The sequence below is a fragment of the Oncorhynchus keta genome, chromosome 18, assembly GCF_023373465.1.
Source record: "Oncorhynchus keta strain PuntledgeMale-10-30-2019 chromosome 18, Oket_V2, whole genome shotgun sequence".
In the NCBI taxonomy this organism is placed as follows: domain Eukaryota; kingdom Metazoa; phylum Chordata; class Actinopteri; order Salmoniformes; family Salmonidae; genus Oncorhynchus; species Oncorhynchus keta.
Genome location: NC_068438.1, coordinates 5,216,427 through 5,349,736, shown reverse-complemented (window position 1 = coordinate 5,349,736; position 133,310 = coordinate 5,216,427). Strand labels below are relative to the sequence as shown.

The 133,310-nt window shown below is 44.7% G+C and overlaps 4 protein-coding genes across 9 annotated transcripts; all 4 read left to right on the top strand.

Moving 5' to 3' along the window:
* Positions 1-29,343: 29,343 nt before the first annotated feature.
* On the top strand, positions 29,344-33,538 carry LOC118396924 (NLR family member X1-like). Of its 3 annotated transcripts, none has more exons than XM_035791317.2 (4): positions 29,344-30,368; positions 30,757-30,800; positions 32,145-32,372; positions 32,832-33,538. In XM_035791317.2, the coding sequence occupies exons 3-4, from the start codon at positions 32,209-32,211 to the stop codon at positions 33,175-33,177; spliced, it is 510 nt and encodes a 169-aa protein (XP_035647210.1). In that variant the 5' UTR covers positions 29,344-30,368; positions 30,757-30,800; positions 32,145-32,208; the 3' UTR covers positions 33,178-33,538. The 3 variants fall into 3 exon arrangements, with proteins under 3 accessions (XP_035647210.1, XP_035647209.1, XP_035647208.1); XM_035791316.2 differs by having other exon boundaries at positions 32,120-32,372; positions 32,832-33,537; XM_035791315.2 differs by having other exon boundaries at positions 30,757-32,372; positions 32,832-33,537.
* Positions 33,539-34,836: 1,298 nt separating this feature from the next.
* Positions 34,837-43,864, top strand: nherf4a (NHERF family PDZ scaffold protein 4a). Of its 2 annotated transcripts, none has more exons than XM_035791565.2 (11): positions 34,837-35,066; positions 36,224-36,406; positions 36,557-36,618; positions 36,793-37,004; positions 37,842-38,046; positions 41,430-41,566; positions 41,722-41,929; positions 42,259-42,455; positions 42,727-42,945; positions 43,216-43,440; positions 43,556-43,864. In XM_035791565.2, exons 2-11 carry the CDS (start codon positions 36,393-36,395, stop codon positions 43,586-43,588), a joined length of 1,512 nt encoding a protein of 503 aa, XP_035647458.1. In that variant the 5' UTR covers positions 34,837-35,066; positions 36,224-36,392; the 3' UTR covers positions 43,589-43,864. The 2 variants fall into 2 exon arrangements, with proteins under 2 accessions (XP_035647458.1, XP_035647459.1); XM_035791566.2 differs by lacking the exon at positions 34,837-35,066 and adding an exon at positions 35,728-35,859.
* Positions 43,865-49,617: 5,753 nt separating this feature from the next.
* LOC118397095 (ubiquitin conjugation factor E4 A-like) lies at positions 49,618-71,349 on the top strand. Of its 3 annotated transcripts, XM_035791564.2 has the most exons (21): positions 49,618-49,752; positions 50,424-50,536; positions 51,475-51,646; positions 51,968-52,138; positions 52,992-53,104; positions 53,419-53,571; positions 54,349-54,508; positions 55,063-55,265; positions 55,472-55,663; positions 61,284-61,617; positions 61,762-61,888; positions 62,412-62,719; positions 64,005-64,137; positions 66,111-66,301; positions 66,406-66,506; positions 66,659-66,772; positions 67,386-67,560; positions 69,015-69,195; positions 69,493-69,640; positions 69,735-69,892; positions 70,147-71,349. In XM_035791564.2, the coding sequence occupies exons 3-21, from the start codon at positions 51,517-51,519 to the stop codon at positions 70,280-70,282; spliced, it is 3,228 nt and encodes a 1,075-aa protein (XP_035647457.1). In that variant the 5' UTR covers positions 49,618-49,752; positions 50,424-50,536; positions 51,475-51,516; the 3' UTR covers positions 70,283-71,349. The 3 variants fall into 3 exon arrangements, 2 of the variants coding, with proteins under 2 accessions (XP_035647457.1, XP_035647456.1); XM_035791563.2 differs by lacking the exon at positions 50,424-50,536 and having other exon boundaries at positions 49,628-49,752; XR_004828341.2 differs by lacking the exons at positions 50,424-50,536; positions 69,015-69,195; positions 70,147-71,349 and having other exon boundaries at positions 49,628-49,752; positions 69,735-69,883.
* Positions 71,350-76,489: 5,140 nt separating this feature from the next.
* On the top strand, positions 76,490-126,247 carry kmt2a (lysine (K)-specific methyltransferase 2A). Its single transcript, XM_052468747.1, is given in 35 exon segments — positions 76,490-77,362; positions 86,610-86,682; positions 88,524-91,906; positions 92,738-92,906; positions 93,154-93,388; positions 93,537-93,601; positions 93,686-94,041; positions 94,043-94,244; positions 94,468-94,547; positions 96,388-96,627; positions 97,046-97,192; positions 97,895-97,990; positions 98,224-98,344; positions 99,496-99,609; positions 99,962-100,146; positions 102,016-102,189; positions 102,537-102,647; positions 104,268-104,341; positions 109,832-110,034; positions 110,229-110,329; positions 110,424-110,561; positions 112,051-112,209; positions 112,522-112,639; positions 113,122-113,200; positions 113,291-113,451; positions 113,679-113,846; positions 113,958-118,560; positions 118,691-118,750; positions 118,888-119,066; positions 119,268-119,342; positions 119,503-119,677; positions 120,387-120,491; positions 120,704-120,787; positions 120,983-121,112; positions 121,432-126,247. Coding segments are annotated over 35 exon segments (12,885 nt in total). The 5' UTR covers positions 76,490-77,116; the 3' UTR covers positions 121,708-126,247.
* The last annotated feature ends 7,063 nt before the right edge of the window (positions 126,248-133,310 follow it).

Sequence of the window (133,310 nt, the reverse complement as noted above, 5' to 3'; positions counted from 1 at the left end):
AGATGCAATCAATGTGATGTGGGGGGAGATTCTCCATATAATTAATAAAAGGTTGCCAAATTCTGTAAAATGTCTTAAACTTATTCCTCAAGCAGTAAGTGATTTTCTCCAGTGGGATACAACTATTAACTTCCGACAGCCACACTGCAACTGGCAGGGGGAATCCGATTTCCATTTCAAGGCAATACATTTCTTAGCAATCGCTTGCAATATTTCTGTTAGCTTTATAGTATGGCTTTGCCTAAGATTGGAATTAGTAAAGTTACCCAGTAGACAGACCTACGGGTTTAAAGGGAATGCAGCCCCATGAACTGAGCATATGGTATCGCTTACCCCCTGCCAGAAACTTTGTTGTTTTGAACACTGCCAAGTGGAATGTTCCTTCATCTGAGCCACATCTAAAACATAGGGAGGAGATATCAGGGTTGAACTTGTGCAATCTAGATGGGGTGATATAATGCTGATGGAAGAAATTAAACTGGATCATAGTCCCTCATCAAGATTAATACCCAGGTCTTTTCCCCATCTAAGTCAGGGTTTATCGAGCTCAGGCAGTGGTAGTCCTGCCATAAGAGCATCGTAAACACAGGAAATGGTCTTGAACAGTGGTTGGTCTGCATGGAGTTGTTCAATAGGTGGCATCTTTAGGTAGGTTCTATTGTCCCTTGAGATTCATTCTAATAAAACTTTGTAGTTGTTCGACAAATGGTACTTCTGTTTCAGCTGTTGAAGGACATGAGAATCCCTTCCTCATAACAATGTTCCAGAAGAGTGATACACTTATCAAACCATGCTCTAAAGTGACTATTTTGGAAAAACATAGGAATCAATCTATTGTTCCATAGAGGGGTTTTAGAAATCCCTCTTGTCTGAACAGCTCGTGCAGTCTGCACCATGCCAGGTCAGAATGTATAATTAAAGGGCTGTCTGTAGTAGTTTTATAAAGATTTCAGGTCCCATTTGTAAAACAATTCTACCCCAACCATGTTCAACCATAAGGGAGAAGGACCATTATCAAACCTCTGAGCCAGAAATCTAGACTGTGCAGCCCAGTAATACATTCTGAAATTGGGGAGGTTTAAGCCCCCTTTATTTTTTAAATTTTATTTCACCTTTATTTAACCAGGTATTCTAGCTGAGAACAAGTTCTCATTTACAACTGCGACCTGGCCAAGATAAGGCAAAGCAGTTCGACACATACAACAACACAGAGTTACACATGGAATAAACAAACATACAGTCAATAATACAGTAGAAAAAGTCAATAAATAGGCCATGGTGGTGAAGTAATTACAATATAGCAATTAAACACTGGAATGGTAGATGTGCAGAAGATGAACATGCAAGTAGAGATACTGGGATGCAAAGGAGCAAGATAAATAAATAAATACAGTATGGGGATGAGGTAGTTTGATGGGCTATTTACAGAGGGGCTATGTACAGGTGCAGTGATCTGTGAGCTGCTCTGACAGCTTGTGCTTAAAGCTAGTGAGGGAGATATGAGTCTCCAGCTTCAGTGATTTTTACAGTTTGTTCCAGTCATTGGCAGCAAAGAACTGGAAGGAAAGGCAGTCAAAGGAAGAATTGGCTTTGGGGGTGACCAGTGAGATATACCTGCTGGAGAGCGTGCTATGGGTGGATGCTGCTATGGTGACCAGTGAGCTGAGATAAGGCGGGGCTTTTCCTAGCAAAGACTTGTAGATGACCTGGAGCCAGTGGGTTTGGTGGCGAGTATGAAGCGAGGGCCAGCCAATGAGAGCGTACAGGTCGCAGTGGTGGGTAGTATATGGGGTTTTGGTGACAAAACGGATGACACTGTGTTAGACTGCATCCAATTTCTTGAGTAGAGTGTTGGAGGCTATTTTGTAAATTACATCGCCGAAGTCGAGGATCGGTAGGATGGTCAGTTTTACGAGGGTATGTTTGGCAGCATGAGTGAAGGATGCTTTGTTGCGAAATAGGAAGCCGATTTTATATCCTTAATGTGAGTCTGGAAGGAGAGTTTACAGTCTAACCAGACACCTAGGTATTTGTAGTTGTCCACATATTCTAAGGCAGTACCGTCCAGAGTAGTGATGCTGGATGGGCGGGCAGGTGCAGGCAGCGATCAGTTGAATAGCATGCTTTTAGTTTTACTTGCATTTAAGAGTAATTGGAGGCCACCGAAGGAGAGTTGTATGGCATTGAAGCTTGCCTGTAGGGTTGTTAACACTCTGCTGACTCAACAGTGGTGATTGACAGAGTCAAAAGCCTTGTCTAGGTCAATGAATACAGCTGAACAGTAATGTCTCTTATCGATGGAGGTTATGGTATCTTTTAGGACCTTGAGCGTGGCTGAGGTGCACCCATGACCAGCTCTGAAACCAGATTGCATAGTGGAGAAGGTACGGTGGGATTCGAAATGGTTTGTAATCTGTTTGTTAACTTGGCTTTCGAAGACCATAGATACAGGTCTATATTAGTTTGGGTCTAGAGTGTCTCCCCCTTTGAAGAGGGGGATGACCGCCGCAGCTTTCCAATCTTTGGGAATCTCAGACGATACAAAAGAGAGGTTGAACAGGCTAGTCATAGGAGTTGCAACAAATTCGGCAGATCATTTTAGAAAGGGTCCAGACTGTCTAGCCCGGCTGATTTATAGCGGTCCAGATTTTGCGGCTCTTTCTGAACATCAGCTATCTGGATTTGGGTGAAGGAGAAATGGGGAGGCTTGGGCGAGTTGCTGTGGGGGGTGCAGGGCTGTTGATCGGGGTAGGGGTAGCCAGGTGGAAATCATGGCCAGCTGTAGAAAAATGCATATTGAAATTCTCAATTATAGTGGATTTATTGGTGGTGACAGTGTTTCCTAGCCTCAGTGCAGTGGGCAGCTGGGAGGAGGTGCTCTTCCTTGGACTATACAGTTTCCCAGAACTTTTTTGAGTTTGTGCTACAGGATGAACATTTCTGCTTGAAAAAGCTAGCCTTTGCTTTCCTAACTGCCTGTGTATATTGGTTCCTAAATTTCCTTAAAAGTTGCATATCACGGGGGCTATTCGATGCTAATGCAGAATGCCACAGGATGTTTTTGTGCTGGTCAAGGTCAGTCAGGTCTGGAGAGAACCAAGGGCTATATCTGTTCCTGGTTCTACATTTTTTGAATGGGGCATGCCTATTTAAGATGGTGAGGAAGGCACTTTTAAAGAATAACCAGGCATCCTCTACTGACGGGATGTGGTCAATATCCTTCCAGGATACCCAGGCCAGGTCGATTAGAAAGGCCTGCTCGCTGAAGTATTTTAGGGAGTGTTTGACAGTGATGAGGGGTGGTCGTTTGACCGCGGACCCAGTACACACACAGGCAATGAGCCAGTGATTGCTGAGATCCTGGTTGAAGACAGCAGAGGTGTATTTAGAGGGCAGGTTGGTCAGGATGATATCTAAGAGGGTGCCCATGGTTACGGATTTAGGGTTGTACCTGGTAGGTTCCTTGATGATTTGTGTGAGATTGAGGGCATCTAGCTTAGATTGTAGGACGGCCGGGGTGTTAAACATGTCCCAGTTTAGTTCACTTAACAGTACGAACTCTGAAGATAGATGGGGGGCGATTAATTCCCATATGGTGTCCAGGGCACAACTGGGGGCTGAGGGGGGTCTATAACAAGCGGCAACGGTGAGAGGCTTGTTTCTGGAAAGGTGTATTTTTAAAAGTAGAACCTCAAATTGTTTGGTTACAGACCTGGATAGTAAGACAGAACTCTGCAGGTTATCTCTGCAGTTGATTGCAACACCGCCCCCTTTGGCAGTTCTATCTTGTCGGAAAATGTTATATTTAGGGACACACATTTCATGGTTTTTGGTTTAGGTCTTCCAAGGCCAGGATTCAGACACAGCTAGGACACCCGGGTTGGCAGAGTGTGCTAAAGCAGTGAATAAAACACACTTAGGGAGGAGGCTTTTAATGTTAACATGCATGAAACCAAGGCATTTACAGTTACAGAAGTCAACAAATGAGAGCACCTGGGGAGTAGGAGTGGATCTAGGCACTGCAGGGCCTGGATTAACCTCTACATCACCATAGGAACAGAGGAAGAGTAGGATAAGGGTAAAAGCTAACAGAACTGGTCGTCTAGTACGTTCAGTAAAAGGAGCAGGTTTCTGGGCGCGATAGAATAGATTCAAGGCATAATGTACAGACAAAGGTATGGTAGGATGTGAGTACATTGGAGGTAAACCTAGGCATTGAGTAATGATGAGAGAGATATTATCTCTAGAGACGTTTAAACCAGGTGATGTCACCGCATATGTGGGTGGAACTAAATGGTTGGTTAAGGCATATTGAGTAGGGCTAGAGGCTCTACAGTGAAATAAGACAATACTCACTAACCAGGACAGTAATGGACAAGGCATATTGATATTAGGGAAAGGCATGCATAGCCGAGTGATCATAGGGGTCCAGTGAGTGGTTGGGCTGGCTGGAGACACGGCGATTCAGACAGCTAGCAGGCCGGTGCTAGCAAGCTAGCAGAAGGGCCTTAGATGGACATCCCGACGGAGGAAAGTTTGTTTTAGTCTCCTCGTGCGGGGATGTTGATAGACCAGTCGTGATGGATTAGCAGGGTTCCGAGTAGCAGAGGGGTCCAAGTCCAATTGGCAAAATAGGTATAGTGGCCCAAGAAATTGGCTGATGGAGCTATTCAGCTAACAGTCCAATATGCTTGACCATAATCAAGGGTCAGTTTGTCCAGGCTAGGGACTTTGCCATGCCAAATAAACCGTCTGGTCAGCTTGTCGAGAGAGGAAAAGAATGCTGTGGGCACGGAAATGGGGAGAGATTAAAACAAACATAGATATCTGGGCAGGACATTCATTTGAATTACATTAATTTGAGAGGCACGTCCATCCATTTACACAGGTTACCCTCCACCTTTTTCAACTAGCTGGCCAGTTTATAGAGGTTGTTCAGGTTATCATCCACCATTATTCTCAAATATGTGAAGCCCATAGGCGACCATCTAAAAGGAAACTTATGCTTGATGGTATGATGGTCAAAGACAGACCGGTAATATTTTGCTTTTATCAAAATTGACCTTACAGTTGAAGTAGGAAGTTTACATACATTTATGTCGGAGTCATTAAAACTTGGTTTTCAACCACTCCACAAATTTCTTGTTAACAAACTAGAGTTTTGGCAAGTCGGTTAGGACATCTACTTTGTTCATGACGCAAGTAATTTTTCCAACAATTGTTTACAGACAGATTATTTCACTTATAATTCACTGTATCACAATTCCAGTGGGACAGAAGTTTACATACACTAAATTGACTGTGCCTTTAAACAGCTCGGAAAATTCCAGAAATGTCAAGGCTTTAGAAGCTTCTGATAGGCTAATTGACATCATTTGAGTCAATTGGAGGTGTACCTGTGAATGTATTTGAATGCCTCTATAATTGACATCATGGGAAAATCAAAAGAAATCAGCAAAGACTTCATAAAAACGATTGTAGACCTCCACAAGCCTGGTTCATCCTTGGGAGCAATTTCCAAACGCCGGATGGTTTGAAAATAAAAGACAGCCGCACACTCTTTCTTGATCTTCTGATCTTGTGTGAAGATAATGTTCTATACACTGACCTTCACAGGAAACCAACTGATTGTAACAGTTTGTTGAGGGCTGATAGTTGTCACCCACTTCCCATTAAAAATAGATCCTACAGCCAATTCTGTCGAGTCAAAAGAATTTGCAAAAAAACAATCAGATTTTGACAGAAATATGGCTGAGACGCAAATAAAGTTCATGGAGAGGGGCTACAAAAATGATATAATTAATATTGCCATTGAGAAAATTCAAAACAAAACGAGACATGACCTTTTTCAAGGTCAGTCTCGCAAAAAGACGCATTCTTGCGTTCTAACTACCCGCTATTCAAAGCGTTCTGAACAAATTAAGGGAATCGTTCACAAACATTGGCACATTATAAAATCCAATGATAGTCTCGGTAATGTGTTTTCAGACCTTCCCTTGGTCATATTCTCGCGGGGCAGAAATCTCAGAGACCAGTTGGTACACTCTGATTTACCACCCCAAGATATTCCTGAACAACGTCTATTTGCGCCCCCACTGGATGGAAATTACAAGTGTAATGGCTGTGCTCAATGCAATGGCACCTATAAATGTAGATCCTTCAAACACCCACAAACAGGGAAATCGATCCATTTACATTTACATTTAAGTCATTTAGCAGACGCTCTTATCCAGAGCGACTTACAAATTGGTGCATTCACCTTATGACATCCAGTGGAACAGCCACTTTACAATAGTGCATCTAAATCTTTTAAGGGGGGGTGAGAAGGATTACTTTATCCTATCCTAGGTATTCCTTAAAGAGGTGGGGTTTCAGGTGTCTCCGGAAGGTGGTGATTGACTCCGCTGTCCTGGCGTCGTGAGGGAGTGTGTTCCACCATTGGGGAGCCAGAGCAGCGAACAGTTTTGACTGGGCTGAGCGGGAACTGTACTTCCTCAGTGGTAGGGAGGCGAGCAGGCCAGAGGTGGATGAACGCAGTGCCCTTGTTTGGGTGTAGGGCCTGATCAGAGCCTGGAGGTACTGAGGTGCGGTTCCTCTCACAGCTCCGTAGGCAAGCACCATGGTCTTGTAGCGGATGCGAGCTTCAACTGGAAGCCAGTGGAGAGAGCGGAGGAGCGGGGTGACGTGAGAGAACTTGGGAAGGTTGAACACCAGACGGGCTGCGGCGTTCTGGATGAGTTGTAGGGGTTTAATGGCACAGGCAGGGAGCCCAGCCAACAGCGAGTTGCAGTAATCCAGACGGGAGATGACAAGTGCCTGGATTAGGACCTGCGCCGCTTCCTGTGTGAGGCAGGGTCGTACTCTGCGGATGTTGTAGAGCATGAACCTACAGGAACGGGCCACCGCCTTGATGTTTGTTGAGAACGACAGGGTGTTGTCCAGGATCACGCCAAGGTTCTTAGCGCTCTGGGAGGAGGACACAATGGAGTTGTCAACCGTGATGGCGAGATCATGAAACGGGCAGTCCTTCCCCGGGAGGAAGAGCAGCTCCGTCTTGCCGAGGTTCAGCTTGAGGTGGTGATCCGTCATCCACACTGATATGTCTGCCAGACATGCAGAGATGCGATTCGCCACCTGGTCATCAGAAGGGGAAAGGAGAAGATTAATTGTGTGTCGTCTGCATAGCAATGATAGGAGAGACCATGTGAGGTTATGACAGAGCCAAGTGACTTGGTGTATAGCGAGAATAGGAGAGGGCCTAGAACAGAGCCCTGGGGGACACCAGTGGTGAGAGCGCGTGGTGAGGAGACAGATTCTCGCCACGCCACCTGGTAGGAGCGACCTGTCAGGTAGGACGCAATCCAAGCGTGGGCCGCGCCGGAGATGCCCAACTCGGAGAGGGTGGAGAGGAGGATCTGATGGTTCACAGTATCGAAGGCAGCCGATAGGTCTAGAAGGATGAGAGCAGAGGAGAGAGAGTTAGCTTTAGCAGTGCGGAGCGCCTCCGTGATACAGAGAAGAGCAGTCTCAGTTGAATGACTAGTCTTGAAACCTGACTGATTTGGATCAAGAAGGTCATTCTGAGAGAGATAGCGGGAGAGCTGGCCAAGGACGGCACGTTCAAGAGTTTTGGAGAGAAAAGAAAGAAGGGATACTGGTCTGTAGTTGTTGACATCAGAGGGATCGAGTGTAGGTTTTTTCAGAAGGGGTGCAACTCTCGCTCTCTTGAAGACGGAAGGGACGTAGCCAGCGGTCAGGGATGAGTTGATGAGCGAGGTGAGGTAAGGGAGAAGGTCTCCGGAAATGGTCTGGAGAAGAGAGGAGGGGATAAGGTCGAGCGGGCAGGTTGTTGGGCGGCCGGCCGTCACAAGACGCGAGATTTCATCTGGAGAGAGAGGGGAGAAAGAGGTCAGAGCACAGGGTAGGGCAGTGTGAGCAGAACCAGCGGTGTCGTTTGACTTAGCAAACGAGGATCGGATGTCGTCGACCTTCTTTTCAAAATGGTTGACGAAGTCATCTGCAGAGAGGGAGGAGGGGGGAGGAGGATTCAGGAGGGAGGAGAAGGTGGCAAAGAGCTTCCTAGGGTTAGAGGCAGATGCTTGGAATTTAGAGTGGTAGAAAGTGGCTTTAGCAGCAGAGACAGAGGAGGAAAATGTAGAGAGGAGGGAGCGAAAGGATGCCAGGTCCGCAGGGAGGCGAGTTTTCCTCCATTTCCGCTCGGCTGCCCGGAGCCCTGTTCTGTGAGCTCGCAATGAGTCATCGAGCCACGGAGCGGGAGGGGAGGACCGAGCCGGCCTGGAAGATAGGGGACATAGAGAGTCAAAGGATGCAGAAAGGGAGGAGAGGAGGGTTGAGGAGGCAGAATCAAGAGATAGGTTGGAGAAGGTTTGAGCAGAGGGAAGAGATGATAGGATGGAAGAGGAGAGAGTAGCGGGGGAGAGATCCCAATCAAAGGTGTTATTATGTGCTCCACTAAGGCAGTTATTTATCTTATAACTTGTCCTTGTGGTAAAAAAATGATGTGGGTAAAACAAAGCGCAAATTAAAAGTACGTATCTTAGAGCATCGTAGCACCATTAGGTGCAAAAACTTGACTTACCCAGTTGCGGCCCACTTTTTGGAGGCAGGCCACTCGATTTGGTCTCTGCGTTATATTGGCATCGAACATGTCATGACCTTGATAATTTATTGTAAAAAAAAAAGAGAGGCTGCCTGGATCTTTAATTTAAAGACCCTTGCTCCCTTCGGTCTCAACGTAGACTTTGATCTGAAGCCATTCTTGTGATTATTGTTACTTTGCCATTGTAATTGTTTGTAAGCTTGTGTAGTCTAAAATGAATTTATGATCATATGCTATCCATTTGTGGTTTGTATGATGTTCTTTGAATGCCATTTTAATATTTGAGAATTAACCAATGATATTAGGCCACTATTGGCCATGATTACAGACACCTGTGTCTTTTGACACTATATAAACAAACTGCTCTCTTTTATTTTCAGGTTTTCTACTCCGCTAGCCAACACCTAAACAGGTTTGTGTTTCTTTTTCTTCCAAACGCCTGAAGGTACCATGTTCATCTGTACAAACAATAGTACGCAAGTATAAACACCATGGGACCACGCAGCCATCATACCGCTCAGGAAGGAGACACGTTCTGTCTCCTAGACATGAACATACTTTGGTGCGAAAAGTGCAAATCAATTCCAGAACAACAGCAAAGGACCTTGTGAAGATGCTGGAGGAAACAGGTACAAAAGTATCTATATCCACAGTAAAATGAGTCCTATATCAACATAACCTGAAAGGCCACTCAGCAAGGAAGAAGTCACTGCTCCATAAATGCCATTAAAAAATCCAGACTACGATTTGCACATGGGGACAAAGATTCTACTTTTCGGAGAAATGTCCTCTGGGCTGATGAAACAAAAATTGAGCTGTTTAACCCTAATGACCATCGTTATGTTTAGAGGAAAAGGGGGAGGCTTGCAAGCCGAAGAACACCATCCCAACCGTGAAGCATGGCAGTGGCAGCATCATGTTGTGGGGGTGCTTTGCTGCAGGAGGGACTGGTGCACTTCACAAAATAGATGGCATCATGAGGAAGGAAAATTATGTGGATATATTGAAGCAACATCTCAAGACATCAGTCAGAAAGTTACAGCTTGGTCACAAATGGGTCTTCCAAATGGACAATGACCCCAAGCATACTTCCAAAGTTGTGGCAAATTGGCTTAAGGACAACAAAGTCAAGGTATTGGAGTGGCCATCACAAAGCTCTGACCTCACTCCTATAAAAAAGGTTTGGGCAGAACTGAAAAAGCATGTGCGAGCAAGGAGGCCTACAAACCTGACTCAGTTACACCAGCTCTGCCAGGAGGACTGGGCCAAAATTCACCCAACCTATTGTGGGAAGCTTGTGGAAGGCTACCCGAAATGTTTGACCCAAGTGAAACAATTTAAAGGCAATGCTGCCAAATACTAATTGAGTGTATGTAAACTTCTGACCCACTGGGAATGTGATGAAAGAAATAGAAGCTGAAATAAATAATTGACTCTACTATTATTCTGACATTTAACACAAAGTGATGATCCTAACTGATTTAAAACAGATTATTTTTACCTGGATTAAATGTCAGGAATTGTGAAAAACTGAGTTTAAAACTGAGCTTAAATGTATTTGGCTAAGGTGTATGTGATCTTCCGACTTCAACAATATATCCAGAGAAATAACTATACTACTCTAATAGGTTCTGTAAGTGAGAGAGGGAATGTTCTGGGTTCATTAGAAATAAAATAAGGTTGACTGTAAAAAGTGATAATTTATGGGTATGGGGGCCCACCTCAAAGCCATGTATGTCAGGGCACGTTCTAATGGCCTCAGCCAGTGGTTCGATGGCGAGGACGAAGAGGTGGAGGCTAATTGGGAAACCTTTTCTGTTCCCCCATAGAGATGGAAAAGAGGAGGAAGTAATCCCATTGGTAGCAATCCTAGCTTTAGGAGATTTGTAGAGTGATTTTTATCAAATGTACAAACACAGTGCCGAAAGCAAACTTTTCCAAGACGCGAAAGAGATATGGCCATTAGACCATATCAAAGGCCTTATTGGTGTCGAGGGAGACTGCGACAATAGGTTTTTTGTTTTTGTTAGCAAGGTGAGATATATCAAATATCCTTCGGAGATTCTTGGAGGACAGTCTATTAATTATGAAGCCAGTCTGATCTGGTTAGACCAACAGGGGGACATGACTCCAGTCTCTTCGATAGCATCTCAGTGATCAGTTTACAATCTGTATTAAGGAGAGAGATTGGTCTATAGGAGGCGCACTTTAACATTTTTCCCTTTCCTGTGAATTACTGTAATCACCGTTTGTGAGAAAGACTCTGGAAAGCAGTTGTCCTCCCAGGGCTTTTTAAAGTACCTCCATAAGGTAGGGGACAAACAGCTCCTGAGATTATTTTCAGAAATCTGGAGGGCAGCCATCCTCCCCGGGAGATTTATTAGATGGTAAGGATTTAATGGACTCCAACAATTCAGAGATTGAGAACTGTTCACTGAGGCGCTCTCTGTCTTCCTCTGAAAGGCATGGGACGTTGAGGGAGGAGATAAAAGAGTCGATCTCTGATAGATCATTGCTTGATTGAGAAGTATAAGGCCTCGTAATATTTCTTAAAAGTATCATTAATTTCAGTGGGGTCAAAAGATTTCGCATTAGTAAGAGTTTCTGTAGCGTTAATTGTCCCTTTACTTTCCTATGCTTTCAGTTGCCATGCCAATATTTTGTGTGCTTTCTCTACAAGCTCGTAGTAACGCTGTTTTGATTTAGTCATGGCCCTCTCAGTTTGGTACGTGTTCAGAGTATTATATTTCCGTTTTTTATTCACCAAAATCCTGTATAGGTCTTTAGTTGGGCCTCTTTGGTAGGTTTTCTCAAGCTCAGAGATTTCAGATTCAAGGACATTCAGTTCGGCACTGTGTATTCTTTTCAACCCTTTAGCATAGCCAATGATCTGCCCCCTCAGATAGGCTTTCAAATCAAATCAAATCAAAGTTAATTTGTCATATACAACAGGTGTAGTAGACCTTACAGTGAAATGCTTACTTACAGGCTCTAACCAATAGTGCGGGGAAAAAAGTATGTGTGGGGGGTGTAAGTTAAGAAATAAAACAACAGTAAAAAGACATTTGAAAATAACAGTAGCAAGGCTATATACAGACACCGGTTAATCAGGCTTATTGAGGTAGTATGTACATGTAGATATGGTTAAAGTGACTATGCATATATGATGAACAGAGAGTAGCAGTAGCGTAAAAAGAGGGGTTGGCGGGACACAGTGCAGATAGCCCGGTTAGCCAAAGTGCGGAATCACTGGTTGGTCGGGCCAATTGATGTAGTATGTACATGAATGTATAGTTAAAGTGACTATGCATATATGATAAACAGAGAGTAGCAGCAGTGTAAAAGAGGGGTTGGGGTGGCACACAATGCAAATAGTCCGGGTAACCATTTGTCTACCTGTTCAGGAATCTTATGGCTTGGGGGTAAAAACTGTTGAGAAGCCTTTTTGTCCTAGATTTGGCACTCCGGTACCGCTTGCCATGCGGTAGTAGAGAGAACAGTCTATGACTAGGGTGGCTGGGGTCATTGACAATTTTTAGGGCCTTCCTCTGACACCGCCTGGTGTAGAGGTCCTGGATGGCAGGCAGCTTTGTCCCAGTGATCTACTGGGCTGTACACACTACCCTCTGAAGTGCCTTGCGGTTGGAGGCCGAGCAATTACCGTGCCAGGCAGGGATGCAACCAGTCAGGATGCTGTCAATGTTGCAGCTGTAGAACCTTTTGAGGATCTCAGGACCCATGCCAAATCTTTTTCGTTTCCAGAGGTGGAATAGGCTTTGTCGTGCCCTCTTCATGACTGTCTTGGTGTGTTTGGATCATTCTAGTTTGTTGTTGATGTGGACACCAAGGAACTTGAAGCTCTCAACCTGCTCCACTACAGCCCTGTCGATGAGAATGGGGGTGTGCTCCTTTTCCTGTAGTCCACAATCATCTCCTTAGTCTTGGCTACGTTGAGGGATAGGTTGTTATTCTGGCACCACCCGGCCAGGTCTCTGACCTCCTCCCTATAGGCTGTCACGTCGTTGTCGGTGATCAGGCCTACCACTGTTGTGTCGTCTGCAAACTTAATGATGGTGTTGGAGTCGTGCCTGGCGATGCAGTCGTGGGTGAACAGAGAGTACAAGAGGGGACTGAGCATGCACCCCTGGGGAGCTCCAGTGTTGAGGATCAGCGTGGCAGATGTGTTGCTTCCTTCCCTCACCACCTGGGGGCGGCCCGTCAGCAAATCCAGGATCCAGTTGCAGGGGGAGGTGTTTAGTCCCAAGTTCCTTAGCTTAGTGATGAGCTTAGAGGGCACTATGGTGTTGAATGCTGAGCTGTAGTCAATGAATAGCATTCTCACATAGGTGTTCCTTTTGTCCAGGTGGGAAAGGGCAGTGTGGAGTGCAATAGAGATTGCATCATCTGTGGATCTGTTTGGGCGGTATGCAAATTGGAGTGGGTCTAGGGTGTCTGGGATAATGCTGTTGATGTGAGCCATGACCAGCCTTTCAAATCACTTCATGGCTACGGACATGAGTGCTAAGGGTCTGTAGTCATTTAGGCAGGTTGCCTTTGTGTTCTTGGGCACAGGGACTATGGTGGTCTGCTTGAAACATGTTGGTATTACAGACTCAATCAGGGACACGTTGGTCAGCACATGCCCGGAGCACACCTGGTAATCCGTCTGGCCCTGCAGCCTTGTGAATGTTGACCTGTTTAAAGGTCTTACGTCGGCCACGGAGAGCGTGATCATACAGTCGTCCGGAACAATGCATTTCTCATGCATTTCTTGTAAGCTTCCGGGTTAGAGTCCCGCACCTTGAAAGCGACAGCTCTACCCTTTAGCTCAGGGCGAATGTTGCCTGTAATCCATGGCTTCTGGTTGGGGTATGTATGTATAGTCACTGTGGGGACGACGTCCTCGATGCACTTATTGATAAAGCCAGTGACTGATGTGGTGTATTCCTCAATGTCATCGGAAGAATCCCGGAACATGTTCTAGTCTGTGATAGCAAAACAGTCCTGTAGTTTAGCATCTGCTTCATCTGACCACTTTGTTATAGACCGAGTCACTGGTGCTTCCTGATTTAATTTGAGCTTTTAAGCAGGAATCAGGAGGATAGAGTTGTGGTCGGATTTACAAAATGGAGGGCGAGGGAGAGCTTTGTACGCGTCTCTGTGTGTGGAGTACAGGTTATCTAGAATTTTTTTCCCTCTGGTTGCACATTTAACATGTTGATAGAGATTTGGTAGAACTGATTTAAGTTTCCCTGCATTAAAGTTTCCGGCCACTAGGAGCGCCACCTCTTGGTGAGTGGTTTCCTATTTGCTTATTTCCTTATACAGCTTACTGAGTGCAGTCTTAGTGCCATAATCTGTTTGTGGTGGTAAATAAACAGCCATGAAAAGTATAGCTGAGAACTCTCTACGCAAGTAGTGTGTCCTGCAATTTATCACAATATACTCTACTTCGGGCGAGCAAAATCTAGAGACTTCCTTAGATTTCATGCACCAGCTGTTGCGCCCCAAAGAATTAAACTGTCACGAGTGGAGGATTTGTTTGTCAAAGTAAAACATATTGATCTGCTCTTTGATGAATGCATAAAAATCAGGTTGCTTCAGAAGTGTAGAATTTAGTCTCAATCTACATGCTCCATTTACCTTGGTAGGAATGAGAATGGTCACTAAAGCAATCTAGGGAGATAATCGGTGTCTAACACTTTGGGTTGATAGCAAAAAGTGATATATGCGTGTGTGTGTTCTGTGGGTGTGAATTGAGATCCTTCATGAATGACATGGTGAGCTTGGCGGCTTTGGTAAGAAGGGAGGGTTTATCAGAGGTTTATCAAGAACTGTATCTAAACAAACATTTAAATCTCCTCCAGCCAGTTAGAGATCCTGGTGGTGCTTGAGCAACCTGAAGGAAGACATTCTGAGTAAACATATGGTCATCAAAGTTAGAAGCATAAATATTCAATATGGTCCAAGACTCTGAAAACATATGCCCCTGCACCAAAACAAACCTGCCCGAGGGATCAGAGATGGTGTTGTTGACTCTGAAAACATATGCCCCTGCACCAAAACAAACCTGCCCGAGGGATCAGAGATGGTGTTGTTGACTCTGAAAACATATGCCCCTGCACCAAAACAAACCTGCCCGAGGGATCAGAGATGGTGTTGTTGACACAGAAAGGGATGTGTCTACTTATCAAAATTGCAGTTCCTCTTGCTTTGGATTTAAAAGAGGATGCAAAAACTTGTCCTACCCATTCCCTCTTTAATTTCTTGTGTTCACTGGCTGTTAGATGTTTCTTGTAAAAACACAATGTCAGCCATTAATTTCTTAAGATATGTGTAGACTATTTTCCTCTTAATCGGGACGTTATTAAGTCCTTTTAGGTTGAATGTGACATATTTTAGTGGATTAAGCATGGGTTGGGTTTCAAATATGTAACCGAATGGTAATCCCTCATATGTAAATAGTCAGGAAATGTTTCAACTTTAGTTTGAACACCGAAGTGACCTATGTGTCTCTTTAGGAAGGAAACAACATTAAACATAGAAAACAAAGAAGAAGAAAAAACCCACCCACCCTGATTGTCGGACTAAAACCACAATCCCAACAATCAAACATGAACACACTTGTAGAGATACATTGTTGCTCGATTTCAATCTTGTTCTTACTAGCTAAACTTTGCGTGAGCTAAAACCTACTTGCTCTCTATGTTGAAAACATTGTGAATAGACATTTATTGCTGAGTAATTACTGGCAACAAGAAGGGCTTTTTATTAAACATGTATTTAACTAGGCAAGTCAGTTAAGAACAAATTATTATTTACAATGACGGCCAAAAAAAAAGGCAAAAGGCCTCCTGCGGGGAAGGAGCCTGGGATAAAAAAATAAATACAATATAAATATAGGACAAAACACACATCATGACAAGAGAGACAATGCAACACTACAACACTAGACACCTAAGACAACAACATAGCAAGGCAGCAACACATGACAACACAGCATGGTAGCAACACTACATAAAAACAACATGGTAGCAACACAACTTGGTAGCAGCACAAAATATGGTACAAACATTATTGGGCACAGACAACAGCACAAAGGGCAAGAAGGTAGAAACAACTACACATCACACAAAGCAGCCACAACTGTCAGTAAGAGTGTCCGTGATTGAGTCTTTGAATGAAGAGATTGAGATAAAACTGTTCAGTTTGAGTGTTTGTTGCAGCTCGTTCCAGTCGCTAGCTGAAAAGAGGAGCGACCCAGGGATGTGGTCTGCTTGAGTCTCTTTTCAGGAGAGGAGAAGAAACATAAATGGGGGAAAAAGCAATGGATGTAAGCCTACTAATTTGCTTCGCCCAGTGGATATTGACCAAACCAAGATATACTCTCCTGTAAATGTAAAAAAAAACTGCTAGCTGAAAATGTCCAAATCAACTGTTGCAACCGAATCGCGGGGTAAACTGATCACTGTATTGTATGCTGCTGCATAAATTATGTAAAATGCCAGGGAGCGATGTATACTGTAGTTAAGAAAGTAATACTAAGTGTATGTTGTGTAGTAAGCTGTTAGCAGCCCATGTGCTTCACCTTAATAATTTGGTCCCTTTCCTCCTCATAATTTAGCCTACTATTCTGACTTGGTGGTGCACATGTGGCCTATGTCCTGCTTTAGAGAAATGTAATCTTTGAATATTGTAAGAGCTTTCATTGTCTGCTCATATGCCCCACTTTATTTATCCTACAGCTCTGACTTGGTGTACAAGGAGAATACTGTAAGAATGGCCCATGTTCTGAATTCTGTTGCTGTGCATTTCAAAAGTGCTGAACAAATAGTTATATTGACTACATCCGTCCTAGCTCGCTCATTAATGTCTCAATCAAAAGTACGGATTGCCTCTTGTCCGCTAGTCCTTCCCTTATGCCATAGCTTGTACATCTCAATTGTCAGTAGAAGTCACATTTGTTTAAGCAAGTCAGCCATATCAGCCATGTTTTTTTAAGGCAATAGATGAGGCTGAATGAACTGTTATCACTGCCAGACAAGGCTCTGCTGATAGCCAGGTTTAGCAGTGGTAAGGATTCCCTCCATGGTGCTGAAGGAAAGCTCTGCTGCTGGGACAGCTGTATGTAGGCATTAACAGTTTGTGGGCACCGTTTGTCACCGTTATAGTGAAATGTATGTATTGTTTAGTGTTGTGTTGTGTACTGGCTTTGCTGGCATCAACAAAAATGTTGGTGGAGTTAGCCCTACCTACCAAGATTTACATGCTAAAATTGCCACTGGTCATTGTTCACTTTTTTTCTGAGTGTTCAGGCTTTGCCATACTGCATATTTCTGGTGGTTTTGTCCCGATTTGTAGATGGCCTGGCAAATCTTTTTGGATTGGTTAGCTATCTGGCAAATTGTTTTTGTTGGAATGATGCGATTGGACACTGTACCAGCTTTTTTGTTTCACCTGGCTGCTGATTCCTGGTCTTTTGAAAACATCAATTGAAGAGTCACCTAAAACTGTGAGAGGCAGTAAAAATGCAAGCCTAGTAGTGAGGACAACTGGCTACTACTCTGAACTGTGTGTGGTGAGTTTTCTGGCACCCAGAGCTTTTGAAGCATCACCAAAGTGGGAATCATACATTGTGAAGGAGGAGAAGTCCAGTAGCTACACGACTCATGCTGGTTACCAGAGTAGCCCTCTACATGATCGTCACCAGACTCTTCATCAACCATCTCCCTGACCACCTTCCTCAGATCAAGCCATGAACCTGTCCCTTTCACCTTTGGAGGATGAATGCACGCAAAGACTTGGCCTCTATTAGTTGAACTAACTATAGTTAGGCTACTCAGGATTATGTATTCCTTGTTTGTTTTTAGACTGAAGCAGTTTGAGATTGCACTCTAGAATTGTAATCCATAATTATTATATTGGACCAATTCATCCACTTACGGAAATGCATCGCTATCGGCAATTAAGATTGGAGATATAGTAAGTTTCACCATCCAATTATTTCAGATCTACAGGAGTGCAAGAACTTCCAGGATTCCAGCCACCCAAAGTAGGCTACGGCATGCTTTCTCGTACAAGGGCAATGGGCATCAGGCATACACTTACTGACAGAACCAGAACCACAGTCAGCTAGGCTGAGGAAGTGGGCTGGCCTACATTGCGCCACATGAAAATAATTGTGGTCATAATTTCTTCTTGCACACAAACGTTTTTGAACGTTCAAATCATTCCGGATACTAGACGAGTCAACAAAGTACCTCAGTCATTTGGCATCTGCAATGTTGGTATGGTGGGTATGTTGTGATGCCTGACTTCTGAAAAGAGAGGGAACATATGCAGAGTTGCTAATGCTATCTAATGGCAACTAAAAAGATTCAACGTTGTCAACTCAGTCATGAATGTTTTGGTAACCGTTTAAAAACTTCTTCAGGATCGGTGTCCCGTCAACGGGACAGTTGTAAAACAACAAAATGTTAGTACATATAAGTGTCATATACCGGCTGAAAGCTTAAATTATTGTTAACCTCTTAAAGTCGACCCGACACACATGCGTCCCATCTAGCCATCTGGAAATGCAAATGCGCTACGCTAAATGCTAATAGCACTCGTTAAAATTCAAACATTCATTTAAACACACATGCAGGGTACTGAATTAAAGCTACACTCGTTGTGAATCCAGCCAACAAGTCAGATTTTTAAAATGCTTTTCGGCGAAAGCATGAGAAGCTATTATCTGATAGCATGCAACACCCCGAAATACCTGAAGGGGACGTAAACAAAATAATTAGCATAGCCGGCGCTACACAAAACGCAGAAATAAAATATAAAACATTCATTACCTTTGACGATCTTCTTTGTTGGCACTCCTAGATGTCCCATAAACATCACTATTGGGTCTTTTTTTCGATTAAATCGGTCCATATATACCCTAAATATCGATCTATGAAGACTGTGTGATCCAGGAAAAAACAGCGTTTTAAAACGGAACGTCATTTTTTTTAATTAAAAAAGTCGACGTTAAACTTTCACAAAACACTTCGAAATACTTTTGTAATCCAACTTTAGGTATTAGTAAACGTTAATAATCTATCAAATTGATCACGGGGCGATGTGTATTCAATAGCTCCATGTCTTGAAATCATGTTCGGAAATTTCTCATCCAAAACATCCTGTCGGAGACCGGAAGGAATGGGCTCTCTCTCACTCGTTTGACCAAGAAACAAAGCCCAGGCAATTGACAAGACTGGCGACACAGTTGTGAGCGAGAACAAGGAAAACGAGCTGAAGAAACTGCAATCCCAAAATAATGAGCTGTTTGAGAATGTAGCTGAACTTCAACGATACTCTCACAGGTGGAATCTGAAAATCCAAGGTGTAAGAGAGGTAGAGGACATTAGGGAAGCAGTCATCAATATCCTGGGAAAGGTGACTCTGTGCATCAAATACAAGCTAAGAGATGTGATTGACATGGTACATCAACTTAGGAAACAAACATATGATGGACCCCCTTGCAATGTCATTCTGCACTTCACTATGCACCACTACAGGGACATCTAGAAAATGGCGAAGGGGAACAAGTTTCTGGATGAGAATTAGCTCCGCATCAAAGAGGCTCTGATACCGCAGGATCAGAATGCCAGGGAGAAACTGTGGCCGCTTATATAGAAGGCTCGACAAGAGGGAAAGAAGGCTAGGTTCAAGGCCCCACATGAGTTCATTGAAGAAAGATTACTGTTAACTCTGATGAGATGAACCACACTTGAACTGTGAGTACAGCCAAGAGTACATTTACTGTACTGCCACGAGTAAATTTACAGTTCAAACTAAACTCAGCAAAAAAAGAAACGACCTTTCACTGTCAACTCCGTTTATTTTTTAGCAAACTCAACATGTGTAAATAGTTGTATGAACATAACAAGATTCAACAACTGAGACATAAACTGAACAAGTTCCACAGATATGTGACTAACAGAAATGGAATAATGTGTTCCTGAACAAAGGGGGGGGGGGAGTCAAAATCAAAAGTAACAGTCAGTATTTGGTGTGGCCACCAGCTGCATTAATTACTGCTGTGCATCTCCTCCTCATGGACTGCGCCAGATTTGCCAGTTCTTGCTGTGAGATGTTACCACACTCTTCCACCAAGGCACCTACAAGTTCCCTGACATTTTGGGGGTGAATGGCCCTAGCCCTCACCCTCCGATCCAACAGGTCCCTGACGGGCTCATTGGGATTGAGATCCGGGCTCTTCGCTGGCCATGGCAGTACACTGACATTCCTGTCTTGCAGGAAATCACGCACAGAACGAGCAGTATGGCTGGTGGCATTGTCATGCTGGAGGGTCATGTCAGCATGAGCCTGCAGAAAGGGTACCATATGAGGGAGGAGGATGTCTTCCCTGTAACGCACAGCGTTGAGATTGCCTGCAATGACAACAAGCTCAGTTCTATGATGCTGTGACACACCACCCCAGACCATGATGGACCCTCCACCTCCAAATCAATCCCGCTCCAGAGTACAGGCCTTGGTGTAACGCTCATTCCTTCGACGATAAATGCGAATAGTCAGTGAAGAGCACTTTTTGCCAGTCCAGTCTGGTCCAGCGACAGTGGGTTTGTGCCCATAGGCAACGTTGTTGCCGGTGATGTCTGGTGAGGACCTGCCTTACAACAGGCCTACAAGCCCTTAGTCCAGCCTCTCTCAGCCTATTGCAGACAGTCTGAGCACTGATGGAGGGATTGTGCGTTCCTGGTGTAACTCTGGGCAGTTGTTGTTGCCATCCTGTACCTGTCCCACAGGTGTGATGTTTGGATGTACCAATCCTGTGCAGGTGTTGTTACACGTGGTCTGCCACTGCGAGGACGATCAGCTGTCCGTCCTGTCTCCCTGTAGCGCTGTCTTATGCGTCTCACAGTATGGACATGGCAATTTATTGCCCTGGTCACATCTGCAGTCCTCATGCCTCCTTGCAGCATGCCTAAGGCACGTTCACACAGATGAGCAGGGACCCTGGTCATCATTCTTTTGGTGTGTATTGTGGCTGTTTCGGCGCCAAGATATTTGTAATGCATGGTTTACACATACAAAGACACACCACCAGTCCAAGTGAAGGGTTCAATTCTATCAGGTTTCGGCAGCATTCCTGTTATACCAAAATCAAAACAAACAAAGTAAACACTTCATCACCAGTGGAAGGTCCTCCAATCTTGGTCTTTGGGTGTCTGTGTTGAAAATTAGAAGTTCCTTTCTTCTCACTCACTCACTCACTCACTCACTCACTCACTCACTCACTCACTCACTCACAGGCCCTGATTGTTTCTGATTGGCTCTGATTACAACTGGAGACAGGTGTGGCTGTTCTGCTGCTGTCTAGAAGGTTCCCTCTGAGCTGTCCATGGTCCTGCCTCTGGGGAATACTTCACATTGCTGTCCGTGGTCCTGGTAGCCAGGAAACAAAGAAACCTCGCAGGCACGTACCCTCCATCCACCACACAACCCCTGAAACCACTACAGTATGCATTGATATGTAGGCTAACTACATTACTACATATGTTGTCAAAGGATGGGAGATGGTTCATAGTAACTGTTAAACTTGACAATGCTATTTTCATCATCTGTAATGTGTATGGACATAACTCACATGCTACAAATAAGACCCATTTTGCCCAATTTACGTAACAAATACTCAGAGGCTTTTCTAATTCTCTCAGACTCCAAGACAATCATTAAGTTTGCTGATGACGGCCTCCCGGGTGGCGCAGTGGTTAAGGGCGCTGTACTGCAGCGCCAGCTGTACCACCAAAGTCCAAGGGTTCGCGCAAAGGCTCTGTCGTAACCGGCCGCGACTGGGAGGTCCGTGGGGCGACGCACAATTGGCCTAGCGTCGTCCAGGTTAGGGAGGGCTTGGCCGGTAGGGATATCCTTGTCTCATCACGCACCAGCGACTCCTGTGGCGGGCCAGGCGCAGTGCGCGCTAACCAAGGTTGCCAGGTGCACTGTGTTTCCTCCGACGCATTGGTGCGGCTGGCTTCCGGGTTGGATGCGCGCTGTGTTAAGAAGCAGTGCGGCTTGGTTGGGTTGTGTATCGGAGGACGCATGACTTTGAACCTTCGTCTCTCCCGAGCCCGTACAGGAGTTGTAGCGATGAGACAAGATAGTAGCTACTAAACCAATTGGATACCACGAAATTGGGGAGAAAAAGGGGTCAAATTCAACAACAACAAAAAAAAGTTTGCTGATGACACAACAGTGGTAGGAAGGATCACCGACAACAATGAGAGGAGGAGGGAGGAGGTCAGAGACAACAACCTCTCTCTCAATGGGAGCAAGACAAAGGAGCTGATCGTGGACAATAGAAAAAGGAGGGCCCCAATTAACATCGACTGGACTGAAGTGATCCTCAGATCCTCAAAAAGTTCTACAGCTGCACCATCGAGAGCATAGTGTGAAAACTGCTCTGCATCTTGTGACGGCCCTGAATTTGTCTGAACCGTCTCTGTGCAGCTCCTTCCAATAGGACGCTTTCCCTTTAATTCCTAATTAAATAGCCAGCATCAGCTGCGCAAAAGTGGGGTTGTGATGGAGACGTGACTGAGGATGTGTTCAACCCTCAGTTCCCGAAGCTTCGCTATTCCGTTTGTTACCCAGGATCGGATCCACTCTTTGCGTCCGTGGACTACACCTCTCCGTGGCCTTTGACTGACCGACTGACTACAACCTTTTTGTATACGGTATTTCATTTGTTTTGATGTGAGGTATACTGTGATGATTTATGTAGTTAGTTGTAGTTGAGGACTTAGTAAGAGTTGATACGCTTTAAAGTTCTGTGGTAAAATTATTGTTATATTGATTGTATGTTTAAATACTGGGTTTACGCTACACTGAATGAACGGACAAACATTGCGTGACAAAAGTCACTTGAGTTCACTGAACTCCTTTACCGGGCTGGACTCTTTTTAGTCCCGAGGTACAGGACATTTCTGGAGGAACCAGAACTCATTGTGTTATATTATTATATATGTGTGTGTAATCATTGATGTTGTTAATACAACCCACGCAAAATAATATAGTTGTTTTTGAAGTTCTTTCCAATGTTTTAAGGGTTTATGAAAAGTTTATTTCCATCCTGACTTTTACATAAGTCCTTTGTATTGGTGTAGACTTGACGGACCAGATGGGACTCATTCCCACCCAAACTAAAAGGAGAAACTAATGTTTTCTCTGGTAGGCACAACCTACCTGGCACCCCTATAAATAATAACCTCAAGTCAAAACCGTTACAATCTGACCGTAAGGCGGTACAGAGGGTAGTGCGTATGGCCCAGTACATCACTGGGGCTAAGATGCCTGCCATCCAGGACCTCTATACCAGGCGGTGTCAGAGGAAGGCCCTAAAAATAGTCAAAGATCCCAGCCACCCCAGTCATAGGTCTAGGACCAAAAGGCTTCTCAACAGTTTTTACCCCCAGGCTATAAGACTCCTGAACAGGTAATCAAATGGCTAACCGGACTATTTGCATTGTGTGCCACCCCAACCCCTCCTTTATGCTGCTGCTACTCTCTGTTTATCATATGCATAGTCACTTTAACCATACCTACATGTACATACTATCTCAATCAGCCCGACTAACTGGTGCCTGTATATAGCCTCTCTACTGTTATAGCCTCTCTACTGTATAGCCTCTCTACTGTATAGCCTCTCTACTGTTATTGCCTCTCTACTCTATAGCCTCTACTGTTATTGCCTCTCTACTGTTATTGCCTCTCTACTGTTATTGCCTCTCTACTGTTATTGCCTCTACTGTATAGCCTCTCTACTGTTATTGCCTCTACTGTATAGCCTCTCTACTGTATAGCCTCTCTACTGTTATTGCCTCTCTACTGTTATTGCCTCTACTGTATAGCCTCTACTGTATAGCCTCTACTGTATAGCCTCTCTACTGTATAGCCTCTCTACTGTATAGCCTCTCTACTGTATAGCCTCTCTACTGTATAGCCTCTCTACTGTTATTGCCTCTCTACTGTTATTGCCTCTCTACTGTTATTGCCTCTACACTGTTATTGCCTCTCTACTGTATAGCCTCTCTACTGTTATTGCCTCTCTACTGTTATTGCCTCTCTACTGTTATTGCCTCTACTGTTATTGCCTCTACTGTTATTGCCTCTCTACTGTTATTGCCTCTCTACTCTATAGCCTCTACTGTTATTGCCTCTCTACTGTTATTGCCTCTACTGTTATTGCCTCTACTGTATAGCCTCTCTACTGTTATTGCCTCTCTACTGTATAGCCTCTCTACTGTTATTGCCTCTCTACTGTTATTGCCTCTACTGTATAGCCTCTCTACTGTATAGCCTCTCTACTGTATAGCCTCTCTACTGTATAGCCTCTCTACTGTATAGCCTCTCTACTGTTATTGCCTCTCTACTGTTATTGCCTCTCTACTGTTATTGCCTCTACACTGTTATTGCCTCTCTACTGTATAGCCTCTCTACTGTTATTGCCTCTCTACTGTTATTGCCTCTCTACTGTTATTGCCTCTACTGTTATTGCCTCTACTGTTATTGCCTCTCTACTGTTATTGCCTCTCTACTCTATAGCCTCTACTGTTATTGCCTCTCTACTGTTATTGCCTCTCTACTGTTATTGCCTCTACTGTTATTGCCTCTACTGTATAGCCTCTCTACTGTTATTGCCTCTCTACTGTATAGCCTCTCTACTGTTATTGCCTCTCTACTGTTATTGCCTCTACTGTATAGCCTCTACTGTATAGCCTCTCTACTGTATAGCCTCTCTACTGTATAGCCTCTCTACTGTTATTGCCTCTCTACTGTTATTGCCTCTACTGTTATTGCCTCTACTGTTATTGCCTCTACACTGTTATTGCCTCTCTACTGTTATTGCCTCTCTACTCTATAGCCTCTACTGTTATTGCCTCTCTACTGTTATTGCCTCTCTACTGTTATTGCCTCTACTGTTATTGCCTCTACTGTATAGCCTCTCTACTGTTATTGCCTCTCTACTGTATAGCCTCTCTACTGTTATTGCCTCTCTACTGTTATTGCCTCTACTGTATAGCCTCTACTGTATAGCCTCTCTACTGTATAGCCTCTCTACTGTTATTGCCTCTCTACTGTTATTGCCTCTCTACTGTTATTGCCTCTACACTGTTATTGCCTCTACACTGTTATTGCCTCTACACTGTTATTGCCTCTCTACTGTATAGCCTCTCTACTGTATAGCCTCTCTACTGTATAGCCTCTCTACTGTTATTGCCTCTCTACTGTTATTGCCTCTCTACTGTTATAGCCTCTACTGTTATTGCCTCTCTACTGTATAGCCTCTCTACTGTTATTTTTCCACTGTCTTTTTTACTGTTGTTTTTTATTTCTTTACTTATCTATTGTTCACCTAATACCTTTTTTTGAACTTATAAATTGCACTGTTGGTTAGAGCCTGTAAGTAAGCATTTCACTGTAAGGTATTTCGGTGCACGTGACAAATAAACATTGATTTGATACACACCTATAGTTTAGGGGTTTCCCACACAGCCATGTGTCCATGTTACAGCGCTTGTTTGTGGAAAAACCCACTGAAGACGGAGGAGACCACCTGTGCAAGAATACAGCTCAGTTGTGAATTACCATGAATTTATAAAAAGTCTCAACATCCAATTATTGCAGGATGTTCCGGTGTTCGGAGCATCTAGCATAACTCGGGAAATGTGGCGAAAGTGCAGTTGAGGCACCCATGTATGGATCTGTGCAAAACTGCTACAGTAAATGTATCTTTTTTTCATTTGAAGGATTCTTTCTCGCTGATGAAAGATAAGGGCCGTATGTTCCCGAAAGCATTATCGTAAGCAATGATTATTGATGTTTTCTAAACTTTAAAACACAGTGTCGGGATTGTAGTTCACATGAGCCAGCCATGGGCGGAGCTAACCGCTGAAAACTATAGGGAGGAGAAAGAATGCTGCCAAGAGTTTAAGAGCTACCAAATACTGTACCCACCTACAACAAAAGGGGGCATTTGGTTTATGCATTGCACTACAGGCCTACCACTGGCCAATCGGATGGCTCAGATGACTGTGTCTGCTGTAATGTTGCAGGCATAAAAGAAAGCTACAGCAAAGTTGATACTGTGATATTTCAAAATGTTCAAAACCATGACTAGAGAGACTGTCAATGAATACAGCAAAGAGATGCTGTTTTTTTTGACTGAGTTCATGTTTAAGTTCTTACTCAGCACTGTCAACACTTTGTATTCAACACTTTTATAAGCCATAAAATGCATGTTTTTCCAATTTCCACTCAGCGCTACAACAAGCACTGCAGAAGTAATGTATCTATAGGCTTGTGTTGTTGTTATTATTAGCGGATTGTGTATTTTTTTAATGTCCATGAATATTTCAATATTTCTGTTCATAGGAGTACCAACATGAATTTGTGCATAATAATGTGGTGCCACTCAAGTTTCAGCTGGAAGACGGTGTCCCTTTTTGGTCAGTGTCACTGGAAGAAAGGGAGAGTAGAGGGATGTTGAGGCAGACCCTCAGACTTGCTTCACAAGCTTCACAAGTAATACAGATCTATTTCCGGTGTGATCATATAACCTACCTCAAATTTTGAAATATAATTTTTGGCCCGAACAACAATGCATTGGTAGGGCAATTCAAGCAAAACCAATATGCAACAATAATGTATTGGGCCTATAGCTTACTGCACAGAACTCATTGCTACAGTACTGTTTTGTATTGGTTACTGTTGCATAAACTTCAGTTTTTTTTAAATCATGTTAAAAAAAATGAGCGGTAGATATCGGCTTGCATTTTGACTCAAAGTGATCTTGACTCAGAAAAGGTTGGTGATCACTGTTCTAGAGCTGTCAACGTTTCCCATTATTGTGGCATTATGATCAAATCAATGCAATATTAGCCACTTTCAATGCATCATACCAAAACCAAACTAATTATGCAATATATTTTTTTGTAGGCAGAACACATCAGAGTAGGATTCTATTGCATTGACATATTACGCATTGACCCGTACTCTGCACAGACCAGTGTGGCATAAACAATCAGAGCTGCAGCAGGGCTATATGCAAATAGACCATTGCCATATATAGATCTATGCCATTTACTTAAACTGAACTGGACTGTGTTTACAGCATGAGCAGATGTGGCTTATTTTGAGATCAAAGTGAGAGCTGCATGTAGCTACGTGTGCACATTTAGTTCATATCCTTTGCTAGTTAGTGAGTTATTAGCCCAGTTCTAGATAATTTGTAGTCAGCAATAGGGGAGTGATTGCTTCCTACAAGAGCTCTTTGAAAAGTGAGTCAGGTAAAGAGCTTTTTTGTCTTAACGTGCAGTGTTGTATTTTGAGACAGGCTTGAATAAGCTAAGTACCCAATATGCAGAGGATACCATAATTTGTTTGATTCTCTGTCAATTTTATAGGAATAATAATGCATTATATTTTGTAAAGTGGTTTCTTGCATCAAACAACACAACAACATTTTCACTCACCTCCTTGTCTGAATGACCACTCCCGAGTGGCGCAGCGGTCTAAGGCACTGCATCTCAGTGCCAAAGGCGTCACTACATGACATTCTGAACCTTGTTTGCAGTCATTAGGTCACATGACCAAGGAGCTATTGAAATTGAACATTTTGAAAAATTCATGTAGAATCTTGTGAGATGAAAATTGACCAACTAAAGGATATGCAATGTGTAGGCCCACTGAGTGGACATTCTGAACCTTGTTTGAAGGTCACATGACCAAGGAGCTATTGAATTGTTTTATTTTGAAGAATTCATGTAAAATCTTGTGAGATGAAAATGGACCAACTAAAGGGTGTGCAATATAGAAGGGTAGTTAGTGGACATTCTGAACCTTGTCTGAGTCAAGTACTGTAGGTCACATGACCAAGGAGCTATTGAAATTCGAATGTAAAAAAAGTTTTTGTTTACACTCCCTAACTAATTCAACTAGGAATACAAAATGCTGCTCACATTTCCACATGTTTATTAACTTTGGAAAGTGAATTCATGTCCAAATCGTGAAAATAAGATCTGTGCAATGTTGTGCACAATTTTTTCCAACATCATGACACTTATTTGGAGTTTGTGGCTCAAGTGGTTTGAAAGTGCGAATATCCGTCGAATATTTATTTATTTATATATTTTATTTCACCTTTATTTAACCAGGTAGGCTAGTTGAGAACAAGTTCTCATTTACAACTGCGACCTGGCCAGGATAAAGCAAAGCAGTTCGACACATACAACAACACAGAGTTACACATGGAATAAACAAACATACAATCAATAATACAGTAGAAAAAGTCTATATACAGCATGTGCAAATGAGGTAGGATAAGAGAGGTAAGGCCATAGTGGGGAAGTAATTACAATATAGCAATTAAACACTGGAATGGTAGAATGTGCAGAAGATGAATGTGCAAGTAGAGATACTGGGGTGCAAAGGAGCAAGATAAATAAATAAATACAGTATGGGTATGAGGTAGTTGGATGGGCTATGTACAGGTGCGGTGATCTGTGAGCTGCTCTGACAGCTGGTGCTTAAAGCTAGTGAGGGAGATAATATCCAACTTGAAACTGTCTTTACCTCAGATAAATATTGAGGGTCTTATTCTGGTGACATGATGATCGAGGATTGACAGCCATTTGACAAATACAAATATTATTGCTATATTATCCATTATAATCTCATATTGTAGACTATATGCTCACAGCCTACCCGCACTGTATCTGCGAGCTTTTGGCTAGAGCGCACGTGCCAGACCAAAGCAGGCACATTTGCTATTTAACGCCACAGTTTTTGTGACAAAACTGTCTGTAGAGTTGAAAATAAATGTTGTGTGCATTATACACTGATTTGTATCTGCAAAAAGTCATTTTGGTGGAAACACACCACTGGTGTGAGAATGCGCATATTTTCTTTAATGCAGATTCTAGAGTATTCGCATATAAATATGTCGCCAATTGGATGGAAACCTAGCTAGTGGCAGAATACATTCAGCCACACATTTTCTTCATCACATAACCTATGAACAACCTCTGTGCGGTCCATAAAGGATGCATATAACAAACAGTTACATGACCTACAGCATGGTCAATCAAGTTAGTGTTTCCAACATTTTCGGACTACTAAACAACTATTGATTTAGAACCACAGAGAGTTACCTCAAGTCGCAAAGAAAGCAGGAGCTGCCTCCAGTAGCTGTGTGTGGGTACCTTGGGATGCCAACCATGATATATAGGCCTAAGGCCAAGACAATGAGAAGACAGTGGCAGAATAAATTCAACCACACCTTTGTTTCATCACAAAACCAGAGAGAAAACTCTGTCCAGTGAAGTCCACAAAGCATATTGAATGTTGCAAACAGGTACATGACCTACATCATGGCAAGTACATTTTTCAAACATTTTGGGACTACCAAACAATTATTGATTTAGAACCTCGGAAAGTTACAGCAAGTCGCAAAGAAAACAGCCTCTGCCTCCACTATTCCAGGACCATTTCAACTTGAACATAATCACCTCTGCTTAGTCTAATACAGTGACAACTAAAAGATACCAAAAAACAATTTAGTCCAAATCAATGTAAATTAAATATGATGGGGGTCTATGACTTTGTCGTACAGTACAAGCTTTTAGTTTTTGTTATCCTAGGATACGTGGCTAAAATACTCGCTCGCTAGACTAACTTCCTTTCATGGGCAACAATGTGTCAAGCCTGCTCAAATCAAGTGAACAGGAGAAATGCTTACTTACGAGCCCCTAACCAACAATGCCGTTTCAAAAAATATACGGATAAGAATAAGAGATAAAAGCAACAAGTAATGAACTACTACATCTAGCTACATGTTGAACTTCCATCATCCCAGGCCAGGGACACAATGTATACATTAATGGTTGGATCAGAATCGCCATTATAATCATTTACTCTACACTGTATGTATTATGTATTCCGTATAACCACTGAGAATGATATGATGTGGTGACTGTGTTTGCCTTTATATGTGAACCTCAGCCTACTGGCAAGCAGAGTTACTCCTAGGAAGATGAGCTCATGTCACAGGTTAGTCAACATTCTCTTCCACAGACGTGCACATTTGACACAAACACCAAACCAACTACTCATCACCCAGACATTTACATTTTACAGTTCCACCCTTTCATACAGTGTAAACAGACAACACATAGGGGCTGTTTCCTGGACACAGATTAAGCATAATACCGGACTAAAAAGCGTCTTTTTTTAAAATGGCGATTCTCCATTTAGCTTGCTTTTTATTCCAGGACTAGGCTTAATCTGTGTCCAGGAAACCACCCCATAATGTACGAGTCTTAGTGCTCGATCCGTATTTTGTGTGACCTGGACACATGCTACCTGTTGTGACATGTAAGTAGAGAAATAATCACTGTTGTTGAGTGAGCCTCAGCATGTTAAGTGGCAGCCCTCTGAGGAGCTCATGGTCCTGCTGGTGCTCCTCTACGAGTACCAGAATCCCAGGCTCACGGCGGAGGTCCTGCTCTCCATCCGCAGCATCAAGCTGCCCCCCTTGTGCATTGACTCCCCTCAAGTGCTTCGTCCTGAGCACTGTGCTGGCCTGTATACTCTTGAGGTACCACCTGGAGGAGCTGGACCTTTCTTCCTGTCATCTGACCAATGACCTGCTGACCATTCTGTGACCCGCCTTCTGCCACACCCTCAACCTCAAGTAAGAGAAGTCTCGATGTGTGGGGCTTTAGTCAATTCAACTTTTTTTTGTTAGGAGCTTGGGAAATAAGATTCTCACAAGATTGACCTCTTGTATCTGTCCATGGTAACAGTCACTACTTACCACAGTAAAAACGTCACATTACTAGTGTATTTCTACCTACTAAGTAACATATACCCACTGTTCACCTCATTGAGTTATGTTATAATTTTCAGAATACAGATGGTAAATCTAAGGTGGCCCAAAGCCTTATCAGTAACACTCCAAATCCTCCATTTACTGAGAGGTGTACAAACATGCAGCAATATTTGCTGCTTTTGGCTTGTATTGCTAATTAATGTTTGCAAAGGAGGCCTTAAAATCATTAACTGCCACTGTGACATTTCAGGTCCTGACTTGATCCATCCAGTATCATTCACGGATTCATTCATGGTAGGTTTGACATTGTAGCCTAAATGTGTTTGACTTGCTGCGTAAAAAGTGTACTCCCTGTGGGCATTGAAAACATGATATTGTGATGCTATTGCTGAGTATCGAAAGGAAGGCGCATTGAGAGTAACGGGAGACTTTGCTAGCCATAATATAACCTTTGATATCTATCAGGTTTCAGGTATGACCCAGATGCAGATGTCGATTTTCTAGTACAGGGGCAGGCAAACGACAGGTCAAAGTCAGGCAGAGGTCAGTAATCCAGACAGGGTGCAAAAGGTCCAGAACAGCAGGCAGTCTCAGGGTCAGGGCAGGCAGGGGTCAATAATCCAGTGAGATGGGGCAAGGTATAGAACTGCAGGCTGGCTCAGGGCAGGCAGAAAGGTCAAAACCAGGAAGGACTAGAAAACAGGCGCAAGAACAGATAGGCGCAGGGGAACAGCTGCTGGTAGGTTTCACGAAACAAAACGAACTGGCAACAGACAAACAGAGAACACAGGTATAAATACACTGGGGATAATGGGGAAGATGGGAAACACCTGGAGGGGGGTGGATACACGCACAAAGACAGGTGAAACAGATCAGGGTATGAGCTTTCTATTTTAGTGTTATCAGGTTATTGAGCCTGGCCTGCTCTTTGGTTGTGGTTGTAAAAAAAAAAAAAGCATGGTGTTACTTCATCAAGACCTGCAACATGGAGTTTAATCTGTGTTCAAGCTTTTAATCTGGAGTTCATAAGTTTAAAAGGAGTGTAATCTGTGTTTTTTATTATATTTTATTGTTCTATTGACAGTACCTGGAGGTTCGTGGTTTGCAGGCTAACACGTGTGTGGGCATGTGTTTGTGATAGCTGTGTATGCTTTTTTTTTCTCTCTGTTGTCTCCAGTTTAATAGCCCGGGTCCTGAGTCCTGCATTCTCCTGAAATATATACTACTTAACCCCAACAGTACTATTAGTTCTCTACAGTAAGACGCTGACTCTTTACCAGGTTTATGGCCTTATTGCCTTTTCTATGGCTCAAAAGGTAGACAATGGTAATAATAATATTGACTCATCAATGGAATTTACAACTTCAGTATAATTAAAGCTTTAAATAAATTTTGCCTTATTTATTCATTTGCTTTGGTCAGAAAGTGGCAATTTCTCTAATGTAAGAACTTGCACGCATTACACTTCAAATAAGATGTTTAATGTATGAAGATAGACAACTTGTCCAAACGAGTGTTGGTCTAATGTCTAACTAACAGATATGCTGTTTCAACCAATCTTCACTTGTCCAGTCTGAATGCTGATACAGTGCCCTGTGACTGTCCCTCTGTAGCCTGTGTTATAACCCCCTGTTGAAGTCCAGGGCTCGCTGTCTTCTGGACACCCTGCCAGGGAACCAGTCTCTCAGGACAGCTGTCCCTGATGCACATGGGCATGGGCGATACAGGGGCCCGCGAGCTTGTCGAGAGGCTCAACAAGCACACTGGCCTGCAGGAGCTCAACGTGGCCTACAACAACATCGGGGACAACGCTGCTCTGACCCTGGTGTACGCCTGCAGTGAGCACCTGAGCATCCACACTGTGCAGTAAGCTAATCATCACCGTATCAACATGTCCTGGAATTACAGTAAATGGGATTAAGTGGGGCATATAATTATTCTGTGGGGACCAGATTTTGCTCGTGGGCCAACAGCTGCAGACCCCTATTTTAAAAAAAATAACTTGCGTGACTCGACCACTATGGTTTCTTTAGTATTTTATTTGGGCTATTTTCTTTTCATCATGCACTTATGTATCGTCTCTGTATGAAGTGGCGTTTGAATCAAATCAAACTTTATTTGCCACATGTGCTGAATACAACAAGTGTAGACTTTACCATTAAATGCTTACTTACAAGACCTTAACCAAACATGCAGTTCAAGAAGAAAATATTTACCAAGTAGGCTAAAATAAAAAGTAATAATCCAAAGTAACACTAAGAATAACCACATGAATGTGACTATATGTAGGTTATGTGTATACATTAATTCCATTGTGTTCCACAGCTTGTACCTGAATCCTCTCAGCAACGTTGGGAAGCAGTCCCTGTACGTGCGAGAAGTCCCACTGGAGCAGGGAGGCACGAGGCGGCACGTGAAGGTGCTGGCCTCGGTCACCGAATGGTCAGACATCTCGGAGGACTGGCACCCCATCCTGAGAGTCATCAGTAAGAACGCCTCGTCCTGGGAGCGGGAACTCGTCTGGGAACAGCTGCAGATCTTCCACCGGGACCTGGAGTGGGGGCAGGCAGCAGGCGCCAAGCTTCTGGGAAACGATGCACTTCCACAGGGTGGAGAACGGCGTCAGGCAGACCCTGCAGATGCTACTGAAGAAGATCCCGACAGGGACTGACGAGAGTGCCAAATAATGGAAAAGCAATGTTTGGGGTTTTTAACATGTGCCATGATCCTTCATTTTGTTTGACTGTATCTGTTGGTGACAATTCTGAGAACCTTTGAGAACGTTGTGTTTGTGAACTATTTTGTATGCACGTTTTGTACGCCTGCCTATAACTTGCAAAAATATAGTGGTGAAATAAGTATTTGGGGATTTAAGTTGTTTTGGGATATTTGTGGGTTGTGTTGATTTAATTACCATGATGGCTGCATTTAATTTTGAAAATAATAAATATTAGTCCAATCAATGAGCTTCTGTCCATCCAAACTATAATTGCTGTTACTTTTTAAAGTTCATATACTTTTTTCTCTTTAAAAATCAACACATTTTGAGTGAGGAAACTAAATAGGGAAGGAGGGAAAATACAGAAGGGAGAAAAAAAAGTAAACCAGAGTAAACCAACCACAAGACATGAGTCCCATGGTCTTTGTAGTCCTCACAAGACTTGGAACCTCCAGGAGGCCTGGTCTTTGTAGTCCAAGCAGTCACTTGCATTAAAGTTGAGTTTCCATGAGTGTCTGCTCTTTATAATCCAAGCAGTCTGAGCCATTCAAGGCCAGGCCGGAGCCTCCGTAAGCCTGGTGATGGTGGTGGTGATGGTGTCCTGAAGACTGACTGATGTGGTGGTGCGGGTGACCCAACATAGAAGAGGCCGTCATGTTCAATGTGCGGTATTCAGTATGTACAAAGTCTTCCACTTTCAACCATAGCATAAGCCCACGTATCCATAGCCTTGAAGAATTTTAGCATGTGAGAAGTGGGACAGCCAAATCTATGCAAAATGTATTGAATAACATATAATGGTGTGAAACTGAAAGAGTCCTTTTCAAGCCTACGTAGGAAGGTGTCACATACCCTATTATGCAAGTAGATATATTTGTTTTGGGCCTCCTTGTGTACTCTGTGTTCCAAATTTGTAGTATTTTGTATTTTCTCCCTGTTTTTTTGCTTGAGTATGTCTGTTGGTGTTTAAGATATATTCAAGTAGGTTACAATGTGTTGAAATGTGTTGTGTTTGTGCTCATTAATGAGTGTTTCGCTGTTTTAATTAGGAACAATCACTTGATAAAATGGAGCAACATGGATTGATACTTGAAAATACATTAAGTGTTGCATGTAATGTATTCAGTGCAGGCTGTGCTGTGCTGCATCATCACACCTCCTTTGCTTACAAACAAATAAATAATCATAGTTTATTGACCAATAGGATTACTTTTTTGCTCTTGCCACAATATAGAGAAGTAATGTGCACTTTGACCCATGAACTTCAAAGTCCAAATCAATGTCATTACAGTATGTCTATTTTGAAATGAATTTACATCAGGTTTAGAATGGACAATGATCTTCTCAAGGTCCCCGCACCAACACATTGAAACCAGAGGGCTAACCTAGATCCTCATAAAATTTCCAGATAGGCTCATTGCTGTTTTCGTCTCATTGTGCCACTAATCAACCACCAACGTTTTGAACCATTCTTTCACCTGCAGTGTAGCACCCATGACCCCCAGTGGCCTTAACAGTGTAGTCAATATTGTCAAATTGTTGGCATCAGCTTAAAGTTGTTTAAGCTCGTAAACCATTTTATGATAGCACTTATCTAAGAAACCTGGGGAGTGTTCAGTGTTGTGATGGGTTACCAGGTCTGGTCACAGGTTAGCTAAACATTAAGCCCTAGGAGGCCTAGTGTTGTGGTGGAGGAAGAAGGAGTTACCGTCTCAAATGCTGACATACAGAGGAATCTTAAAGTCACAATCTGCTGTGTACCTTGCACCTCCACACAACCTCAGACAGCCAGGAGGACGTCCAGACACAAGGACAGATAGCAGCCACGAGGTGCACCGCAGGTAAGAGTCTGTTTTTTTTTACATCTACACACAACAAGGACAAGAGGATATAATGTTCAATGTATACGTTTTGGCGCAAGGCCTTTCCCAAGACCAGTCTCTATTGTTGTCTGTGTCAAGACACAGACATGCTTCTACGTTTCACAAGGCATGGTCTTGCTTCAGAACTAGAAAGAGTGCACAATATGAGATTTGTATATTCAAATAGCATTTTGCATTACAATAGCCTTGTGCGTGTGTTCTAAAGTGTGTTTGATCATTGGTGATTAAAGGTAGCCTTCTGTGTTGTGTGACAGTGCTACGAAGTAACTTGTTTGCTTCTAAAATTAAAATGAAGACTGTACTGTACATTTTTGTGTTTTGTTTTGGGATGAATAATGAATTGTTAACTGCTACCCCCTCAGCATACATGAATATGCTAGCCTACATTGACTGCTGAACCCAAAATAAACATGTTGATAGTCAACATACAACATCGCCAGTCCTTTCTAGGTCAACCTATAACAGAAAAAAAGGCAGCCTTCCTTTAATAAAAGCCCTGTGATAAAAGCTGTCCGGTCCCTCCACAGCTAGAATAATGACAGTCAGCAGATAGCTGGGAACATGACACTGCAGATATCACCACTAACAACCTGACAGCCTGCACAGACCTCTCCTTGCCAAGAGGTTGAATGTGGGTGTGTGTGTGTGTGTGTGTGTGTAACAGTCGAGCAGGAAGGGAAGGGATGACTTCTGTATGCAAATAAGAAATGGAAATGCTTGTATAAGGACTGGCATGCTGGGGCGTGTGAGTGTGAGTATCCTCCTCATCCTAATGTTAGTCATTAGGCCAGGTTAGGATATTCATGAGGAAAGACTAAGCCAAACCTTAGAATGACATTACAGTAATAAGTAATGAATGACTTGACTGTGCCTATCAAATGCTATGCTGTGACACGGGTCACAAGTTTTTTTCTCTCACTACGATTCATTCATCAAAGTAATCCGTAAGGACAGTTACTGTACAGCTCAACATAGACAAATAGAAGGGCTGGATGCTGGAGAGACGTTAAATATTTGAGCTAATGATCACCTTTGATTGTGTCCGGACAGGGCATGGGGAACACACAGAAAGTATTCATACCCCTTGACTTATTCCACATTTTGTTGTGTTACAGCCTAATTACTTTCTGAAGGCACCGGATTTCATTTGGAGATGAGTAACCTGGATGTTTGGACCAAGGACACACAGCCACAGGGAGAAGGTCATTCCTGGAATCATTACTGCAGAGAAAACAAACTTGAGGGATTTTTCTTTTTTCTGTCATTCTAGGTCTTGAGGATGCAATGGCATTTCCAAGGTAAGTTTTTTTTTGTTTTTATGGCTACTAATTGGACTAGAGACAATTGTCATAATACAAAATAGGACATTATCGAATATGTCCTTAACACACATCCTTAAAGCCAATTCATTTTTAAACTTGGACTTTTTTATTTTCCTTACTCAAAAGATTCACCTTCAATCCGAAAGAGGGGATCGACAATCCAGCCTTGATCATCTCAGACGACCCGGGTAAGGTTTGAGAACGAACACATCCAAAATCATCCATCATTTCCCAATGCATGGAAGATGGTCTGACGAACACTAGTTCATCAATCATAGTAATCAAGATAAACCTGACTTCTTTAGGTATCCACACACAATGCCCATGCTATGTCAATGGCAGTGTTTTGTCCTTCCCTCCAGAGCCAGATCCCAGTCCGGTACCCCGCCTGTGCCAGATAAAGTGCAAAGAGGGCCAGAGTTTTGGCTTCCTTCTGCGAATGGAAAGGAGCTGCCGGGGCTATGTTGTCCACCAGGTGGATCCGTGGAGTCCTGCAGCGCTCAGTGGGCTCAGGGACGGGGACCGTGTGCTGGAGGTCAACGAGGAATTTGTCGACAACATGGAGTTCTCGAGGGTGAGAACCAGACGTACCGTTATGTCAGTGGAATCACTGTGCACACGTTTCTTAAAGCTTTGGCACACAGATGTGAGTTCTGTATGTAATGTGCGTCTGCTTCATCACATGTGGGTCAGAACCAGACTTTAAGAGATCTGAGAGAACCTCTTCTCTTACAATGTCTCCGACAGTGTCCTCTGCAAATAAAGCTGCCACACGCTACATAAAGCTGCCACACGCTACATCCAACAGTGTCCTCTGCACATAAAGCTGCCACACGCTACATAAAGCTGCCACACGCTACATCCGACAGTGTCCTCTGCACATAAAGCTGCCACACGCTACATAAAGCTGCCACACGTTACATCCGACAGTGTCCTCTGCACATAAAGCTGCCACACACTACATAAAGCTGCCACACGCTACATAAAGCTGCCACACGTTACATCCGACAGTGTCCTCTGCACATAAAGCTGCCACACACTACATAAAGCTGCCACACGCTACATAAAGCTGCCACACGTTACATCCGACAGTGTCCTCTGCACATAAAGCTGCCACACGATACATCCGACAGTGTCCTCTGCACATAAAGCTGCCACACGTTACATCCGACAGTGTCCTCTGCACATAAAGCTGCCACACGATACATCCGACAGTGTCCTCTGCACATAAAGCTGCCACACGATACATCCGACAGTGTCCTATGCACATAAAGCTGCCACACGCTACATCCGACAGTTTCCTCTGCACATAAAGCTGCCACACACCATTCTGGCTGGGACAAGGCTTACCTACTTGGTCTAAACAGAGTCTTTGTTTCGTAGCTGCAGCATGTTCTGCTCTGATTGACAGGTGGTGCAGAGAATCCAGGCATGTGGGCTGCAGCTGTTCCTGCTGGTTCTGAAGGGGGAGGAGTATAAGGAGGCGCTGGCCCAGGGACTGGACATCCAGGCTCTGACCAGGGCTTACCGAGGGGAGACATGTTCCCGGCCCAGGCTGTGTCACATCACCAGAGACCCTGTCTTAGGTCTGGGAATCAGCATCATCCCCATTGAAGGTAGCTATGAGTTATTCATTCCGTAATATTTTTTTGGCAGATGATTTGCTAAACAGTAGGAAGGAGAGCGGGGGGAGACGGAAAGGCAGATAAGGGTCGAGTTAAATTTGAGAAACGGCGGACTGTGGAATTGAACTCAGGTTATCAACCTCTTCTTTGGCTATTCCCATAGGAGAACCCTCTGTGTAAAGGGTTATACCTGGAACCAAAAGGGTTCTACCTGGAACCAAAAAGTGTTCTCCTATTCTACAACTAGATTGGAGTCCACCTGTGGTAAATTCTATTGATTGGACATCATTTGGAAAGGCACACACCTGTCTATATAAGGTCCCACAGCAAAAACGAAACCATGAGGTCGGAATTGTCCGTAGAGGTATCAGGTACGTGTAGGTATGTACGGCAGAACCAAATCAGAAAGATAGGTAGGAGCAAGCCCATGTAATGCTTTGTAGGTTAGCAGTAAAACCTTGAAATCAGCCCGAGTCTTAACAGGAAGCCAGTGTAGAGAGGCTAGCACTGGAGTAACATGATCATATTTTTTTGTTCTAGTCAAGATTCTAGCAGCTGATTCTAACTGAAGTTTATTTAGTGCTTTATCCGGGTAGCCGGAAAGTAGAGCATTGCAGTAGTCTAATATAGAAGTGACAAAAGCATGGATGAACATTTCTGCATCATTTTTGTACAAAATGTTTCAGATTTTTTGCAATGTTACATAGATGGAAAAAAGCTGTCCTTGAAGTAGTCTTGATATGTTCATCAAAAGAGAGATCAGGGTCCAGAGTAACGCTGAGGTTCTACACAGTTTTATTTGAGAGGACTGTACAACCATCATATTAATTGTCAGATCAAACAAAAGATCTCTTTGCTTCTTGGGACCTAGAACTAGCATCTCTGTTTTGTCAGAGTTTAAAAGGAGAACATTTGCCGCCATCCACTTCCTTATGTCTGAAACACAGGCTTCCAGGGAGGGCCATTTTGGGGCTTCACCATGTTTCATTGAAATATACAGCTGTGTATCATCCGTATAGCAGTGAAAGTTAACACTATGTTTCCGAATGACATCATCAAGAGGTAAAATATATAGTGAAAACAATAGTGGTCCTAAAACGGAACCTTGAGGAACACCGAAACTTACAGTTGATTTGTTAGAGGAAAAACCATCCACAGACACAAACAAATATCTTCCCGACAGATAAGATCTAAACCAGGCCTGAACTTGTCCATGTAGACCAATTTGGGTTTCCAATCTCTCCAAAAGAATGTGATGATCGATGGTGTCAAAAGCAGCACTAAGGTCTAGGAGCACGAGGACAGATGCAGAGCCTTGGTCTGACGCCATTAAAAGGTAATTTACCACCTTCGAGTGCAGTCTCAGTGCTATGATGGGGTCTAAAACCAGACTGAAGTGTTTCGTATACATTGTTTGTATTCAGGAAGGCAGTGAGTTGCTACGCAACAGCTTGAAGGTTTAGAGACCATTACTATTTTCATGAATGTCTCAAGAGATATAGGATTTAAAAAACTTGAGTGCCTCCCTTGATCCTAGGTCTTGGCAGTGTTATGGAGACTCAGGACAACTGAGCTTTGGAGAAATATGCAGATTTAAAGAGGAGTCCGTAATTTGCTTTCTAATGATCATGATCTTTTCATGGAAGAAGTTCATGAATTTATCACTGCTGAGGTGAAAGCCATCCTCTCTTGGGGAATGCTGCTTTTTAGTTCGCTTTGCGACAGTATCAAAAATAAATGTTGGATTGTTCTTATTCTCCTCAATTAAGTTGGAAAAATAGGATGATCGAGCAGCAGTGAGGGCTCTTCGATATCGCACAGCACTGTCTTTCCAAGCTAGTCGGAAGACTTCAGGTTCGGTGGAGCACCATTTCCATTCCAGTTTTCTGGAAGCTTGTTTCAGGGCTCGGGTATTTTCTGTATATCAAGGAGCTAGTTTCTTATGGCAATTTTTTTTAGGGGTGCGACTGTATCTAGGATATTAAGCAAGGTTAAATTGAGTTCCTCAGTTGGGTGGTTAACCAATTTTTGTACTCTGACATCCTTGGGTAGTTGGAGAGATTCTGGAAGGGCTTCTATGAATCTTTGGATTGTCGCACGGCTTTTCCTCTGTGGAGATGGGAGAATCTTCCAGAAGGACAACCATCTCTGCAGCACTCCACCAATCAGGCCTTTATGGTAGAGGGGCCAGACGGAAGCCATTTCTCAGACAGCCCGCGTGGAATTTGCTAAAAGGCACCTAAAGACTCTCAGACCATGAGAAACAAGATTCTCTGGTCTGATGAACCCAGATTAAACTCTTTGGCCTGAATGCCTAGCGTCATGTCTAGAGGAAACCTTGGACCATTCCTACAGTGAAGCATGGTGGTGGCAGAACATCCTGTGGGGATGTTTTTCAGCGGCAGGGACTGAGAAACTAGTCAGGATCGAGGCATAGATGAACGGAGCAAAGTACAGAGAGATCCTTGATGAAAACCTGCTCCAGAGCACTCAGGATCTCAGACTGTGCGAAGGTTCACCTTCCAACAATTCAACGACCCTAAGCACACAGCCAAGACAACGCAGGAGTGGCTTCGGGTCAAGTCTCTGAATGTCCTTGAGTGGCCCAGCAAGAGCCCGGACTTGAACCCTATCGAACATCTCTGGAGAGAACTGAAAATAGCTGTGCAGCAACACTCCCCATCCAACTTGACAGAGTTTGAGATGATCTGCAGAGAAGAATGGGAGAAACTTTCCAAATACAGGTGTGCCAAGCTTGTAGCGTTATACCCAAGAAGACTTGAGGCTGTAATAGCTGCCAAAGGTACTTCAACAAAATACTGAGTAAAGTGTTTTAATACTTATGTAAATGTAATATTTCTGTTTTTTTATTTGTATTTTGTATTAAATTGGCAAAAATGTCTAAACCTGTTTTTGCTCTGTCATTATAGGGTATTGTTTGTAGATTGATGAGGGAAGAAAAAAATATTGAATCCATTTTAGAATAGGGCTGGAACCTAACAAAATGTGGAAAAAGTCAAGGGGCCTGAATACTTTCCGAAGGCACCGTACATACGCTGCTTCTACTTTATTTATTATCTATCCTGATTGCCCAGTCACTTTTACCTCAACCTACACGGACATAATTAACTCAACAACCTCGTACCCCTGCACATTGACTTGGTACCTTGTACATAGCCTCTTTATAATTATTTTACTGTTATTTTACATACTTTTTAACTCTGCTTTGTTGGTAAAGATATCATAAGTAAGCATTTCACGGTTGAGTCTACACCTAATTGTTTTGGGCGTATGTGACAAATAAGATTTGATTACCGAAGAGAGGATCTCTGTGGACATGTTTGTTTGTGTCTGTTTTTTTTTTATCTCTCCAGGTCAGAAGGGTCAATACATGTTGAGCACAGTAAGTGAGGGTCCTGCAAAGAAGGCAGGGGTGCGTAGCGGAGATAGACTGGTGTGGATCAACGGTGCCATGGTATCAACGCTCACCCATTCAGCTATCAGTAAAATGGTAAGCATACAGACCCTCCTTCTCGGAACTGCTCTTGGTAAACAAACCCACATGGCAGATGTGTGTGTGTGTCTTAGTATGTCTGTGAGTGTGTGTGTGCAAGTGCTAGCGTGCTCCTCACTTCTCCCTCAAGTTTATCTCTGTGTACTGCTCAGGTGAAGAAATGTAGCGTCCATGTGACCGTCCTCGTCATCGACAGAGAAAGTGAAGCGAGCTACGTCCGACGGAAACTGCCCATCTTGCCGATCATGGCCGGCTCTCACAACCTGCCACACAGACCCACAACGATGCATCTGGTCCAGGGGTCAGATGGATACGGCTTCTTATTACGACAAGAGAGGTTGACATCAGGGGGGCCTATTGGTGAGAATGATGCACACATACAGCACACACACACACACACATCATCTAACAATACACTTTTTTTTGCTAGAAACTTCCATTTGTTGTAAGTATGCACGACCATGTTACAAGCACCTACTATGACCACCTTATAATATCCTATTGTCATCTCTTAATGATCCTAACTAAATGACAGTCATTTTAAGTCCGTAGAAAACGTGCTGCATAGAATACATACTGTGGACATTACAAACCTTGTAATAGGACATTAGAAAGACTCATACATGCTTATAACAAGTCATGAACATTATACCTGCTGGCTGAGCTGAATTGTTTGTTGTCGATTCCAGCTCACCTACTATGTGAGGTGGATGTGGGGAGTCCGGCAGAAGAGGCTGGCATGCAGGATGGAGACTTGCTGCTGGCGGTCAATGGGCAGCCTTCGGAGTCCATGGAGCATGAGGATATTGTCAGGACAGTGAGGAAGAGTGGCAACCGGGTTAGCCTCACCACCATGCCCATACACGGAAGAGACTTCTACACGCAGGTGTGTAAGTGGACGGAGGTCATGTGCAGTTTGGAAATTAGGAGTCATGCGAGTTCTGGTGTTAAAATATTGAAACTGTAGTCAGTAGGATCCTCTGAGTTTTCCTGACTTGTATTTTTATTGAACCTCATGAGGAAATTCCAGTAAGATGATGACTATGTTAAGATGTTGCTTAGATCAATGCTGACACCAAATACAAGATTGTCTAAGAATTATGTCAACTAAAAATACCGTCCCATTCAAAAACAGTCTATTCTGTTCCCTAACGCAGTTGGGTCTATCTCCCCTGCTATTCCACGAGGACAGTCTGCCAGAAGGGGAGGGGATGAGGAAGACACAGTCCCCTTGCACTGAGATTCAGGATGGGCTGAGTAAAAACGAGCATGGCTCACTTCCTTGTCCAAGACTCTGTGTCCTCGAGAGAGAAGAATCAGGCTTTGGGTTTAATCTGGGCTGTGTTCAACATGAGCCAGGAACTTTCATAGGCCAGGTATTCCTTTGAACATCAACAACATAAAACCCTTATCATCCATCTCTCGCTCATTTATTTGTTGTAATCTCTATTCTTGTTTCCTGACATAAATAGTCAATTTGAAACATCCCCAATCAAAGTTGTGCTAACGAGTAACAGCTATCATCAATCAAAAGTTCCCAATGTTGATCTGCTGTGTTGTTTTCCACATGCATTGCTATAATGAGGAATGGTTTGTATGAGAAATGAGTGGCACGGTTATGGCTACAGTTTTCTTTTGTCCTGCAGGTGGTGGTAAAGGGCTCAGGACATAGGGCTGGGCTGTGGGAAGGGGATGTCGTTGTGGAGGTAAATGGCCAGAATGTAGAGAATGAGTACTTTGAGGACGTCGTGATGCTGATAAAGAAGAGCGAGTCGTCTTTGAAATTACTGGTTGTGGAGAGGTCAGGGTATGAGAGACTCAAACATAATGGGCTTCCAATCACTCCTGGGGTCATACTCCACAGCACTCAGGTGAGGAACACTCACATGCATCCACTCACACACACACACACACACACACACACAGATACAAATATTAATACTACAGATTGAGATAAATAATACTTATTAATCTAATACGTTGCAGGTTTTAGAGAAAACGAATGATGCTTTCTTGTGATGGAATGCTGAGAAGTGACCCAAGTCGTTATGAAGACAACATTAGTCATCTCACCTAACAGAGGATCTGGCACTGGCACAGCATCAACAACAAACAGCTGCAGCCACTCAGTCATGTCCCAATGATAACACAGTGCAGGACGAAATCAGTGAAGCTATTCCCTCTTCTTCTAAATGCAACCTGAAAGAGAAGGACTGAAATAGATGCTTGGCCTGCGCTGTGTCCTAAATGCCATCCTATTCCCTATATAGTGCACTACTTTTGACCAGGGCCCTATGGGGGGGGGTGCCATTGGGGGCACCCTTCGCTCCACATCTCCCAATCTCACATGTCCTCTTTGTCAGGACTAGAGATATGCTATGACCTGCTTCTTGCAATGGAGGATTGGCAGAGTAGATTGCACACTGTTTCAATGATTAATATCTCATGTGTATATGATGGGATAATGAAGTTCAGGTTTATTCTAAGGTGAAATCAGGATAAACAAAATAAAATGGGAAAAACATCAGTCAGGCTCAGTTGAGAATCTATGACCGTTATTGTATGCGATGATTCAAGGAGGTGCACAAAGTTTAAAGATCTATCACTAAGCACACGACGAGCCATACAATTGCACAAAACTAGTTCAATCTGCAGTATATAGCTATGCAAGTATAGACAAAACGATGTCTTGTTGATTTTGATTATTTACATTTTTTTCTGCTTGTACTGTGTTTGATCCTTGTTTGTGTCATCAAACAACACAATATTATAAAACATTCCATTACAAGCTGAATTCTGATAGGTAAAGGTGGAGGGAGATTCAGTGAGTATCTACAGTGCACACACAAGACCTACTTCAGCTTTTGCAGAATTTCATATTAAAGCAAATACTTAACATGGATTCTTTCGACATCTTTACCATTACACCAAGAGAGGTCTTAACCTCTTGACGAGGTCATGCAATCGCTAAGGTCGCACTCATGCATTGAGCGCTATTCAAGCTCACCAGCCTGCCATTTCCTCATCTTCACTATTTCTGCTGCAATGATCTGATGTTTAGTATAGGTTTAGTTCACCCTAGATTTAGTTGAGGCCTACTTTATCAGTCCAGACAAGGATATGCAGAGAGGAAACCTCTTTAGACTGTTGAAATAACCCCCTGGATAGTGCAATAGCTCAGCGTATGCGAACGTGGGCGGGTTTCTTAAGGGAGCATGACAGCAGCAGGAAGCTTGATAGTGAGTTTCCTGAAGTCTCACAAGGAGATGGAAGACATGTCGGAGGACCGGGCGAGGAAGAGGGTGGACGGCGGAGATGAATCGAGACAGAAAGAAGTCCGCAAGGTACAAACCAGAAACCGAAAAATACAGAGTACTCTCTCCTTTGGGTCAAGAACAGGTCATCAGGTGAGGTGAAGGCTTCCGAGAAAATTCCCAAGTTGACTCTAGCACAGGTGGGAGTATGATTAGTGGAGAAAGTGGATCCATGCCTTAAAAAGTAATGAAGAAGGAGTTGGCTTTTGTCAATTAGGTCAAAGTATCCAGAGGTGGACATGTGTTGATTTTTTGTGTGTCTGCTGCTCAGAGGGACAAAAGTGGTGTCCTGCTTTGCTCTCCAGCGCCATCGAAAGGAGTGATGACTGGGGTGGGGCTTGAGTGTTAAGGTGGATCAATTGACGTTGGGGATCCCTGGTGTCTGTGATGCACGTCGTTTGGTGCGACTGAGGAAACCCTGTCAGTCCTGACTTCTGATGCCGAGTGTTTGCCGGATAAAGTCATGCTGCGCTATATAAGTTATCCTGCGAGAGCTTTTGTTCCAAATCCACTATGTTGTTTCAGGTGCCAGGTTTATGGTAATGTTGTAGCAGTATGTAGGAGGGAGATTCCAAGGTGTGAGATATGTGCCGGGGGCCATAGGACAAAAGACTGTGTAGTTTCAGTGTAAAAAGTGGGGTGTTTCAATTGTGGGGATGGCCATGTTGCTAGGGATCAGAAATGCCCTGTGCGAGTGAGACATATTTAATTTTCAAGGGTGAGAGCAGTGCAGAAAGTGTCATATGCTGAGGCAGTGAGGAAAGTAGAGGATGGTGGGCAAAAGGTGAGGGAGCCTGAGAGGATCCCTGTGAGTAGTAGGCCAATACAGAGTGACCCAAACAGTTTGTGCTTTAGTGAGGTTGGCTGCTTGGCATTTATTGCTATGGTCATGAATTGTACTGCACAGATGGAAAGAAGATCCCAGAAGATTGAATTGGTAGTACATTTTGGGAGAAAGTGGATCCTTGCCTTTTGGCAGATTCATTTGTGGTTTTAGGGTGGGGTGGGAAAGGAGTTGGGTGCAGTTGAGTCAGTGAGTTTTGAATTAGAGTCTTTACCCAACAAAGTCATGTTAGGAAATATCAGTTAACCTGTTAGAGCTTTCGTGCCGAACCCACTTTACACCCAGAGAAGTGTTGCTGCTCATTTTGCAGCACTTATAGTGGCCCAACAGCTGTGAGTCTTTGCAGTTAAGTCTCTTAAGAGCTTTCCACACCTTTATTGTGCAACATTTGCCCATTATTCTTTTCAAAATTCTTCACGCTCTGTCAAAGAGGCTTTTTGATCATTCCTAGACAATCATTTTCAGGTCTTGCCATAAGTAGATTTAAGTGAAAATTGTAACTCTGCTACTCAGGATCATTCAATGTCTTCTCGGTAAGCAACTCCCATGTATATTTGGCCTTGTGTTTTAGGTTATTGTCCTGCTGAAGGGTGAATTCATCTCCTGGTGTCTAGTGGAAATGTCACGACTTCCGTCACCAGCGGTCGACGTCACCAGTTTTCTAGCCGCCACCGGTCCACTTTTCATTTCCCATTTGTTTTGTCTTCATTGTACATACCTGGTTTCCATTCCCATAATTATATGTTCCTTATTTAACCCTCTGGTCCCCCCATGGTTTTGTGTGTGTTTGTTCGTTGTAAGTTGGTCTGTATTTGTGAGCTTGATTATTTTCCTTCTTGGAACATTTGTTGTTTTGAGTCAAGTTACGTGAATTACTCATCTCTGTGTCCTGCGCCTGACTCCTCCTTTCCTGATACACCTAGATGCCTTACAGGAAAGTGGATTGAACCAGGTTTTCCTCTAGGTTTATGCCTGTGCTTAGCTCCATTCCGCTTATTTTTTTATCCTGAAAACCTCCCCAGTTCTTAATGATTACAAGGATACCCATAACATGATGCAGCCACCACTATGCTTGAAAATATGGAGACTGGTACTCAGTAATATGTTTAGGGCAAATACAATACAACACATCATATTCAGGACAAGAAGTGAATTGCTTTGCCAATTTTTTTGTCAGTATTAATTTAGTACCTTGTTGCAAACCAGATGCATATTTTGGAATATATCTGTTTTGTATAGGCTTCCTTCTTTTCACTCTGTTGATTAGTTTAGTATTGTGGAGTAACTACAATGTTGTTGATCCATCTTCAGATTTCTCCTATCACAGCCATTCAACTCTGTAACTGTTTTAAAGTCACCATTGGCCTCTTGGTGAAATCCCTGAGTGGTTCCTTTCCTCTCCGGCAACTGTGTTAGGTAGAACGGTATTGGTATTTTATTAGGATCTCCATTAGCTGTTGTGAAAGCAGCAGCTACTCTTCCTGAGATCCGCACAAAACATGAAACATGATATAATCTAGAACATTAATAGACAACAGATCAAGGACAGAACTACATAAATGATCTTTGTAGTGACTTGGTGTATTGAAACACTGTCCAAAGTGTAATTAATAACCTCACCATGCTCAAAGGGATATTCAATGTCTGCTTTATTTTTTACCATTCTACCAATAGGTGCCCTTCTGTTCGAGGCATTGGAAAACCTCCCTTGTTGAATCTGTGTTGGAAATTCACTGCTCGACTGAGGGAACTTACAGAAAATTGTATGTGTGGGGTGGTCATTCAAAAATAATGTTAAACAATATTATTGCACAGAGTGTGCCCCTACAAATTAATATGCGACTTATTAAGCAAACTTTTACTCCTGAACTTATTTAGGCTTGTTATAACAATCGGACTGCATACTTATTGATTCAAGACATTTCAGCTCTTCATTTTTTATTCATTTGTAAAAATCTATAATGATTATAATAATAATAATAATAATTCCACTTTGACATTATGGGGTATTGTGTGTAGGTCATCAGCTGCAGTACCCCTTGAAAATCAGAATAATAAAAAATATTAATAAAACAAATATATATACAAAATTATAATGTTTTCACAAAAGTAGTGCTCTGGGCCATCACTCGTATTAGTTGACCGATATAGATGCCTGTTGCGGGAGCAAAAAAAAAAATTCTCAGCTCTGCCAAAAAAGGTATTAAATTAAGCAATAATGGTGCTCTCTAATCAGATGCACTTTTAGTTTCCAAATCCAGACTTTACACCCCCAGCAGTGATGCTGCTAATTTTGCGGACATATTTCCTATCGAACAATCAGTGCCTTCATAAAGTATTGACACCCTTTGACATTTTGTTGTGTTACAGCCTGAATTTAAAATTGATCACTGTCCAACACACAATACCCCATTATGTAAAAGTGGAATTATGTTTATTTTTTACATATTAATTAAAAATTAAAAGCTGAAATGTCATCAGTCAATAAGTATTCCATCCCTTTGTTATGGCAAGCCGAAATAAGTTCAGGAGTAAAAATGTGCTTAACAAGTCACATATTGCATGGATTCATTCTCTGTGCAATAAAAGTGTTTAACATGATTTTTGAATGACTACCTCATCTCTGTACTCCACACATACAATTATCTGCAAGGTCCCTCAGTCGAGCAGTGAATTGCAAACACAGATTCAACCACAAAGTCCAGGGAGGTTTTTCAATACCTCGCAAAGAAGGGCACCTACTGATGCAGACATTGAATATCCCTTTGAGCATGGTGAAGTTATTAATTACACTTTGGATGGTGTATCAATAAACCCAGTCACTACAAATATAATTGATGTAGTTCTGTCCATGACTTGTTCTTTAACATCTATTAATGTTATATATTATGTCATGTTTCATGTTTTGTGTGGACCCCAGGAAGAGTAGTTGCTGCTTTCACAACAGCTAATGGAGATCCTAATAAAATACCAATACCGTTTTTCCTAACACAGTTGCCGGAGAAGAAGGAAACCGCTCAGAGATTTCACCAAGAGGCCAATGATGACTTTTAAACAGTTACAGAGTCAACAACATTGTAGTTACTCCACAATACTAAACTAATCGACAGAGTAAAAAGAAGGAAGCCTATACAGAATAAATATATTCCAAAACATGCATCCTGTTTGCAACAAGGTCCTAAAGTAATTCTGAAATAAAATGTGTCAAAGCAATTATGTTTGGGGCAAATCCAATACAACACATTACTGAGTACCACTCTTCATATTTTTAAAGCATAGGGGTGGCTGCATGGTCTTATGGGTAGGCTTGTAATCGTTAAGGACTAAGGAGTTTTTCAGGATAAAAAAAAGAAAACTGAATGGAATTAAGCACAGGCAAAAACATAGAGGAAAATCTGGTTCAGTCTGTTTTCCAGCCTTTCCAACCTGCTCTTAAGGAACCACAAAGTGTGCAAGCCTTTGTTTAATCCCAGTTCTACCAAATATGTTTCTACTTATAAACTGATTAGTAGAATCTGATACAAAAGACAAGTACAAAAGCACAAAAAAATGATTGGATTAAAGTTGATGGGCCACTCTATAAGGGCCACCAAATGAGCAGCAACACTCCTCTGGGAGTTAACTCTGGATTTGGAAACTGTAAGTGTTCATGAGTAGATTGTTACTGTGACACAATTTACAGATAAGTTTGTGTGGTGCAATGAATGATAGGAGTACACACACAAAAAACATTGACCATTTAGGCTTGAACAAATAAATGACATATCTTATAGAAATACTTTATATTATTCTTTGTATGATAACTAGTATATAATATATCGATAGTTGTGCACATTTTCCATCATTTGCGTTCTTATCATGAATTGACAAATTATACAGGACGGGACATTTATTGCGAAGAATTAAAGCGATCCGTGACCCGGACGTACTTAGTTATTCTTGCCTGCTTCACAGCGGTGCGAGAACCAAAGCAGAGGAAAGAAAGCTTTTCTAGCTAATTGACACGTTATCTGCTGTTGTTTCAGGTATGACAATATTCCGATATTTGAATATCTGCTTTTTTTTGTTTGACATCTGTCAAAAGAGTCAAGTTTTGCCCCGTAACTGACAAAGTACAGCGGGCTTAACAACTTACCTGGATCATGTGCAGTCCATCTGCTAGCCTAAAGTTAACTAGCTTGCCAGCTAAATACGGCGACTGCTAGCTAGCGAGCTACTTGAGCGGAACCGGTGATTCACTGACGACTAGCGAGCTACATTATCAGCTTGCTTATTGAGTCATTATGCAATTGATTCGAGTTATCGAAAGAAAAGTGGCTAGCTAGCTATGTGCCCTTCCTTCAAATAACACATCACTTTATTCGTTTGTTGTGATATAGTTACATCACTTGACAGCTCGTCAATTAGCTAGCCAGGTACTAGCTAGCTAGTTTGCAATCTAACCAGCTATGTGACTAACTAGCATGTTACAAGTGTCCAGGCTACCACCACTTGACGTTGACAGACCCTTTCCTACGCATCATCATAATGACGATGATGATAATGTACTTACATTATGCAAAATCAAAGTGTAAAGATGGAAGATGTCCATCTGTTGGCAGTCTGTCGACGCTGCCTTATTTCAGTCAAACAGTAAACATCCGCATTGATTCAGGACTCTGTACTGTAACACATGTGCTCTTCTGCCTTATTTCAGTCAAACAGTAAACCTCGGCATTCAATCAGGACTCTACTGTGACACGTGCTCTACATTTTGAAAAATGTAGGAGCACACAACGATATCTAGGAGCAGAATGAAAAATATTTGAGGTATTACACCAGCAATCAGCAGTTGAAACAATAAGAAAGAATGGTCCCCGCCACAGTTTCCATCAAAGGTTGAGGGATGGGCCTGGAGAAATATAACCACACTCAAATGTATAGACAGAGCTATGGCTGCAAGGACAGACTAGATATCAGCCTTGTAGTTTTAACCATGTTTTGAGGCTATACAGAGGTTGTTTACATTTACTCTGTTTACAGACATTGGAAAAACAAGCTATATTTTGGCTTCAGATGGGGTAAGACAGTTGAACTAAGCTCATGGGGCATTATGTTATACTTTTCAAGAATCAATGGGTTTATATAATACATTTTATATGTTAAAATACAGGGTTTAGGAGCACACATTGTTTTTTAAACAAAACATTTTTAAGATTGAGCCTATATGATTCCTAGCTGCTTTTGAAGCTCATCTCCTAAAGAAGTTCTCCCTTTTTCTTTCTTTCCGTGCCACCACGTTTGCATGCTACTGAGGCTGTGGGCAGAGGGACAGCAAAGAATTCAATACAACACTTATTACCTGGGGGATTTTGTATCTTTTTTTTTCTTGGGGCACTGGTGCTACCAAAATTCCAGGTAGCACAGCAAAATATTTGGCATCTTATGCCCCCAAAAATGGTAGCACTGTGGAGCCCTGTCAATAAGCTAACCAGTCAGTCTGTGGTTCACAAATGAACATTGGGTTTCTGTTATTCCTCTGGCCTGAATGAAAATCCATACCGTCTGGGTTTAGCCTCGAGGTACCAGTCTGTTTGAGTTATCATTCCACTCCTTGGCACTACTTGACACAGAGTAGCATATAAGGAGTGGATCGTTAGCAAACAGGTTTGTGATTTCAGAGTCTGACACACTTGAAACAACTTCTATAGATTTGTTTGAACTCACCTAGTCCAGTGTTCCATACCACAGTGTACCTCTCTGTCCAGGCTGGTGCCAGCACCTGTTGATGGAGTCTATGGTCCAGTGAGATGACTGACCAGGGCAACAACAACCAAAACATCTCCCGCAACCCCTTCGCTGCCCTTTTCAGCTCCCTCGCCGACGCCAAGCAGTTTGCATCGGGCCAGAAACCACCTTTTCACCATGGCGAACCAACATGTGAGTTACCCTCCCAAGGAGGAGTTACAGGGCATGCAGGCTTTTGCTCCAGCCCAGCTCTAGCACACATGACCTGACTAATCGGCTGCATGGCAGGACCTTGATTAGCTGAATTGGTGGTGTTTTAGTGCTGGGTTGGAATGAAGGCCTGCAAACCACATGGCCACTCCTGCTCTAATGGTTCACTGTGTTACTTGTATAGGCTATAGCCTGTCTGTATAACTTAAACATCACTGATATGGTGCAGCACGCTCACTGGCTTGACGTTCGACAATGACCTCATACGGTTTCTTATATTTGCTGGCTTATCTTGTATTGCAGCGGAGGACTCGGAGGGAAGTCAGTCCGAGTCGGAGAACTCAGACAGCATCGAGGACAATGACGACTCGGTGGCCGAGATCAGCCGCTCCTTCCTGTCGCGGCAGGAGCTGTGCGAACAGCTCAACATCAACCACATGATCCAGAGGATCTTCCTCATCACCTTGGACAACAGTGAGTGCAGGAAGTTAGATTGGAGCGTATTAGCGCGTTTACACTGCGTTTCTTCATTTAGGACACCTTTTCCATTGGAGTGGCAGCGTGATGCCACTTGTCCCTTCTAGTTCACTGAATCTTGTTGTCATGTAAACAACACTTAATGTTGCCTGGCTGGGTCTATATGATGTACTGTAGTGGTATGAACTAAAGCAAATCAGTCTGTTTCCCAGGCAACCCTTTGTGTGCCCATACACAAGCGATGGCTTGATTAATCACCCATCAACATCCCCTTGTTTTAATAACCAGGCCCCCATTCCGACTGCCTTCTTTATTTCCCTCTGTTTTCTGTTGATTGATCTGAGGTGCTGTATTGGGGGCATGGTCAATGTGTGACTTACATCTGTCTTCAACTCCTTCTTCGACTCATGGGAATTCAGTACAACCATCCTTCCTGGTGGTCTTTTCTTGACGCTGTCACTGTGTGTACTAGATTAGACAGAGAGTGATTGGCTTGGCATCAGCCAACTGGCTGACTCAGAGGCTGTGTCATCAAGGGGGTCTACAGGTCCCAGATTACCGTCCGCCGCCTCCTCTTTCCCGCTCATCATCCCTCACTGACTGGCATGAAAGTGCCATGATGACGGAGCCCCTGTCTGTCCATTTCTAGTCTACATCTAATCTAATCTGTTCGTGCTCTTTGGTGCTGCTGGACCGCTGGCCTCTTTTAGGATTCCATTTCAGGGCCATCCAGTAAACAGTAAATGACTCACCCCAGCTCAATACTCATAAACTAGATGCTGGAATGAGTCATGAATGACCCTGTTTGCTCTAAGTGAAAAGTAAAACATGAACTATTGTTTGACTTCAGGTGACCCCAGTCTGAGAGGAGGCAATGGGATTCCTCCACGCTGTGTGTTCCTGGTGGAAATGGCCGCTGAGATGGACGGTCAAGACTGGCTGGACATGGACAACATCGAGCAGGTACAATAGGACTGGACATTGGTAATGGTGGTGGCGAACTGTTGGTCAGCTCAGTTGACCTCGATGCCATAAGATCCACATGTACAGTACTGTGTCTTCCCATACCGATTTCCTCACTGGCTTGTGTCAGGGGACTAGGCCTATTAAGTGCATTGTCTACTCTAAGAAGATGGAATAGTGAAAAATGCATAGTGAACAAAGTTCATCAAGACCATATGCTCCACAAGGAGCAGCGATCAGTAAGTAAGTACATGAAGTTCATAGTACAGAATGTTGGCTAAGTTTAAAAAAATATTTGTTATTTTTTATATCAGGGACTCTTCAACAGATTATTGATGCTGGAGCCAGGAAACCACCTCATCTACATGACGTCGTGTAATGCTGTGAATCTCTCTGCCGACCGAGACGCTGGGGACAAGTGCGCCATACCGTTCCTCTACGCCTGCTACCAGAGAGCCAAGGAAGAGGTGGGGGTCACATATCACAGCACTCATTCTCATTCCTAATTTCTTTCTCCACGAATTCCCAGCCATAATTCAGTCAGGAGAAGTGTGCTGTGTAGGACAATCTTAAAAGGCAAACACGGACTGTACAAAACATTAGGAACACCTGCTCTTTCTGTGACTTGCCAGGTGAATCCAGGTGAAATCTGTGATCCCTTATTGATGCCACTTGTTAAATCAACTTCAATCAGTGTAGATGAAGGGGAGACAGGTTAAAGAAAGATTTTTAAGCCTTGAGACAATTGATTGTGTATGCGTGTCATTCAGAGGGTGAATGGTAGTGCCAGGCGCACCGGTTGTGTGTCAAGAACTGCAACGCTGCTGGGGTTTCCCATGTATATCAAGAATGCTCTGTCACCCAAAGGACATCAAACTAACTTGACACAACTATGGGACGCATTGGAGTCAACATGGACCAGCATCCCTGTGGAACGCTTTCGACACCTTGTAGAGTCCATGCCCCGTCAAATTAAGGCTGTTCTGAGGGTGTTCCTAATGTTTTGTACACTGTGTTTAAACTGTGCTGCATGGGACAATGTAAAGCGAAATAGTGTGACATGGTAAATAGTCTTACTGAACATAATGAATGACCTGTCTAAAGGTTAAATCTGCTGTTTATTTCTAGATCATTTCGATCTGCATAAAGGCTAAATAAAGCATGTTTAGTTTGTGCTCCATTGCTGACAATGATGTGACAAATTCTTAACCTCCCTGCTCCCTCCTGACATTACACACCCTCAGGTCACCAAGGTACCGGAGAAGCTGCTGTCGTACGCGGTGCGCTGTAAGAACCTGGCGGTGTCCAACACGCGCACGGTCCTGCTCACCCCCGAGATCTACATCAGCCAGAACGTGTACGAGCAGCTACTGGATTTGCTGCTAGAGGGAGTCGGCGGAGCCCGTGAGTCCATTCAATTATTAAAGCCCCACCCCCTGACTGTCTGAGGATTCCGGTTCTGTTCCATCTCAGTAGCCAAAGAAAGTGGTGTTTGCTGCTCAGGTATCAACTGTTGAGGCCTCCCAAGACAGGATGTGCTGTAACTTAGTCTAGTCTGCACCCGCTGATGAAAGAACTGGTTTAGACTGGTTTGAACTTGTCTATCTGTATTTATTAGTGCATAATAGCCTCACTTTGCAGTGTGTTGTCATATAAGGTCCTGATGATATTATGTGTGGTTTGTGTCAGGAAAAGGGTGGGAAAGATGCCTGTACAATACAGAGAATATACTTTACTGAACTGTGTAGGCTATATATACATGTTATTTTTTTCTGCTATATACCTAAGCCCTTTTTTGAGCCAGGAAAAATCCTGTACACGTTTGGTTCTGTAAAGTACAGCATCTTTTCTGCACTATACAGGGCTATGAAACTGTTTTTATTTTTCTCTATACCTAATCCCCTTTTTGAGCCAAGAAAAACCCTGACATTAAGTGTGCTTTCTGTTGTGCGTCGCAGAGCTGGACGAGGTGGTGGAGTTCGTGGAGGAGGTGATCGCTGGCCTGTTGGCTGACCAGGAGGTGCGCACCTTCAGCGAGGTGATCGGGCCCGTGCTCGATATCCTCCAAGGCCGTGTGAAAGACTTGGATCTCTGCCAGCTGCTGCTTTTCTCCTACCTGGATCTGCTCCTCTACTTCAGCCGCCAAAAAGACATCGCTACGGTCAGGGGCCGTAATGCATCGTCATCATTCCTCTGGACTGTTTTCTACAACCATGATTATTACTTGATTATATTCTATACTATTCATAACAAGATTTATTATTATTTGTACAACAACTGCATTCATATGTCTGAGATGGACAACCTTGATCTCAAAAGTAGTTTACTCTTTGCTAATATAATATACTTCAAATTGTCTTCCTCCAGGTATTGGTGGAGCACATCCAACCCAAAGATCCCAACAATGGGCTTCAGTATCAGAAGACCCTCCTTGGCACTGTGTTGAGTATCTCTTGTCTGCTGAAGACCCCGGGGGTGGTGGAGGGTCATAGCTTCTTCCTCAACCCCTCACGCTCCAGTCCACAAGAAATGAAGGTGCAGGAGTCCAACATACACCAGGTAAGGGCACTAGAGTCTTTGGTCAAAAGTAGTGCACTATATATAGGGAATTGAATGTTATTTGGGACGGACCCCTAACCTTATCGTCTTCTTCTGTATCTCCAAAACCCCACTTAGGCCTACATCTAGCTTACTGCCAATGGTCAGAAACTAGCTTAGTCTAAGCTACACAATGTGTAGAATAGCAGGACATTTGCTTTAAAACTGCAAAAACAATTGTTCACCTTATAGCAAAATGTGTAGAATTGCAGGATATTATAAAATTTTCTCTACCCCATGGCAGAATTTCTAGAATTGCATGTAAATTAGTTTTAAAACAGCAACATTTTCTCTACACCGCATGCCAAAATGTAAAGAATTGCTGAAGATTTTACTTTAACAATGCATAATAATTATGCAATTATCCACTGCCAAGAAGGCAGGCACTAAAATGTTTTGTTCCCCCCCAAAAGGCTAGAGGCACTAATGCCTGATGAGTTTCCCTGAGGTTTTCCTGAACTTTCCAATACCGTCACCATATTTAAAGCTGCAATATGTAACTTTTTGGGGTAGCCAACAAAATTCACATAGAATGATATGTCATTCTCGTAGATATGATATGAATAGATATGTCATTCTCGTTGAAAGCGACTCTAAGAAGCAGTAGATTTGTTCTATGGGCTCTATTTCTATGCGTCCAGTCTTAAATTTCATTTTTGTGTCTTTTGGTTTTGTACACCAGCTGAAAATATAGTATTTTTGGTTATGGAAAATATATTCCGCAGCGGTGTAGATGGTACAATGATTCGCTACACTATACTTGCTTGTTTTGTCACATAAACTGAAATTAGGCGAACTGGTGGAGGGATTTCTGCATAGTGCATCTTTAAGTCGTTTGAAACACATTCAAGTTATTAACCTTATGAACATAGCCCACCAAGCCCAAAAGTTTGAGCACCCCTGTTTTAAATATCGCTTCAATAGGTTTCAGACAATAACAGGGTATCATAGCATTCAGGGGTATTTTTTTCAAATCTGAATTAAACAAGAACTGTCGTGCCGAAATGATCCACTGACAACATAACATGGGGCTTTGTCCAGAGAGTTCACCACAAGATCTATATAAACACACCAGTAGAACAACAAGTGTAGGTTACAGTGTTGTTAAGTGATCACCTCCCGTGCCAGAGTATGTGAGTGGAGCGGAGCGAGGAGCGGAGTGTGCCTAATTTCACTGGAGAACGGCGCGAGATTCCCAAAGGCTGGAGCATCGGCCGTCTTACCCACTCCAATTTCGTTCCAGTAGAGAGAGCTTCAGTAGCACTCACTTCACGAGCTCGGGGCATGCCCGACCCAGCATGCATTTGTAGTCTTATTGGGTGCTGCTATAGCCCCTTGCTTAAGCTACTGTCATGGAGTTTGCTAAATATTTTCATAAAGGAACTGATAAAACACACAGGTGCTAAATCAAGGTGACTTACAAAGATGAGGACGAAGAGCAAGAGAGGGAGTGCAGTAATGTAGTGTCCACAACTAAAGAATCATGATGGTGTACTTACTACGTGCACATGCTAAAATAAAGGAACGAGGTGGGTAGGTAACTAAGTGTGTCATTGTAGCGAAGTATTTATAAAGTAAAAATCTGATCTCTGAAATGTTCTTCTTTGTTCTATTATCTATGCAATAGGCCATAATTTATTTTGGTCAAATAGGCCTAACATATTCCTACTTTCAAGGAGCTTTCTGTTTTTATTGGGTTATTTTGCTTAAAAACCTTTAGGCCTACCTTATTAAGGCTGTGCCTGACAGATCTTGATCGACCGAAAGTCGTCTGTTCTTTCGACCAATTAATTGAGCACATCCTATGTGTTTTAACCAAATCAAATATGTGCATTGAGCTTGTCTAATGCTTTAAGCTTACAGTTTGATGCCTCGAGGGCGCCAGAGATAACTTAACCTGACCCAGCTATTCTCCTCCCGCTCCTGCTGGCTTTGCCAGTAATAGGCTACACAAGGAGTCGGCAACCTTTCTCATGTGGAATGCCAATTTATCTTACAATTTCTACCAATCTGCGTGCCAGGTATGGTTTTCATATGCAAATGTTCATGAAACAGTTGAATGTAATTTATAACGTCTTCATATCTCAAATTCATTGTCATGTGGGTAATCAAAATGATCTCAATCTAAATGAAAATGATGCAAACCTAAAAAGTAACTTCTATAGCCATTGCAATCTATGTAAAAAAAATAACCTACATAAATCCAACAGCCTGCAGGTAGAAAATATCCAGATTAAAAATTAAATATCCTATAAATCACATTGGCTACACATGGCCTGTCTGCAAGGAACCTGAACATTAGGTCCGGCTTAGACTGTGCTAGCGAATACACAGCTGTAGGCTATTTTCACAAGGGATAAGAAGCAATGCTTGACTTGGGCAGGAGCTCACTGGAGCTGAGTACCGGCAACTCAAACCCTGTTAGTCTTACAGAATATTAGCTTCAAAGTATTGTGGAGCTCCTGCACCTAAATTTAAACAGTACACGCACCCAAAATGAGTACCGGAACCGATTTCAGTCCAAGTCGAGCACGGATAAGAAGCCTATTGTATGACGGTTCCAATGGATCAGAGCATTCGATTTTCCTTTTCATGCTTAGTGGTCATTGAAAGGGAGAGAGCAGGAAAGATTTTTCAAATACATTGAGGAACTATTAGAACTCTCGAATGTAAAAACAGACTTTGTGGGAACGCCGTTTGAGGTGAAGAAAACATTACTTTGAGAAGCTCCACAGGTCGTTAGTGGTGGTGCGTTAAGCCAATCAGAAATACTATCAGATCCTTAATGTGCACATTTATATGCTTACATTTGCGTGCAGGCCAGGGAGCCTCGTAAATGGAATTAAATAAACCAAAACTTGTTTCTCACAAGCGTAGCATAGGTTGTGCACTCTGCAAACAATGTGTCCACTCTTACAATAAGAACAGGAAGACTAGAATAATATTGAATGCATTAAAATAAATTACTAACCAAAGTAACACATTGTAGATTAGAGATTATAGGAATTAACGGTAAATGTACAACTGGTGATACAGTGGGTAGAACAAGTATTTGATACACTGCCGATTTTGCAGGTTTTCCTACTTACAAAGCATGTAGAGGTCAAATTGTTATCATAGGTACACTTCAACTGTGAGAGACAGAATCTACATACAGACACCGGTTAGTCAGGCTGATTGAAGTAGTAAGTACATTTAGATATTGTTAAAGTGACTATGCATATATGATAAACAGAGAGTAGCAGCAGCGTGAAAGCGGGTTGGGGGAACACACATTGCAAATAGTCCGGGTAGCCATTTGATTACCTGTTCAGGAGTCTTATGGCTTGGGGGTAAAAACTGTTGAGAAGCCTTTTTGTTCTAGACTTGGCACTCCGGTACCGCTTGCCATGCAGTAGTGGAGAGAACAGTCTATGACTGGGGTGGCTGGGGTCTTTGACAATTTTTAGGGCCTTCCTCTGACACCGCCTGGTGTAGAGGTCCTGGATGGCATGCAGCTTAGCCCCAGTGATGTAATGGACCGTACGCACTACCCTCTGTAGTGCCTTGCGATCAGAGGCAGAGCAATTGCCGTACCAGGCAGTGATGCAACCAGTTAGGATGCTCTCGATGTTGCAGCTATAGAAACTTTTGAGGATCTCGGGACCCATGCCAAATCATTTTAGTTTCCTGAGGGGGAATAGGCTTTGTCGTGCACTCTTCACGACTGTCTTGGTGTGCTTAGACCATGTTAGGTTGTTGGTGATGTGGACACCAAGGAACTTGAAGTTCTCAACCTGCTCCACTACAGCCCCTACGATGAGAATGGGGGCATGCTCGGTCCTCCTTTTCCTGTAGTCTACAATCATCTCCTTAGTCTTGGTTACGTTGCGGGATAGGTTGTTGTTCTGGCACCACCCAGCCAGGTCTCTGACCTCCCACCCTATAGGATGTCTCGTCGTTGTCGGTGATCAGGCCTACCACTGTTGTATCGTCTGCAAACTTAATGATGGTGTTAGACTCGTGCCTGGCCATGCAGTCGTGGGTGAACATAGAGTACAAGAGGGGACTGAGCATGCACCCCTGGGGAGCTCCAGTGTTGAGGATCAGCGTGGCATATGTGTTGCTACCTACCCTCAACACCTGGAGGCGGCCCGTCAGGAAGTCCAGGACCCAGTTGCAGAGGGAGGTGTTTAGTCCCAGGATCCTTAGCTTAGTGATGAGCTTTGAGGGTACTATGGTGTTGAACGCTGAGCTGTAGTCAATTAATAGCATTCTCACATAAGTTTTCCTTTTGTCCAGGTGGGAAAGGGCAGTGTGGAGTGCAATAGAGATTGCATCATCTGTGGATCTGTTTGGGTGGTATGCAAAATGTCAGTGAAGACACCTGCCAGTTGGTAACCAAAAAAGTTCTAAAAAGTTCTAAATAAATCAGACAGTGTCACCAGCAATGCACCATCACACCACCACCTCCAAGCTTCACGGGGTGAACCACACATACAGAGATAATCTGTTCACTTACTCTGCGTCTCACAAAGACATGGTTGTTGCAACCAAACATCTCGAATTTGGACTCATCGGACCAAAGCACAGATTTCCAACGGTCTGATGTCCATTGCTCGTGTTTCTTTGCCCAAGCTAGTTTCTTATTATTATTGGTATCCTTTAGTGGTGGTTTCTTTACAGCACCTCGACCATGAAGGCCTGATTCACACAGTCTCCTCTGAACAGTTGATGTTGAGATGTGTCTGTAACTTGAACTCCGTGAAGCATTTATTTGGGCTGCAATTTCTGAGGCTATTAACTCTAATGAAATTTTACTCTGCCACAGAGGTAACTGAGTCTTCCTTTCCTGTGGCGGTCCTCATGAGACAGTTTTATTATAGAGCTTAATGGTTTTTGCGACTGCACAATTTTACAGATTGACTGACCTTCATGTCTTAAAGTAATGATGGACTGTCCTTTCTCTTTGCTTATTTGAGCTGTTCTTGCCATAATATGGACTTGGTCTTTTACCAAATAGGGCCATCTTCTGTATTACCCCCCCCCCTTCCTTGTCACAACACAACTGATTGGCTGAAACGCGTTAAGAAGGAAAGAAATTCCACAAATGAACTTTTTAACAAGGCACACCTAGAAAATAGTCCAAATAAAGAGAAACCCTTGAATGAGTAGGTGTGTACAAACTTTTGACTGGCACTGTGTGTATCGAAGGCATTTTTGTTGTTGTTTAATTTGTATTTAATTATAAGTAAGTCACAGCCTATATATGCAATTTATAGACTTATGGTTTAATACGACAAAATGTTTTTTAACGGCTGAGTGCTTTATGTCCCAATCAGCATTTGTGTCGCACTCGCAAGTGCTTCACAATTTATTTCTTTGTAGGCTGTAGCCTTGAAATAATATAGGGATTTTAATAAATGTAGCGAATCCGGATCAGCAGTTTTCTTTCTGTGAGCTCAGAGACGTTTTTAGCGGAGCGGTTGGAAAAGACTTGGAGTACCGGCGAGTGACGAGCCGGATTTCAGACCGCTCAACTCCGCTCACATACTCTGCTCCCGTCTACTGATTGACATATCCTGTCCTCCTTTCGTCCCAGTTCATGGGCCAGTTCCATGACAAGCTGCACCAGCTCCTGAAGAACCTGCTGCAGCAGTCGGGTGAGACGCGTCACCTGCTGCTCTCCTGGCTGGGCGGCTGCCTGCAGGCCAACGCTGGGCGCACCAAGATCTGGGCCAACCAGATGCCCGACATCTTCTTCCAGATGTATGCCTCAGACGCCTTCTTCCTCAACCTGGGCGCCGCGCTGCTCAAGCTGTGCCAGCCCTTCTGCCGGCCGCGCTCGCCCAAGCTGCTCACCTTCAACCCCACCTACTGCGCCCTCAAGGAGCTCAGCGAGGAGGAGCGGCGCAACCGCAACGTGCATGCCAGAGGTCTGTGTGTGTGCACGTTTGTATGTGCCCTCTTGCATATGCGTGCACGTGGGTATGGATAATTGGATCTCCTTTTTACATAGCTGATTCTCTATTTTATGTTAGTGAATATGAACTTGTCCTCATTTTCTCATTGATCATTAGGTCTGGACAAAGAGACGTGTCTCGTCCCACTTCCCCCCCAGCAGTCGGTGGAGTACGCCCAGTCGTACAGCCTCCTCACTGAGAACCTCATCCTCACCCAGATGACCCTTCACCTGGGCTTCCACAGGTAACTAACTGGCAACGTTACAGAGCATTTAGATATAATTAAAATGATAGGCTCGATATGATTGTAGAATAGGGATTCATGTCCGGTCTATTCGGTACATTTCTATCTGCAAATTTGTGAACATATCGCCTCACTGAATACACCCCAGACCTAGCAATGCTGTATCCATATGATGAACATTAGTATATTACTTGGTTTTGGGTTTGTGCATGAAGACAGTTCTATTTACCATGTTAGTACACAATGCATTTGGTGCTGTTTGTCTGACCTAGATTAAGCCTTGTTCCTTGACACACAAAAAACCTCTCAGTGGTGGTTCTCCATTTAGCATGGGTTTAAGTCCAGGAGAAGGCTCGATCTGGCCCTTGGACTAGACTTGTGATAACATCTCAGTGTTCTCCTTCATAACAGCTGAGCAATATGTACTGTATCTAACGTTGTGAACTGGACCTTGACAAATTTCAATTGTTCCCTGTGACATATGGTTAAGAAAGTTGTATTGTGTCTTCTTGCTTCTCCCTAGACTCCACGAGCAGATGGTGAAGATGAACCAGTCGCTCCACCGGCTGCAGGGTACGTGGCGGGAGGCCCAGCTCACGGGCGGCCCGGCGGCGGAGCAGCTCCGCGAGCAGTTCGAGCGCCTCATGACGGTCTACCTGTCGACCAAGGCAGCAGCCACCCAGCCGGGCATGCTGCAGTGCTGCCTCAACCTGCAGGCGTCCAGCGCCACACTCCTGGTTCAACTGGGCCTCAGCAACCAGGGGCCCGAGCACGCCCAGCTCTCCTTCCCCCTGCCGCCGCTACACAACAGCCTGCTCTGTCACATGCCAGGTAGTTACCCCTCTCTACCGCTTCGTCATTTTGACTTTTTTTTTTTTTTGCGACTTAGTCAGAGTATTTAACTAAGGTAGGAAAGACAACCAAGTATCACAGTCATTGCAGGTGAAGCTTTCCGTCAACCTGGCTTGTTTACTTACTTCCTTAGACCAATCGCCCCATGAGCAGAAAAGGCCATCAACAACTCCAACTTTCCTTTCAGTGTTGCGCCATCAACCTTGACATCACGTTTTCAGTCATTTGACAGATGCTCTTATGCTGACCTGCAGTCAGTGCGTACAATGGAGGTGCTAAATCAGTGGTTTTCAACCAGGTGTGCTGTAAATGGCTTCCTAATCTTGATCATTGTGTTGGAACACTCACTTATAAACATGACCTGTGTGAGTGGGAGCACCAGTGCCGCTCAGATAATACATTGAATGGCACATGGTTTTATCTGTATCCGTTGTTTCAAGTCCAGTTCGCTCAGGCTGTTACATTCGTATCTTTTTTGAGGGTCCGGCATCACCAGCAAAGTCATTTTGTATCATTTAACTTCGCCTGTGAGAACCATTACCACAGGCAAGTCTTAGCTGTACCACAGCCTCTGCCATAGAAACAAACGGAACGTGGCTTTGTGGCTGTGGTTGCACCTTTACAATGCAGAAAACCGCTCGTCTCGAGCTCAAACCTTTCAAAACTTCAAGACCTACAGTATTTTTTTTTTCCCCCCTGTGCAGATTGCGGGACCCTCTTAAAGGGGTACACACAAATGAGTCATCATGAGTAAGGTACTATAAAAAAAAACAGTTCAAATAATCCCCATTTAATCTATAAAAGAATGTTTGTCACGGAAAATAGATGATTAAAGATCAGATAAGATGGGGGTCGTTACCACTAAATTAATTAATAGGGCCATTTTAGGTGTGGCACAAAATTGTTTTATCCCATCAAAATGTGCCACGGTTCATTAAAGGTTGGGAACCACTGTGCTAAATAACAGCAAAAAGAATAATAATTTGCCCAATGACAGGGCTATAGAAGAGTTGTGAGAGAATAACACAAGTAGAGAGCAGAGGAGGCTGGCGGGAGTAACTATAGGAGGACGGGCTCATTGTTATTGCTGGAATGGAATTAATGGAAACACCAAACACACGGAAACAACGTGTTTGACTCCATTCCAGCCATTTTAAAAAGAGCCCGTCCTCATGTAGCCCCTCCCACCAGCCGCCTCTGGGAGAGAGTTTATTACGACTACTAAGAGGGGTTGGTTATCAAAAGGATTCTTGTACGTCTGCAGAGTTCTTTGCGGAGAACTTGGGAGATTTCTTTGTCTTCCTCCGCCGCTTCGCCGACGAGGTCCTGGAGTCTTCTGCCGACAGCTTGGAGCAGGTCCTCAACTTCATCACTGTGTTCATGGGAAACGTGGAGAGGTAGGGGGAAGAGAGGGGGAGGCATTGAGTTCACCCGTGCGCACACACAGTACCAGGCCAAATGTTTGTGCATAATATTCATGTATCCTGGTACATACGCTACTTTTCAAAACTTTGGGGTCATTTATACATTTCCTTGTTTTTTTTTGTTGAAAGTAAAGCTCATTTTTGGTCCGTTTAAAATAACATTAAATTGATCAGAAATATAGTGTAGACATTGTTAATGTTGTAAATGATTATTGTAGATGGAAACGGCAGATTTTTTAATGGAATATCTACATAGGCGTACAGAGGCCCATTATCTGCAACCATCACTCCTGTGTTCCAATGGCACGTTGTGTTAGCTAATCCAAGTTTATAATTTTAAAAGGCTGACTGATCATTAGAAAATCCTTTTGCAATTATGTTAGCACAGCTGAAAACTGTTGTTCTGATTAAAGAAGCAATAAAACTGTCCATCTTTAGACTAGTTGAGTGTCTGGAGCATCAGCATTTGTGGGTTCGATTACAGGTTCAAAATGGCCAGAAACAAAACTTTTTTCTGGAACTCGTCAGTCTGTTCTTGTTCTGAGAAATGAAGGCTATTCCATGCAAGAAATTGCTAAGAAACTGAAGAACTCGTACAACACTGTGTACTACTCCTTTCACAGAACAGCGCAAACTGGCTCTAACCAGAATAGAAAGAGTGGGTGGCCCCGGTGCACAACTGAGCAAGAGGACAAGTACATTAGAGTGTCTAGTTTGAGAAACAGATGCCTCACAAGTCCTCAACTGGCAGCTTCATTAAATAGTACCCGCAAAACACCAGTCTAAATGTCAACAGTGAAGTGGCGACTCCGGGATGCTGGCCTTCTAGGCAGAGTTGCAAAGAAAAAGCCACATAATATATAATATAATAATATATGCCATTTAGCAGACGCTTTTATCCAAAGCGACTTACAGTCATGTGTGCATACATTCTACGTATGGGTGGTCCCGGGAATCGAACCCACTACCCTGGCGTTACAAGCGCCATGCTCTACCAACTGAGCTACAGAAGGACCACATCTCAGACTGGCCAATAAAAATAAAATGTTAAGATGGGCAAAAGAACAGACCCTGGACAGAGGAAGATTGGAAAAAGGGTTATGGACAGACAAATCTAAGTTTGAGGTGTACGAATCACAAAGAAGAACATTTATGAGATGAGATGAAATGAAAAGATGCTAGAGCAGTGCTTGACGCCATCTGTCAAGCATGGTGGAGGCTATTTGATGGTCTGGGCTGCTTTGGTGGTGGTAAAGTGGGAGATTTGTACAGGGTAAAAAGGGATCTTGAAGGAAAGCTATCACTCCATTTTGCAACGCCATGCCATACCCTGTGGACGGCGCTTAATTGGAGCCAATTTCCACATACAACAGGACAATGACCCAAAGCACAGCTCCAAACTATGCATTAATTATTTAGGGAAGACGCAGCTGGTATTCTGTCTATAATGGAGTGGCCAGCACAGTAACATCTCAACCCTATTGAGCTGTTGTGGGAGCAGCTTGACCGTATAGTACGTAAGAAGCCAATCCAACTTGTGGGAGGTGCTTCAGGAAGCATGGGCTGAAACCTCTTCAGATTACCTCAACAAATTGACAACTAGAATGCCAAAGGTCTGCAAGACTGTAATTGCTGCAAATGGAGGATTCTTTGACGAAAGCAATGTTTGAAGGACAATATTATTATTTCAATAAAAAATTATTATTTATAACCTTGTCAACATCTTGACTATATTTCATATTCATTTTGCAAGGACATTTCTAAGTGACCCAAAACATTTGAACGGTAGTAAACAGTCCTCAGGGTATTGTACATCTCAATTGTGGATCGCCATTGGCTGTTATAACAGTCACTCTTCTGGATGTGATATTCCTAAGGGGTAAATGCGTCTACCATTCGGACTCATCGATGTTCCTAATTGTGTTACTCTTTACCCATGTACCCAGGATGAAGAACCCTCATTTGCGGGCGAAGCTGGCAGAGGTGCTGGAGGCGGTGATGCCCCACATGGAACCGGCGACGGCTGGCACAGCCCAGCCAATCATGTTCCAGCGTCAAAGGGTCTTCTGCTCCTACCCCCATGCACCTCACCTGGCTGAGGCACTCATTGCTGTGTTTGTGGACATTGAGTTCACTGGTGGGTTTAGTGTGTGTGTGTCTTGTGTGCGTTAGAATTAAAACCTTTGTAATGAAGCTCAAGTGCATGCATGTGACTTGTATGTTATTGACTTTTCTCCTCAGGTGACCCTCACCAGTTTGAACAGAAGTTCAACTACAGGAGACCTATGTATCCCATCCTCAAGTTCATGTGGGGGAAGGAGAGCTACAGAGAGAGCATTAAGGCAAGCTCGTTTCCCGTTTTTTCACAGTTATTTAGATGGTACCACATTTAGAGTAGTCCTTATTGAAGACCGCAGAAAACACATGGCTATTGCTTTTCAGTTCTGCACCATAAATGCCCCACAATTCTTATGTGGAGTGTTGTTCACTTCAGAGTCTTGCTGTTTATGCATCCGAGAACCTCGAGGCCATGAATCCTCCACTCTTCCTGCGGTATCTGAATCTCCTGATGAACGACGCCATCTTCCTACTCGACGAAGCTATACAGGTGAGAAACTGTCAGCGTTTCTTGCTCGTTTTAGGAAAAGGGCATTCCTAGCGTTGACTTGTGTTGACTTATATCCGTCTCAGTAGTGGCTGATGACACTTTAAATCGGCGGACGGGCTCATTGTAATGCCTGGAATGGAATCAACGAATGGTACTAAGCACACGGTTTCTGTACGTTTTATACCATTCCATTCCGACCATTACTACGAATCGTCCTCACCTCACCAGCCTCTACTGATCTATCTTTTTATTCATTTTTTGGGGGACCTAAAAGACTGTAAAAACATCTGCAAATCAGCTCCAATTGGTTTTCATTTTGGAAATCTGTTCCAAAGTATTCTCACACACAATAGAGAGTTAATGTATATGTGATTGTGTACAAATGTAAGCAAGGTTTGAAATGATTATGTTTAAATAAAATATGTCTGTTTGGGCTTCTTGCAGTCAATTTGCAGTCTACAAATGATTTATTATTATGACCATCCGCTGAAGAAGAAATTGGCCCTCAGCTGAATCTAGTTGTGTATTCCCTGGTTTATCCGAAGATCCTACGTTTTAAACTCGGTCCGATTTTCTCACTACTTCCCTCTGATCTGGTCCTTTTCTGTGGTAGTACCTGAGCAAGATTAAGCTTCTGCAACTGGAGAAGGACCATGGCGAGTGGGAGGGCCTAGCTCCTGATGCCCTCAGGGAGAAGGAGTCCAGTTTGCATATGTTGGGACAGCTGGCACGCTTCCATAACATCATGTCCAACGAGACCATCGGCACACTGGCTTTCCTCACATCGGGTTAGTTGGAGAGGGAGGATGAATGGAAAACAATGAGTGGATAATGTCTTGGACATGCGTCTCGACCTAGAGCTACACAAACTATGGGTGTTTGTGTATTTAAAAAAAACATAATTTTTTAGACATCATTGTCCAATTCATTGAGCAGAATTAAGAGTTTGCCCTGTTTAAGGTAAATGGCAATACTTTATATTTGATGGCACTGTGTTGTACACTGAGGATACAAAACATTAGGAACACCTTTCTCATATTGAGTTACACCCCCTTTTGCCCTCAGAACAGCCTCAATTTGTCAGGGCATGGACTCTACAAGGTGTCTAACGCGTTCCACAGGGATGCTGGCCCATGTTGACTCCAATTCTTCCCACAGTTGTGTCAAGTTGGTTTGATGTCCTTTGGGTGGTGGACCATTGTTGATACACATGGAAAATTGTTGAGCGTGAAAAACCCAGCAGAGTTGCAGTTCTTTTAAATTTATTTATATTTTTTACCCCTTTTTTCTCCCCAATTTCGTGGTTTCCAATTGTCTCATCGCTGCAACTCCCGTACGGACTCGGGAGAGGCGAAGGTCAAGAGCCTTCGTTTTATGAAAAGGACATTACTATCATTGACTTATGTTATATCCATCTCAGCTGATGACACTTTAAACCGGCTCATTGTAATGCCTGGAAGGGAATCAACGAATGGTATTAAGCACATGGTTTCTATACGTTTTATGCCATTCCATTCCGACCATTACGATGAGTCGTCCTCACCTCACCAACCTCTACTACATGTGTCCTCCGAAACACAACCCAACCAAGCTGCACTGCTTCTTGACACAATGTCCATCCAACCCGGAAGCCAGCCGCACCAATGTGTCGGAGGAAACACTGGTCAGCGTGCACTGCGCCCGGCCCGCCACAGGAGTGGCTAGTGCGCGATGAGACAAGGATTTCCCTGCCGGCCAAACCCTCCCTAACCCAGATGATGCTGGGCGAATTGTGCGCCGTCCCATGGGCCTTCCGGTCGCAGCCCGCTGGAACCCAGAATCTCTGGTGGCTCGAACCCAGAATCTCTGGTGGCACAGCTAGCACTGCGATGCAGTGCCTTAGACCACTGCGCCACCTGGGAGGCTCAGCGTTGCAGTTCTTGACACTCAAATTGGTGTGTCTGGCACCTACTACCATACCCCGTTCAAAGGCATTTAAATATTTTGTCTTGCCCATTCACCCTCTGAATGGCACACATTCACAATCCTTGTCTCAAGGGTTAAAAATACTTATTTAACCGATCTCCTCCCCTTCTTCTACACTAATTGAAGTGGATTTAACAAGTGGCATCAATAAGGGATCATAGCTTTCACCTGGATTCACCTGGTCGATCTGTCATGGAAAGAGCAGGTGTTTTGTACACTCTGTTTATATGAATATATTGAAACTCCTACTCGCTTCTCCCTCTCCATGATATCCCAGAGATCAAGTGTATTTTTGTGCACCCTTTCATGGCCGAGAGGATCATCTCCATGCTCAACCACTTCCTGCAGCACCTGGTTGGCCCCAAGATGGGCGCCCTGAAGGTAAAAGACTTCAGCGAGTTTGACTTCAAGCCTCAACAACTGGTCTCCGATATCTGCACCATCTACCTTAACCTGGGGTATGTTTAAAAAAGGCAGTATTTCAAGGCTAATACAAGGCCCAGAAGTTGTTTTGGGTTGAAATTCCCTTGCTTTTTCCATCTGTACTTCTTCAGCCGATCAAATATTTTGAGCGTTTGCCTGGAGTGCCAGGTGGGTGGTGTTTGCATGTTTTGGATGGTTCAATTGTGCCAGGCAAGCATAGCTAAATTAGTTCCACCTTTTTTTTTTAAAGTACAATTTGAATCCATGTGTGGCATATAAGGTGGCTATTTGGTTTCTAGTGACTCTAACAATGTCTGTTTTCTCTTCGGCAGTGATGAAGAGAATTTCTGTGCCACTGTCCCAAAAGACGGGCGCTCCTACTCTCCCACGCTCTTCTCTCAGACTGTCCGAGTCCTGAAGAAGATCAACAAGCCCGGAGAAGTTATTGTTGGTTTCGGTCTCCTTGCTGACAAAATAAAGGTTAGATCTGTATAAAATCACCTTACACTGTACCACTATGCCCTCTCCATACCATAACCCTAAATGAATAACTTCTGCCTGTCTCCTGTCTTAGTCTCATGCAGACCGACAGCTGCAGGATGAGGAAACGTACGCGGACGCCCCAGACGACTTCCTGGACCCCATTATGTCCACACTGATGCTCGACCCTGTACTGCTCCCCTCCTCCAATGTCACGGTTGATCGCTCGACCATAGCACGGCATTTACTCAGGTGAGTGATCCCTTAGGAGTAGCATGTCTACGTGCTGCTGGTTTATTCCAGGGACTGCATGCATCAAGCATCTCAGAATAGGAGTGCTGATTTAGGATCAGGTCCCCCCCCTGTCCGTGTAGTCTTATTCATTGTTATCTAAAAGGCAAAACTGGTCCTAAATCAGCAGTCTTACTTTGAGCGGCTTGAAACATACGGCCCGAGATCACGTTTTTTTTGTACGATATTGAGTATCAATTTTAATTTCCCTACAGTGATCAGACAGACCCGTTCAACCGCAGTCCACTCACAATGGATCAGATCCGGCCCAACGAGGAGCTGAAGCAACAGATCTTACAGTGGCTGGCCCAGCATAAGCAGGAGCGGCTGCAGATGGGCCCTAGTGGCTAGCCCTGGGATCTTCTCAAACAAACTATGATTGTACCATACCTTCCCTCACCTCCTTACCGGCAGTAGTATGCTCCACTATGACTCATCCATGTGTGCTTGCCTTCAAGCTTCGGACTTCAAACCACGTGAGACTTTGGTTTCTCCCTCTCATGCAGCGCACATCACTCAAATACCCTCACTGGTCAATGGAAGAACCCATGTCTCAAAAACTGTCAAGAGAGCAGGTAGTGGTGCAATTGAAAACCGAGTTACACTGCTACATTCATGTGCCCTATGGTGGTTTTAGAATGTTGCCCCCTGCTTCAGAGAATATGCTGTTTACCATTAGTGGTTGCAGTCTGGTCAGAACCACTGGTCTAACTGGACAATAGTCGTTTAGGAATTCCTAAATTAATATCAGCTCTGCCAAATGTTTTTTATATTTTGAAAGTAGGCAAAGTATACTGAACAAGAAAATGTCATGTGTCTTATTAATTGCCCCGTGTCTCTATCGTAACCCTAAGGTCAATATGCACTACGAACCTAAACAACATTATCTAACGTTATTTAGCATTTACAATTGAAATAATGTCTTATGCAAGCATATAATACCCATGTAATAAAATGTGGGCTAACCAATCTTAATTTAAAGAATCGGTGCCTAAAACCACCAGCTTTGCTTTAATTTCATCGACCAGACATTTTTCAAGTTATTATATTGTCTTTGTTGCATTTATGGTATCAAATGCGCTGTCAACGGATATGTCTTAAATCCTACACAAGAGATGGTATAGACAATGTAGGAGTTTGCTATTGTCACTTGCTATTGGTTATTTACAAAGCAGTTTGTAACTTGTGCCAGTTGCTCTTGTTTGGAATTTGAGACTTAATGCAATGTAAAGTGTGATTTGCCGAAGAAATTAGTAGAACACGTGTGAGAGAATGCCCAATTGATAGCATGCATTTGTATGTGGTGTATCTACTAACTTGATGATTACCAGAGTGAAATTATAATGCAATATTTTAACTGTCAATGTATTTTGAATGTACAGTATGACTAATAAATAAAGCTTTGATGTGTTACAGTATCAATCTTTTGCATTACTTCTTCCAGTAGCCTAATAACAGACAATAACTTTATTTCCAATACTCATGCATTAAGTACTAAAGTTAACATAATTAACATAATGCTAATTGTATGGTGTATTAGGAACTGAACAAAGTTTTTACCAACCAACACTATCCAATTACGCTGAACAGAAATATAAACACAACATGCAAAGTGTTCGTCCCATGTTTTAATGAGCACAAATTTGTGTACATCCCTGTTAGTGAGCATTTCTCCTTTTGAATGTTCAATTCTCTGCCTCCAACGTAGTTTTAGAGAATTTGGCAGTATGTCCAACCGGCCTCACAGCCGCAGACCACGAGTAACCGCGCCAGCCCAGGACCTCCACATCCGGCTTCTTCACCTGGGGAATGGTCTGAGACCAGATACCCGGACAGCTGATGAAACTGTGGGTTTGCACAACCGAAGAATTTCTGCACAAACTGTCAGAAACCATCTCAGGGATGCTCATCTGCGTGCTTGTCGTCCTCTCCAGGGTCTTGACCTGACTGCAGTTTGGCATCGTAACTGACTTCAGTAGGCTCACCTTTGATGGCCACTGGCACGCTGGAGAAGCGTGCTCTTCGCGGATTAATCCCAGTTTCAACTGTGCTGAGCATACGAGTGGGTTTGCTGATAACAAACGTTGTGAACAGAGTGCCCCATGGTGGCGGTGAGGTAATGGTATGGAATGGCGTAAACTATGGACGATTAACACAATTGCATTTTATCAATGACAATTTGAATGCACAGAGATACCGTGAGGAGATTCTGAGGCTCACCGGTGTGCCATTAATTCGCCGCCATCACGTTTAGTGCACTGCCCCATTTCACAAGGATCTGTACACAATTCCTGGAAGCTGAAAATGCCCCAGTTCTTCCATGGCCTGCATATACTCACCAGACATGTCACCCATTGAGCATCAAATTTATTTATATAGCCCTTCGTACATCAGCTGATATCTCAAAGTGCTGTACAGAAACCCAGCTTAAAACCCCAAACAGCAAGCAATGCAGGTGTAGAAGCACGGTGGCTAGGAAAAACTCCCTAGAAAGGCCAAAACCTAGGAAGAAACCTAGAGAGGAACCAGGATATGTGGGGTGGCCAGTCCTCTTCTGACTGTGCCGGGTGGAGATTATAACAGAACATGGCCAAAATGTTCAAATGATCATAAATGACCAGCATGGTCGAATAATAATAAGGCAGAACAGTTGAAACTGGAGCAGCAGCACGGTCAGGTGGACTGGGGACAGCAAGGAGTCATCACGTCAGGTAGTCCTGGGGCATGGTTCTAGGGCTCAGGTCCTCCGAGAGAGAGAAAGAAAGAGAGAATTAGAGAGAGCATATGTGGGGTGGCCAGTCCTCTTCTGGCTGTGCCGGGTGGAGATTATAACAGAACATGGCCAAGATGTTCAAATGTTCATAAATGACCAGCATGGTCGAATAATAATAAGGCAGAACAGTTGAAACTGGGGCAGCAGCACGGCCAGGTGGACTGGGGACAGCAAGGAGTCATCATGTCAGGTAGTCCTGGGGCATGGTCCTAGGGCTCAGGTCCTCTGAGAGAGAGAAAGAAAGAGAGAAGGAGAGAATTAGAGAACGCACACTTAGATTCACACAGGACACCGAATAGGACAGGAGAAGTACTCCAGATATAACAAACTGACCCTAGCCCCCCGACACATAAACTACTGCAGCATAAATACTGGAGGCTGAGACAGGAGGGGTCAGGAGACACTGTGGATGTTTGGGATAATCTGAATCGACGTGTACGACAGCGTGTTCCAGTTCCCGTCAATATCCAGCAGCATCGGACAGCCATTGAAGAGGAGTGGGACAACATTAAACAGGCCACAATCAATCAGCTTGATCAATTCTATGCAAATTAGATTTGTCACGCTGCATGAGGCAAATGGTGGTCACACCAGATTGTGACTGGTTTACTGATCCATGCCCCTTCCTTTTATTCAAGTACAGTGCCTTTGGAAAGTATTCAGACCCCTTGCCTTCAGACCCTCGCCTATGAGACTTGAAATTGAGCTCAGGTGCATCCTGTTTCTATTGATGCTCCTTGAGATGTTTCTACAACTTGATTGGAGTCCACCTGCGATAAAGTCAATTGATTAGTCATTATTTGGAAAGGCACATACCTGTCTATACAAGGTCCCACAATTGACAGTGCATGTCAGAGCAAAAACCAAGACATGGTTTCGAAGGAATAGTCCGTAGCGCTCTGAGACAGGATTTTGTCGAGGCACAGATCTGGGGAAGGGTAACAAAATATTTCTGCAGCATTGAAGGTCCCCAAGAACACAGTGGCCTCCATCATTCTTAAAAGAAGTTTGGAATCACCAAGACTCTTCCCAGAGCTGGCCGCCCAGCCAAACTGAGCAATCGGGGAGAAGGGCCTTGGTCAGGGAGGTGACCAAGAACCCTATGGTCACTCTGACAGAGCTCCAGAGTTCCCCTGTGGAGATGGGAGAACCTTCCAGAAGGACAAACATCTCTGCAGCAGGAAGCCATTCCTCAGTAAAAGGCACATGACAGCCCGCTTGGAGTTTTCCAAAAGGCACCTAAAGACTCTCAGACCATGACAAACAAGATTCTCTGGTCTGATGTAACCAAAATGTAACTCTTTGGCCTGAATGCCAAGCGTCACGTCTGGAGGAAACCTGGCATCATCCCTATGGTGAAGCATGGTGGTGGCAGCATCATGCTGTGGGAATGTTTTTCAGGGACTGGGAGACTAGAGAGGATCGAGGCAAAGATGAACGGAGCAAAGTACTGAGAGATCCTTAATGAAAACGTGCTCCAGAGCGCTCAGGACCTCAGACTGGGGCGAAGGTTCACCTTACAACAGGATAATGACCCTAAGCACACAGCAAAGACAATGCAGGAGTGGCTTTGGGACAGGTCTCTGAATGTCCTTGATTTGCCCAGCCAGAGCCCGGACTTGAACCCAATCGAACAGCTCTGGAGAGACCTGAAAATAGATGTGCAGCAACGCTCCCAATCTAAACTGACAGAGCTTCAGAGGATCTGCAGAGAAGAATGGGAGAAACTCCCCAAATACAGGTGTGCCAAGCTTGTAGCGTCATACCGAAGAAGACTCGATGCTGTAATCACTGCCAAAGGTGCTTCAACAAAGTACTGAGTAAAGAGTCTGAATATTTATGTAGATGTGATTATTTTTTATAAATCAGCACACACTGAGGAGACTGAAAAGATTTGGCATGGGTCCTCAGATTCTCAAAATGTTTTACAGCTGCACCATCGAGAGCATGTTGGTTGCATCACTGCCTGGTATGGCAAATGCTCGGCCTCCAGAGGGTAGTGCATACAGCCCAGTACATCACTGGGGCCAAGCTTCCTGCCACCCAGGACCTCTATACCAGGCTGTGTCAGAGGAAGGTCCTAAAGACTCCAGCCACCCTAGTCATAGACTGTCCTCTCTGCTACCGCACGGCAAGCGGTACCAGAGTGCCAAGTCTAGGTCCAAGAGGGTCCTAAATAGCTTCTACCCCCAAGCCATAAGACTCCTGAACAGCTAATCAAATGTCTACCCAGACTATTTGTATTAGCCCCCCCTCCCCTCTGGAACACTGCTGCCACTCTCTGTTATTATCTATGCAGTCACTTTAATATACCAACAATATTACCTCAATTACCAAGACACTGGTGACATTGACTCTGTACCGGTTCCCCCTGTATATAGCCCCGCTATTGTTACATTTTACATTTACATTTAAGTCATTTAGCAGACACTCTTATCCAGAGCGACTTACAAATTGGTGCATTCACCTTATGACATCCAGTGGAACAGCCACTTTACAATAGTGCATCTAAAATCTTTTAAGGCGGGGGGTGAGAAGGATTACTTTATCCTATCCTAGGTATTCCTTAAAGAGGTGGGGTTTCAGGTGTCTCCGGAAGGTGGTGATTGACTCCGCTGTCCTGGCGTCGTGAGGGAGTTTGTTCCACCATTGGGGGGCCAGAGCAGCGAACAGTTTTGACTATTCAGTTTTGTTATTTACTGCTTCACTTTAATCATTTGTTATTCTCATCTCTTAGCTAAAAAAAATATTTTCTTAAAACTGCATTGTTGGTTAAGGGCTTGTAAGTAAGCATTTCACTGTAAGGTCTACACATGTTTTATTCAGCGCATGTGACAAATAAAATTGGATTTGAATTGATTTGACTTCGCTCCGTTCATCTTTCCTTCGATCCTGACTAGTCTCCCAGTGCCTGCCACTGAAAAACATCCACACAGCATGATGTACATTTCTACCTCAATTACTTCATACCCTTGCACATCGACTCGGTTCTGGTACCCTGTGTATATTGCCACGTTATTGTTACTCATTGTGTATTTATTCCTTGTGCTATTATTTGTCTATTATTCTATTATTTCTCTTTTAATTTTTCCCTCTGCATTGTTGGTAAGGGCCCATAGTAAGCATTTCACTGTTAGTGAACTTGTTGTTTTCAAAAAATCTGGAAGGGTATGGCTTCTAATTGATTTAAGTAGCTGAGATGAAAGTGCAATTTGTTTCTGACAAATAGTTAAAATATTTTTAATTAGATTTATTTTCAACTGCAGTGTTTGTGTTTCTGACATCTGAAATAAGAAATCATATATTACATAATATTGTGTTATACAGGTGATCAAGTTAAAGTGTAAATATAGTTGAAGTAACTGTTATACAAATTAATGATAAATTAACTATCATTAAAGACTGTAAATTAGTGTAAATTAAGTATTTCAGAATGTCGTGTGTTTCAGGTACAATTGCAGCAGCATTGCAATTTTAACACTTCCAATTGTAATTAAAAGTTTAATAACAGACCAAAAACAGTGTTAGTGACTGTCTTGTAGGATTTATGAAAGTAAGCAATTTATGCTTTGCGTTTTCATGATTTTGGCACCAATCCCGATCGATGTCTGACCCATATATAACCACGTTCCTTCTGCTCATATCAGGTTGTTTATGGCGCAATTAAATAAATAAAACCTTAAGCCTAGCTACTTCCTGATAGAAATTCAACCACTTGTATGTGTAGTCGCAGTTATATTTTTTATTTGGTCAAATACCTAGCTAGTTGTTTCAATCATTGTTTAATTAAGAAAACGTATCTATTTGTTTTGTTGCCAGTCTACACTTTCGAACTAACGTTAAAATGTGGCTAGCTAGCGAGTTGGTCTACCACGTCATGTTGTAAGACACGGTCTAGCTAGCTAACGTTAGATACTGTAATTTCCAGTCTGCCATTGGGGATTCGTCGACTAAATGTAATATATGTATCTATTGGCATAGTTGTAAAGATCAGCGTTAGCTAGCTATTAGCTGTTCGTTAGCTAGCTACGACTTCTCTGCTCTGTTTGACTGCGAGTTCGTGGCTTTCTAGTTGGCTGGCAGCTCCACATCTTTCGTGTGGGCTAGCGTTGGATGGATCATATAATTAGGAATTTAATCGGTTCTCTGAGATGGATCAAGCATCAGTAGTTAAGGACTGTTAGGTGTTTTTCCGGACACGGCCCTGGAACCTGTTTAGCTATGCTATGGCTATACGCTTTTTGACTAGGAACATTGAATAAATGCATATTCGGGGCCACTTTATCTCCACCCCGCAACATGGATACGGATGTTTTTCACCGTGGTGAAGGGTGCGGGGGTTATGTGAAACGCTGGTTTAGGGCTACGCCCACTGAGCTCTCTGATCTTAGGGCAGACAGGCAGAGTGTAAAATGGCGCACAGCTGTCGGTGGCGGTTCCCCGCTCGGCCCGGAGGGAGCAGCAACTTAGGCACCGGGAGGAGAGCGGGCCGAATCCGGGTCACTGCCTCCCTTCGAAGTAGCACAGGGACCCACCCAAACACGGTTGGGCTCGGACCCGGCTTTGATGCTGCGTTACAGGTCTCTTCTGCTATCGGTTGCAACCTGCAGAAATTTCGGGATGTTTTGGGAGAGTCGAGTGGTTCAAGCAGCGGGGAGGTAAGTGAAAGACCAACTTGATTGTGGTTGGTTGTTAGCTAGCTTGCTATCGTGAAATAGCTGCAATGAGAAGTGTAACATGAAGTGTCGAACACGCGCTAGCAATGGTATAGTACCAAGGACTTATGTTGCTGCCTCCGCATTCGGTGTTCGGAGTGTGACTCAACTTGTCATCGCAGAGTAGTTAACTTTTTGTTTGGCCTTGATCCCCACACTGGGTATCAAGCCCATCAACATGCTTCAATCCATGTGCTGTTACTAACGTTAAGTTATCCCTTTCACAGTGATTCACCACACAAGTCACAACAAGGAAGCCCGTTTAGGATCAGTCGCTATCTGAGTAGCACCAACGGTGCTGATGTTGTGAATAGTTAAAAGTAGCCTGGTGACTTTCTAGACAAAATTTGTCCAAATTGAATTAATTATTGTCTGTCTAGTTATCTAACACTGCCACAGAGGCGAAAATAGAGGGATGTGATAAAAAGCTACAGTATCTGGTTAGCGGCCATTGTTGGCTTAGTTGTGGAGTGGTGACTTGTGGGGATAGAGCCTCATCATATCTCACCATCAACTCCTCTTCAGAGTTCAGGATTAGGTCCTACGAGCCAGTGTGATACAGTAACATGCTAACGTTGGCTCAGTCTTTGGTACATTTCTGTGATGCTAGTGTTACATTGATTAACACTATAGCATGGGACCTCCCGGTTTGCTAGCGAGGTTCCTGTTTGAAAACAAAACATGTCAATTTAGGGAGGACAAGTTAACCTGAACTTCATGTTTTTGATTCTTGTTAATCCATCTAGCTACCGAACGTTAATTATACTAAACTCATTTGAATTGCAATAACCTAGAAACGCTAGACACTTTTATTTTGCAAACATTGACTAGCTTAGCATCAAACACCTACAGTATATCGAAGAGTTCAAGAAGCTGTCGTTATCCATAGCTCGCTGCGAGGTGTCAGTTCAATGCTAACCATCGAACGAGGCTATTTACCTTGTCTAAATGATCAGCTAGCTACTATTCGTCTTTCTGCCTTGATCCACGCTTCTAAAGTTGCTAGGTAGACGCTACAATAGTTAGAAACAACATTGTCGATTTAGATATTTGGGTATGGCTAATGCTCGGGGTAGCTCGCTAAGTGATGGATTTGAGCTTTTGTAGTAAGACTCGCACATTTGGCTAAGTGTTTAGCTCATGAACCTAACGTTACCATGCTACGCACTACGCCACGGTAGCTAGCTATTGCTGATCCATAGGAAAATGGGAGGTGGACATGTTTTTCCCCGTCTTCACACAGTGCGTAGTATCAAAATAATGTCGGCATTGTGGACATCTGATGAAGTGCTAGCGAACAACATTTTTTTGGTGGGCTGAGAATGGTTCGCCAGTGTCATGTGTGTTTGATGTGTGCTCCTCCGAATTCCATCTTTCTAAGTACTGACGGTAGGCTAGCGAGCTACAATAACGAGCCTCTTTTTTTGTCGGACCTTGTGATGTGGGGGTGTGTTCGGGTTTAGCGAACTACCATCTTTATTTTTTTTCATGATGAGCACGCGTTCAATGCAGTGGGAGTAGACCCTAGTGTTGTAGTAGAATCGGACATGGAGGGTAACTCAACACTTTATCAACGTTGTAAGATGTACTGTTATATTAGAGTACTTATTGGGGTAATTCAGGTTTGATGTTAAGAAAATATATTTTGAGGTTTCTCCAGTCCCTCACTCCCTCATGTGTGATTTTTCAATAAGCCCCTTATCATAAGAACTATTGCGGTATCTGGAAACACTGATTCTGTCCTGTGTGTTTACACGTATCCTACCATCACTAGTAGATTACCCAAAAGGTTAATATAATCTACTTTGATGTTGGCCAGTGCTATAGAAATGAGTGCCTCTGTCTGGGCTAACACTTTTTTAAAAATAGGAAGGCAGATCAACATGTCCCCCTCTATCCCAAGACACACAAAGAGCGGGGAAAACACGCTGGGATGCGGTGGGGACATACGGCCAAAATCCCAGTGTAACTTGCCACTCATGGATGTTGCAGACACAGCATTGTGATTTCATTCAGTGGCTGTTGCGCCTGGGCAGGATTGTTCTGGCTCATCGCAGCCTGCTGAGCTCATGGAGCAGCCGGACACTGAGCCCCGCCTTCCAAGCAGACCCAAATCCACTTCAGCCACACAGGGGCCGTCTGAGCTCAACTTTTCTTCTGACAGCTGCCACTTTGGAATAGATTAGCCAAGCCTTTTGGGATCCCTCAAAAGAGGGCTTGTAGACCATTGTTGTTCAAATTGCAGCATTTGTAGGCTATTGAATTGGGTATTTAAATGTTTATTGATCCAGCCAAATGATGGTTGTCTATTTAAGCGCCCATCTGCCAAAGGTGTCTTTTTTGGGGACATTTGTTTGGCCTTTAACAAAAATCAGACTCACTTTTGTTTTGTCTTTAGAATCAAACCCCTCTCGCTTGACTCCGATTTAAGACCGATGTCAATTCCACACACAAGTGCAGCTGAATAGATGTTAGCAAACTGAATGCTTTGCCTCACTGGTTTTTGCTAAATGTTGTTTGGGCGGAAGGGGTCCAGCAGGTGTTTGCCCTATTTATATGGCGGAGCTCCCGTCCCCGAGACAGTTTGTGGATCCAAGCAGGAAGCTTTGTCTGCTTTTATTCCAGCTTTCATGAAGTGCAGACGGCTGAAAGAGCACAGGCACTGATATCAAAGGGTGAAGAGCGAAGCCTCCTCCCCTAGGGACTACGCTGGGAGGAGAATTAGTCACAGACCCTCCCATCCACTGCTTTATTCTGCTCTAGCAGGCGGCCAAAGGGTTTTCACCTCTGCTTTCAGGGCTGTGAGAAAGCCATCAATTGTGTGTGGGGTTGGTCCCCCATACTTTATGCCCCTTATTACACCTCGCAGGAGGCGTCTTCAGCTTTGTTTTGATTAGGGTGCTGGTCGGAGCTGCCTCTCTCTGCCACTGTGGGTGTGAGGTGTTGGGAACATGAGCCATCAATTCTAGCAGTATCTTTTTTTTACCCAGTATTTTGGCACCCGAGAGAGACGAATATCAATCTTTAGTGGGACACTCAGAATTCCCTTTCTTTTTTTCCCCTTGAATTCTTCTGAGACTCCCGATTGGCACAGCGGTCTAAGGCACTGCATCTCGGTGCTAGAGGCATCACTACAGACACCCTGGTTCGAATCCAGGCTGTATCACAACCCGCAAATGGACCAGCATAGTCTGGGTTTGGCTCGTGTAGGAAGTCATTGTAAATAAGAATGTTCTTAACTGACTTGCCTAAATAAAAAAAATCTGACCAGAATTCCCCAGTGGCCTTTTATTAGGAATGTGCCACAGGAAGGGCATATACATACAGTATGTTCTCCTCAATTGAAATTCAAAGGAGGGGAGAAGTATCCATAGTAAATCGGAGTGAAGCCTCTAGCTCTTCATTCGGCTGCTCAGAGGTATCAGTGTGGATTTTGAGGGAAGGCTGCTCCAAATTACTATCATGAGAATATGATCAGGAGGCACATTTGTCTGTACCCAGCTCCAGACCTTTTCTGTTTTTTTTGTTTGGTTTTTATTCTTGTAGCCCACATTTGTATAATACAGTTGCGTAGTACAAAATATCATGCTGTTTTATCCTGCCCTCCATTCATTGCATCAGTCGCAATTGTTAAATAAACACAGATTGAGTTCTCCCTGTGCTCTTAATATTATTCCCTGACCACGTTCAGAATTTTCAAACTGCAAAGCAAGTCTCTTGGCATACTTTTTTCCCCCTGACACCTCTCGATATTCACTCGGGGTTTAGCGCAGTGATGTACAAGGACTCTCTGAAACATCAAAAGGCAGATGTCTCGACAGATAAATTATACAGTATGAAATTATTTAGAATTCTGGGGGAAGCGTCAAAGTTTAAACTTTTAACAATGCTAGTAATTAAAGGGGGACTTAAGGTTCTCTAGGCATTTAGATAGCTCCAAACTTCCAAGTTGAATTCTACCGCTTTCAAATATGCCAGGGCTGAGAGTTAATGATCAGTTGCACTACATGATGTGGATATATGGGGTTACAGGGATGGCAGGCAGCCATGTGTGTGTGTGTGTGGCGCATCAGCAGTCCTGAAGAGCAGAGCGGAGCAGCCCTCAGTGACTCTCATTTACTCTGCGTTTTAAAGGGAGTTACTGCTGGGACTTCTCTGCCTGGTGTTTTAAAATGACAGATGTTGAAAGTAGGTGAATACATTTTATAAAGCGTTAGCTGAATAGAGCTAACTCGTGTTTTCTTCTGATTCAAGAACAGTCACATTGGGCTTCTCACCTCGCCCACATACACCCACTTGCTAGTGATGCAAAACCGAATACCTTAAACCACTTTTACATCCGCTCTGATAGTTATGTGCTTGCAAGGGACAGGCCCAACTAGCAGACCGGAACATGAACATCTCCGCATTGAATTGGACTTGTTGCTCTGTTTTAGCTAATCTATGAGGAAAGACGAGGCAATTCGTGATGTGGAAATGTAGGTTCAAATTAGCATGTTGTGGATGGGGAACAAACACAAGCAGGAGTAAGAAAATGTGGAGTCTGAGTAGACGACAAAAGCTTTTGTCACCCTCTTCTAACAAGAGCCTTCCGACTAGGCATGCTGCCTTTCATCCCCGACTGTACAGTCTACATTTTGTAGACACTCTTATGTGGAGTGTCTACTAAATCAATTATGGCCTTGCTCAAGAGCACACATTTTTTTTTTTTTTTTTTTTTTTCACCTAGTCAGCTCGGGGATTCGAACCAGCGACCTTTCGGTTACTGGCACAATGTTCTTAACCGCAAGGCTACCTTCCCCTGTCCTAGCCGTCCGTAGCAGGTGGCTCCCTGTCCTGCAAGCGAGCCCATAAGCCTTTTTTGTTTCGCAGCATGCTGCTCTCCCCGGGTTGCCTGTGGGCGCGGAGTGAGTGTGTGCCTCTGTAGCGCATGGCTGGCTGCACGGGGAGTGGGAGGATTTTAGTGTGTGGGAGGCTTGTTTAGATTGGGATTTAGCTTGCTTCTGTGTGAGCGTGTTCAACCCCAACCCCTTTTCATCCTCGCAGTCCCCCTGGAGACATGCACAGGCTCAGTTGCTGTACCAGGTGGTCAAGATGCTGCCCCCCACCTCCCCCTTATACACACAAACTTACACACACACATCCTCCTTTTCTGCCCATCCCCCTTTCCTCTTCCTCCCCTTGTGTTTTGGCTCTGTTGTTTACATCTTGCGGTGTGGTTCACGCGAAGGGAGGACGAGTGTTTGTGTGAGAGGCAGAGCTGTGATGTCATCGAGCTACTCGTGTTTGTCACTTTCCGCCCCCTTAGTTCCCTGCGACCAACCAACAGCTTTAGCAGCCTGCCTGAGAAGATGCTGAGAAACACTGCCTGTATGAACTTCAGCACAGAGTCAATCAGTGTCATAGTTGAAGTGAGAGATGGATCGATCTAAAAATGCAGGTATCGGTGGGCAACATGATTTAAAAATGAATGATTTTTAAAAGGCCAAAGCTGGTCATTTGAGGCTGCTATTATATTGGAAATGATCAACACTTGTCGTCACAAACAAAAATCTAGGCTATATGCCAAATTAAATTGCAGTGGACCGAATGTGTCCTAATCACTATATTAATAGTAAATGTGATGCTAACAAGTTGGCTGTGCTATTCAGGTTGGAGTTAAAACTGTAGTGTGGACTCCTAGACAGCAGCTGCTCTACAAACTGGGCCGAAGGGACTTAAAACTGAAGCCCCACATGCTGCTCTAAATAAAGATTATGAAATTACACACCCCCACTCCTCCGACACGGAGTCGCACAAAAGACTTCCACGGGAACTTTGAGATATTAATCTCACCAGCCCTAGGGTTGGGTGGCTGTGGATGATCTGTGGGGGTAAGGCCTAGCAAAGATGGGCATCTAAGGACTTTTGTGTTTTCTGACATGCATATATGAGTTGTCTTTGGCCTCTTAACTTGCCCAGTTGTCCAAGTCTATAATGGTCAGTACTGCTGACTGTCATAAACAACCATACTTGTGATAGTTAAGCTGACAATATAATATATGTTTGCTGTTAAATTTACAGGCATTTTGCAGTTCATGAGCAGAGTCCCACCTTGGTGTTGGAGGACATTGAGTCCGTCTGCCTCCTGTTTTTATCTGCTTTCTCTATAATTACTGTTACACACTCATCCTGTGGCCCAGACATAATTACAAATGGAGGGTCCTGGAGACTGAGTAATATTCCATTTCTGTCCAATTCCAAGTGAGCGGAGCGGATCTTTAATTGAATCAATCCAAGGACACACTCCCTGGTGCTGTGATTGTGACTCGTTTATATCCTGATATAAAGTATCCCACACCCCACCTTTGAGACTGCACTGATTAGGTTCACCATCATCATGTACAGTTGTAGACGAGGGTTGTGTCCCATATGACACCCTATTCCCTGTCTAGTGTGCTACTTTTGACACAAGTAGTGTTTTAAACAGGCATTTGAGACGCAGCCTAGTCAACTGAGAGATCACTATTAGTCATGTGCAACATGCTGTTTGGGTTGCTTTGGAATTTTTGAATTCCGGTAACTCCTACAGATGGCCTCGTTCACTGTGCCTTACCTCAAAATTTAGAAGAGGGAAACATTTAAGAGGAAAGTAAAATAAGTACCCCAATAAGTGAATGTGTGTGTTATGTCAGGAGATGAGTCATCCAATCAGGCCCTCTCAAAGAGGACCTGACTGAGTGGGTGACATCACAGCAGATGTTAGGCAGCCTAGCAACCACTGCTGCTATGGATACCTGTGTGCTTTGATGGTACTTCCTGGAAGTGAAGAGAAACAAATGTAATTCTCAACGGTGCAATAGATATCATTAAATAAATCTGTGTAGCCTTATGACTACCTGTGGCCATCAAATGCTATATGAAATGTTTCCCCAAAGATTTTAGAACTAAACCAAGATAGGCCACAGCTTGTCGTTTCAAATTGGAACAAATGAGCCATAGTGGGCAGAGCCAAGCACGAGCTAGATCTGATGGCGCGTTCTAGCATACATCTGCTCTGAAGTGCGCGTGTGCAATAACTCAATTCGCCTTTGCATTCCTTTTAAACAATGCCATTTTTTGCAACTTTGTCAAAGGCTAATATCTACAGAACCTAGTCCACTCTGTTGGTAACCGATTCTAGTTTTGGGAACAGAACTGTATTGAGATCAAATGTTTCATCGATAAGTACATTTGCAGAATGTCGGCCCAAATCCATCTTCTCCCACTGCCGGCCACTGGGCTTCCTCTCACTACCAAATTTACTACCATACCATAAACGCCATCCGGATGCTTCACATTTTATACATCTGATGAAATATCTATCTGTAGCTTCTCTATCTAGCTATGCTAATAGGCTTATTCAGCAATTTTGTGGTATAGGCTACGAAAAAGCCCTTAGTTCACAGGGGCCCTGTTAACGCAGAATTCTGTGTTTTTCACACAGTAAAAAAAGAATGCCTAAGAAATATCTTGCTGCTTTTGTTAACGCATCTTAAATGCTTCTTATTAGGGATGAAAGATATCGTAATTGGCCGATATTAGCTAAAAATGCGACATCAGTATCGGCCCTATGTCTAGTTTAAACCCTGACGATAACCTCTTGGCGCTTGAACTGCTAGCGGGACACCTACGATAACATCCAGTAAAATTGCAGAACGGGAAATTCAAAATACAAAAATCATAATATTAAACATTCATGAAAATACAAGAGTCATAAGTTTTTAAATTTAACTTCTTGTTAATCCAACTGTTTTGTCAGATTTCAAAAAGGCTTTACAGCTAAAGCATACCATCCAATTATCTGAGGACAGCGCCCCACACATACTTTTTCAACCAGCACAGGCGTCACAAAATCACAAATACCGATTTAAATAACTTACCTTTTTGAAGATCTTCCTCTGTTTGCAATCCCAATGGTCCCAGCTACACAATGAATGGATGTTTTATAGTACGTTTATAGTAGAATAGTATGTTCAACAGGGAAGATAAATAACGAAGAGCGAGCACCTCATTCACGCTACCAACTACTTCTTCCAACTATAGGCTACCACTGAAATGGCCTGTGACTTCAAAAAAAAAAAGAACTGGATGGATTTCTCTGGTTTTCTCTTGCCATATCAGTTCTGTTATACTCACAGACATTATTTTAACAGTTTTAGAAACTTCAAAGTTTTCTATCCAATGCTACCAAGTATATGCATATCCTAGTTCCTGTGCCTGAGTAACGGGTCACATCAGTCATCTGAAATTCCGAACAAAAGCCAGTCTCCAAAACAGGTTTTAAAAACTGACGTGAAAGCTACCGTGCATACCTATATAACGTAATAACTGCACGTGAAATGTTGCGCTACACGTGCAACACAGGACTCCTAACCTAGCCCACAATGTCTGCTGTGTAGATCGAGCAGTCATTTGAAAGAGTAAGACATTTTTCAGCGAGACGACTCAGCCGAAATTCATTAAAGCCAAGATAATGGAATTCATTACCCTTGACAATCAACCGTTCTCTGTCGTGGGTGATGTTGACTTTCACCGACTGGTCGAGCACCCGGTACACACTACCAAGTGAGCTATTTTTTTCAGATGTTGCCTTACCGTAGTTACACAGTAATAGCGTCACTGCTATTTGCTTCACGACATACATACTATGGAACGCCGGAGCACTGTCAAAGCTGTACAAAAATTTTAGACAGACTTTTTTTCCTGAGCTATCTTTACCTAAGACAGGGAAATGCTCGACTGACTTGTGGTTTTGGCTTTACTGTGTTTCGCAGCTCTGAGTTGGACATTTTCAAATTGAGAATGTCTAGCGTTCTGACAACCTTCTCCAGTTTAGGCACCTAATCTGGAAAGCATAGGGAAACGGAATGACTGGAACCTGACTGGAGTGAGCCAGCAGCCTGGTGAAAGTGAGATGGGACTACCGTAATTTTTAAGGGGACTAAACTATCTTCGTTGTGAGTGGTTTCAGTACAGGGATGACTGAAGTGCACAGCTAGGCCTGAATATTGTGTCTTTGGATGCTTTGAATTCTGAATCAGTTTATTCATTCATCACTTTGACCTTAAAAAAACAACACTTTAATCATGCTGTTATTCCATTGAAGTATTTTGGCAAACGTGTTAACGTTTTGGTCAGATTTCATGTTTCTTGTCTTTTCCCGCCATAGGAAGGAGCGTTTGGAGGCTTTGGTACAGTCAGTGAACACCGAAGAATGCAGAGTCAGTCGAGGACGCTGGCAGGTGAGGTGTCTTTATTTATGTACACTACATGACCAAAAGTATGTGGACGCCTGCTCGTCCAACATCTCATTCCAAAATCATGGGCATTAATATGGAGTTGGTGCCCCCTTGCTGCGCCACTCCTCTGGGAAGGCTTTCTGCTAGATGCTGGAACTTTGCTGCAAGGACTTGCTTCCATTCAGTCACAAGAGCATTGGTGAAGTCGGGCACTGATGTTGTGCGATTAGGCCTGGCTCACAGTTGACATTCCAACATTCCAAGTTGACATTCCAATTCACCCCAAAGGTGTTTGATGGAGTTGAGGTCAGGGCTCTGTGCAGGTCAGTCAGGTCAGCTCTGTGCAGGTCAGTCTTCCGCACTGATCTTGACAAACAAATTCTGTATGGACCTCGCTTTGTTCTCGGTGTCGTTGTCATGCTGAATCAGGAATGGGCCTTCCCAAAACTGTTGCCACAAAGTTGGAAGCACAGAATCGTGTAGAATGTCTTTGTATGCTGTACTGTTTGGGGTCCTAGCCCAAACCATGGAAAAACAGCCCCAGGCCAATATTCCTCCTCCTCTAAACTGTAAGTTTGGCACTATTTCTATTTTATTTAACCTTTATTTCAAAGTCCGTTAAGAACAAATTATTATTTACAATGACGACCTACCAAAAAGCTTCCCGGCCTGGACGAGGGCTGGGTTTAGAATAAAAATATAGGACAAAACACGCATCACGACAAGAGACAACACTACATAAAGATACCTAAGATGACAACACAGCATGGCAGCAACACATGTCAGCAGCACATGGTACAAACATTGGGCACGGACAACAGCAAGAAGGTAGAGACAACAATATATCATGCAATGCACCCACAACTGTCAGTGTCTATACATTCGGGCAGGTATCCATCGGACTACCAGATGGTGAAGTGTGACTCATCACTCCAGAGAACGCATTTCCACTGCTTCAGAGTGCAATGGCGGCGATGCTTTACACCACTCCAGCCGGCGCTTTGCATTGCACATGGTGATCTTAGGCTTGTGTGTGGCTGCTCGGCCATGGAAAACCATTTCATGAAGCTTTCGACGAACAGTTCTTGTGCTGATGCTGCTTCCAGAAGCAGTTTGCGACTTGGTAGTGAGTGTTGCAACCGAAGACAGTTGATTTTTGCACTTGGCAGTCCCATTCTGTGAGCTTGTGTGGCCTACCATTTCGTGGCTGAGCCATTGTTGCCGAATCCACTCATTTTAAGCGGTGTCCACATACTTTTGTGTGTGTATATACAGTGCATTCGGAAAGTATAAAGACCCCTTTACTTTTTCAACATTTTCTTACGTTAGTTTTATTCTAAAATGTATATATTTTTTAAATCCTTGGGAATTTACACAATACCCCATAATGATGAAGCGAAACGGGTTTTTAGACATTTTTGCACATTTTATAAAAAATATAAAAAAAACTGATACCACATTTACACATGCATTCAGACCCTTTACTCTGTACTTTGAAGCTCCTTTTGGCAGCGATTACATCCTCGAGTCTTCTTGGGTATGACACTACAAGTTTGGCACACCTGTATTTTGGGAGTTTCTCCCATTCTTCTCTGCAGATCCTCTCAAGCTCTGTCAGGTTGAATAGAGAAAGTCGCTGAGCAGAACCTCCTTTTAATGCCCAAGATATTGGAATGAGATGTTTGACAAGTAGGTGTCCACATACTTTTAGTCGTGTGTGTGTGTGTATATGTGTGTATATATATATATATATATATATATATATATATATACAATCTCTCTAAAAAGTAGTAGAAGTAGCCCCACTTATTTGAAACCCATTATTTTTGTTTGTTTTGTACCAGTTACTCCCACGCAGGAGAAGAAGCCCAGAGGCCGACCCCCGCGGGCCCTGACTGCACAGAAAGGGCCCGCAGGCGCCGGCCCTTCCCCCTCGCCTTCCTCTGGGAAACCCGAGGGCCAGGAGTGGCCTGTGGAGAAGGCCAAGCGGCTGCCCGGGAGGCCGCCTGGCTCTGGAGAGAAGAGGAGAGGCCGTCCTCCGGCCTCTGGCACCCAGAGAAGTTTGCAGGCTGGCAGCCATACAGACAATGACAGCAGGCAGGTGGGGCAGGAGCACAGCTCCACAACTACACACCGCAAGGACCGGGACGAGGAGAGGAAAGCCACAAAGAGAACGCCCCTGGGCTCCGTGCAGCAGCACGACACAGAGGCCAAGCCTCCCAAAGCGAGCCGCGAATCCAAGGTGACCAAACTGAAGCGGCTGCGGGAGGTCAAACTGAGCCCACTCAAGGCCATCGCCAGGAAGTGTGTGCCGGTGCCCGGTGTGCCCCGGCGCAGACGAGGACGGCCTCCATCTGCCGAGCGCCTCAAAGCCGAGGCTGCTGCTGCCCAGGCCTCTTGTTCAGAGGAAACCAAACAAAAGTCCTTCAGCGTCCGCCGGGACAGAGATACGGACCCCCACACTCCTCAACAGCAGTCTAAGCTCAGGGCGTCCCACTTTGCTGAGGAGGACGACAGCCCCGACGTCCACAGATCCTCAAGCCCGCTCCCCTCATCCTCTCCCTCCAAGCTGGGCAGGCCACTGAACCTGAGAACCAGCCCTCGCCACATCAAGCCCGTGCGCATCGTTCCCCCCTCCAAACGCACTGACGCTGCAATCGCCAAGCAGCTGCTGCAGCGCGCCAAGAAAGGTGCGCAGAAAAAAAAACTGTTAGAGAAGGAGGTGGTTGCCATAGGAGGCCAAGGGGCAGCAGCCATGGAGGCAGGCATCCGGAGGAGGAGGAGAACGCAGCTGAAGAACATCAGGCAGTTCATCATGCCCGTGGTGAGCACTGTCTCGCTGCGCATCATTAAAACCCCAAAGCGCTTCATCGAGGACGAAGGCAGCTTCGGCGCATCTCACCCCCACATGAAGATGGCACGGTTAGATGCTGTTCCGCCCCCCGTCGCTGCTCCCCATCCCGCTTCGGCGGCCTCCCCCATGCGGGCGTCTACAGCTGCAGTCACCGCCGCCGCTGCTAAAGCTGTGACCGCAGCTCCGGTCGACACCATCCCTCCCCCGCCTCCCACTGTCACACCCAGCAGGGCCACGGCCGTGGCGGCCAGCCTGCTCAACAACAGCTGCAACAACAGCACCAGCAATGGGCGCTTCAGCAGTAGTGTCGCCTCGTGTGGCTCCAGCGCGGTGTCGCTGCACTCCTCCCAGCTCTCGTCGGGTGAGTCGTCCCGATCCAGCAGCCCCAGTCTGGACGACTCGTCGTGCGACTCCCAGGCTTCGGAGGGCACTCAGGCCCTGTCTGAGCCTGATGATGAGCATGACGACGAGCGAGACCACTCCCCATCCTCCCAGGGAGAGAGGGAGGGGGACATGCTGCACTCCTCCAGGCATCCGTCAGAGCCCGAGCCGGAGCAGCGTGTTCTGATTGAGCGGGGCCGGAGGGGCCGCAGAGGGCAGGGTGTGGGCAGGGGCAGCCTTGGGGCGAGGGGAAGAGGCAGCCTGGTCACCGGAGGGAAGAAGGCTATCATCAGCCCGGCCACGGGAGTTTTGATGTCCAACTCTCAACAAGCCGCCTCCGCCGCCTCCTCGTCTTCGCCCCCCCCGCCCCCCCCTCTCCTTAGCTCCCCGCAGCAGGCCCAGTCAGGCTCCAACACAGCGGAGCATCACTCCCACTCCCCTTGGATCCTGCCCCACCCGTTTCTCCAGGGCCAGTCATTGGTGCTCTCCAGCCTGCAGGACAAGCGCAGGTCCATCCTGAGAGAGCCCACCTTCCGCTGGACATCTCGGTCTCGCACCGATCAGCAGTACTTCTCCTCCGCTAAGTATGCCAAGGAGGGCCTTATCCGCAAGCCTATCTTCGACAACTTCCGCCCTCCACCTCTCACGGCTCAAGACGTGGGTCTAATGCCCCATGGCGCTGGTACCGGGGCGGTTGCTTCAGCGGGTTACCCTGCGCCGGGTGGTGGGACTGGGGCGGGCACCCGTCTGTTCTCTCCACTACATCACCACCACCACCACCAGCAGCAGCAGCACCCCTCGTCCCGCTTCGAGTCGCCACTCCCGAAGCGCAGCCCCCTGCTGCGCGCCCCGCGCTTCACTCCCAGCGAGGCGCACTCGCGAATCTTTGAGTCGGTCACCCTGCAGTCGTCATCAGGGAGCAGCCCGGGATCGCTGTCTCCCCTCCAGTCCTCCCCCAAGTCGGGCCGGTCGGTGAGACGCAAGAAGAGGATGACCCCGGGACCCCTGCGAGGTCAACCCCGGTCCCCCTCACACTCCATGACCACGAGGAGCAGCCAGCCAGGGGCCCCGCCCGGAAAAGGTCCCTCTGAACTGTCTGTGCTGACAGGCTCCATCTCCACTGGTGCCAGCAGCACCAGTAATTCCCTCGGCTCTCTGCCCACTAGTGCCTTAACGCCTGCTGCTTTCAGCACCTTCTCACCAGGCCCCCTGGGCCACTCCACACACGGACCTTCCTCCTCCGAAGGACATAGAGCAGCTGGGAGCCTTGGTGGTGCAGGTGCCAACTCCGCTTCTTGCTCCTCTTCCCAACTCTTCTCTCTCTTCACTTCCAGCCCCCAGGAGACGGGCCGCGGTGCTGGGAAAGGGGGGAGAGAGAGGAGCGCCTCGGCTTCCCGGGACTCTGCTCCTGTCAAGGAGAAGGAAAGGGAGACCGAGAAAAGCAGAGAGCGTGAGAAAGAGAACAAAAGGGAGGGCAGAAAAGATTGGGAGAGGAGAGGAAAGGCGTCCACTCCAGACGCCTCTCCCAATAGGACACCCAGCCTGTTTGCCGGGGAGGGTCGGGAAGGGGAGGAGTCTCTGACGTCCCTCGCTCCTAAAAAGACACCTGGGAGGAAGAAGTCAGTTCCCGTGGACTCTGTTACAGAGGCATCACCTGTAGAAAGGGCTGCAGTCCACTCCTCTATCCCCCTTATCTTGACCAAGGGCCGCGCCTCCAAAAAGACCCGGCCCTCGGAGAGGGGGCCAGAGGCTGAACTTGGGGAGAAGGAGAAAACAACATGTGTCCCTGCCCAGCAGGCAGGCCTTCCCCCGGGGCAGACTGGCAGCAAGAAGCCCCCGGCGGTCCCATCCTTGGGCTCCATGCTGGCGCACGCCGAGAAGCAGCCTGTGGCCGACAAGCGGGTGGCAGGCCTGCTGAAGAAGGCCAAAGCGCAGTTGTTCAAAATCGAGAAGAGCAAGTCGCTGAAATCCCCAGACCATCCTAAAGTTCAGGTTAGTTCCCCTCTTCCTCCCCCGCAGCCTCTTCTCCGCTGACTAGGGCTGTTTCTGTCGGTTTACTTTAACACGGAAAGGGTTTTGATATGTTTCATTGCCATCTCCTCACAACCACAATGAAATCATTTGACATGATTCTGAGTATGTTTGCCTCCATCAATAGCACTGTGAGTGTTTTGAACACAGACTGAAACTTGATAGCAGGAATGTCCCTGAAAGGGGTTTATTCAAGGGGAATTCTGCCAAACCACGTTGTACATTATGCATTATGCAGACAGACGTGCACAAATATATTCTCCTTTAGAAAAAGGAGGTGTATGTATTTAAGAGGACTCGTCAACTGGTAAGAGAGCCTTGAGAATGATGGTTTACAGATTAGGGCTGTCACGATACCAGTATGGTGATACTTGATTTTCCACCAAAACAAAAAGAACTTGAAGCAGACTGAACTCTGCTTCAAGACTTTGCTGTATGTAAATGATTGTATGGTAGTCTATAGCTTGGAAAATAAACAAAATGTGACTGCGATAACAGGCTGTGTGTCTGCAACATAACTATTTTCCTCAAGAAATGTAAGTCTGCTTCATGCTTTGCTTCCTTTCCACGAATCTGCATAGCTTGTCAATACTGGTATTGGGACAGCCCTATTACAGAGTAGCACCTTTCAGAGACTGATTTTAGAGTTAACATAATTTTTTAAAAAATGTTTTTTTTTTAAAGAATCATAATTTAAACACAGACCCAGAATTCGGCCACTTTCTCGAGCCAGTGAAGTGAGTTTTAACTGTGCAGATTTGTTTTGGCTTTACTCCACCAGAGTCATGAGAGCGACTCTTCGGAGAGACGTCGGTGCGAGGTCCGCGCATCAAGCACGTGTGTCGGCGCGCCGCTGTGGCCCTGGGCCGCAACCGGGCCGTGTTCCCCGACGACATGCCCACTCTCAGTGCCTTGCCGTGGGAGGAGAGGGAGAAGATCCTGTCTTCCATGGGGAATGATGGTGAGATCCGTGTTAAACGGGCACGTCCCCCTTTTGAATATTTGTAATGAAGTATGACCCACTCGCATAATCAAATGCTCCTCTGACAAATCAATGAAGTCGTGGCGTTTGACGATAAGGGCCGTATCTCATTCTGTTTCATATGTTCCTGGCCTGGCACCCCATTACAAGAGTGATTACCTGTTTCCACTTGGCACCTTTTTTTGATCCGTCACCATATTATGCTGTGAATGCTCCCTCCCCCCAGACAAATCTTCAGTGGCGGGCTCGGAGGAGGCGGAGCCCCAGTCCCCTCCCATCAAGCCGGTGATGAGGCACGCCAAGATCATCCAGGAGGGAGGGGCGGTGCCGAGGAAAGGGCGGCGGTCGCGACGCTGCAGGCAGTGTCCCGGCTGCCAGGTCCCCGACGACTGCGGGGTCTGCACCAACTGCCTGGACAAGCCTAAGTTCGGGGGCCGCAATATCAAGAAGCAGTGTTGCAAGTGAGCATGAGGAATTGAGAATCCTGTTATGTTGACTTGAGTTGAGCGACTATCCCAGTCTCACTCATTTCACGCCACAATGTTTGACTGATGTGACTGACTGTAATGTGACAATGTGACTGACTGTAATGCTTGTATGTTGTCGCAGGGTCCGAAAATGTCAGAACTTGCAGTGGATGCCTTCCAAGATTTTTCTCAAGAAGCAAGTGAAAGGTCTGTGTCTGCATAAAGCCACATTGTCTTTGTCATTCACAGTTCTCAGTGTAATTGAAGGGATTGTATCATTTTTATTTTTAGGCAAAAAATACAAGAAGAAGAACAAACTGTCTGAAAAAAAGGAGGCTTTACACCCCGTCAAGGGCCCAACAAGCACTGAGCCCAGTCTCAAACAGGTCCTGCTCCCTTTGAAGGAGGAGCCCCCGCGCAAAAAGAGTGTAACTCCTCCCCCTAAGCCAGGTGAGGAGAAGCAAAAACAGTCACCGCCACAGTTGCAGTCCCCCCCAGCCGACAACTCTACCCCCCCAAACGACCAGGCCCCCAGCTGCACCACCGCCCCTGGGCAAGACCAGAAACATCCTGCACCGGCACCCACGGGTGCTGCTAGTAGGAAGGAACGTAAGCCCCAGCAGCCCACCCCTCCCTCCTCCCCTTCCTCCTTCTCTTCCTCATCGTCCTCCTCACTCCAGAGCTCCCCCTCCCCACCAACACCCCAGCCCCAGCAGCCACCACAGCAGCATCAGAGGCCGCAGCCCACCCAGGGGACTGCAAAAGGAGTGCGCAGCTTCCAAGTCTCCGCCCACAGAAACCAAGAGGAAGCCCCAGCAGCAGAGCTTAGCCACGCCCATCACAGACACGGGTAGGAGGAGCCATAGCATGAAATCTCCAATTGTAATGGTTATGATGACCCCTTTCTGAAATGGCTAGAATATAGCTGTTTTCCCTTGCACGTTAGTATATCCAACTGTTAACGCTAATAAATAATATAATTAAGTTTCACTCTTGATGCGGTCTAAAGCACTGATTTGCTCTAAATGGGATAGTAGCTAACGTTGGTACTCTTATAACCTGTGTCCCCTCAGCACCCGAAGGGAAACAAATGAAGAAACAGGCATCTCGCTCTGTCCCACCACCACCTAAACCCACCAAACCAAAAGAGAAGGTATGTTCTGCACTATGGCTGTTGCGGTGACTGTCTTACCGCCACACCGGCAGTCATGAGTCATGACCGCAGTAAAATTCCATGTGACCCCTGAGTCACGGTAATCTCCTCTTATGCACTCAGGACTTGCGTTGGTAGTACCTAACTCGCTAACAACCATCAGGTCGCTAATGGCCTGATACTCAGGGCTCTATTGTCCATCTAACCACTCTGACATAAATGCAATCAAAAATCACAAACACTTATCATCAAAACAGTATCATGCTTTTAAAACTCATCTCACTGGGGATGACTCATTTGAAGGATGAAGTTCAACAGCCGATTGAAACTGAGTGAAAAAACACACACACACACACACACACACACACAGAGTACCGGTCAAAAGTTTGGACACAACTGCTCATTCTTTATTTTTTACTATTTTCTACATTGTAGAAGAATAATATTGAAGATTTCAAAACTATGAAATAGCACATATGGAATCATGTAGTAACCAAAAGTGTTTAAATATATTTTGATTTAACTTTTTTGGGGGGGGGGTTACTAACTGCAGAATGCTGTGGTAGCCATGCTGGTTAAGTGTGCCTTGAACTCTAAATAAATCGCTGACAGTGTCATCAGCAAAGCCCCCCCCGACACCATCATACCACCACCTCAAATCTCAATTTTGGACTCCAGACCAAAGGACATATTCCACCGGTCTAATGTCCGTTGCTCGTGTTTCTTGGCCCAAGCAAGTCTCTTCTTATTGGTGTCCTTTAGTAGTGGTTTCTTTGCAGCAATTCGACCATGAAGGCCTGCTTCACACAGCCTCCTCTGAACCGTTAATGTTGAGACGTGTCTGTTACTTGAACTCTGTGAAGCATTTATTTGGGCCGCAATTTTTGAGTCTGGTAACTTTACTTTTTTGGTTACTACATGATTCCATGTGTGTTATTTCGTCGTTTTTTATGTCGTCACTATTATTCTACAATGTAGAAAATAGTAAAAATAAAGAAACCCTTGAATGAGTAGGTGTTCTAAAACTTTTGACCAGGTAGGTAGGTATGAGAACAGGCAGAAAAGCGGCCTCCATTTGCTATTCGAGTGCATACGAATGACGTGATCACTTGACGAGAGAACAGCGCCTGCGACCTATCCTTCACAACTAAAGGTGCCAGATAACTCTAAATCTAGCATATAGGACCTGGTTTTTAATTAAGTGATCACTTTTACGCTCAACATAGGCACTTCAAATGCACACTTGAATGGGAAAAATGTCTCATTTATTCAGTTATATTCTTCTTACTATGCGATCAAATAATGGCACGGGACTTATAAGCATATCTTGTCTGCTAAATGAACAAGCCTGCATCCTATGGTATGGTGCGTAGCCAGAAAACATACAGTAGGCCAACTCCTCTTCTGAAATGCATTTTCTTCATATCATAATGGTTCTTTAGACCTGCCTAAAAAAATAAATATGGATTTATTGTCATGGTGTACATTTTTAAATGCATTTATTAGAATTTCTTCAATGTTGATGTTCCAAAGATGTGCATCAGCTGCTTGTATGTGGCGTGGAGGCTTGGAAATGTTAGATGTGTTTCTGGTAACGGTCAGTTACCGTGAGACCGGCAGTCTTTTGCATGACAAGAACCGGCTGACCAAATTCCATGACCGCCACAGCCCTATTCTGCAGTTCCCTTTATGACATGACGTTTTTTGTAAGGCGTTGCCAAAGGCAAATAAATGTCCATCTTTGGATGGGCAATTTAAGTGATATACAATTATATTCCATAAGTCCCATGCATGCCACTTGGCCTTCATCCCTGACCCCTCTCCTCTACCTCCCCAGCAGCAGAAGCCGTTGGCCAACAAACCTGAGAGCAGTACTTTAAACTTGCTGAGCACTCCCTCGACTGGGGGCACCGCCAAGCAGAAAGTGCCCTGCGACGGAGTGCACAGAATCAGAGTGGATTTTAAGAAGGACCATGACGTGGAAAACGTGTGGGCCACGGGCGGCCTCGGCCTCCTCACCTCCGTGCCGATCACCCCGCGGGTCGTCTGCTTCCTCTGTGCCAGCAGTGGCAACGTCGAGGTGAGTCACGGGTGCCTCTTGCAAGCTCTCTCTCGCTCTCTCTACCAAGGTGAGGACTGGCTGGCCTCACTCTCAAAATGAGGGAAAAGGAGCACTTCTAACTAACTTATAGTTAGTTATAAGCAGTGGTGTAGAACGCCCCGGTGAGGGTATTGATAATCCTACCGTTGGAATCTAAATACTGTATAGTATATAGCAACAAACACTCAGATGGCACAACAGGCCACATGGTTTAGACCAATAGTGGTGGTCTTCAGGCAGTTCAAAGTGTTTGAAATAATGCCTCTCTCACACACAGCCTTTTTATATCCACACATCCCACTTTAGTACCCATTTTTATTCATTTGGAACCGACTGAAAACTCCCCAATGACTGTGTACTGCACCGACACGCCTCCCTCCCTCTCCTTCTCCTCCAGTTTGTCTTCTGCCAGGTGTGCTGCGAGCCCTTCCATCTCTTCTGCTTGGGGGAGACTGAGCGCCCTCTGGAGGAGCAGTGGGAGAACTGGTGTTGCCGCCGCTGTCGCTTCTGCCACACCTGTGGCCTCCAGCACCAGAAGACTAAAGTAAGGCTCTCCCTTTCGAATGATTTGAGTGAGTAACAAAGGCTATTTAGCGGTTTGAGATTGCGTATTTGTTTGTGGTCATTTTCTAGGAAGTAGATCAGTAGCGTCAGTCGACGTGTCTTCTCCTGCTTGTGGAAAGAAACGCATGAATGTTAATTCACGAAGCTAAAGCGAAACAACAAATTCTTTTGAAATCTCATAATGACACGCCCTCATCTTCCTGAGTTATTAGATTGGGATGGGGATTTTCCAATATCCCACGGGGACTTTTCAGAAAATATTCATTACAGAACCAGTTACTTAATCATGCTGTTTACTCCTCTTTGTCATTCTAATCAGGGTTTTGAGCCAGACAGATAAAGTATGTGTCCCAAATTGTTCCCTTTTTAGTGCACTACTTTTGACCAGACCAGGTCAAAACGGAGTGCTCTAAATGTTGAATAAGATGTCATTTGGGACACGTACCGTAACAATATCATGATGAAGGCCTTTCGGTATGCACTATTGGGAGGAAAACTTCCCACCCCTTGTCTAGCCTTGCTATATCATTATCCCTGTAATGTCTGGCTCTATTCAATGTCTTCCACAAAGAGATAGAGAGATTTACATTTCAAGCTTCAATGTTTGTCTAATTACAAAGTGAGGCAAGATTGGCAGTTAGGTTGCTAACTTGCTTCTCTCCACCTCTTCTTCCCCAAGCAGCAACTTCTGGAGTGTGAGACGTGCCGAAACAGCTATCACCCCGAGTGCCTGGGACCCAACCATCCCACCAGACCCACCAAGAAGAAACGAGTCTGGGTATGCATCACGCCATTCTTCTCCTGCTCCCTCATCCAAGCAGTAAAATTCGGTTTTTGTTAGTGTATATCTGGCCAGCAGACCCAAAGGTTAGGAGGGCTAGGCATATAGATTGAAATTGGTGAAGTTTAGGGTAAGGTTTAGACGGTTTAACTGTCTGCCTTTTTGTTTAACCATTAATTGTCATTGAACAAATTTCTCATGAATTCTCCCTCTGTCCTCGTTGTGTCCAGATCTGCACCAAGTGTGTTCGCTGTAAGAGTTGCGGGGCCACAAAACCCGGGAAGGCCTGGGATGCCCAGTGGTCACATGACTTCTCCCTATGTCATGACTGTGCCAAACTTTTCGCTAAAGGTGAGTCACAAGCAGGACCATAAATAATCATTTTGAATTGTTTACACTGGTGCTCCCAACTTAAAGTTAGGAGCACCACATGGAACCCAGAACCTTATTTTACACAATTGATAGAGCCTGTATTGGGCTCATTTGAGATACCTTTGAAGCACTTTTTTTCTTTTCTTTTTTTCCTCGAAATGAATATGTAACACTAAATACATTTATTTTATTATAAAAGCTTAAACGTTGATACGAATACCTGTCTTTGAAAGTAGTCTTATGTGGAATATTAGGTTTCTACATTGTGTAAAATAACTCTTCCTATTGTGACACATTACGTTGAAAATGGTACACTGTCTCTTTAAAACGTCAGGTTTGTGATGACAACATGCAAGCGATCTGTCAATCGTTGTCGTCCTGAAGAAGCTATCCCTTTTCCTTTCTGTGCCCCCCCCCAACCAGGTTGTTAGCCAGTCAATGAGGTAACATGACTGAGCAAAGTGTAAACAAATGGTTAACCACGTCCACCCGTGACTACTTTTAGAACTGCCCAAGACATAGTTTATGAATGTGTAATGCGGTCTCGGCGAGCTGCGACAGGAACGTCAAAATGTTGCACCATTTAATATGGGTCAGCTCTTGACCTGGTTGGGCTTAGAGGCAAGCCGTTTTCGCTGTAGTAGTGGTGCAACCAGGACGCTAACGAATGTGCACTCGCTAGTTTCTCTAGGGCACTTGGAAACAACGATACATCGAAGCCCTATCATTACAACAACTATTTTTCTGGGAGATAAGTCACGCAGTACTCCCCAAATAAAACTCATTGTCGCACAGCAAAATATTTTGTCACAAATGTGACCAAATTGAGACCTCTGGTCACAAGTAATGTAGAAGGATGTAGCTCTACAGTACTCGGGCTATTGCCTCACTGTCTACATCTGTAATTGACCAAGGAAAATGTCAAAAGCATTCATTAGGAGGCACACCGATATATAAAATGTTTTGCTACAGGAAACAATGTTTCTAGTCGGCAAAGTCCAGGTAGTCCCTTCTGGTTTTGTACCTAAAGAACACGACCCTGGAATCTGTCTCCTCAGTACTATGAGAAGGGTTGAATAGGGTTTGGGGAGAGAATTTTTTTCTATGACCCAACGACTTGTGTTTTCCAGGTAACTTCTGCCCCCTTTGCGATAAGTGCTACGACGATGACGACTACGACAGCAAGATGATGCAGTGTGGGAGGTGCGACCACTGGGTCCACTCCAAGTGTGAGAACCTCACAGGTTAGCGGGCGCTCTTGTTTCACAACTCGACTCACTGGAAACAATGCCATCTTTCAGTCTGTCTGTTTTTCATCACCTCTCCTGTTATGTGATACAGATTTGAACTCTGCACTGTTCTCTCATTTGGCTGCTATATGTTCACTACTTAGGGGTATTATATTTAAATGTGTTTATCAATTTCAACTTCTGTTGATATACCCAAAAACACTTGTAAAATGCCTTTCCGAAGTCATATACTTGGCATGAATCTGTTGTCAACACTTTTTGATACTGAGAATTGACCGATAACCAACCGATTAAATGAGTGTAAAAAGTCAACCTCCCTCTCTGCTACCTTGTCTCCCACGACCAGACGAGATGTACGAGCTGCTGTCCAATCTGCCAGAGAGCGTGGCCTACACCTGCACCAGCTGTACGAAGCGCCAGCCGGCCGAGTGGAGGACGGCCCTGGAGAAGGAGCTGCAGGGCCTGGTGCGCCGGGTCCTCACCGCGCTGCTCAACTCCCGCACCTCCACGCACCTGCTCCGCTACAGACAGGTGAGTAGAGAAGGGGATATCGGGTTGCATGTTTAGGGCCAGGAGTTTTTCCTGACCGTGTAACTTCGCCAGGGAAAGACTTAAAGCTCTGGTTATGGGGAGTAACCTGGCCAAGTTTTTCCTGCTCATGTGACAGGGGTCAGGAAAAACTCTGGGGACTGGAATGTCGGCTATAACTAGGGCCTAGAGTTTGTCCTGGTTTGGTCGCATGACCAGGGAAAAACACCTGGCCCAACAGATTAAACAGTGGCAAAAAGTATGTCAACCCTTTGGAATTACTTGGACTTCTGCATAAATTGGTCATAACATTTCAGTCACCACAATAGACAAATAGTCTGCTTAAACTTTTAACACAAACAATTCTACGTTTTCATGTCTTTATTGAACACACCGTGTAAACATTCACAGTGCAGGTTGGGAAAAGTATGTGAACCCTTGGATTTAATAACTCTCCTTTGGCAGCAATAACCTCAAACAAACGTTTTCTGTAGTTTAAGATCAGACCTGCACAACAGTCAGGAGGTATTTTTGACCATTCCTCTTGACAAAACTGCTTCAATTCAGAAATATTCTTGGGATGTCTGGTGTGAACCTCTCTCTTGAGGTCGTGCCACAGCATCTCAATCGGGTTGAGGTCAGGACTCTGACTGGGCCACTCCAGAAGTCGTATTTTTTTTTTTCTGTTTTTGATTTACTTCTGTGTTTTGGGTCGTTGTCCTGTTGCATCACCCAACTTCTGTTGAACTTCAATTGGAGACGGCCTTACATTCTCCTGCAAAACGTCTTGATAAACTTGGGAATTAATTTTTTGTCGACGATGGCAAGCTGAGGCAGCAAAGCAGTCCTTAAACCATGATGCTCCCTCCACCATAGTTTACAGTTGGGATGAGGTTTTGATGTCGCTGTGCTGTGCCTTTTTCTCCACACATAGTGTGTTTTCCTCCCTTCCAAACAACTCTACTTTAGTTTAGTCTGTCCACAGACTATTTTGCCAGATGCTCTTTTGCGAACTTCAGACGTGCAGTGGCTTCTACCGTGGTGTCCTCCCATGAACACCATTCTTGTATAGTGTTTTACATAACATAGGTTCGTCGACAGAGATGTTAGCATGTTCCACAGATTTCTGTAAATCTTTAGCTGACACTCTAGGATTCTTCTTAACCTCGTTGAGCATTCTGCGCTGTACTCTTGCAGTCATCTTTGCAGGATGGCCACTCCTAGGGAGAGTAGCAACCGTGCTGAACTTTCTCCATTTACAGACAATTTGTTTTACCGTGGACTGATGAACAGCGAGGCTTTTAGAGATTTTGTAACCCTTTCCAGCTTTATGCAAGTAAACCATTCTTAATCTTAGAGGTCTTCTGAGATCTCATTTGTTTGTGGCATGGTTCACATCAAGCAATGCTTCTAATTAATTAGCAAATTCAAATGTTTTTTTTATATTTTTTTATATGGCAGGGCAGCTCTAACCAACATGTCCAATCTCGGCTCATTGATTGGACTCCAGGTTAGCTGACTCCTGACTTAAATTATCTTTTGGAGAAGTCATTAGCCTAGGGGTTCACATACTTATTCCAACCTACACTGAATGTTTCAATGATGTAGAATCAATATGGACCAGAAAAATAAAATAATGTGTTTTTAATTTAAGCCGACTATTGTTGTGACTTACAATTTGATCTGATCATCATCTATGACCCAATTTATGCAGAAATCCAGATCATTCTAAAGGGTTCACATACTTTTTTTTCTTGCCCCTGACCTATTTTCTTTCTATGTCTGACGTGTTAGGTGAGCAAATGGAAAAATAGATCAGATGTATTTTGTCATTTGACTGTCCCCACCCCCCACCCCTCTCGCTCTCTTTAGGCTGTGATGAAGCCGCCTGAGTTGAACCCTGAGACGGAGGAGAGTCTACCCACACGTCGCTCCCCGGAGGGGCCCGACCCCCCGGTCCTGACCGAGGTCAAGCCCCCCAATGACTCCCCCCTCGACCTGGAGTCGGTGGAGAAGAAGTTGGCCACCGGGCGCTACAAGTCTGTGGTGAGTCTAAAATCACACGCCACTCATGTGATCTCACAACCTGGCACTTTGAAAACACAATCAATCAACTGCCCTGCAAAAGTGGTTTTTATATTTGCAGACTGTTGTCCCAGTCCATTTCAATCCTTTCATCCCATCCGCATCCACCCAGCATTGTGTGAGAACAGGAGCTATGTTTGTATGAGTGCAGAGCCACATTATCCACAGACACCTGAGTCGTGGCATGAATGCTCATCCCCCGGGGAGCTCTCTTCGCTCAGTTCAAATGCAGTTCACTGTCAGAGAGAGGGATGAGATGGAGGGCAGTGTGTCACTCACTCAGTGCGGTGTTTTCTCCTTTCTTTCAGCTTGAGTTCAGTGACGACGTAGTGAAGATCATCCAGATGGCCATCAACTCAGACGGCGGGCAGCCAGAGAACAGGAAAGCCAATAGCATGGTCAAGTCCTTCTTTATCCGGGTGAGGAGAGCCAACAGGAATTGGCCTACAGAGAGCTTGCTTAGCCTCCGCTTCAGTAGTATGCTGAGGAAATATATATAAATGCAACATGCAACAAGTTCATTTTTATTTAACTCAAGGAAATAATTAAATTGAAATAAATTAATCAAGCCCTAATCTATACATTTCACATAACTGTGAATACAGATATGCATCTGTTGGTCAGAGATACCTTTTTTATTTTTAAGGTAGGGGCTTGGATCAGAAAACCAGTCAGTATATGGTGTGACCACCATTTGCCTCATGCAGTGCGACACATCTCCTTCACATAGAGTTGATCAGGCTGTTGATTGTGGCACGACAATGGGCCATAGGATATCGCCACGGTATCTCTGTGCATTCAAATTGCCATCGATAAAATGCAATTGTGTTCGTTGTCTGTAGCTTTTGCCTGCCCGTACCATAACCGCATCGCCACCATGGTGCACTCCTGTTCACAACGCTGACATCAGCAAACCGCTCGACCACATGACGCCATACACCTGCTCTGCGGTTGTGAGGCCGGTCGGACGTACTGCCAAATTCTTGAAACGAAGTTTGAGTCAGTAGGGAAACATTCCATTCCATTCTCTGGCATTCTCTGGCAGTCGGCATGCCGATTGCGCACTCCCTCAACTTGAGACATCTGTGGCGTTGTGACACAATTGCACATTTTAGAATGGCCTTTTATTGTCCCCAGCACAAGGTGCACCTGTGTAACGATAATGGCTCTTTAATCAGCTTCTTGATATGCCACACCTGTCAGGTAGATGGATTATCTTCGAAAATGAGATGCTCATTAACAGGGATATAAACAAATTTGTGCACAATTTGAGAGAATGAAGCTTTTTGTGCATATGGAATATTTCTGGGATCTTTTATTTCAGCTCATGAAATATGGGACCAACACGTTACATGTTGCATTTATATTTTTGTTCAGTATACTAGTATTCACCCTGATTTCAAAAGTAGTGCACTATGTAGGGCGTAAGGTGTCATTTGGGATGAAGCTATAGCTGTTTGCTGAGTCATTTGGGGTTAAGACAGTGGTGCTAAGCTCTTGACACAGTTTAAGTTTATATTCTTAAACTATTTAAAAAATGCCCAGGTCTGAGACTACCTTTTTTACATTTTTTTTTATGTATGTATGTTTTTATCTCTATATTAAATCATTTCTGTTTAACAATTTAAGTTCCTTACTGTGTTTTTCAATTAAAATGGTTATTAAAATTTTTAAAAAAAAATAGCCTCTTAGCAAAGGGCAATTTCTCAAGCAAGAATTTGGCTAGGAATGTCAGTGGTCTGAGTGGGGAAGGGAAAACTGAAAATGAGCTGTTATTGGCAGAGTTTTGGAACGCTTATTCGTCTATGAACTAATTTACCGCATGGCGACGTCACCATGGAAGGCCAAAACTCCATCCCACCAAAACAGGCTGACATTTCAGCTGGTCTTTTCAAACTGCTCTTACACTAAAAGGGCATTTTCATAATTTTCACAGTATTACTACAACCTCATAGTGGAGAAATGTATAGAAAACATGCAACTCAGGTTTTTGACTGCAGTGGGACCTTTAACGTCTATTTTCCCCGTCTCTGTTGCAGCAAATGGAGCGCGTATTCCCTTGGTTCAAAGTCAAGGAGTCCAGATTCTGGGAAACGCACAAATTCTCCACCAAGTGAGTGTTTATAACAGCAACATATCAATGAGATTACACAAGAGTCTAATAGATCGGTTCGCATTAATGATTCATATTGAAATGACACACTGAATTATTGTTACAGGAGATTATGACTCAAGATACATCTTATATCCTAAGTGAACTTAACTTTTCAATGTACTGTCTGATACTCCCATGCGTTGTAGGCCCCTATGTGTCAGTGTAAACACTGACTGGCCCACTCGAGGAGCCAAGTCCACCTGAATGTTTAGCTCTCTTCTTGCCATAGATCATGAATTGTGCATGCTCCCACTTCCATTGTGTGAAGGGGGCCAGCCCGTGTCCCCTTTGTCATAATGAGCTTTGAACACTCCTCTGTGGTCGCCTGCGGTTTCAGCAGCACCGATTTTAGTCCCTGCCTTCCAACCCCATTTTTGTTGATTTTAAATATTTAAAGTGCGTGTAGCAGCTATTTCTCAATGCCAGAAACGCATATAGTAACTTGGAACACCCCAAGAAGACATTCCCAAATCAAAAACTCATCTTTATTTTTATTTTTTTAATTAAACTTTTAATATTGTTCTATAAGTTTGGTTTCAGTTTTTTTTTCTCCAAATCGGCTCTAACTACGGAAACAACCCGACCAAAGCCTCGCGGTCAGCATTGTACAGTGAGCAATTAAAAAGCCATGCTCACCCTTCATATACTCAGGGGGTAAAAACAATTTAAGAAGCTAGATGTGGCATAGTAGTATGGAGCTAGCTAGCAATTGCATAGGAAGTGTTGCTGCACCCTACCACACAAAGCTTGGCCAGCTTGAATAAACAAGTGCCAGTGTGCCTCTATAGCAACGCAAATTAAACACTTTGGAAAAAGTGCGATACATTTGTAAGAATGAGGCAGGACAAATTGGGCGTCTACTCGTCAATCTACGGGGCACAACGATGGAAGGGGGGCTTCAGCGAAGCATTGCTTTTCAAAGTGGATGCTGTCCCGACCAACAACGTGGCTTATAAAGTATTAAAAACAGCCAGCAGAGCGTGCTTTATTCAAGGCTTCACCGTGTAAGTGAAAGAGCTAGCTTATTACAACCAATTCCAGCGAGTGGAAGGGGGGAAAAGTAAGGAACTTGTCTGTCAGCCCTGCATTAAAGACCAAAATTGGCTAAAGAAAATGGTGATAAATGAAGTATATACTAGTTTAATTTAAGGACCCAAAAATTGACAGCTGCGCCATACAGGTCGCAAAAGAGTTGAAGAGATGTCCGATGTACCGATTCCATGGCGTATGGTTTAGGAACTGATACACAAAACAATGCTGGATTCCAAACTTCATTTTTCAATTTGAATTATTATACAAAATTCTTGCAGTAATGATATATATGGGGTATAGCCATCCCAGGTCAGAACCATTTAGGTCCTTTGTTTTGGTACTGTCTGTATGCGGCTTCTTTTTGGTCGCAGGTCCAGGAAGAAGAATTGCAATGTTTACCTGGAACTAACTGCAAATAGCCCTGTTGGCTAATTTCTTTAAAGTCATTCAATCGACGGATAACACTCTTATCAAAGATGTTTCTTGAATTAACAAAATGTCAAATCTATAAGAATAGAAAGTTTCAGAACTTTCGAAACAGCACAGTTGAAAAAAGGATGGCACTAAAAAACAAACAAAGCATAACTATTGTAAACTGTACTGAATCTGTGAAATGTATATAATATGTAGAAGCCTTAGTAGTTGTCTATTAGTTTACTCCAATCAGGGATCAAATCTAATCAAATGGTATTTCACATGTGCCGAACAGGTGTATGTATACCTTAGAATGAAATGCTTACGTACAAGCCCTTAACCAACAATGCTGTTTTAAGAAACATTATATTTTTTACTTTAACACTTGAGTAAAATAACAGTAGTGAGGCTATATTACCGGGGGTACCTGTACAGAGTCTATGTGCGGCGGCTCACGTTAGTCGAGGTAATTGAGGTAATATGTAGAGGTCGACCGATTAACCGGAATGGCCCATTTTAATTAGGGCCGATTTCAAGTTTTCATAACAATCAGAAATCTGTGTTTTTGGACACCGATTTGCCCCCAATTTATTTGCACCTTTTATTTCATCTTTATTTAACTCGGCAAGTCAGTTAAGAACACATTTTTATTTTCAATGACGACTTGGAACGGGGGTGTTAACTGCCTCGTTCAGGGGCAGAACGACAGATTTTCACCTTGTCAGCTCTAACTCTGTAAACAAGGGCACCCTCATAGACGTCATCCTGACCAACTGGCCCTCCAAATATACCTCCGCTGTCTTCAACCAGGATCTCAGCGATCACTGCCTCATCGCCTGTATCCGCCTCGGAGCCGCAGTCAAACGACCACCCCTCATCACTGTCAAACGCTCCCTAAAACACTTCTGTGAGCAGGCCTTTCTAATCGACCTGGCCCGTGTATCCTGGAAGGACATTGACCTCATCCCGTCAGTTGAGGATGCCTGGTCATTCTTTAAAAGTAACTTCCTCACCATTTTAGATAAGCATGCTCCGTTCAAAAATGCAGAACCAAGAACAGATACAGCCCTTGGTTCACTCCAGACCTGACTGCCCTCGACCAGCACAAAAACATCCTGTGGCGGACTGCAATAGCATCGAATAGCCCCGTGATATGCAACTGTTCAGGGAAGTCAGGAACCAATACACGCAGTCAGTCAGGAAAGCTAAGGCCAGCTTCTTCAGGCAGAAGTTTGCATCCTGTAGCTCCAACTCCAAAAAGTTCTGGGACACTGTGAAGTCCATGGAGAACAAGAGCACCTCCTCCCAGCTGCCCACTGCACTGAGGCTAGGAAACACGGTCTCCACCGATAAATCCATGATTATCGAAAACTTCAATAAGCACTTCTCAACGGCTGGCCATGCCTTCCGCCTGGCTACTCCAACCTCGGCCAACAGCTCCGCCCCCCGTAGTTCCTCACCCAAGCCTCTCCAGGTTCTCCTTTACCCAAATCCAGATAGCAGATGTTCTGAAAGAGCTGCAAAACCTGGACCCGTACAAATCAGCTGGGCTTGACAATCTGGACCCGCTATTTCTGAAACTATCTGCCGCCATTGTCGCAACCCCTATTACCAGCCTGTTCAACCTCTCTTTCATATCGTCTGAGATCCCCAAGGATTGAAAGCTGCCGCAGTCATCCCCCTCTTCAAAGGGGGAGACACCCTGGACCCAAACTGCTATAGACCTATATCCATCCTGCCCTGCCTATCTAAGGTCTTCGAAAGCCAAGTCAACAAACAGGTCACTGACCATCTCGAATCCCACCGTACCTTCTCCGCTGTGCAATCTGGTTTCCGAGCCGGTCACGGGTGCACCTCAGCCACACAAGGTACTAAATGATATCATAACCGCCATCGATAAAAGACAGTACTGTGCAGCCGTCTTCATCGACCTCGCCAAGGCTTTCGACTCTGTCAATCACCAAATTCTTATCGGCAGACTCAACAGCCTCGGTTTTTCGGATGACTGCCTTGCCTGGTTCACCAATTACTTTGCAGACAGAGTTCAGTGTGTCAAATCAGAGGGCATGCTGTCCGGTCCTCTGGCAGTCTCTATGGGGGTGCCACAGGGTTCAATTCTCGGGCCGACTCTTTTCTCTGTATATATCAATGATGTTGCTCTTGCTGCGGGCGATTCCCTGATCCACCTCTACGCAGACGACACCATTCTATATACTTTCGGCCCGTCATTGGACACTGTGCTATCAAACCTCCAAACGAGCTTCAATGCCATACAGCACTCCTTCCGTGGCCTCCAACTGCTCTTAAACGCGAGTAAAACCAAATGCATGCTTTTCAACCGATCGCTGCCTGCACCCGCATGCCCGACTAGCATCACCACCCTGGATGGTTCCAACCTTGAATATGTGGACATCTATAAGTACCTAGGTGTCTGGCTAGACTGCAAACTCTCCTTCCAGACTCACATCAAACATCTCCAATCAAAAATCAAATCCAGAGTCGGCTTTCTATTCCGCAACAAAGCCTCCTTCACTCACGCTGCCAAGCTTACCCTAGTAAAACTGACTATCCTACCGATCCTCGACTTCGGCGATGTCATCTACAAAATGGCTTCCAACACTCTACTCAGCAAACTGGATGCAGTCTATCACAGTGCCATCCGTTTTGTCACTAAAGCACCTTATACCAACCACCACTGCGACTTGTATGCTCTAGTCGGCTGGCCCTCACTACATATTCGTCGCCAGACCCACTGGCTCCAGGTCATTTACAAGTCCATGCTAGGTAAAGCTCCGCCTTATCTCAGTTCACTGGTCACGATGGCAACACCCATCCGTAGCACGCGCTCCAGCAGGTATATCTCACTGATCATCCCTAAAGCCAACACCTCATTTGGCCGCCTTTCGTTCCAGTACTCTGCTGCCTGTGACTGGAACGAATTGCAAAAATCGCTGAAGTTGGAGACTTTTATCTCCCTCACCAACTTCAAACATCAGCTATCCGAGCAGCTAACCGATCGCTGCAGTTGTACATAGTCTATAGGTAAATAGCTCACCCTTTTTCACCTACCTCATTCCCATACTGTTTTTATACTGTTTTTATTTATTTACTTTTCTGCTCTTTTGCACACCAATATCTCTACCTGTACATGCCCATCTGATCATTTATCACTCCAGTGTTAATCTGCAAAATTGTATTATTCGCCTACCTCCTCATGCCTTTTGCACACATTGTATATAGACTGCCCATTTTTTCTACTGTGTTATTGACTTGCTAATTGTTTACTCCATGTGTAACTCTGTGTTGTCTGTTCACACTGCTATGCTTTATCTTGGCCAGGTCGCAGTTGCAAATGAGAACTTGTTCTCAACTAGCCTACCTGGTTAAATAAAGGTGAAATAAAAAAAATTAAAAAATTCAATCTTGCAACCTTACAGTTAACTAGTCCAACGCTCTAACCATCTGCCTCTCATTGCACTCCACGAGGAGCCTGCCTGTTACGCGAATGCAGTAACCCAAGTTAGGTTGCTAGCTAGCATTAAACTTATCTTGTAAAAAAATCTATCAATCATAATCACTCGTTAACTACACATGGTTGATATTACTAGTTTATCTAGCGTGTCCTGATTTGCATCTAATCGATGCGGTGCGTATCGTTGCTCCAATGTGTACCTAACCATGAACATCAATGTCTTTCTTAAAATCAATACACCGAAGTATACCTGCAAAATTTGCTTCTGGGTTGGATGGCGCTGTGTTAAGAAGCAGTGCGGCTTGGTTGGGTTGTGTATCGGAGGACGAATGACTTTCAACCTTCGTCTCTCCCGAGCCCGTATGGGAGTTGTAGCGAAAAGATAGTAGCTACTAAACAATTGGATACCACGAAATTGGGGAGAAAAAGGGGTAAAAATTAAACAACAACAAAGAGTGGAAGGCCGGAAAGATGCGTTTATATACGATTCAAAGCGGGTCTGAGTCTATACCTGTCTGTTTTTCTTGCAGCAGTGGCCTCCTCCCCAACGCTGTGTTGCCCCCCTCCCTGGACCACAACTATGCCCAGTGGCAGGAGCGCGAGGAGATCGCCCGCGCCGGGCAGCCCCTCAGAAAGAAGATCATCCCGGCCCCTTGCCCCAAGACCCCCGGAGAGCCCTACTCCCCCCCTCCGCCCCGGCCTCTACTTCCTCAAACACCCCCTATGCTCCACGGTGAGTCTGCTCAACACAACTATAGGGCAACACCTGGGGACAAAAGTAGTGCACCCGTTCCCTATATACTATATAGGGAATATGGTGCCATTTGGGTTACACACCTACACTAAGTATTTAATGGATACACTTTTTGATACTGTTTCAGTTGCAGGAAATTATGTGTTTGTGGCTTGCTTTCTTGTCTCTCTCAGACCTGAGCTGTGAAGACAGTCCTGAGCTGCTCCCACCCCCTGGTGTCAGTGACAACCGCCAGTGTGTGCTGTGTCTCAAGTACGGAGATGATAACACCAACGTAAGTCAAAGTTGGGCTAAACACCACCTTAGCAGTCGCGATTAGTCGTGGTACAGCTCTTGATCGTGTTCTTTGTGCTCGTGTCTGGTTTCAGGAGGGCGGTAGGCTGCTGTACATCGGGCAGAACGAGTGGACCCACGTGAACTGTGCCCTGTGGTCAGCCGAGGTGTTCGAGGATGATGATGGCTCTCTGAAAAACGTCCACATGGCCGTGATCCGAGGGAAACAGTTGGTAAGACTAATTAAACCAAAATACCTATTTGTATGAGATGTACAGTGCTTTTGGAAAATATTCAGACCCCTTGGCTTTTTCCACATTATTTTACTTTACAGCCTGAGTATAAAATTTATTAAAACAACAAAGTCCTCTGCAATCTACACACAATACCCCATAATGACAAAGTGAAAATGGGTTATTAGAAACTTTTGCTTTTCTAAAGTATTCAGACCCTTTGCTATGAGGCTCAATTGAGCTCGGGTGCATCCTGTTTGCATTGATCATCCTTGAGATGTTTCTACAACCTGATTGGAGTCCACCTATGGTAAACTCAATTGGTTGGACATGATTTGAAAAGGCACACACCTGTCTATAGAAGGTCCCACAGTTGACAGTGCATGTTAGAGCAAAAACCAAGCCAAGAGGTCGAAGGAATTGTCCGTAGAGCTCCGAGACAGGATTGTGTCGAGGCACAGCTCTGGGGAAGGGTACCAAAAACATTTATTCAGTATTGAAGGTCCCCAAAAAACACAGTGGCCTCATCATTCTTAAATGGAATAAGTTTGGAGCCACCAAGACTCTTCCCAGAGCAGGCCACCTGGCCCCAAAATCGGGGGAGAAAGGATTTGGTCAGGGAGGTGACCAAGAACACTATGGTCACTCTGACAGAGCTCCAGAGTTCCTCTGTGGAGATGGTTGTCCTTCTGGAAGGTTCTCCTATCTCTGTAGCATTCCACCAATCAGGCCTTTATGGTAGAGTGGCCTTAGTAAAAGGCACAGCCCATTTGGAGTTTGCAAAAAAGCACCTAAAGGAATCTCAGACCATGAGAAACAAGATTCTCTGGTCTGATGAAACCAAGATTGAGCTCTTTGGCCTGAATGTCAAGCGTCCCGTCTGGAGGAAACCTGGCACCATCCCAAAGGGTGAAGCATGGTGGTGGCAGTATCATGCTGTGGGGATGTTTTTCAGCAGCAGGGACTGCTAGTCAGGATCACAGCGAAGATGAACGGAGCAATGTCGAGATCCTTGAAGGATTTTGGGCTCCTGAGTAGCGCAGCGGTCTAAAAAAAACTGCAACTCGTTGCAAGAGGCGTCACTATAGTACCTGGTTCGAATCCAGGCTGTGAATGGAAACGAGTCCCCGCAGCAATGTTCCAACATTTAGTGGAAAACCTTCCCAGAAAGAGTGGAGGCTCGTATAGCAGCGACGGGGGGACCAAATCCATATTAATGCCTATGATTTTGGGATGAGAGGTTTGACAAGAAGGTGTCCACATACCTTTGGTCATGTAGTGCATGTTTCACTTAAACGCATGTTGCCATTACTTGGTTCGGTGCATAATTTACATTGTCTTCTATTATGCATGCTCTTGATACTAAATATACAAAAGTGTCTTTAAAAAAAAAATCTGAATTATTATTATTACTCAAATGACCTTGAGTTGTTGTTGATTATCTATGTCTAATGGCAGTGTCCTGTGATGTTTGTTTTCCTCTCGGCAGCGCTGCGAGAACTGCCAACGTCCCGGCGCAACAGTGGGCTGCTGCCTGACCTCCTGCACCAGAAACTACCACTTCATGTGCGCCCGGCAGCGCCAGTGTGTCTTCCTGGAGGACAAGAAGGTCTACTGCCAGCGCCACCGGGACCTCATCAAAGGAGAGGTGAGACGCAAAGCTGAACTCCTTCCTCATCTTCTCCAGCCCACCTCCCTTACCCACCTGCAGTATCACACACAAACAAACATCTAGAAGATACCCAACACTTTACAGATGAAAATGTTGACTCAATGTCAGTGTTTTTTTTGGTGTTATTTTTAAAGCTCTGGCTAACCGGTAAAAGGTAAAAACAACATGCATACAATTAGCCCGTATCTATCGAAATCATACTGCAGCATGGGTCAAACCGTGGTCATGGTGAGGAGAAGGGCGCACTTGTAGGTACTTCGTTTTGAAATGCATGACTTCCTTGCCCAGGTGGTGTCCGAGTCTGGCTTCGAGGTCACGCGGAGGATCCTAGTGGACCTGGAGGGGATCAGCATGCGGAGGAAATTCCTGACCGGCCTTCAGCCGGAGAACATCCACATGATGATAGGTGTGTATGTTTATATTATCCCCCTTCACAGCCATATATAGAGATCTCTATGGACTAGTCCCAAACAGCACCCTATTTCCTATTTATGGCATTACTTTTGACCAGGAATCATAGGGCTCTGGTCAAAAGTAGTGTACTTGTATAGACATTAGGGTGCCGTTTGCAACGCACACTACATATGGCTCTGCTTACTGTCTGTAACCTCTCCCTGGGACCCCCAGCCGTTATCTGGGGTTATCTGATCATATATTTCTGCGCTATGCAGCACACCTGATTTTTCAAATGGTCGACTGATCATCAAGTCCTTGAATTTATTTGAATGAGCAGTGCTAGTTCAGGGCTTTCCCAAAGTAGTGAAACGGCCAGGGGACGTCCGCAGTGTTTTGAGACACTAGCTGGCCCAACAAACATGTTTCTGAATGGCCTCCTTGGATTAGGGGCTCTTAACTTTTTTTCTCTTTTTTTTTTTCCCCCCATCGCAGGCTCCATGACCATCGATTGCCTTGGAATACTGACCGAGCTCTCGGATTGCGAGCGCAAACTCTTCCCCATCGGCTACCAGTAAGTACACACAGTGCTGCGCCTGTCTTTTTATGTGAAGTAGTCAGTGCAACAGAAGACTGATCAATTTGCTGGTTTCTGTCAACACAGGTGTTCCAGGGTGTACTGGAGCACTCTAGACGCCCGGAAGCGTTGCGTCTACACCTGCAGAATCCTGGTGTGTCGTCCCACTGTGGTGGAGCCTGACCTGAAGAGTGCTCTTCCAGAGGAGAACCGCACCATCTCCCACAGCCCTTTTATGCCCATTTTAGGTGTGTGTGTGAGCCAGAATGCTGCATCACTACATTATTAATTATGCAAATGTATGCGGCACTGCATTTGGTCTAGTTTGTTGCCGGCGTGTAAACGCATTCAATATGTTTATTTGACACGTGCACAGGGTACAGCAGGCAAACTACAGTGAAATGCTTACTTGCAAGCTCTTCCTCCAAAATGTAGTAATCTGAAGAATTGATTGCATTAAACTTTTCATTGACAGACAAAGCCCCGTCTCCGGTGCCCGATCCTTTTGACTCTCTGAAGCCCTCCAACCGCCTGTCCCTGCTGCCCTCCAGCCCCAATCCTCCTAAAGTTTACACACGAAACAGGCACCCCAGCTACCCCCCGTGCCAGCGCTCCCCTGGCTCCAGACCACTTCCATCCCCAGGTATCTTTGAACTCTTTACCCCATTTACCTAAAACTGTCATTGTAAACTCCCATTCACGCGTGGAGACATGCAGTATGGTAAAATGTATTTATGTCCATGTTGTTTTGCAGGCGGATCCTCTCAGTCGGCCCATGAGATTGTGACGGTGGGGGACCCCCTTCTGAGTTCCAGCCTAAGGAGCATCGGCTCCCGGCGCCACAGTACCTCTTCCCTCTCTCCCCAGCCCAGACAGAAGGTAGTCTCCCCTCCACAGGCCGGGGTGGCTGCTGCCATGAACCAATTGGCCCTGCTCTCTTCTTCCACCCCACCCCCTGTGCTCTCCTCTTCCTCTGCTTCCAGAGACCTGGGTCTAAGGGATACAGCGAAGCCGCCCGCCGGCGGAGTCCGGACGCAGAGCCGCGAGACTAGCTCACCCAGCCCTGGAGGTCAACACCGACACCACCACAGCATCTCTGAGATGAAGACAGACGGTGGGAAAGAAAGTGCGCCTTGCAAGCAGGCTGTGGGGGAGAACCCCAAACTTTCCCCAATGGCCCCAGGGATGGCAGGAGCGAGCCAGACCTCCCCACCACCAGGTACAGGTGTCCTGACAGGGCACCAAAGGGCCAGCAACAGCAAATCCCAGGCGGAGAAGGGGAAGCAGGGCGGGAAGGTCCCTGACCTGTCGGCTGGCGTCACGCTCCACTCCCGCCACTGTGTCACCACGACCCTGTCGAAGGACAGAGGTGGTGGCGGTAGTAGTAGCAACCCGGCTAAGGAGGGAAGTGTGACCTTGGCGCAAGCCTCTAAAGATTCTGTGAAATTGGGGTCTCCCCAGCCCCTGTTCCACAAAAGCGTTGGGAGGCAGTCCCAGGACTATGTGTCGGGGCCAGTCCCTGCCGCCGCCACAAAGCCCCTGTGGTTTTCGGGGGCCGATGATGACGTCATCAAACGGAGCTCCCAAGCCACCCTGGCTGTTCCCTCCAGCCACTCGGCCGCCACCACCAAAGACAAGCACTCCAAAGTCCGAACAATCGACAGCCGAGAGGCATCTAAAGAGAGGGAGAAGACCCCTCAGAACAGCAACAAGAACCCCACGCTCAACAACAACAATGCTAAAGAGACTGGTGGAACCACTAACGCTCCAACCCCGACCTCGCAGAACTGCAACAGCAAAGCTGCAAACCTCAGTAACAACACCAAAGCCATTGGCATGCAGGAGGTGGAAAAGCTGGAGAATCAGGGAAGAGGACGATCTTCAAAGAGCAGGGAGAGATTCTCCAGTCCTGAGAACAGCTCCAGCCTAGAGGCCATTAAGCAGCCCAGGATAGCCTCGGAGAGAAGCATGAGGGCTTCACAGGTACAAGCAAGAGTAACAGCCAACGAAGTCGCGGCTGCTAGAGACAAAAAGCGGGCTATCGTCAAGGCGTCCCTGACGCCGCTGAAGACCGACCCGAACGGGACCAACACCGTGAGCACTTCCTCTGACTCCTGCACTACCACTTCCATCTGTCCAGTAGGCCTGGAGGGACCCCCCCACCGCAGGTCCTCCTGCTCCATGCTCTTCTCCACGTCGTCCTGCTCAGTGTCGAACAACCCGCCACTGCACCCCGAGGACCGTGAGGAGAAGCGACTCCTGGCTCACTGCACCGAGGACGAGGGTACCAGGGACGACCACGCCTTGCTGGAGGAGGAAGGCGGCGACGGGGACAAACGCCACGAGGACGACAGTGACTGCTCGGGCTCGGCCAAGCGACGTTACCCAAGGCGCAGCGCCAGGGCCCGCTCCAACATGTTCTTCGGCCTGACTCCTTTCTACGGGGTGCGCTCCTATGGAGAGGAGGATATCCCTTTCTACAGCAGCAGCGGGGATGGGCCCGGGAAGAGGAAGGCTGGGGGCGGCAGGCGCTCGGCCGAAGGCCAAGTGGATGGGGCAGACGATAGGAGTAACTCCTCCTCAGGGGACAGCGGAGAAGGAGAGGAAGGGGGATTCAGCCAGTGTTCCAACAAGGATCCATACTATTACAACTTCACCCGCACCATCATCAACCCCGGCCCTGTGATGCCCTCAATCGAGGGGATTGACCAGTGCCTGGGGAGGGGCTCTCAGCTGCAGCGCTTCCTGAAGGATGAGAAGGAGGAGAGGGTTGTTGCTGCTGCGGATGGAGTTCCCACCCGGAGCCTCCTGGGCCACCAGCAGATTGGCCAGCTGGACGGCATTGATGACAGCTCAGAGAGTGACGCCAGCGCGAGCACCACCAACACCACCACCACCACGGCCACCGCAGCGTCCTCTTCCCACAAGAGCACAGGAAAGAGGAAGGGCAGAGAGAGGCACATGGAGAAGCTGGAGCACGACTCTGGGAAGGAGGTGGACAACAGCAGCGGAGGGGGTGGGAGCAGCGGTAGCAGTAGCAACAACAGCCGAGAAGGCAGGAAGAGCCAGAAGGACAGCTCTCTCCCTCTGGGTGGGGTGAAGTCGTCCCAGAGACAGGACCCCCTGGAGGCCCAGCTCTCACTTAGCACTGATCTGCTCAAGTCAGACTCGGACAACAACAACAGTGACGACTGCGGCAACATCCTGCCGTCGGACATCATGGAGTTTGTCCTCAACACGCCCTCCATGCAGGCCCTCGGGCAGCAGCCTGAGGCCTCCTCCTCCGAGCTCCTCTCCCTGGACGAAGGCTATGGGGTGGGTGTCAACCGCCGCAAAGACATCCTCTTCGAGGACTTCCCTCAGCCGCTGGCCAGTGCTGAGCCCGCGGAGAGTGGGGTGAGCACGTCCATCTCGGTCGAAGAGCCATATGGTCTGCCTCTGGAGCTGCCATCTGACCTCTCTGTCCTGACCACTCGCAGCCCCACGGTCAACAACCAGAACCATGGCGGCCTCATCTCAGAGGGCTCAGAACGCACCATACTGTCCCTGGCAGCCTCTGACGAAACCATTGCAGAGAAAGGAGGCGAGGACAAGCAGCAGAGAGGAGGGGCCGGTGTGTCCCCTGAGAGCCAGCAGGAAGGAAGTGGAGGTAGCCGAGAATCTCAGGTAAGAGAAGGCCACATGACCCCGGAGCAGTTTGAGCATATCACTAGCCCCTCCCTGGGCCATGTGGTCGAAGCAGATAACCAGGATCTGACCAGGAGCTCTGGGACCCCCGTCCTACCCAGCTCCCCCACCCCACCTCTCCAGGGACAGAAGTACATCTCTGCTCCATCTTCAGCCAGCCCTGGACCCTCCCATGTGGCCAGCATGGCTGTCCAAACCACCTCTCATTTAAAACAAGGCCCAGAAAAACTCATAGTGGTCAACCAGCATCTGCAGCCCCTCTACGTCCTACAGACGCTCCCCAATGGTGTCACTCAGAAGATCCAGATCACCCCATCGGTCAACGAAACAGGAGTGATGGATACCATGACTCTAACCACAGGGCTCACCACCGGGATAACCACTTCTCAGCCCATCTTTCCTGCTGGGGGTAAAGTGTTGGGCACCATGTCCCATCACCCTCAGATCCATACTTTCACCGGCACCACCCAGACGGGCTTCCAGCCTGGCATTCCCAGCACCACCTCCGGCCTCCTGATCGGGGTGCCCTCCCACGAGCCCCAGATCCTGGTGACCGAGGCCGGACGGAGGCACGACTTGGCCCCCAACGTGACCATCGTGTCCAGCGCCGCCTCCATCTCCACGTCCTCGGCCGTGCTCGTGTCTGGACACGGCAAGAAGCGACCCATTTCCCGTCTCCAGCCGCGGAAGACCAAGAAACTAGCCCGCTCCAGGAGCCAGCCCACCCTGGCCCCGTCTGAGGTGAGACCCAACATGACTCTGATCAACCTGTCTTCGCCACAGATAGCCCAGTCCGGACTGGTCGAACTGGGCACCCTGACCACGGCCGCCACCACTTCTCACCGCAATGTCCCCAACATTATCAAGAGACCCAAATCAGGAGTCATGTACTTTGAGCCCATCCAGCAGAGGAGGCCTCTTCCCAGTGGGCAGCCTGGCATCCTGGGCCACGACTCCTCCACCCACCTGCTGCCCTGCACTGTCTCGGGGCTCAACCCTAACCAGTCAGCAGTGCTGAACATGGTGTCCATGGCTCAGCCCAGCGGGCCCGGAGGCCTCATTGCGCCAGGCTCTGTCTCTCTCAGCACCCCAGTGCTCAGCTCTGCTGAAATCACGGGACCCATCAGCAGCCTCCTCTTCAAAGCCACCCCGCACAACCTGGGCCTTCCGGAGCAACAGATGCTCCTCCAGTCTGGAGCACCTCTGATGTCTCAGCTGTGCAGCCCCGCCCAGACCTCCATCGCCAGCAGCATCTGTGTGATTCCCTCCCATCAGACCATCAGCATGTCCTTAAGCCAGCAGGTGGACCCAGAAAGCAGCGCTTTCCAGCGGCAGCAACACCCGCCAAATGCTAGTGGACAACCTGTGGCTCTGGCCCCCAGCCCGGTCTCACAAGACGCCGGCAAGGGACATCCAGTTGGGGTGTTCTCCCAGAGTTCCCGCTCTCAAAGCTCAAGCGCTATGCCTATATCCAGGTCCTCATCAGAGCAGAAACGAGAGCTGAGGTGTAGCGCTGCAGCAACGGCTTTTACGGGCTCTGGGAAAGGGAAGCAGAAAGCCAAGCGGACGAGGCAGAGTCCAGACAAGGCCAGCGGGAAGAAACACAAGGGTTGGCAGACAGAGTCTCCTCGGGAGACGAAAGGAGACCGGGAAGCACCCTCCACTCCTGGGTAAGATTCTCACAAAAGATAACTCATGAAATAATCAACTAGTACTATACTGATTTCACGACAAATGTGTTATGATACTATGGTTGGCATCCGCTACATATCCATATTTGAATTCCCTCTACCACTGCAGCTCTAGCTCTCCTGAATCCGTGGACACAGGCAAGCCCAGAGACGGGGGCACCTGCAAAAGGTAAGTCATGCAAGCTTGTCATCCATTTCCATTTTTTTCTCCTATACTATTAAAATGTCAATGGGTAATGTTTCTCCTGCTCAAACCGGTAATGTTTCTCCTGCTCAAACCGGTAATGTTTCTCCTGCTCTAACCAGTAAAACAACAGAGTTCCCTGAGGAGAAAGGCGAGACCACCGCTGGCTCTCTACTGGTGGCCACCCCTGACCAGGAGGGCAGCCGCAGGGACTCTTCCATGGACCACAAGCCCAAGAAGGGACTCATCTTTGAGATCTGCAGCGACGATGGCTTCCAGATCCGCTGCGAGAGTATCGAAGGTATCCAAAGTCCTGACCTTATTCTCTTGCTCCGTGTTTCCATGCAGCATGGTTATGAAGCACAATGGTAGAAAATAGCTCTACATTTCTTGAAGTGAATGTGTAACAGTCAAGATCTCTCATTTCCAAATCCTCGTACAGATTAAGAAAACTACATGTGTACTTCAATGACCTGTCGTGTCTTCTCCCTCTCACCCACAGAGGCCTGGAAGTCCCTGACTGATAAAGTCCAGGAGGCCCGCTCCAACGCCAGACTCAAAGAGCTCTCCTTTGAAGGTACCATTTCAGATTTTTATTTTGTTTATGCCGGTTCATTTCTTTTGAAGAATGAAATGGTCACTCATCAAACTTTGTATCCTCTGTACCCCTCAACTCCTTCCTTTGTTCTCTCTCTCTCTCTCTCTCTCTCTCTCTCTCTCTCTCCTTTCTCTCTCAGGAGTGAACGGTCTGCGGATGCTGGGTGTCCTCCACGATGCCGTGGTGTTCCTGCTGGAGCAGCTGTATGGTTCCAGGCACTGTCGCAGCTACCGCTTCCGCTTCCACAAGCCCGAGGAGGCCGACAAGCCCCCGATCAACCCTCATGGCTCGGCCCGCGCCGAGCTCCACCAGAGGTACAGCCCTCTTCCAACACATAAAGGCATAGGATGCAGACAAATGTACAGTATTTACCGTAGGAAGTGCAATATGACCCCATTTACACTGTATATTAGAATGGCAAAGAGTTGAAAAACTACAAACCTCAGATTTCCCACTTCCTGGTTGGATTTTTTTCTCAGGTTTTTGCCTGCCATACGAGTTCTGTTATACTCAGACATCATTCAAACTGTTTTAGAAACTTTTCTGTTTTCTATCCAATACTACTAATAATATGCATATATTAGCATCTGGGACAGAGTAGCAGGCAGTTTACTCTGGGCACCTTGTTCATCCAAGCTACTCAATACTGCCCCCCCTGTCACCAGGAAGTTAATGTCATCACTGAGTCATGACTGGACAGGTGAAGACCATGTGGCGGAGACCTTGACCCTGATGAATCATGTCTAATTATTGATTAGTTCAGGAAGCACTTCTAAAGTTTAGTTTATTTAGCTGGACCCGAGTCTATTAGTTTTCTTTTAATTGTTGAAGAAATTCAGATCTATGCATTCTACTTCAGCAATTAAAATGTAGTGAGCCGTTTATACACGGGCTCTCTTAACTGATGTTTTGGCGCTGATAACTGCATCTTCGTTAACAAGTCCCTATTTGGGAGAGGTCCTTCCTAGGGTTAAGAGTCTGCATCATTGATTTGTGTGTCTGCTCCATCTGCCTTCGCCGCAGGAGGTCTGTGTTTGACATGTTCAACTTCCTGGCCTCCAAGCACCGCCAGCCTCCCGAGTACAACCCCCACGAGGAGGACGAGGAGGTGCAGCTCAAGTCTGCTCGGTGAGTCACGCCGCCCCGTTACACAATTCCTGTTTTTAGTTTATTTTTACTTCAGAAAATCAGGAGGACTATTTCTTTATTCTCCGTATCATCATTACAATGGACTTGTAGTCTGTCGTCTTGGTTTTCTGTTCACATACGGTTGGAGCTTCACGGTGGTAGTAGACCATCCTTCCTTCATTGTAACACACTGTGCTACTGTTGTTTTTCAGCCGGGCCACCAGCATGGACCTCCCCATGCCCATGAGGTTCCGACACCTGAAGAGAACGTCCAAGGAGGCGGTGGGGGTGTTCAGGTTAGGAAAACGCTGGCTCCGTGACGTTTCGCCTGATACAAATCCAAAGGCAGTGCGGTGGTTTTAAACAAGAAGAGGAACTACTACCGTAGCTTTGCTGTAGCTACGTCCTTGTTCCAGAGAGTGGGGTTTAAAAGCGGGAAACCTTTTGTTGAACCAGTTGTCACTTCGCCTCTGTGTGTCCTCCCCTCACAGGTCAGCCATACACGGCCGAGGTCTGTTCTGCAAGAGGAGCATCGACGTGGGGGAGATGGTGATCGAGTACTCGGGCAACGTCATCCGCTCTGTCCTCACCGACAAGCGGGAGAAGTACTACGACGGCAAGGTGAGGGAGAAGCCAGGCGTCAATGGAACACAGTCCTCTCTGTTCATTCATTTCGAGTCTGAACAGGGTCCCTTTCGATGGGCAAACGTTGTGGAACGTTGCAGATAGACATGTCATGAAAAGAACTTGTGCGAGTCCTTATTCTGCTTGTCAGAGAGGGACGTTCTGCATAATGAAGTTATTTTCTGTCTGAATGTTCTATAATGTTGGGCCCTGCTGAATGTGGTTTTCATGTGTCAACATCATTTTAGTAATTTGATAATGCAATCCTCAGCCAATGGCGTCTCACTCTCTTCTCCTCCCGTCCCTCCCTCTACAGGGCGTTGGCTGTTACATGTTCCGCATTGATGACTACGAAGTGGTGGACGCCACCGTGCACGGCAACGCCGCCCGCTTCATCAACCATTCGTGCGAGCCCAATTGCTACTCGCGAGTCATCAATGTGGACGGGCAGAAGCACATCGTCATATTCGCCATGCGTAAGATCTACCGCGGTGAGGAGCTCACCTACGACTACAAATTCCCCATCGAGGAGCCGGGCAATAAGCTTCCATGCAACTGCGGAACCAAGAAGTGCCGCAAGTTCCTCAACTAGCCCCCTCCCACTCTGCTGTGTGATGTTAGCGGTCCTTCTCCCACTCTGCTATGTGATGGTAGTGGCGTTAGCGGTCCTTCTCCCACTCTGCTTGTATGATGGTAGTGGCGTTAGCGGTCCTTCTCCCACTCTGCCGAAGCAGTCTCCTCGACTAGCGTGGCGCCATCCATGCAATGCCATGTCTTAGAGTGCAAAGTGATGCTTCCAGTACTGACCTCTCTTTTTGCTATACGGCTTGTGCAGAAAGAGGCGCGTTACAGACCGGGTTAAGTTCGATACAAGCTATGTTTTTGAAAGAGAACAAATTATTATTGTGCCTCTGGTTGTTTTTGTTTACTTTTCAGACTCTGAGAAGTCAAAGGAAATGGTAACTGTAAGATTAGCAATTTTCAACGTTTTCTGTCTCTGACTGATTCAAAAAGATTATTTTTTTTCCCCCTTTTTGTTCTGAATTTTAACATCACCTCACATTATTTTTCTAGAGATGATATCTCAATTCTGTGTGAGCATCGAATCCATTGATTATGTGCACACACAAAAAGAAGAATTGCCACCTTGTAAGAGTTCCATTTTACACACCAAAGTGCAATTTGTGGAAGGGAATTTTCTCTGCATTTTAGAAATAGAGCGAGGACGTATTAGAACCGATCAGAGGACGCTTTTCTCTTGGCCTCATCTGTTTATACACATCTGCCTGTCGGAATGTGCATCCCGTGCAGCCTTCGGAGTAGCCGCAATAACATAAAGCTTTGCTTGGGCTGCTTCGCTGTGTATTCAAAGACACTGTAAATAGTTCCTATGCCTGTCCAGAGCAACAAGTCGCAAGATGTGTTAGGAAGAGAAACACTAGAGGGAGTCGGGGTCGAAACGACAGAAGGAAAGAAAGAAGCCTGTAGATTATTTATTTTCTAGTTGTATGTTATTGTTAATCGCGACTGTACTTGTACAGAGTCATTGTCAGACACGTAGCCGGGCGTCGGTCATTAGATTGTCGTGGCCGTGACTAGCAAGCTAGGCGGAGATTCTGGTGGACTGACAGTTGAGGGACTAACTTTTATTTCGTTTTTTTTTTTTTTGCTGTAGTAAATGTTATTGTTGGTTTTGTATAGGAAAAATGATAGACTGAGCCATCTATTTCTGTCGCAGGTATGCACTCGTTATGTCGTCTTATTCGAAATTTGGTTAGAACAGAGTCCGGAATTACAGCGACGAGAACCAAACGTCATCCCCCTAAATCTGATTTCCCCTTAAGCCCGTTTGAAATTATAGCCTATTTCATGAATTACTGTTGCAAAGGAATTGTTTTTTTTCTTCTTCTTTTTTAAAAATCGGGTCATTTGAAGTCTTGTCTCTTCTGGCTCTTTTTTGTTATGGGCAGAAAAATATCATGCTTGCTTTGAGAATGTAAATAATATATATTTTTCTATACAAACGACTAAAAAGCACTCACTAGTGAATAGCACTTAATGTTATAAATAGTATTTATATTTTTAAGAAATCCTATTTATTTTATTGCCATTTTTGTAGGAAATAGAGGTTTACAAACACTAATGCTTGGTCTCTACATTTTATTTTTATTGAGCTGCCTTTTTTCAAAGCTGTTTTTTTCGTTGCTGTTAATTTCATTTTGTAGCCTGAATGTTTCTTTTTGGATTCCAAAGACTGAAGCTGTCGCTCCCCGCTGAGCCCAGTCCACCAGGAGCTCTATATGTCAATCAAGGACATTTCCATTGACTGCATGTTAGCAGCATGGAATTATTATATGCCCTTGATGGATTCTTAGTGCTCATCTTTTGGAATAGCTGTCTGATATCACCTTTTTCCAGCCTTAATTCCACGCGTCACGCGGAGGCTCCAGCCAGGCCATTCAGACCTGGGTGTTTCACCGTGCGCAATTCATTCACGCTTTAAATAAAATAAAATGTCTACAAATTTCCCTTTTGGGATCAAACGCGTTCCATAATCCGCAAACTGTAAGAACAACCCGGTTTAATGCCTATAGCCACATCAGTGCTCCAAGATTCCCCATTGCCTTCATATTAATACCTGTCAATGTTTTATGTTTCTAATCGACTCCCTCGTAAAGTCCAGCATTTGGTTTGTGGCATTTACATGAGACAGGCGACACGTGGAAAGCTTTTTTAGAAGCTCCGTAGAAGCTGATGAAGTTAGGAAAGGTTGGACGAGGCTCACCGTTTTACCATTGACCACAATGCAACCCCTGTTATTCATCAACATCTCTTGCTTTGCATTTGTTGTAACTGAGCACGCTTTGCTTAGAGAACTCTGTAACTTGTAAATGTAACAGTAGTAGATTGACAGAAGTAGTCCCGGTTTTGGTGAGAATGGGGACATTGGGTACAAAAAGTGGATAGGTTGATGACCGGCATATATTTCCTCGAACGAATCTCACCAAATTGCTGCTTTGTACAACTCTGGCTCCAGTTGTCCTATAGCGAGCCACTTCAGGCCAGTGATTTTTTTTGTTTGTTATGTTTTTGGTTTGTAATCTGTTTTTTCCTCGTAGTCTGTTGACTTTATATCTTGTAAGGCCGTCACAGAATCTCTCCAACCCTTACCCTGCCCAGGCTGTGAAGTGAAACCATAACTTTGCCAACACATTGCACTTGTGACAGGCACTGACTTAACATGGGAAATGACGTTCTACTCATTGTAAACACAATGGGTTCTTATGTTTTAAAAACCACAAGCACAGATGCTGTTTAAGCTCCCTTAGGAATTGTGGCCCCCAGGAAAGTGCACTTCTGCTCGACCTTCTCCCAAGTGTGTAAGGGACGTTCCGAGTGCAGGGACCACTCTGGAGGCCAACAGTGAACACTCCTCAACTTCCTTGCAGCCTGGGTTTTGCCAGCTAATTCAGGGATACAGTTTTGGTTCAGCTCTCGCTGTCCTCCCATCCTGGCTAGCCTTTGGGTGAGGCACAGGGTCATGCTGAATTCTGCTGCTAGGTCTTTAATGAATGTATATACAAAAACTGAATTGTGGTGATTTCTGGTATCAACCACGTTTTTGTTTTTGAGTTAAATAGAACCCACAAAAAGACTGGGGAAGATGACCTCACAGGACAGTTTTTGTTTGTTTCATTTCAGAGGGAAAAAGATTGAGGGACGGCTTTCTAGTCTTAACGTCAAAAGGTCACACTGAATGAACTTAAGACTTCAAAGATCGCTTTGGTAATCAATTTACTAATCCCAAAGGCTCCGTCTCTGACTCCTCTACAGATCCATAGCAGTAAAGTGTGACGTTTCAGTACTTGGTGAACAACAACTCATTAGTCAAGTGTTTTTAAATGGCAGATAGATTCCGTTGTTTCTTGGACTTCATAATAACATGCCACACCAGTGGCCCTTTTCCTTCACTTGTAATTATGCTATATATACATAAAAACATATACCGAAACAGAAATAGTAACATGTACTTCAGTATCTATACAATATACGGAATGAACAGACAAACTTAGTTACAGTAGCAAACAGCAGGTTTGTAATGGTTAATAGCAATGTTCAATGTACTCTATAATGGTTTTATGTTACAGTATCAGTTTAAAATAACTAACGTACATCATCTTTGTATATTGATGTCCAGTACCAGTTTTCCTGTGCCTGTGTATGTTCCATTGGCAGGAGCATTGCAGTTTCTTTCACTTTTTTATTTTTATTTTTTTTTGCGAAAAGAAACAGTATTTATGTGATAAGATGTATAACGTGGTTGTGAACTTCTTGAAGTCAGCCATTTTGTTTTTGTGTTTGATTGTTGTAGTGAATGTTTTTTTTTTCTTTTTCTTTTTTTTTTCTTTGTAAATTCTTAACAGGGATTTTAGACTGCTTACTTGATGGTGGTATAATTGAGTTGCGTTTGTGGAGACTAGGGGGAAAAAAACGAATCCCACCAAAATGTTATTTTACAGTCTTCCATGTCTCCCTTACCACCCCCCCCTCTCTCTTTGGAAGCTTTGGTTGTACTTATGTCTTGTTTTATAGAAAGTGATAATGATGATACGTTTTTATTTATTTATTTAGTGTATTGGAACATCCATGAATTTACAGGTCAAGGTAGTTGCCGGGAACCTGCTTGAAAGAAGTTTGAAAAAAAAAAATACTTAACTGTATTTGTAATTTTATAATTGTTCCTTGTGTATAGAACTTATCAGCCTGAGAAGGGACGTGGCATCAAGGGGAGTTGGCGGTAGGACTTGGGAACGGTTAAACGGCTCTTCTTATGCCTTGAATATACCTTTTGTCTTGTTAACACTTCCTCCTGAACTCCATGAGAATAATGATGATTATGATGATACTATTTTTCCCTATTAGTTGTACATCAGTGTTCTCTCATCTGTCACAGAAATGAAGGAAAGTTGAACCACAATAGTAAACCACAAACTACTTAAGGTTGAATGTATAATTAGGAAACACAATTGTACATAACTGTAAAAAGAAAAGTTTCTAATCATGTTTATTTTCTATGCACTTTTTTTATTTAAGTGATAGTTTAAATAATAAACATGTCTCGTTTACTCTTTCTTAAGGCTCTGTCTCCGTTTCTGTACCTTTGGTCTGTCAACCTAGAATATAGTCCACGTATGTGTTAGTGAGAACATGCTGGGTTAGAGTTCCCCGATTTTAGCGACGCAACGTAGGCTTACAAATGTTTTTAACCATGCATTGTTCCTACAACGGCCGACGATGTAACATGCATTTTCCAAAACGCCACGCAGAAAGAGTGTTCGCCAAGTGTCGTTTGGAGCATGTAGATACTGCTAGGATCGAAAGAAAGGCAGTGCTGCTCTCTAAGATTTCTCCATTCAAATCTGAATGTTAACGTTGTAATTATTTCACAATCCTGATGATGGATCCGCACCTAGAGAGACATCACCTTATGACTACAAATATTGAGGCGGCTTATTCTAATTCTTACTCTGATGCACTAAATCGCATTCATTTGGCACATTGCGCACTTTACATATGATAAAATATTCAGGCAAAATATAGACAGTACCCTACAAATTACTAAATTGACTCAACATGAAGTTGATTTCAATATCTTTGAAATGCACTGTATATATCTTTGAAGAACACAATCCTAATATTGACTTTCACCACCCCCTTTTGTCTTCAGAAAAGCCTCAATTTGTCAGGGCATAGATTACAAACTCAATCGTTCTACAGGGATGCTGGCCCATGTTGACGAATTCTTCCCACAGTTGTGTCAAGTTGGCTGGATGTCCTTTGGGTGGTGGACCATTCTTGATACACACGGGAAACCGTTGAGCGTGAAAAACCCAGCAGCGTTGCAGTTCTTGACACAAACCGGTGCACCTACTGCCGTACCGCGTTCAAAGGCACTCAAATATTGTCTTGCCCATTCACCCTCAATGGTGCACACACATTCCCTTTCAATGCTTAAAAATCTATCCCCTTCATCTACACTGATTGACGTGGATTTTACAAGTGACAGTAAGGGATCATAGCTTTTTACCTAGATTCACCTGGTCAGTCTGTCATGGAAAGAAGTTTTTTTTTATTTTAACCTTCGCTTGTTCAATTGCAAAGACATTGGCAACTTTGTATTTGTAGTCAACTTTGTTCTGAACGGTCACAGAGAGGCAGATAGAATAGAGCTGTTTATGTTTAGCGGAAATCTTCTGTGTATAAAGTGACGCCATAGGGGGAAAAAACACATCTAACAACGCACTTTAGCTGTTTTATGAGGCAGTTGGTAAATATCGAGAGTTTCAGTGCACTTTTAGGAACTATGGTTTAGGGAAACGGCTCAGAGATTGAACAATGCTCCTACAAAGGTTCTAATGATGAATTTAGCCTTGGGGTGCTTTTGGGAAACCGTGGCCATATGTGTCACTCCTTGTTCAGTTCTGTTTCTATGTTTATGAACCCCATAGTACCCTATTGTAAAAAGTGTATCCCACTGATAGAAAGTGTGAGGTATGAAGTTTATCTAGTTTGCAAACTCAACTTGATTTCCTCGGTTGACATAACCTATTTTGAAGGCAGCAGGGTAACCCAAACTATAACAAAGCCAAAATTAAGTTGTCAATTCAGAATACAAATCTAGGTCATAAATACTTCCATTGTAATGCAAGTTCCAAACGTGTAGTAGCAGATAATCATCTTTGGTCAACTGAGAAGCAGTTTGTGTTATAGAAATAATAGGCAGTGTTTTGGGTTTAGTGCTCCAGGACACAACAGGTTGCACCTCAGATATAATCCTGCTAGCAGCCCTCTGATTGAGCAGATCACATTTCACTAGATATTTTTCTCCCAGACCTGGGATTCCACAGATCAGCTAACCAGATCACCCCACTGATACTAGCGTGCCTCTACCTTTTAAAGCTTAATTCACATGTTCATTACTTTTCCAGCCAGCTCCTCAGATGGAACGAGAGAGCTGGAGGAAAGAAATTGAGAGATAGCGTTGAGAGTGGATGCAGAGATGAAGAAAGACTGAATTCTCTATGGACGGCTGGAGAAAATCCAGGCGGGAGAGAAAATCAAAATAAAAGAGGTGTTGGATTAGGGATAGGAGAGCACAAAAGGAGGAAATTAGGAGGGAAGAGGTTGAGAGGAAAGAGGAGGCAATGCAGAGAAATGTAGCAGAGAAGGACAAACAGGATAAAAAGCGGGAGGAGATCGTTATGAAAGACAAGTGTCTGGATAGACAAAGTGAAACTGGAGAAAAGTTGGAGTCTGACAAGGAAAAAGAAGTTGAAGAGGAATAAAATAGTGGAAAGGTTGACTGGATAAGAGATGGAAGAAAATGAAAGGAGATGGTCAGAATGAAAACTGATGTGGAAGAGAAGGCAAAGGTGGAGGTGAAGAAAGAAGTTGGAGGGATTGAAGAAGATGATGAGAGGCAAAAGAGAACAAAGTGGAGATATTTGAGAAATGGAATGACAAGGTGGAGTGTGTGAAGCTGGATATGGAGGAGAAGATGTAAGTAGAGAGGGTGAGGACAAGAAAGAGAAAGACATACAGGAACTCAAGTCCTTCTGCTCACCCGATCTAGAATTCCTTACAATCAAGTGCCGGCCATTTTACCAACCAAGAGAATTCTCGTCACTCACAGCTGTGTGCCTTCCCCCTCAAGCAGACAACAGGACGGCCATCAAGGAACTTCACTGGACTATATGCATACTGGAAACCATACATCCTGTGGCTGCATTTATTGTAGCTGGGGATTTTAACAAAGCAAATTTGAGAACAAGTCTACCTAAATTCTTCCAGCATATTGATTGCGAATCCACCGAATCCACCACATGTGGAACACTCGACCACTACTACTCTAACTTCTGTGATGCATACAAAGTCCTCTCCCGCCCTCCCTTCAGCAAATCCGACCACTGAGGCCATCTTGCTCCTTCCGTCTTATAGGCAGAATCTAAAACAGAATGTACCAGTGACGAGAACCATTCAAAGCTGGTCCGACCAATTGGAAGCCACGCTTTAAAATTGTTTTGAACACGCAGACTGGAATATGTTCCGGTCAGCCTCAGAGAACAACATTGACCTATACGCCGACTCAGTGAGTGCTTTTATAAAGAAGTGCATTTGAGATGTTGTACCTACTGTGACTATTAAAACCAGAAACTGTGGATGGATGGTGGCATTCGCACAAAACTGAAAGCACGATCCACCGCATTTAACCATGGAAAGAGGTCTGGGAATATGTCTGAATATAAACAGTGTAGCTATTCCCTCAACAATACAATCAAACAAGCGACTGCAAGTACAGGGACAGAGTGGATTCGCAATATAAGGGCTCAGGCACGAGACGTATGCGGCAGGATCTATAGGAAAACACGGACTCCAAAAAGAAATCCAGCCACGTCACGAACACCGACGTCACGCTTCCAGACAAACTAAACACTTTCTTTGTCTGCTTTGAGGATAAAGTACCAGTACCACCGTCGCGGCCCGCTAACATGGACTACCCCCTCCTCCTCCTCCGTGGTTGATGTGAGAAAAACATTTAAACGTGTTAACCCTTGCAAGGCTGCTGACCCAGACGGCATCCCTAGTTGCGTCCTCAAAGCATGCACAGACCAGCTGGCTGGTGTGTTTACGGACATATTCAATCGCTCCCTATCCCAGTCTGTTGTGCCCACATGCTTCAAGGTGGCTACCATTGTTCCTGTACCCAAGAAGGAAAAGATGATCTGAACTAAGTGACTACCGCCCCATAGCACTCACTTCTGTCATCATGAAGTGCTTCGAGAGACTAGTCAAGCATCATATCACCTCCACCTTACCGGCCATCCTAGACCCACTTCAGTTTGCATACCGCCCCAACAGGTCCACAGACAAAGCAATCGCCATCACACTGAACACTGCCCTATTCCATCTGGACAAAAGGAATACCTATGTAAAAATGTTGTTCATTGACTACAGCTCCGCATTCAACACCATAGTACCCTCCAAGCTCATCATCAAGCTGGAGGCCCTGGGTCTCGACCCTGCCCTAGGCAATTGGGTCCTGGACTTTCTGACGGGCCACCCCCAGATGGTGAAGGTAGGAAACAACATCTCCACTTCGCTGACCCTCAACATTGGGGCCCCACAATCATCAAGTTTGCAGACGACACAACAATAGTGGGCTGGATTACCAACAACGACGAGACAGCCTACAGGGAGGAGGTGAGGGCACTCGGAGTATGGTGTCAGGAAAACAACATCTCACTCAACATCAACAAAACAAAGGAGATGATCGTGGACTTCAGAAAACAGCAGAGGGAGCACCACCCTAACCACATCGAAGGGACAGCAGTGGAGAAGGTGGAAAGTTTTAAGTTCCTCGGCGTACACATCACAGACAAACTGAAATGGTCCACCTACACAGACAGTGTGGTGAACAACAGCGCCTCTTCAAACTCAGGAGGCGGAAGAAATTTGGCCTGTCACCCAAAACCCTGACAAACTTTTACAGACGCAAGGCTCTCCAAAAGGTGGTGCGGTCTGCACAACGCATCACCGGGAGCAAACTACTTGCCGTCCATGACATCTACAGCACCCAATGTCATAGGAAGGACAAAAAGATCATCAACAACATCAACCACCCGAGCAACTGCCTGTTCACACCATCCAGAAGGCCAATTTAATCATGTTTACATATCTTACATTACTCATATCACATGTACAGTTGAAGTCGGAAGTTTACATACACTAGGTTGGAGTCATTAAAACTCTTGTTAAATTTCTTGTTAAACTATAGTTTTTGTAAGTCGGTTAGGACATCTGCTTTGTGCATGACAAAAGTAATTTTCCAACAATTGTTTACAGACAGAGATTTTCATTTATAATTCACTGTATCACAATTCCAGTGGGTCAGAAGTTTACATACACTATGTTGACTGTGCCTTTAAACAGCTTGGTAAATTACAGAAAATGATGTCATGGCTTTAGAAGCTTCTGATAATTGACATCATTTGACATAATTTGAGTCAATTGGAGGTGTACCTGTGAATGTATTTCAAGGCCTACCTAACTTCAATCTCAATACCTCTTTGCTTGACATCATGGGTAAATCAAAAGAAATCAGCTAAGACCTAAAAGAAAAAAGCCAAGACCTCCACAAGTCTGGTTCATCCTTCCTTGGGAGCAATTTCCAAACGCCTGAAGGTACCACTACTTTGGTGCGAAAAGTGCAAATCAATCCCAGAACAACAGCAAAGGACCATGTAAAGATGCTGGAGGAAACAGGTATAAAAGTATTTTTTGGAGAAATATCCTCTGGTCTGATGAAACAAAAATAGAACAGTTTGGCCATAATGACCATTGTTATGTTTGGAGGAAAAATGGGGACGCTTGCAAGCTGAAGAATACCATCCCAACCATGAAGCGTGGGGGTGCTTTGCTGTAGGAGGGACTGGTGCACTTCACAAAATAGATGGCATCATGAGGAAAGAAAATGATGTGGATATATTGAAGCAATATCTCAAAAAATCAGTCAGGAAGTTAAAGCTTGGTCGCAAATGGGTCTTCCAAATGGACAATGAACCCAAGCATACTTCCAAAGTTATGACAAAATGGCTTAAGGACAACAAAGTTAAGGTATTAGAGTGGCCATCACAAAGCCCTGACCTCAATCCTATAGAAAATGTGTGGGCCGAACTGAAAAAGGCCTGCAAACCTGACTCAGTTACACCTGCTCTGTCAGGAGCAATGGGCCAAAATTCACCCAACTTATTGTGGGAAGCTTGTGACCAACTTCTTACGGTTGAAATACCGCTTAACGGAATCGATAAGACAACAGCCAGGGAAAGTGCAGGGCGCCAAATTCAAACAACAGAAATCTCAAAATAAAAATTCCTTAAACATACAAGTATTTAACACCATTTTAAAGATAAAAGTGTTGCTAATCCCACCACAGTGTCCGATTTAAAAAAGGCTTTACAGAGAAAGCACACCAAATGATTATGTTAGGTCAGCACCTAGTCACAGAAAAACACAACCATTTTTCCAGCCAAAGAGAGGAGTCACAAAAAGCAGAAATAGAGATAGAATTAATCACTAACCTTTGATGGTCTTCATCAGATGACACTCATAGGACTTCATGTTACACAATACATGTATGTTTTTTCAATAAAGTTCATATCCAAAAATCTCAGTTTACATTGGCGCGTTATGCTCAGTAATGTTTTGCTTCCAAAACATCTGGTAATTTTGCGGAGAGCCACATCAATTTACAGAAATACTCATAACAAACATTGATAAAAGATACAAGTGTTATGCGTGGAATTATAGACATACTTCTCCTTAATGCAACCGTTGTGTCAGATTTTTTTTTAAAGCACACCATGCAATAATCTGAGTACAGCGCTCAGACACAAAAACAAGCCATACGGATACCCTCCATGTTGTGGAGTCAACAGAAGTCAGAAATAGCATGATAAACATTCACTTACCTTTGATAATCTTCATCACAATGCACTCCCAGGAATCCCAGTTCCACAATAAATGTTTGTTTTGTTCGATGAAGTCCATAATTTATGTCCAAATACCTCCTTTCTGTTTGCACGTTTAGTTCACAAATCCAAATTCATGAGACGTGAGTACTAGGTCCAGACGAAAAGTCAAAAGGTTCCGTTACAGTTCGTAGAAACATGTCAAACGATGTATAGAATCAATCTTTAGGATGTTTTTTTTATCATAAATCTTCAATAATGTTCCAACTGGAGAATTCCTTTGTCTTTAGAAATGCAATGGAACGCAGTTACCTCTCATGGGTGCACGTGTGATCAGCTCATGGCCTTCTGCCGGACCTCTAGTTGAAAGCTCTCATTCTCTCCTCCTTCACAGTAGAAGCCTCAAACAAGGTTCTAAAGACTGTTGACATCTAGTGGAAGCCTTAGGAAGTGCAATCAGACCAAATTTACACTGTATCTTGGACAGGCAAAGAGTTGAAAAACTACAAACCTCAGATTTCCCACTTCCTGGTTGGATTATTTCTCAGGTTTTTGCCTGCCATATGAGTTCTGTTATACTCACAGACATCATTCAAACCGCTTTAGAAACTTCAGAGTGTTTTCTACCTAAACCTACTAATAATATGCATATCTTAGCTTCTGGGCC

Bases quoted from the DNA above. Each gene is read 5' to 3' on its own strand.
- nherf4a (XM_035791565.2), top strand. The intron at 37,005-37,841 runs GTGAGAACCAGA...TCTGATTGACAG, and splicing joins ACAACATGGAGTTCTCGAGG to GTGGTGCAGAGAATCCAGGC. The intron at 38,047-41,429 runs GTAGCTATGAGT...TTATCTCTCCAG, and splicing joins CAGCATCATCCCCATTGAAG to GTCAGAAGGGTCAATACATG.
- LOC118396924 (XM_035791317.2), top strand. From the start codon at position 32,209: ATGCACATGGGCATGGGCGATACAGGGGCCCGCGAGCTTGTCGAGAGG. The intron at 32,373-32,831 runs GTAAGCTAATCA...TGTGTTCCACAG, and splicing joins CTGAGCATCCACACTGTGCA to CTTGTACCTGAATCCTCTCA.
- LOC118397095 (XM_035791564.2), top strand. From the start codon at position 51,517: ATGACTGACCAGGGCAACAACAACCAAAACATCTCCCGCAACCCCTTC. The intron at 62,720-64,004 runs GTAGTTACCCCT...GTACGTCTGCAG, and splicing joins CCTGCTCTGTCACATGCCAG to AGTTCTTTGCGGAGAACTTG. The intron at 69,893-70,146 runs GTGAGTGATCCC...ATTTCCCTACAG, and splicing joins ATAGCACGGCATTTACTCAG to TGATCAGACAGACCCGTTCA.